Source organism: Phyllobates terribilis, unplaced genomic scaffold (assembly GCF_046119375.1).
Source record: "Phyllobates terribilis strain yellow unplaced genomic scaffold, ASM4611937v1 Scaffold_2__4_contigs__length_985480577, whole genome shotgun sequence".
In the NCBI taxonomy this organism is placed as follows: Eukaryota; Metazoa; Chordata; class Amphibia; order Anura; family Dendrobatidae; genus Phyllobates; species Phyllobates terribilis.
This window is the reverse complement of record NW_027362762.1, coordinates 642,420,894-642,565,072: the sequence shown is the minus strand read 5'-3', so window position 1 is coordinate 642,565,072 and position 144,179 is coordinate 642,420,894. Positions and strand designations below refer to the sequence as shown.

At 43.6% G+C, this 144,179-nt stretch overlaps 1 protein-coding gene across 1 annotated transcript; it reads left to right on the top strand.

The window, feature by feature from the left end:
- The first annotated feature begins 49,452 nt into the window (after positions 1-49,452).
- CNKSR1 (connector enhancer of kinase suppressor of Ras 1) lies at positions 49,453-123,373 on the top strand. The gene is made up of 21 exons (XM_073666628.1): positions 49,453-49,583; positions 49,718-49,875; positions 51,387-51,589; positions 67,996-68,080; positions 76,034-76,075; positions 76,654-76,770; positions 80,494-80,553; positions 86,246-86,314; positions 86,395-86,985; positions 89,993-90,045; positions 93,028-93,143; positions 95,564-95,655; positions 97,934-97,964; positions 98,199-98,371; positions 105,776-105,855; positions 105,942-106,013; positions 112,967-113,040; positions 115,453-115,511; positions 115,631-115,844; positions 116,787-116,962; positions 120,821-123,373. Exons 1-21 carry the CDS (start codon positions 49,532-49,534, stop codon positions 121,022-121,024), a joined length of 2,721 nt encoding a protein of 906 aa, XP_073522729.1. The 5' UTR covers positions 49,453-49,531; the 3' UTR covers positions 121,025-123,373.
- The last annotated feature ends 20,806 nt before the right edge of the window (positions 123,374-144,179 follow it).

Here is a 144,179-nt window from a genome sequence, read left to right as displayed (position 1 = left end):
GAGAGCAGAGCGGGAGGAGGACGCCGGGAAGGAGCGCGCGCTGACAGCAGAGCGGGGAGAGGACGCCGGGCACGGAGCAGAGCGGTGAGGGGAGCAGCGTCCCTGCCTAGCAGAGGGCAGGGACGCCAGCGCTACAATAGTGTACAGGTAATACAGGGATCATCAGTAACATTATACACAGGAGCTCTGTATACAGTGTACAGGTAATACAGTGATCACCAGTGACATTATACAGAGGAGCTATGTATATAGATTCAGTGTACAGGTAATACAGGGATCACCAGTAACATTACACACAGGAGCTCTGTATATAGTGTACAGGTAATAGAGGGATCATCAGTAACATTACACACAGGAGCTCTGTATACATTGTACAGGTAATACAGGGATCATCAGTAACATTGTACACAGGAGCTCTGTATAAAGTGTACAGGTAATACAGGGATCATCAGTAACATTATACACAGGAGCTCTGTATACAGTGTACAGGTAATACAGGGATCATCAGTGACATTATACACAGGAGCTCTGTATACAGTGTACAGGTAATACAGGGATAACCAGTGACATTACACACAGGAGCTCTGTATACAGTGTACAGGTAATACAGGGATCATCAGTAAAATTATACACAGGAGCTCTGTATACAGTGTACAGGTAATACAGGGATCATCAGCAACATTATACACAGGAGCTCTGTGTACAGTGTACAGGTAATACAGGGATCATCAGTAACATTATACACAGGAGCTCTGTATACAGTGTACTGGTAATACAGGGATCATCAGTAACATTATACACAGGAGCTCTGCATACAGTGTACAGGTAATACAGGGATCATCAGTGACATTATACACAGGAGCTCTGTATATAGTGTCAGTGTACAGGTAATACAGTGATCATCAGTGACATTATACACAGGAGCTCTGTATACAGTGTACAGGTAATACAGTGATCACCAGTGACATTATACACAGGAGCTCTGTGTACAGTGTACAGGTAATACAGTGATCACCAGTGACATTATACACAGGAGCTCTGTATACAGTGTACAGGTAATACAGTGATCACCATTGACATTATACACAGGAGCTCTGTATACAGTGTACAGGTAATTCAGGGATCACCAGTGACATTACACACAGGAGCTCTGTATACAGTGTACGGGTAATACAGGGATCATCAGTAACATTATACACAGGAGCTCTGTATACAGTGTACAGGGATCATCAGTGACATTATACACAGGAGCTCTGTATATAGTGTCAGTGTACAGGTAATATAATGCTCACCAGTGACATTACACACAGGAGCACAGTTTACAGGTAATACTGGGATCATTAGTAACATTATACACAGGAGCTCTGTATACAGTGTACAGGTAATACAGTGATCACCAGTGACATTATACACAGGAGCTCTGTGTACAATGTACAGGTAATACAGTGATCATCAGTGACATTATACACAGGAGCTCTGTATACAGTGTACAGGTAATACAGTGATCACCAGTGACATTATACACAGGAGCTCTGTATACAGTGTACAGGTAATACAGGGATCATCAGTAACATTATACACAGGAGCTCTGTATACAGTGTACAGGTAATACAGGGATCATCAGTGACATTACACACAGGAGGTCTGTATACAGTGTACAGGTAATACAGGGATCATCAGTAACATTATACACAGGAGCTCTGTGTACAGTGTACAGGTAATACAGGGATCATCAGTAACATTACACACAGGAGCTCTGTATATAGTGTACAGTTAATACAGGGATCATCAGTAACATTATACACAGGAGCTCTGTATACAGTGTACAGGTAATACAGTGATCACCAGTGACATTATACAGAGGAGCTATGTATGTAGATTCAGTGTACAGGTAATACAGGGATCACCAGTAACATTACACACAGGAGCTCTGTATATAGTGTACAGGTAATACAGGGATCATCAGTGACATTATACACAGGAGCTCTGTATACAGTGTACAGGTAATACAGGGACCATCAGTAACATTATACACAGGAGCTCTGTATACAGAGTACAGGTAATACAGGGATCATCAGTAACATTATACACAGGAGCTCTGTGTACGGTGTACAGGTAATACAGGGATCATCAGTAACATTATACACAGGAGCTCTGTATACAGTGTACAGGTAATACATGGATCATCAGTGACATTATACACAGGAGCTCTGTATACAGTGTACAGGTAATACAGGGATCACCAGTGCCATTACACACAGGAGCTCTGTATACAATGTACAGGTAATACAGGGATCATCAGTAACATTATACACAGGAGCTCTGTATACATTGTACAGGTAATACAGGGATCATCAGTAACATTATACACAGGAGCTCTGTATACAGTGTACAGCTAATACAGGGATCATCAGTGACATTATACACAGGAGCTCTGTATATAGTGTCAGTTTACAGGTAATACAGTGATCACCAGTGACATTATACACAGGAGCTCTGTATACAGTGTACAGGTAATACAGTGATCACCAGTGACATTATACACAGGAGCTCTGTGTACAGTGTACAGGTAATACAGTGATCACCAGTGACATTATACACAGGAGCTCTGTATACAGTGTACAGGTAATACAGTGATCACCAGTAACATTATACACAGCAGCTCTGTATACAGTGTACAGGTAATACAGGGATCACCAGTGACATTACACACAGGAGCTCTGTATACAGTGTACAGGTAATACAGGGATCATCAGTAACATTATACACAGGAGCTCTGTATACAGTGTACAGGTAGTACAAGGATCATCAGTGACATTATACACAGGAGCTCTGTATATAGTGTCAGTGTACAGGTAATATAATGCTCACCAGTGACATTACACACAGAAGCACAGTGTACAGGTAATACAGGGATCATTAGTAACATTATACACAGGAGCTCTGTATACAGTGTACAGGTAATACAGTGATCACCAGTGACATTATACACAGGAGCTCTGTGTACAGTGTACAGGTAATACAGTGATCACCAGTGACATTATACACAGGAGCTCTGTATACAGTGTACAGGTAATACAGTGATCACCAGTGACATTATACACAGGAGCTCTGTATACAGTGTACAGGTAATACAGGGATCATCAGTAACATTATACCCAGGAGCTCTGTATACAGTGTACAGGTAATACAGTGATCACCAGTTGCATTAGACAAAGGAGATCTGTTGTATTGTATAGCAATGGCATAACTAAAGTCTTATAAGTCCCCACCAGCATGGTCAGGTGTATGGGCCCCTATAGCATTTTGGAATCTATAAATTGTAGTAATGCTGTGGGGAAAAAGCACACACATTTAAGGAGGGAGAAAAATTATAAAAAATGGTGTTGCTCATATAGGGGATGATGTGATAGCTCCTGGTTTAAAAATTCCACCTGCTGCTGGTTGGGGCAAGCCCCAGGTAAAATCTCAGCAAAAAGAATAAAAGCACTTTTTAAATAGGCTGCGCAGAGGGAAGAATGTCTCTTGTTCCGAGATGATTAGATGAAGGTTATTTTAGTTGGACAATGCATTTCAATGCCGTACCGGTGTCTTTTTCAAGTCACTAAAAAAATGACAAATAGGATTTAATAGCACATAGAACCATTTAAAGTCTGAAATTGGCGCCAAGAGCCATTGGACCGCCGATTTTGGGGTCCATACAAAACTTAAAAAGAGATATAGGAAATACGAAATGAATAGGAGCAGTAGCGAGAAATATGATTGTGAATTTATAGAAAAAAAAAGAAAAAATGTATGAGAAAAACATATGATTGAGTGATTGATCAAAGCAGGGAGTAAAAATAAATGAAAAATTGGTGTATGGGGTGTGTAGGGATCAAAGTTGAATAGGGTGGTAAAGGAAAACAAGAGTGTGTCAATTAGTAGGAGGTGCCACAGAATGCTCAGATGGGGATAAGAGAGAGGGTAGGATAAAGATTGGGAAAAGGACATGAAAGAAAACGAAATTAAAGAGATAAATAGAGGGCTTATACAATACAAAGAAGGTTGGATAGGTGGGTAAATGAATATAGACTACAGTGATGCAGATAAAAGAGGTTCTAGTCCAACGAAGTATGAGTGTGAAATATATTTAGTGTGAGCAAAAATATAGGAAACATGAATGAAGAGTGTACTTGTATATTAAGTAAAGATAAGAGATGAATGAACAATAAGGGAGTTGATCGTGAAGAAAAAGTGAAGTGAAAAAATGACTGATTTTCTTAGCCAATAAGCTCTTTAGATTGCCATGTAGAATAAGTAACCAATACTGGAATTCAATACAGAAAGGAGATAACTGACTCATGGAAGGTTTTCCTGGTTTGTGATGTGAGAAATAAAATAAATAGAAGTTAAAAATGGGGCAGATGAGATATATAAATAGGAAAAAAGGCAAATGATTGTGTTGAAATAGGGTTTTGTGAGGGTTCTAGTTTTTCAACCAGTGGTAAAGAATAAAAAGCCACCACTTTGGGGTGAAAGAGTGGGGAAATATCTGTAGAATAAGAAGTGTTTCCTATAAAACAATATGAAATGGAAAAGATATAGAGGTAAGAAGTGTTGAGATGAAGCGAAGAAAAAGTGAAAAAGTGTGTTGAGCAGCTGCCTAGCACTCTGAAAATAAAAATGGTGGAGGCCCACAAAGTAGGAGAAGGCTATAAGAAGATAGCAAAGCGTTTTCAAGTTGCCCTTTCCTCAGTTCGAAATGTAATTAAGAAATGGCAATTAACAGGAACAGTGGAGGTCAAGATAAGGTCTGGAAGACCGCGCTAAATGTCAGTGAGAGCTGCTCATTGGATTGCTAGAGAGGCAAAACAGAACCCCCCCCCGCTTGACTACTAAAGACCTCCAGAAAGATTTAGCAGACTCTGGAGTTGTGATAAATTGTTCTACTGTTCAGAGACACCTGTACAAATACACTGCTGCTCATCATTATTGGCACCCCTTCATTTTTTTCATAAACTGTACCATATCTTCAGAAATAAATGGAAATGTACCAAAGTTATATGCTCAGGATTTTTTAATTAGTGGTCCAAAGGAATACAACAATAAAACATTGTTTTTCAACTTCCATGTTGCAATTTCAAAGAAAAAAACAGAATAAACAGCATGTGCAGTAATAAAGCCATCCCTAATTAATATTTGGTTGTACACCCTTTGGCATTGCTGACAGCCTCCAAACATTTCTTGTAGCCATTTATCAGCTACTTGCACTTCTCAGCTGGAATTTTCTCCCACTCTTACTTTGCAGTTTTTTCAAGCTCTTGAATGTTTGCAGGGATCTTTTTCCAAAAAGGCACATTTCAGCTCACCCCAAAGATTTTCAATGGGATTGAGGTCAGGACTCATTGCTGGCCATTTTAAAACAGTCCATTTTTTTTCAACCATTCCTGTGTACTTTTGGATGTGGGTCATTGTCTTGCTGAAGGACCCATGATCTTCGACTCAAACCAAATTTTCTTACACTGGGTAGGACATTTCGCTCTAAAATCTCTTCATAATTCTCAATTTCATGATTCTTGTGGCACAGTCAAGGCCTCCAGTACCAGATGCAGCAAAGCGACCCCACAGCATTATGGATCCTCTATCATGCTTAACTGTTCGTAAGGTGTTTTTTTCCTTATAAGCTTCATTGCGCTGTCTGTAAACAAATTGCTGCTTTGCATTTGAAAAAAGCTCTATTTTCGTTTCATCTGTCCACAGAACATTTTCCCAGAAGGATTGTGGTTTGTAAAGGTACTCTTTAGAAAAGATCAGTTTTTCCTTTTTATGTCTTTTCTTCAGAAATGGTTTCTGCCTTGGCCTCCGCCCATAAAGCTCTGCTTGGTTTAGTGTGTGGTGTATGGTACTTGTTGAAAACATGACCCAAGACTGTTACAGGTTGGCCTTCAGATCTTTGGATGTTTGATGTGGTGTTTTTTCCACCATTCACACCAAACTTCGAATACATCTTTTGTCAATTTTCCTCTTTCCCCCACGACCAGATAGGTCCTTGACGGTTCCATGCTTGGCAAACTTCTTAATAATATTGCGCACTGTTGAAACTGGGATACCAACGTCTTTGGAGATGGCCTTATATCCTTGGAAGTCTTGTGTTTGCTAATAACAGCAGTTCTGATGTGCTCAAACAGCTTCTTTGTATTCACCATTGTGACAAAGGAACATGGCCTTCCATGTGGCTTTTTAAAACACTGAAGTTATCATTCATTGGCTAATTCATGTCACATGGGCACGACAATTAATCACAGGTGAATATCTTTTGTGATTTAAAACAGGCAAGTCAAAATGTGTTTCTATACTAAATTAATGTAAAGGGTGCCAATACCAGTGTCACAGCAAGCGTTAGGTTTTTCTATTTTTCCCTCCCAATGTTTTCTGTTTTAAATTATTGTTTATCATTTGCTCTTTTGCATTTAACACGAGTGCTCTATACAAAAAAACTGTTTCACTTGATTAATTTTTTTCAGGAGATATTCCACAATATGTACTTACACTTCATGGGTGCCAAGAACGATGAACACGACTGTATAGCCTTTATTGAAGAGTCATCAGAAGAAAATCTCTCCTACGTCCTCACCATATATATATTTTTTTCTGGTTAGCCAATAAAGGTATCACTCCGAGAATACTTCAGTCATTTTTGGCATAAAAGTATTTACATCGATTTTTCTGCCTAACACGGTACCACAATATAACTTTGAAGACAAAAAACACTGAACTAAGAAGCACGGGACACAGACCATACTATCATCTGTAGGTTGGCCTGGTCTAACCTATATCGAGTGCTTTAATGTATGGACCAATAGGAAATGGCAGACCATTCGGTAACAAACATAAGAAAAACGAGAACCACCGAATGATAGGTCCAATAGGGCAAAGGATACATATAAGACTTTTATTATTGTAACGGCAACACGTGGCACTACATGCAAAAGGAAAAACCGCATAGCAGTGACCAAACACAAACAGAAATCATATAATGGAAGTTACATAGTGTACTGCATTAACACATATAAATAGTAGTACAACAGGTATGCATATCAGACAAATGTTAAAACTCCATTTGACATATGGTGAATACCACCTAGGAGACCAGGAACAGAGACAGACATCAAGCCATCTTATAAATATAAAGATACCATGTACATCATCATTGTGACCATATCCATATCCATATCAAGTGTATCTAGACGGTCAATATTAAATAAATAGGTGACAGCATATAGTCAGTAAAAGGGAAAATAGTATACCTGTGTCTACAGCAGCTTATGTGGATGGCACATGCGGCAAACCCCGACGCGCGTTTCGGACAGCAAGTCCTTCGTCAGGGGGTACCGTCCAACTGAACCACCACGTATATAAAGGTAAGTGTGACCAATGGAATCCGGGGCATACATAATTAATGTGACCTCAGGGCGCAATCGCGTGGAAACACGTGCACCCAGTTGTTATGCTGATGAATGTAGTAAGAGGCGTTCGTAGTGTGCGCATGCGCAGCCCGGAGGAACCGGAAGCCGCGAGCGCCACGTCATGCATCAGCTGACGTCGGGTCAAAAGACCCGAGTCACCTGACACATAGAGACGCACGCATCACAGCTCCCCGGAATTACATCACATTCACTCATCTATGTCGTCCGGTACATGTATTATTTCTTGCAAAATATGACATACCACCAGTGTGTATAGATGTATAACACTTTCCAATTTTTATGATCTGTACATTTGATATGTATTTATTTATTATATTATACATATTTATGTACTATATTTATATATTGATACTACTGTATATTTATTCCTATGATGTATCTTGTTTTTTCATGTTGTATGTATCACGTATTATTCGCCTGTGGTGTGTGGTTCCTTGTCTACTGACACATCTAATACTGATGTGTATATCATTGATTATCCATACCATCTGTATATGATGATAGATGGTATTGACGGCTCTGTAGATGTTTTTTATCCTGCAATAGCATGGCACTTCGCAGCAGGATTAGATCAGGCATTTTTCGTGTTTGTTCTTCTTCTCTTTTCTTTTGGTTTCTCTCCCCCCTCACTCTTTCCTTGTCCATCTTCACTCCTATTCCTTTTTCTTTTTGCTTCACATTCCCCCTCTTCCCCCTTTCCCCCCCCCTCCCCCCCCTCCCCCCCTCTCTATTTTCTTTTCTTTCACATCGTCACTATTTAGCTTCAGCATATATTCACCTGTTTTGGTTTCACTTTCACCTACTTTGCACTATCACTTTTGCCCCATGAGTGTTTCACTTTCTTTTCTTCCTCTTTTCTTTTTTATTCTCTTTTTCTTATTTATTCAATTTATTTTCATTTTCTTTTCACAGTCACATTCATATCTTTATCCATTGAATTATATTTTCTAATCTCACGTCCATCTGTATGTACATACAGGGACATTATTTTCACTGATATGTTCTCCATGTTCACCTATGTGCATTGGTTTGCACCGTAATATATTTAGGCACATGCCCCTCACATTCTTCATCCTCACATTTCCTTCTTTCGTGCTGTTTTACTTACCTTTTGTTTAATTTCTATCGTGTATTCTTATTATCCTTCCTTTTTCTTTATGGATTCTCTATACCCCATGACTGCGATGTAAATGGTCTCATGTTCCCCCTCCATTCTGAATTCGCTGAGTATACAATACGATAATCTCTATGTGAAGCGTGCCGGTTACTGTGTGTATCCGGTTACTATGGGGACCTGGTTGGCGTGGCGCGCATGCTCAGTCCGTGTTCCGGGGAGCTGTGATGCGTGCGTCTCTATGTGTCAGGTGACTCGGGTCTTTTGACCCGACGTCAGCTGATGCATGACGCGGCGCTCGCGGCTTCCGGTTCCTCCGGGCTGCGCATGCGCACACTACGGACGCCTCTTACTACATTCATCAGCATAACAACTGGGTGCACGTGTTTCCACGCGATTGCGCCCTGAGGTCACATTAATTATGTATGCCCCGGATTCCATTGGTCACACTTACCTTTATATACGTGGTGGTTCAGTTGGACGGTACCCCCTGACGAAGGACTTGCTGTCCGAAACGCGCGTCGGGGTTTGCCGCATGTGCCATCCACATAAGCTGCTGTAGACACAGGTATACTATTTTCCCTTTTACTGACTATATGCTGTCACCTATTTATTTAATATTGACCGTCTAGATACACTTGATATGGATATGGATATGGTCACAATGATGATGTACATGGTATCTTTATATTTATAAGATGGCTTGATGTCTGTCTCTGTTCCTGGTCTCCTAGGTGGTATTCACCATATGTCAAATGGAGTTTTAACATTTGTCTGATATGCATACCTGTTGTACTACTATTTATATGTGTTAATGCAGTACACTATGTAACTTCCATTATATGATTTCTGTTTGTGTTTGGTCACTGCTATGCGGTTTTTCCTTTTGCATGTAGTGCCACGTGTTGCCGTTACAATAATAAAAGTCTTATATGTATCCTTTGCCCTATTGGACCTATCATTCGGTGGTTCTCGTTTTTCTCACAATATAACTTTGTATTGTACATCACGTCCTCACTGTAACATACCTGGCGGCGTCCTTGCATAGTGGTCCATCTCCCACTGTGCAAGAGCGCGCACTTTATTTCCAGTCCAGACTATCACTCTGGCTTTCCTCCATGCTGTCTGCTTGCCTCTGTTTCTTCTGCTTAAGGGCGGCACCCGATCACTTCCTGCTTCTTGTAGCTGCTGCGGGCACACCCCTTGTGCGTCCTCAGTCTATTGTTGTCTGTCACCTGGTATTTAACCCAGCTCTTTCCTGGAATCCTTGCCTGAGCATCTTGTTCTGTCAGTTGGCCTTTGGTCGCTGACGTGCCAGGTCCTTCCCTTTTCCCTGCCTTACGGTATCAGTTCCCGTGTCTGAACTGTGTCCTGTCTGTTCACTCTAGCCAGCTACCTGTCTGAACACTCTTAGCCTGTTCATCCTGCCTTCTAGGGGCTGCATACCTAGATCTGTTTCTGTGTTTGTTTGCCTGTCTGTCCGCCTTCCTTAGGCTGTATTTCTAGGCCAGTCTGAACACGCTCCTTGCCTGTTCGTCCCACCTCTCTGGGGGCCGCATACCCAGACTCGCTCCTGTCTCTCGCTGCAGTGTCGGTTTCTGTCCGAACACTCAGTTCCGGTCTGAACACTCTCCTACCTTTTACCTGTTTTGTTTATATGTCCGTCCCTTCCCTTTTTCTGCAGAGTCTGAACCTACTCCTAACTCCTACTCGTAGTCGCTGTACTTTCGTTTGTGAGTTTAGTGTCCACTCGCTACTTCATTGCAAGTATCTAGTGTATATCTGGTTCTGCCTTTCCCTTCCTGTCTGTTCCGTGTGAACAGAGCCCTGTCCCCTCTGCTCCGCCTTGCTCACCGCTTCTGCGGTTTCCGCTCTGCTCTGCCTTACTCACCTCTCCTGCGGTTTCCGTTCTGCTCCGCCTTGCTCACCGCTCCTGCGGTTTCCGCTCTGCTCCGCCTTGCTCACCGCTCCTGCGGTTTCCGCTCTACTCCGCCTTGCTCACCGCTCCTGCGGTTTCCGCTCTACTCCGCCTCCTCCTTGCTCACCGCTCCTGCGGTTTCCGCTCTACTCCGCCTTGCTCACCGCTCCTGCGGTTTCCGCTCTGCTCCGCCTTGCTCACTGCTCCGGCAGTCTCGCTCTCTGCCCTGACTCTTTGCTCACTGCTCCGGCAGTCTCGCTCTGCTCTGACCCTTTGCTCACTGCTCCGGCAGTCTCGCTCTGCCCTGACCCTTTGTTCACTGCTCCGGCAGTCTCACTCCGCTCTGACCCTTTGCTCGCTGCTCCGGCAGTCTCGCTCTGCTCTGACCCATTGCTCGCTGCTCCGGCAGCCTCGCTCTGCTCTAACCCTTTGCTCGCTGCTCCAGCAGTCTCGCTCTGCTCTGACCCTTTGCTCGCTGCTCCGACTGTCTCGCTCTGCTCTGACCCTTTGCTCGCTGCTCCGGCAGTCTCGCTCTGCTCTGACCCTTTGCTCGCTGCTCCGGCAGCCTCGCTCTGCTCTGACCCTTTGCTCGCTGCTCCGGCAATCTTGCTCTGCTCTTGCCCACCGCTCCGGGAGGTCTCACCCTGCTGTGTTTGTCCACCGCATCTGCGGTTTTGTTCTGGAAGTCCCAGTCTGTACTGGGTCCTATCCACTCTGTGCTCCAGCCTGTTGTGCCTGCCAGTACCTCCCTGCCTGCATACCAGTCGTGCTTACCAGCATCCACCTGCCTGCATTCCGGCCGTACCTGCCAGCACCTCTCTGCCTGCATACCAGTCGTGCTTACCAGTGTCCACCCGTCTGCATACCAGCCGTGTCTGCCTATACCCCCAGTCTGTGTTCCAGCCTTACCTTCCAGTTCCTGTATTCCCCGGTGTGGGCCAACAGCCGTGTCCGGAGTTTGACCTGGAGTAGACCCTGGTCCCTCTGCTCGGTTCCTCCTTGGTGCACTGGTGTCGTATGCCGTCGTGCGACCTTGGTTGGATCGGGCAGATACTTAGTTACGCCCCTCCAGGCACTCTCCGATTCATGGCCCAGTGGAACTACTAAACACGCACACACCAGTCAGTCCGGACGTGTGCATTACACTCACCATAAAATTCAGCGTCAGAACTATGCAAAAGAACATCTAAACAAGCCTGATGCATTTTGGAAGCAAGTCCTGTGGAACGATGAGGTTAAAATAGAACTCTTTGGCCACAATGATAATGATCAAAGGTATATGTGTAGAAAAAAGGGCACAGAATTTCAGGAAAAGAACATTTCGCCAACCATTAAGCATGGGGTTGGATCAATCATGTATTGGGGTTGTGTTGTAGCCGTTACCAAAAGGAACATTTCACGGGTAGAGGGAAGAATGGATTCAATGAAATTTCAACAAATTCTTGATGCAAACATAACCCCATCTGTAAAAAAGCTGACGTTGAAAAGAGGATGGCTTCTACAAATGGATAATGATCAAAATCCACGATAGACTACCTCAAAAGGCACAAGCTGAAGGTTTTACAATGGCCATCACAGTCCCCCTGATCTTAACAACATTGAAAATCTGTGGCTAGACCTCAAAATATCAGTGCATGCAAGATGACCCAGGAGTCTCACAGAACTGGAAGAATTTACCAAGGAACAATGGATGAAAATCCCTCAAACAAGAATTGAAAGACTCTTGTCTGGCTACAAAAAGCTGCGATGCTTTCAAAAGGGGGTGCTACTTGGTACTAATCATGCAGGGAGCCCAAATTTTGCATTGGCCCATTTTTCCTTTTTATAATTTTTAAAATGTAAAAGATGAAAATATATATTTTTTCCTAAAATACAAAGGAAATGTGTCATCTTTAACTTTAGCCCTTTTAGACACCATTTCATCTTCAACTTGCTTAACTGCACGATAACAGTAATTTTGACCAAGGGTGCCCAAAGTTTTCCGTGCCACTGTATTGTTTCCATTTTTACCCCCAAATAGTACAACGTCCCCATTCCGGCCTGCTTGCAGCATAATGTCCTCATTCCAGCCCCCATATACTATATTGTCACCATTCTGGCCCACATATAGTATATTTCCTCAATCTGGCCTCCATATAGTATATGGTCTCCGATGATGTTTGTTAAGCGTTGTGGAATTAATGGCATTATATATGTGAGTAAAATAAATACCGGAAATAAATTTTGGCCCTCATATAGTATATTGTCTCCATTCTTGTCCCCATATATCTTCCCATTCTAGTCCCCAAATAGTATATTATCCCTATTCTGGCCCCCATATTACGCACGTGGTTGTAGAACCACTGTGCCACGGTCTAGGGAGAGCTTAGAGGTGAGTAACTAAGCGACCACCTGGATCTTCACCAGAGCCCCTGATGGTGTGGTTAGACTTGAACCCAGGTGGAAGTCAGGTGCCACTCCAGGACAGACTCCGGAGCCGCAACAGCTGACCCCCAAAGGGGCAGGGAAGCAGAACAGGCCCAGAACTGGTTAACAGGAAGATGCGAGGCTCGTTAGACAGAACAGGTTCCGGATCAGAACTGCACGGCTGGTAGATAGAACAGGTTCTGGATCAAGAACAGACAGGATAGGTTCAGGAACGCAGGGCGGACTTCGGTGCAGGACCACAGCTGCAGATTCAGACTGGACAGCTGAGGATAGCGATAAAGGTGTGATAAAGGTGGATCAGGCTCAGGTCTGGGTAGCGGCAGGATGGACTCAGAAGCAGGTTACAGCAGGACGGACAGGATCAAGTACAGACAGGATGGACAGGATCAGATGCCGATGGGACGGACAGGACCAGGGCAGGGATCACAGGTATAGGGACCTTATAACTAGGTAGCAGGATGCACACTGAAAGCTAAAGTTGCTAAGGCACCTCCCAATAGGGGAGGGTGCCTTCAATATTAGGTATCTCCCAGCTATTGCCTGGGGACGTTTTCAGACGTGTGCACACTGCCCCTTTAAGAGACAGGGAGTGCACAAACCCTAAGCACACTCCCAGGAGACCTGTGTACCATGCGCAGGTCCTGGGAGGAAACAGACGCCATGGGAGTGCGGGTAGTTAAGTGAACACGCTGGTGTCCCTGCTGGGAGAAGGAAGGGGACTCATGCAGGGGCGCCAGTGCTGTTCTAACACCCCACATAGTATACTGTATCCATTCCGGCCCTCATCAAGTATATTTTAAAAAAAAAGCTTCAGGCAACTTCTTCCTCCTCCTCTGAAGGTCGCAGGCGGAACAATGCAGGTATGTTACTATACCGTCTGTGATGTCACTCCCTTACTCTGGCCTATGATAGGCCGGCAGCGTGTAGAGGTATTGCAAAGCAGGAGCCAGCTGAATGCGCATCTAAGGATTTACATTTAGCTGACACTAGCGCTGATACTGGCAGGTCCCTTCAACCTCGGTCTCAGTTGCACTATCTGTATCCACAATATGGAGCTCACCAAGAATCAGGGACCTACTGGGAGTTTATCTGATCCCTAGGTGGGCCAGCCTGAGCCTGGTTATCACTGCTACAAATGTGAATGAATGAACAAAAAATAAATCCATTTGTCCCAACTGTCCCAGACACAGAGGCACAGTCCTGTATTTGGGTCTATGTCTCCTCCTGCCAGGATATAGCTAAATGGTAAATGGGTGTGGCTATGGTTTGCGGTTAATGGCTTATCTAAAAATTTGTGCATGTCACATAGTTCGTCCCTCTTCTGTAAAAGTTGGGAAACATGTATCTATACAATTTCCTATAGGTATTTGCATTTCTCTTCATCTCTCTATGGCTAAGCTATGAGTTGTGATGTCCTCTCACTATCCAGATTCACCACAAAATGGCTACTGCATTCGCTGCTTCTGCTTTCAAACAGGACTATATTAATTGCTTGGCTATGCTGTATGTATCATGTGATGTGGTATGGAGACGCCCACGCGGCAGCCTCCGTGTGATCCTGGCTGATGAATGTCTTCTGCAATGTGTAATATGGCGGCATTTGAAGTTCAGTGAATTTTTAAAAATTCAACATGAATTCGATTTGCGTTCAATTGATTCACTAATTTCTAATACATAGTATGACTAGCCCAGGGGGATGGGGACGACTCGGTACCAGGGTCTTTGCCTGGCCTTGGGGATGTCGCGGTGGAACGCTCCCGGGCCCGTACCCTGGGGTCAGCTTTTAAAAGGGGATTGTTTGTTAAGTTTATGAAAGTTCGTGATGCCACCTGTGGTTTCTGGTGAGAATCACCAGCACTGTGGCAGTCCACTGAGGCCGGTGATAAGGCAGCTCAATGGTATAGCTCCCAACAGGTGGAGCAAGGCCTCAGGGTAGCGTACGGAGAAGGGGATGCAGGACAGGCGAGACCCAGCCGGGTCAGAGCAAGAACAGGGACAGACACGATAGTCACTTCAGTACCTTTTACTGATGGAAATTCAGGCACGTCCCAGAGCACTGTAGGGTGAAGGGTGCATATCAGGATCCTCCCCAATGAGCGGGTGTAGGGCCTCCTGTTTCTTGCCTCCGCGTAGTAAGTTTCTGACCTGCCTGAAGCTAGGCCTAACTTTATCTCTGTCCTGCACCGGCTGACGTTGCGGTAGGGCCTTCTCTTGGAGTGCACGCTCCCAGCTTACGGGGCCTATGTGTCTCCTGGCTCTGTTACGTATCAGCTCTCTGGTGAACCTGGGACCTGTAGTTCTCCAGGGATTCCGGTTATGCCTTACTGGGTCGTAGAGATCCTTGTAAGCTCGGACCCGGTGTCCGGTATATGTTTCGGGGTGAGCTGGGTAAGCTCTTCTGCCCCCACTGCTACTCACTTTCCACTCGCCTTCGGCCATGCTCGGGCCCTCACTAGGCTACTCACACTAACTCTTCACCGATCTTATGGCGCTGGCACACCTTGGGCTCACTTACTTGAACTCCTGAGTCTAGACTGGGCTTCAGGACCACTGGAGGCCTAGCATGCCTACACAGCAACCCTCGTGCTTCTCACTCTCTGTGCACTCCAGACTAAACTAAACTGCCTAGCTCCACCTTCCCTATTTATATCCCTAACGGGCTCCCTCTGCTGGTCTGAGGTGGAAGGTGGAGATGTGTGAATGTTTATGGGGGCCTCTTGTGGAAGATTCCATCAATACACCTTTCTAGGATCTGTGGTACCAAGCGCAGCTGGGCGCCACATTCCCCCCTAGCAAAGCTCAGAACTCCCGGGCTGAAGTACATTTTAAAACAACAATAGTAAACATTAACAATGCAATAACTCTTCCCTTTATGGGAGGCACATTTTTTAAACGTTGCATAATAACATAAACAGGTACAAAGCGTCCTCAGAATTCAAGTCTCTCATGGTGAGGTTCCCAGACAGGATGTCCATCTCACAGGGTAGAGTACTTGGTGGTTTGAGGGACCTGTCCCAAACCCTCAACGTAGGCCCTGGGGTGGCTGCAGGGCATGAAGATCCTGAGTTGGACATCCAGTAGAGCCACTCCAGACAGGTTTTTCTTCTGAGGTCACCTAAAGGGGCACTCCAGGAAGCGCAATTATATACAATGAATAGTTTTTGGGCTGCACACAGTCCTCAGCCACGGAGTTCTTAGATAAATAAGGAAGTCATTAGGCAAAGTGTCCATATAACTTGAACTGTTCAGTAATAAAGCAAAGCACAAAATAATATACATATGCACGAAAACACACAGAAATACAGTTTAATTCAATGCTATATAATACCCCAGGGGTAACTATCTACACTCGTCAGCGTTTAGCTATCTTACACAGTATACAGTTAGGTCCATATATATTTGGACAGAGACAACATTTTTCTAATTTTGGTTCTAGACATCACCACAATGAATTTTAAACAAAACAATTCAGATGCAGTTGAAGTTCAGACTTTCAGCTTTCATTTGAGGGTATCCACATTAAAATTGGATGAAGGGTTTAGGAGTTTCAGCTCCTTAACATGCGCCACCCTGTTTTTAAAGGGACCAAAAGTAATTAGACAATTGACTCTAAGGCTATTTCATGGACAGGTGTGGGCAATCCCTTCGTTATGTCATTCTCAATTAACCAGATAAAAGGCCTGGAGTTGATTTGAGGTGTGGTGCTTGCATTTGGAAGGTTTTACTGTGAAGTAAACATGCGGTCAAAGTAGCTCTCCATGCAGGTGAAACAAGCCATCCTTAAGCTGCAAAAACAGAAAAAACCCATCCGAGAAATTGCTACAATATTAGGAGTGGCAAAATCTACAGTTTGGTACATCCTGAGAAAGAAAGAAATCACTGGTGAACTCATCAATGCAAAAAGACCTGGGCGCCCACGGAAGACAACAGTGGTGGATGATTGCAGAATAATCTCCATGGTGAAGAGAAATCCCTTCACAACAGCCAACCAAGTGAACAACACTCTCCAGGAGGTAGGCGTATCAATATCCAAATCTACCATAAAGAGAAGACTGTATGAAAGTAAATACAGAGGGTTCACTGCACGGTGCAAGCCACTCATAAGCATCAAGACTAAAAAGGCTAGACTGGACTTTGCTAAAAAACATCTAAAAAAGCCAGCACAGTTCTGGAAGAACATTCTTTGGACAGATGAAACCAAGATCAACCTCTACCAGAATGATGGAAAGAGAAAAGTATGGCGAAGGCGTGGTACAGCTCATGATCCAAAGCATACCACGTCATCTGTAAAACACGGCGGAGGCAGTGTGATGGCTTGGGAATGCATGGCTGCCAGTGGCATGGATCACTAGTGTTTATTGATAATATGACCCAGGACAGAAGCAGCCAAATGAATTCTGATGTATTCAGAGCCATACTGTGTGCTCAGATCCAGCCAAATGCAGCCAAACTGATTGGTCGTCGTTTCATACTACAGATGGACAATGACCCAAAACATAAAGCCAAAGCAACCCAGGAGTTTATTAAAGCAAAGAAGTGGAATATTCTTGAATGGCCAAGTCAGTCACCTGATCTCAACCCAATTGAGCATGCATTTCACTTGTTAAAGAGTAAACTTCAGACAGAAAGGCCCACAAACAAATAGCATCTGAAAACCACCGCAGTGAAGGCCTGGCAGAGCATCAAAAAGGAGGAAACACAGCATCTGGTGATGTCCATGAGTTCAAGACTTCAGGCAGTCATTGCCAACAAAGGGTTTTCAACCAAGTACTAGAAATGAACATTTTATTTACAATTATTTAATTTGTCCAATTACTTTTGGTCCCTTTAAAAACAGGGTGGCACATGTTAAGGAGCTGAAACTCCTAAACCCTTCATCCAATTTTAACGTGTATACCCTCAAATGAAAGCTAAAAGTCTGAACTTCAACTGCATCTGAATTGTTTTGTTTAAAATTCATTGTGGTAATGTCTAAAACCAAAATTAGAAAAATGTTGTCTCTGTCCAGGGGGTTGACCTCGCGTGGTATGCGTTGATCTGTGCAAAACTAGGATGCGTGAGGCACTAGTAGATGCTCTACCTCCCAATGTGTCAGTACTAGGTGTGGAGGGGCTACAAGGCTGCATTGACCTCTCTACAGGACTGACAAGTTCATCATTGGCTGGGCCTTCTTGCTCCTCTCCTACCGGGGATCCTTCATCCGGGGATTCTTCTTGAGCTGGCTCCTCTTCAGCACTTACAGGCTCTTCTTGCTGTGGGTAGACGGTAATTACAGGGATGATTACTGCTCCTCCTAGTTGGGGCCAATCTGCCGGGAAATCTCCTAAGTCAGTGTGTATTACTGCTTCTTTAGGCTCCTCCGGTACAGTGAGAGGCACCTCTTCTTGAGGCTTTAGCAGGTCTGGACACAACTTTAGGTGATCCCTGGATACTGTTGCAGTCGTCCTTCCTCCGTCTTTACTAATTATGCAGGTCTTCTTATTATCAAATCTTGAATTCAACACAGTGTAGGGTTCTCTCTCCCACTGGTCATCAAGTTTGTTGTTCCTTCTTTTCCTTTTTAGTACTACTTCACCAGGTGTGAAAGGCTCTGCTTGGGCACCTCTGTTGTATTGAGCTTCCTGCTTATCCCTCACCTGAGTGAGACTGTCTTCAACACAGGCTTGTACTCTTCTGTACTGCTCCTGTCTGGCCGTGTCCCAGTCCTCAGTGGTCACATCCGCTTCTGGTTCTACAACACCAAGCTCCAGGTCCATGGGCAGCTTTCCTGGCCTTGCCCGCATGAGATATGCTGGAGTACAGTTGGTGGAACTTACTGGTATGTGATTGTACAGATCTACTAGGTCAGGTAGTAGGTCTGGCCATTGGTTTCTCTCCTCAAGTGGTATGGTCTTTAGCAGGTCGATGATGATGTTATTCATCTTCTCACAGAGACCATTGGTTTGTGGGTGGTACGGTGTAGTTCTTATCTTCTTACACCCGTATAGATGGCAGAACTCCTTGAACAACTCAGCCTCAAAGGCCGGGCCTTGATCCGTCAGCTCCTGCTCAGGATAACCATGGGGTCTACAGAAATACGCTTGGAACGTCTTTGCTGCTGTTTCTGCCATCAGGTCTTTGACGGGGCGACCACAAGGAAACGTGAGTAGTGATCCACCATGGTCAGAGCATAAGAGTACCCTGACCTGCCGAGGGACAGCTTGACATGGTCCAGGGTCACGATCTCCAGGGGTCGAGTTATCTTGATGGGTTGCAGGGGTGCCTTCTGGCTGCTGTAGTCTTTTCTTCTAAGTCCACAGGGTCCACAGTCCCGGCACCATCGCTCAATGGAGCTGCGCATTCCTACCCAGTAGAATCGACACTTCAGCAGGGTCTCTAGCTTTTTCCAGCCGAAGTGCCCCGCCTGATCGTGGTAAGCCTCCAACACCATTTGGATGTCCGTCTTGGGGACCACTATCTGCCATACCATCTCATGGGTTTTTGGATTGACGTACCTCCGGCACAGCTTCTCACAGTAGATAAACAGCCGGCTTCTCTCGTTCCACAGCTGCTTTGCTTGCAGAGACGCTTCTTTTTCCAGGGAGGAACCTTCTTGGGTTATCAGCTCCTTGATGCGGATGACAACTGGGTCACTGTCCTGGGTCTCTTTCCAGCTGTGGTGAGGCAGGGGTTTTAACGTCTTTCCACGCTGCCTCCTGGAGGCTCGTTGCTCATGGATCATCACATTCCGGTGAAAGGCAGGTAGCTCAATCTCTTTCAGGTCATCCACTTCTTCTTCTGTGTCTGACTGGTGAGGCATCCTAGACAGGGCATCGGCGTTGGCGTTCTTGCGGCCCGCCCGGTATTTAATTGTGAATTGATAATTTGACAGCCGAGCCATCCATCGTTGTTCCAGTGCTCCTAGCTTAGCTTTTTCAAGATGGGTCAAGGGGTTGTTATCAGTGAAGGCAGTGAACTTACTGGAGGCTAGATAGTGCTTGAACCTTTCAGTGATGGCCCAGACCAGGGCCAGGAACTCCAACTTGAAGCTGCTATAGTTCTCTGGGTTCCTCTCGTTCGGGCGGAGCTTCCTGCTTGCATATGCGATCACTTTCTCTTGGCCATTTTGCTTCTGACTTAGGACAGCTCCCAGTCCTTCGTTGCTGGCATCAGTATACAGCAGGAACGGTTGGCTGTAGTCAGGGTAGGCTAGGATCTCATCACCTGTCAGGATCTCCTTCATCTCCTGAAACAACTCGGCTTGCTCCTTACCCCAGTGGAATGGGGGATTTCTGCCTTTGGGGGACTGCCCTAAAAGGAGGTCTTGCAGAGGAGCAGCTTTCTTGGTGTAGTCTTTTACAAACCTCCGGTAGTATCCTACTAGTCCCAAGAACTGACACACCTCCTTGAGGTTCTTCGGCTCCAGCCACTTCTGGATGGCGGTGACCCTCTCCGGGTCTCGTGCTACCCCTTCCGGACTGACAATGTGCCCCAGGTACTGTACCTTTCTCTTAAGCAGGTGGCACTTTGAGGGCTTCAACTTCATCCTGTACCGGGACAGTGACTCAAATACCTCTGCCAGGTGCTTCAAGTGGTCCTCATACGTTTTGAAGTACACTATCACGTCATCCAGGTATAGTAACACAGTCTCGAAGTTGCGGTGTCCCAGGCAGCACTCCATAAATCTCTGGAACGTTTCAGGGGCATTGCAGAGTCCAAACGGCATACTGTTGAACTCGCAGAGTCCCATCGGGATAGTGAAGGCCGTCTTCTCCCGATCCTCCTCAGCCACAGCTACTTGCCAGTACTCACTAGTGAGGTCAAGGGTGGAAAAGTAATTTGCAGACTTTAAGGCAGCTAGGGACTCCTCTATGTGTGGTAAAGGGTATGCATCTTTATGTGTAATGCGATTTACTTGTCGGTAATCTACACACATTCTCATGCTCCCGTCCTTTTTCCTAACTAGCACTAGGGGAGCTGCCCAGGGACTACAACTATCCCTTACTACCCCCGCCTTTCTCATGTCGTGCAACATTTCCTTAGCCTACTGGTAGTGTGCTGGTGGTATAGGCCTGTAACGTTCTTTGATGGGTGGATGGTCACCTGTGGGGATATGGTGTTGAACCCCCTTAATCCTCCCGAAGTCAAGTGGATGTTTACTGAACACCTGCGCGTATTCTTGAACCACCCGGTGTACACCCTGTTTCTGATGGGCAGGAGTGGTGTCTGTCCCAACATGGAGCTGTTGACACCAATCCTCCACCTGGGTTGCAGGGTCATCATCCTCCACTTCTTCTGGTGAGGTTAATGACTCCGCCTTGTGAATCCAGTTGTTATTTACAGCATGTAATTTGGCAACAGTGGCATAACGTGGCAATCTGACCTCATATTCCCCCCAGTTGAGAAGACGGACGGGCACCCTCCCATTGCATACATCTACCACTCCTCTGGCGGTTAAGAGCGTGGATCTGTGCTCGGAGCAAAGGGGTTCTACTACCGCTTGGTAGCTCTGTCCTCTAAGACCTATGGCGGCTCTACACCAGATAAGCATTTCACTCATTGGGGGGATCACAATGGGTATGGGGTCCGTCACCCGCACATTACCGATTTCACCATCTGTTAACCTTACTTGCTGTTGGTACATCAGGACTCGGATCTCCTTCTGCAGCACCCTCCTCTGTCCTAGTCTGGCAGTGTCAGCTATCTGTTGGAGCAAGAACACAACTTCTCCCAAACAGTTACCAACAATGTTAGTGCCTAACACCATATACGGATTGGTATCATCAGGATTAGTCTCTACTACAATTAGTCCCTGGTCCTTTAGCTCCACTCTCCCCACCTTTACTGTCACATTCTTAACCCCAATTAAGTTAAGGGGGAGTCCATTTGAGGCATAAACAGAAAGATTTAGAGCTGGTGGACTTAGGTCGTCCATGGACCAGAACCTCTTGTAGAGGACATCAGGCATTATGGTTATGTAGCACCCCGAGGGCTCGGCTGCTACAGGGGTATTGCACCTCAGACCAGAGGTGTGATATTCCACTCCCGGGTAAGGATGGAGTGTGGACCAGGACTCGTTTAGCTGCATGCACCACACACACCCCATTTCCGAGGGACAGCTCAACGGTGCTCCCACAGAAGTGCAGGCACGACAGCTTCTGTCCCTGGCTGAAGTGGGGCGGGGAAAGGAAAACCCAGTGGTGTAGGAGCAGATAGGGGTGGGTCTCTGGGCATAGGCAGGAGCCCATTGGTTGCTAGTCACCTGGGCTCGGGTGTTAGAAGGAGGTATATAAGGTGGGCACCATCTTAAGACAGTAGTCAGTGCAGTGCAGAGAAGAAGCTAAGAGTGAGAGGAGAAGACAGGAAGCAGAGCCCCTGCATGGGCTCTGCTCCGCAGGCAGGCCTTGTCAGGAGGCTGGAGCCTGAGAGAGAGAGAAAGGAGAAGGAACAGAAAGGAAAGTAGGAAAGGAACTGGAACAGAGGAGAAAGGAAGCAAGGAACACAGAGAAAGGCCCAGAGACACGAGGACAGAAGGAACCCCATATGCCCAGAGGAGATACAGGGTGAAGGGTTGGCAGAACAGGGTACTGGAACCCAAATTGGTGGAGGCAACAGATTCCTCAGCCAAAGACCGGAGGTTGTTACCACATCTTGGTGCGACCCCTCACTACATCCACCAGAAAGGCATACCGTATAGGGTCAGGGAAACCGGAGAGAGGTTTCGCCAACAGAAGGCCCGAGGAAGCTGGACAAAGGTGGGTCACTGGTGGGGACGGCCAGAGAAAGGAAAGAGAAGGGAGCTCTGAACCACACTCCGGAATTGCCTGGGAGTTGACCGAGTCCCTCACCTGGTGGACGCAGCATGACTCGGGCGGTCCTAACTGCGCACAAGTGACCTGATAAAGAACTGTGAGTAAAGCATTGAAAACTGCAACTGCACGTCTCTGTGGTTCCTCGCCGCACCAGAACCATCAGTACTGGGACACTCACACCATCACCACCATCATCCACATTAGCTGCCCTGAGGCAATACTTCTCCCGTGGGGAGTCATCCCATACTCAGCTGCGCAAACAACATCAGCCTCAGCGGTCTGCAGCGCAGCGGCGGTCCCCACTGACCGCAATCCACGGGTGGCGTAGTCGGACACTTGTTACAATACAAATAGACTGCCACTGGTTTGACCACCCTGGGCACGGACCGGGTCACCGCCACACGGAGACTACAACCCCCAGCATCCTACAACAGGCCCGGTTCCGGGTTCCCCTGCACAGCACAGGCCCAGGGGGCGCGTCAGTTACCTGAGATCCTGTGTCCAGCAGAGCGTGCGTCAGGATGCTGTCCAGCACAATGGACAGGAAAGGTCTTCCTCCGATGAACCTGTTGTACCAGTCTGATGGGCCTGGGGAATTTACTCCTGGGTGTCGGCCCTTGGCCCCAGAGTTTTCTCGTTTAAAGGACAATTCTGGGCGGTGTGTCCGGTCTTGCGGCAGTGGTAGCAGGTAGGGTCCTTCTGTGGACGGCGCTGGTCACTGATCCTCGTAGAGGGTAGTGTTGTCCTCCTCCTCCTTCGCACCCAGAGGACATCCTCAGGGTTATCGGCTAACAGGATTTTCCCTCCTTCCTCGGGCTCCGTCTGCAGCTGCAGAGCACTCATCACAGTGGTCAGGGTTTTGCTCAACTGGCGCACTTCAGAGCGCAGACTGTCCAGCTCTCTAGGGGATGTTGCTGGAACCTTGGCTTCAGCAGCCACTGGGGAAAAGGTGAGTGTAACAGGCACTGGGGTAGCCCCACCCTGGTAACATTGGATGGCATTTGTTTCCAGGGGCTGCAGTCCTTTTATAGCCATGTCCTTAAGATTGTCAAAGGTAGCATCTGGATGATCTAATGACCACCAACGCACAGTCCTGCTCTCCTCTGGAGACCTCAGTCCCCGGACAAACTGTTCCTTCAGCATTTTGTTTTCATTTTCGATGCTGGTCGGACTAACCTGTTTCAGAGCCCGCAGGGCCCCTTGTAGACACCAGGCATAGTCCCAAACATTGTCCTCCGGCTGTTGGGAACAGTTGTAGAACTTCATCCGGAGGTCTGCCTCAGTATGATCCTCAAAAACAGTCTGTAGCTTTTTAAAGATTGCGGACACTGACTCCTGGTCTGCGGCCGACCATGTTTCCACTTCCCATTCCCCAGCACCAGTCAGTTGTCCTAATACAACAGCAGCCCTCGACTTGCCTGTCATAGAGTACATGTCCAAGATACCGCATATCTTCCGTTTGAATCCAGACAGGGTATCTGGTTTGCCGTTGTACTGGGGGAGCCACTTTGCTCCAGGAATGTACGGTAGAGTTATGGGGATGACAGGAGTTACAGGCGCTGCCGGTGGAGCGGCCGCCTTGGCCTGCCCGGCGTCGGGCGCGGGTTGTACATCAGGGCCGTTAACCGGTATTCCGGCGTCGTGCTGTTCCTCGAACATTCTGGCGCCCCCCTAGCGAACCATGGCCTACCTTCTTTTTCTTTCGGTAGACCGCCGCTCCGCAGGTGACGGTCTTCTTCAGGACCTTGCGTCGCTTGCGTCCTACGTCAGAGCGTTCAGCGACGCTCCTTCCAGGACCTGGCGTTTCCTGGTTTTGACGTCGAGGCGTGGGGCGTGTCCGGGGCTTCGCGCGCTTTTGCAGATACGCCTCTCAGTTTCCCGCAGTTACTCCCTTCTTCTCGCTCGGCGGCCCAACAATGGCGGCAATCTTCACCACAGTTTAACATACACAGTTTTTAATTAAAGGCGCACAGTACCCGGTGGCAACGGGCATAACACTCCGTCGTTGCAGCGGGCACGCGATCCTGTTCGTGACGCCAGGAAAGATGACTAGCCCAGGGGGATGGGGACGACTCGGTACCCGGGCCTTTGCCTGGCCTTGGGGATGTTGCAGTGGTCGGCTCCCGGGCCCGTACCCTGGGGTCAGCTTTTAAAAGGGGATTGTTTGTTAAGTTTATGAAAGTACACTGTATATTGACAAAAAGCTGCTAATCAGTGGTGTGGGAGAGGTTATACAGGACTCAGCATTCTGAGCACTGCTAGATCTGCAGCAGAGAAAACAGTGATTGTAAGTCGGTCACAGTCAGCGCCAGGATGTGGTTACCGTTGCCGCTCACTGTATACTGTATACATATAGCGGTGACTGAAGCTACTCCGGCCGCGCCTCTATGACTGAAAGCCAGAGTCTGGTGGGAGGCCGGGCAGCCTTTTGAAAGGTATTAACTTGCGGATTAAACACTTATAAACCGGCAGAGGTTAATATCATTTTTTGACATGTTCCCTTTAAAATGTTTAGTAAATCTCTACTGACAATTGGAAGAAATTCTAAATGTAATAACTCCTTCTAGCCAATTCATAATATGTCCATTGTGCCAGCATCATAGTAATGCCCAAAATATAACCTTTGTTCCCATAATACCAGATTTATGGAAGTACAAACAGACTGATTGTCTTTAGTGCCAGGCAGATTGTTAAATGAAACTTTTTATTTAGTTGAGGCTCTCTCACTGTCATTTAGGGATCATTCAGATGTCAGTGATTTTTCTCGTACTCCAAAAATACAGATGAAACGTGGACTTTTTCATCAGTTTCATCAGTGTTTGGTCAGTGTATCAGTTCTATCAAACAGTCTGTGAAAAATGGACCGAACAAGGATGGCATCCGAGTGATATCTGATTTTTTTCACAGACCTATAGATTAGCATTAATGAGATTGATCCAAGACTCAGATAAAAATTGCCCAAACCTACATGAGAAGGAAATGCCAAAATTTCAAAGAAGTTGTAAGGGCCTATGGATATACCAATATAAGAACCAAAAACACTATATCCATAATTTAGGCAAAGAATATGTATGTTTGTAAAATATAAATGCTTTATTAATTACATTTAAAAAAACACAAAACACACATTACACTGTCATGATAAAAATAGGGAATGGGAAAGGAGCAAAATGAATATAGGTGAGGAGGGGGATGAGTGTGCACTATAATAAATACAAGAAATGACAAATCAGAAGGTCAGTACATGATGATATTATACATATGTATACACATTGATGGTTATAAAAAATATAAGTAAATAATGTGTTTGTGCAAGTTATAGTATACCAAATTCCATTAGTCACTCAAGTAAACAATGTTAATTTAATGTATTTGATTTCTAACTACCACACAAAAGTATATTGCACATGTATGGCGTGCTCTCACACCTATTGCCGGATTGTGTGTCACTGAACTGCGACTACGCTCTCCGGTGACGTACATCCAGTATGGGTGGAGCGGCTTTCCGGACGTATGGACTGGTAGTGGCGCCCGATAATATGGCGTTCTCAATGTGTAAGTAACCACAGCTGTAATCACCCTGGTCAGTATATGAGTACAATATACCTTCTTTTTAATTTGCACAATTTGCACATGCTATCTATACATGGTCTCATAGACTTTTGATTTCTCCTGCACCTTTTATATCATGTGGCGATTTGATTACTATTTGATCATTTCCTGTTGGCTATGCCTATCTCTATATACGAACCTATGCACATGCATCTTACTTTATAATTGGCTATGCCTATCCTTATATAACATACTAGCTATTGAACCCGTTCTACACCTGGGTGGCGAGCATTTTTATTGGTATAAGGTCTCCCATGCTGGTATGTGCTGCCCCCCTCCTGGTATTTGTGCTGCCCCCATCCTGTCCCCACCATCCTATCCTGGTATGCATGGCACCCCTCATCCCTATCCTAGTATGCATGGCACCCCTCACCCCCAATCCTGGCATGCATGGCACTCCTCACCCCCAATCCTGGTATGCATGGCACCCCTCAACCCCGATCCTGGTATGCATGGCACCCCTCATCTCCAATCCTGGTATGCATGGCACCCCTCATCCCCAATCCTGGCATGCATGGCTCCCTCATCCTCAATCCTGGTATGCATGGCACCCCTCATCCCCAATCCTGGCATGCATGGCACCCTCATCCCCAATCCTGGTATGCATGGCACCCCTCATCCCCAATCCTGGTATGCATGGCACCCCTCATCCCCAATCCTGGTATGCATGGCACCCCTCATCCCCAATCCTGGTAAGCATGGCTCCCTCATCCCCAATCCTGGTATGCATGGCATCCCTCATCCCCAATCCTGGTATGCATGGCACCCATCATCCCCAATCCTGGAATGCATGGCACCCCTCATCCCCAATCCTGGTATGCATGGCTCCCTCATCCCCAATCCTGGTATGCATGGCACCCTTCATCCCCAATCCTGGTATGCATGGCACCCCTCATCCCCAACCCTGATATGCATGGCACCCCTCATTCCTATCCTGGTATGCATGGGCTCCTCATCCCCAATCCTGGTATACATGGTACCCCTCATCCCTATCCTGGTATGTATGGTACCCCTCATCCTGGTATGCATGGAACCCCTCATCCCTATTCTGGTATGTATGGTACCCCTCATCCTGGTATGCATGGAACCCCTGATCCCAATTCTGGTATGTATGGACTCCTCATCCCAGAAACCTGGTATGCATGGCACCCAATCCCTCATCCTAGTATGCATGGCACCCCTAATCCTTATCCTGGTATGCATGGTACCCCTCATCCCTATTCTGGTATGCATGGCACCCCTCACCCCCCAATCCTGGTATGCATGGTCCCTTCAGCCCCCAATCCTGGTATGCATGGTCCCCTCACCCCCCAATCCTGGTATGAATGGTCCCCTCACCCCCAATCCTGGTATGCATGGTCCCCTCACCCCAATCCTGGTATGTATGGTCCCCTCATCCACCAATCCTGGTATGTAGGGTACCCCTCACCCAGCAATCCTGGTATGCATGGTCCCCTCACCCCTCAATCCTGGTATGCATGGTCCCCTCATCCCCCAATAATGGTATGTGTGGTACCCCTCATCCTGGTATGCATGGTCCCCTCACCCCCCAATCCTGGTATGTGTGGTACCCCTCACCCCCCAATCCTGATATGCATGGTCCCCTCACCCCACAATCCTGGTATGTGTGGCCCCCTCACCCCCCAATCCTGGTATGCGTGGCCCCCTCATCCCCCAATCCTGGTATGCGTGGCCCCCTCATCCCCCAATCCTGGTATGCGTGGCCCCCTCATCCCCCAATCCTGGTATGTGTGGCCCCCTCACCCCCCAATCCTGGTATGCGTGGCCCCCTCATCCCCCAATCCTGGTATGTTACATAGTTACATAGTTTATAAGGCCGAAAAAAGACAAGCGTCCATCCAGTTCAGTCTATTTCTTGTGCACTGCAGCTATTCCGCAGCGTTGATCCAGGGGAAGGCAAAAAAAAACCATGCGGTATAGGCCAATTTACATCATTGAGGAAAAATTCACTTCCCGACACCAATCTGGCAGTCAGATTAAATCCCTGGATTAATTAACTAAGCATAAGATGTAATTTTATTGTTCTCAAGAAAGGCGTCCAGGCTTCTCTTGAACTCATTAAGTGAGTTGGACATCACCACTTCCTCTCCCAGAGTTCCAGAGTCTCACGGCTCTGACCGTAAAGAATCCCCTTCTATGCTGGTGCAGGAACCTCCTTGCCTCCAGACGCATAGTGTGCCCCCTCGTCTTTGTCACCATCCTTGGTATAAACAGGTCATGGGAGAGATCTCTGTACTGCCCCCTGATGTATTTATACATGTTTATGAGGTCTCCCCTAAGCCTTCTCTTTTCCAACGTAAATAGGCCTAATTTTGACAGCTTCTCTGGGTATTCTAGTCCCTCCAGTCCCTTTATTACCTTAGTCGCCCTCCTTTGTACCCTCTCTAGCTCCAATATGTCTTTACTGAGCACCGGAGCCCAGAACTGTGCACAATATTCTAAGTGCGGCCTTACCAGCGCTTTATACAGAGGAAGAACAATGTTCTTATCATATGCCCCTATTCCTCTTCTGATGCATGCCATGACTCTATTTGCCTTCGCAGCTGCTGCCTGACACTGGGCACTCCAATTTAATTTGCTATTAACCAAGACGCCCAGGTCCTTCTCCATGTCAGATTTCCCCAACGGTTTCTCATTTAATATGTATGGGTGACTGCTGTTTTTCTTTCCCATGTGCATGACCTTACATTTATCGGCATTGAACCCCATTTGCCATTTTTTGGCCCAACTCCCCAAATGTGGCCCCCTCATCCCTATGTGTGGCCCCCTCATCCCTTTCACGCTGTACACACATACAAAAAAATAAACAGTTATACTCAACTTTCTTCTCTGTGCTCCAGCGCTGCTGCGTCCTGTTCTGCCGGAGGCCGGGGGAAGAGTGCGGCGCCGGAGCACCGCGCTGTCCGGCGCCATTTTTCTGAAGACACACTGCAAATGTGTCTTCAGTAAAATGGCGCCGGATAGCGCTATGCGCATGCGCCGACCCGACGCCTCACTCCTGCCCCGGTCTCCGGCGAAGAGAAGCGCCGCGGAAACGCTCAAGTAAATATGTAAGTATGGCGCCGGAGATCGCGGTATGCGTTCAGTGGTTACGCATACTGCGATCTCCGGCGCTATACACTCCTCTTACCTGTAACGGCTGGATGCGTGATTCTGTCTGGAGCCAGACTGCGCGTCGCGCATGCGCAGTCTATCGAGGCTTCAGACAGAGACACGCATCCCCGGTTATATTATAGATTTGAACAATGCACTTTTTTGGATAATAGCTAATGGCGATATTATTGCAGTATTTGGCATTAATGCGCAATATATTTTTGCATGGTAGTTAGATTTTGTGTGGACCACTCAGTCCACAAGAATACAGACATATGAACAGCTCCATAGACTACAATGGGTACGAATTCTATCCTTAAGGCTATGTGTCCACGATGTGATTTTTTCCTGAGCGTTTCTGCATCTCCCTGGCAGAAAAAAAACGCATGCGGATTGTACATGTGTTTTCCTGCCAGGGACATGCGGATGTGAAGCGTTCTTCACTTGCATTTCCGCATGCGGGTTGACAAGCGCTTTCCAAGCAATTTTAGCATCACTTGGAAAGTGCTTGTCAACTTGGTCACACTATATAAATCCATGCAACCGGCATGGATTTATATACTGTGACCTTAAAGAATAGTAAAAAGTAAAAAAATAAATATATACTTACCCTCTGATGGCCCCCGGTGTCTTGTTTCCCTCCGTCCAGGCTGCCGGCAGCGGTACACTGAAGGACCTGCCGACATCAGCATTGCGTGACCCGTCACATGACTATGACGCCAGCGCAGGTCCTTCAGTCCACAGCGCGCTGCCGGCAAGCACAGACAAGGAGACCAGAAGGTAAGTATAATCTTTATTTTTTATTTTATTCTTTTTTTTACAGTTTCTATGGTACCCGGGTCCGGAGGAGAGTCTCCTCTCCTCTAGACCCAGGTACCATCCGCACATTGGAACGCATGGATTCCGCATGTGCTTATCTAGTGAAGCGGAATGCATGATTTCTAATGCAAGTCAATGGCGGCGAAAATGCAGCACTTCCGCAAAATAATTGGTAGTGCTGCTTTTTTTTCCGCAATGATAATCCGCAGCGGAAATTTCCGCAGCATGTGCACAGCACATGCGGATTATCATTGGGGAACATGGCAGGCCTTGTACCATGCGTTTTTTAAGCGTTTCTGCAGCTTTTCTGCCGCTGTGGAAACGCTTAAAAAACGCATCGTGGGCACACAGCCTAAGGAGCACGGAGAGAACTCATACACGAAATACTGACATCTGTATAAGCCCTTATACAGTAGCCTGTAAAAGGTTGGTGCATAAAATGAGAATGCTGTGAATGGCGAAAGATTATGACAATATGTAATGAACTTATGCAAAATTCACTGAAGCGTATTAAAAATCTTCCAACTTTCATCCAGAAAAATTGGACCATTTTTATCTGTATGGCAGTCTGCCATTAATTTAGTTAATTCAAGGGGTTCTTTGAATTATATATAAACACCCCCAATGTGTTAACTTAACTTCATTTTTTGGCTACATAGCAAACATACTTCTTGGTGTTTCTGTTTGAAATTGCTGACTTGCTTAATCTTGACCCCTACTGAACGTGTCCATTTGTCCAGAGTGGTCTCCAGACGACTCCAGCCCAGGAGACAAATGGCATTCTGTGAGGCACACAACCATCTGGACACAGATATGCTTGCCTGTATTTTCCATAACAAACCAATAGGGGTGGCACACTGTCATCTCAGTTTTCCCCCAAAATTCAGGGCTAATGGTAACCCTTGACCCCTGATTTTGCTCCTAAAAGATATCTGATTTATACAGATGTCCATCTCTACTTGTGGCTCTATAAATTATATTGTTTTTCTTTTATGTGCACAATGTTTGGAGACACATTTACTCATGGCCTTCCCTCTCTAAGTGATAAGTGGAGCTCAAGCTGGACAACGATTCTTCTCATAGGTGCACGTTCCACATGGTTGATCCCCTAGATAAAATGCTAATTCATTATAATTTTACATGCCTGAAATGTCTAAAATGGTAAGACCAATATATATAGTCATGTGTGCTCTTGTGAGTGATACAACATGACAATGTTGCCTTAACACCAGATAAGGTTGTGCCCCACTACTGTAAACTATGATTATTCATAAATGCTGAAATGTATGTTTTTTTTATTGACACACAGATTTTTAGCAACAGGAAAGTCATTTTCTTCAATGCACTTGGTTGTTAAGTCCACCTTTGAAGTCATTTGGGAGAGGCTGCAGCACTGACCCTGGAGCACTCAGGGTCCCGATACTACCATTGTAAGCAGTACTTTTCTGCAGTGCTTTTTGTCTTGGTTGACACAAACTACAAGTATATAATTGTAGACATTGGGGCCTATGGAAGGACTGGAGATTTCCAAATCTTCACTTCTTCTAGAATGGGTCAGTTGCTTCTCCTAAGTCAGCTACCTCTTCCAGAACATTGGGTCCTGCCTGGCTCGTCCAGTGACCTGGCACTGTGATTGTAGCAGATGAGGCCTTTGGATTCACCACAAATGTTCTGTGCCCATACCTGGATGAGAGCAGACGAAATTTAAATTAACAGCCATCCAGGTCCGCTAGGTTGATTGAATGTACATTTGGCATACTGTGTGCCAATTGATGAATACTCAAGAGTGATATCCAAATGAGTGAGCAAAATGTGAACTCACCAATAAAAGCATTTGTAATTTTCTACAACTTCACTCGGATATATGATACTCCTGTGGATCTGGATGCTGGAGTGCGTCAAGCTCTCCAGACTGCTCGCCAAAACAGAGCTGGCTCTTCAGGAATTTGTGCCTATGACTTATTTACTAATTACATATTGTTACTGGTAGCACTGTGATGTGTAATTTTTTGGGGTTGTGAACCCATTAAAGCAATATTTTATTTAAGCATTTATATTTACCTTTTGAATAAATTCATTTCTCAAAAATGTTTCTGTTATGAGATAGAAATCCACTTTTTACTATATGTTGTACTATATGTACTCTATGTACGCAATGCATATTACTTAAACCAAGGAACACATTTGTATGAAATGTTCTTTCCATATCCCCACCCCCCAAATAAAACAGCAAAAAAACCTCTCAAAAATATAGTACAATCATTTTACTCCAAATAAAAACATGATAATTTATAAAAAGAATCAGGAGATTCTGGAGCTGGAGGTACTTGATGAGGGGATCTAGACATTTTTGAGGTCTGATGTGGTGATTGCAAGGTGGAAGAAGAGTGTAAAGTGGGGTATAAAATGTTATATGATGAATCAGGTTAATGAGTAGTATAGAAAGGGCAAGGGTGGGAAAGAAGGGAGGGATATTTTCTCTGGAGGCCCAAAGTCTGAGCTCTAAGGGCTATGTGGCCTTGCATAGGGCATATGAGAAAGGCCAGGAGCAGGTGGTGGTTGAGAAGGGAGACGGGAGACATGAAAGTATTGACCCCAAAGTTGCCTGTTAGATGCTATCGCTCCAAAAAAGAGAATATTTTCATGGGGTCGTTGGGTAGGGTTGCTGCCTGTGCAACTATTTGTACAGTGGCCCAGGTTCGAAGACAAATATTATATGGCACACGAAGAAAATAAAGTGGCCAGGGAAATTCATAAGGTTGGGGGGTTGCCTCTGGACTAGACTTATTAGCTGTTTATATTAATTTAATATTGACATTGTTTATAATATTCTGAGGCACCATTGTTGTGGGCGCTCCATGTTTGTGTGTAACATTCAGGCTGTGTGCACACGGTGCATTTTTGGTGTGTCTTCGCAGCGTTTTGTCGCACTGAATTGTGCCAAAAACGCTATGGAAACCTTAAGCTAGCTAATTCAATGACAATCCTGAAGTGCTGTGCTCATGATCAAGAATTTTCCTTTGAGTATTTCCAGTGCGTTTAAATCTGCAGCATGTCAATTCTTTGTGCCGATTTCCTGCGTTTTTCACCCATTCACTTCAATTGAGTCAGTCAAATCCGCAGCAAATATGCAGGTATAAAAATGTTTGCACCTTTGCTGGGGATTTTGGCTGCGTATTTGACTGACTCAATTGAAGTCAATGGGTCAGAAACGAAGCAAAAACACGCAAAGAATTGACCGCGGGTCACAGGCGTTGCCTGATGACAGACTACTCCTCCCATCAGCCTACAGCTGCTATCGCTGATAATAGTGAGGGCAAGCGCCGCTGATGGGAGGAGTAGTTTCTCCTCTGCTGGTGCCTGTGACCTGCGGTCAAGAAAAAAAAAAGTTTAAATAAATAAAAACTGAAATAAAAAACACATTATACTAACCTAACACCAAATCCCCGATGCCCATGTCACCTGTAAAAGATCAAAAATAAAAAAAACACCATATACTTACCTTAACACCTAATGCCCGATGCCCATGTCACCTGTAAAAAAATAAATAAACCACCATATCCTTCACTTGTCCGCCATAATCCAGGTAATCCAGAGTGCCCCATGGCGACCGGATCATTTATAGAACAGTCACATCTTGAGATGTGACTGCACTATCCAGCAGCCAGCGATACACTGACAGGAGCGTGATCGCTCCCGCAGTGTATAGCGCTGAGCTTCCATGAGGGAGGTCACATGAGTTCATCAGCTCCGGTGACCTCACTAACTGTACCGCCGCTGCGTGAGAAAATTCCATGCAGTGGTGGTGCCATGAGGTCACAGGAGCTCATCAGCTGATGAACTCGTGTGATCTCTCTCACTGCAACTCAGCGCTATACACTGACACAGAAGTGATTACACTCCTGTGTCAGTGTCAGCTTGCTGTCTTGTAGAGCAGTCATATCAGTGACTGCTGATGTGACTGCTCTAGAAGTGAGATCATCATGGGACACTGTGGATTATGTCGCCACGTCGGACATAAACGACGATAAATAAACGATTAAATCCATATGAAATTTTATTTCAAATAAAGGATTTTTTTTAGGCCATGTGTTTATTTCAAAACCTTTTGTGACGCTGAGTCACTTTTCATGGCCAGGCCATGAGACGGGATAATCAAGGAGTCCGAAGTCAAAGCCAGGAGGGTACGTTCAAAACAGAGGGAAGAGGCAAAGGGGTAGTCAGGTAATGTACCATTGGTCAGAATGCCAGGAGGATAGCAGATCAGAGCAGAAGGAGTTAAACAGACGGATGGTCAGAACAAGGTCCAAGGTCAGGCAACAGAAGATCAATAAACAGAACACAAGGCACAGAGAAAGAACCACGCACACTAGCTGAATGTACGTCTGGCAGAGATCTGGGACAAACAGCTCAGTTAAGTAGCCAGGCATTCACATGGGATAATGAACACCTGAAGATAGCCAGTGCCTCCCAGTCTCAGATTGGACAGCCGAGCTGTCAATCACCACACTGACAGCTATTGCACACCCCTGTATCAGATTGGATGGTCGAGCTGTCAATCACAGTACTGACAGCTCCAGCATGCCCCTGTACAAGATTTGACAGCTGAGCTGTCAGTAACTGCGTCACAGACACAGTGAGGGGTGGAACCGTGACACCTTTACTATGGGGTTAGTAATGGGTTTGTCTCAGATGCCTCTCCATTACTAACCTGAGCTTCATGTCAGCTGCCAATACAAGGCTGAAATGAACCCCAACCCTATTACCCCACTTGCCACCGCATCAGGGCAAGTGGGAAGATCGAGGCTAAGCACCAGATTTGGTGCATCTTATCGATGTGCCATTTCTGGGGCCGCTGAGGGCTGATATTATTAGCCTCGGAAGGGGCCAGTATTCATGGCCTCTTCCCTGGCTATTAATGTCAGCTCACAGCTGTCCGTTTAGCCTTTGAAAGTTAGATTTTATAGGGGGACCCTATGTCAATTTTTTTCTGGGGTCCAGCAGTAATCTAGCCAGTAAGCGCTAAGCAAACAGCTGTGGGCTGTTATTAATAGCCGGGGAATATTTTTGGCTAATGGCCCTTTTCCTGGCTAGTATTATCAGTCCCCAGTGGTTGGCTTTCCCTCTGCTAGTTATGAAAATGACGCAGGAGCCCACGCCATTTTTTTTTATTAAATTCTTCATTTTATTTCATTTATAAGAAATCCTATGTCTACTGTGCTTGTTTTTGATGCTGTGTAAACTCACCCGCAACATGTCAATCTCTGTAGTGGAGACACAAGTCTGTGCTGCAGATTTTGACAAATTGAAATGTCATTACATGCGGTGGATCCGCATGTACTGACAAAACAAAATGCGGCATTAGAACACAGCGTTTGAAAATACGCTGCGTCCAAAGTGCTGCTGGTTTCTGATCGTGGGGACATACCCAAAGGCTAACCAAACAGCTGTGAGCTGTTATTAATAGCCAGTAAACATGTTGGCCTAATGGTCCCTTCATAGGATAAAAATACCAGCCCTCAGCTGCCTCAGAAATGGCACTTCATATTTGAATGGGATTAGGGGTAATGGGATTAGGGGTAATGGGATTAGGTGTCGCTTACAACAAGGCCTATGTTTAGTAATGAAGAGGTGTCAGCCAGACACCCTCATTACTAAACCTGTAAGTAAAGAGTTAAATAAACACACACTGTGAGAATGAAACACTTCATTTGAAATAAAACAGACACATTCTTTAATCATTTAAATTAACCCAATATACTCACCCCAGGTCTGACAGTAATCAAAGGGTTAAAGCGACGCCCCATATTTCTCTATTTGAATATCTTTATTTAGCTCCAAAAAGCATTCATTGCTTTACAAAAATACTTAAAAAAATGCATGCAAAAACACACCAAAACCGCGTGTTTTTTCCGCAGCGTTTTTTCTGCCAAGAGATGCTGAAACGTTGCAGAAATTTCTGCAATCAAATACGTGCACACATACCCTTAATAAAGGCTACTGTGGCCATGTTACCCAAGTTGCAAGCAGTTATGTGTTTATTTTACATATACTGGGTGGGGTAGGGAGGACGATGGGTTAATAGTTATAAAACTACCAAGTCTCCTATTTTATTGGCATGTACTATTATTGTACAGAGCACTAAGGGGCATTATTTCTTTCTAGGGCACTGGTTATAGCTAGTGATGAGCGAGTGTATTCGTCACTATTCGCTATTCGTAAGGATAGTACGGTATTCGGGCTACTCGTTATTTTGCAAGTATTTGTGTACTCGGCTCAATATATACGGATGTCCCGTCCTGCACTTTTGACGCCTCCTTTGCAGCCACTAAACATGCTGGGCTTCTTAACCAATCACAGTAATGCCGCAGACATCTTGGTTGTGGCATTACTGATTGGCTAGCCGCCGAGCCTCATAGGGTCTATTTAAGCCCTGCCGCCACCATTTTGTGCATCCGGAGCCTGCGCTCTACAAGCATAGGGAGAGATCGTTGAGCTGCTAGGGAGAGTGTTTAGGCCTCTTGATCAAACAAAAGCCCTTTTAAGGGCTACCTGCAGTGTATACTAGTTCTGTGTTTAAAGGAGCTGCTCACTAGCTCCATAATACCACCAAAAAATAGCTCTTTTCAGAGCTGAAGACACACAACAAAGTCAGAGTACAGGGATGGAGATACTGTGTATTAGATAGGGAGTGTATTAGGTTGTGTTCTTTAAAAAATCGTTGAATGCCCTACACAAAGCAGTAGTCCAAACATTTCCTACTGCCTGCTACAAAGCACGTACCAGGCCATTTTCCCCACTGTTTTTGGTGTGACAGCCTGCCTTCTGTCCATATTAGTCCACTTAAAAAATCATTGAATGCCCTACACAAAGCAGTAGTCGAAACATTTCCTACTGCCTGCTACAAAGTACGCACCAGGACATTTTAACCACTATTTTGGCTGTGACAGCTAGCTTGGCTTGTGCCATAAACATCTGAAAATCTGTCAGCAAAACCCAAAATGCCAAAAAAGCCTGTTGTTAAGGGACGTGGACGTGGTGTTTTCAGTGGTGCGCGAGAATGCACTTAGTCTGTGTCAGGTCAGAAGAAGCTTGATGCATCCACTATGTTCCTGTAAAAATTTCCCGGTCTGGAACATAAACGTGTGTGGGAGCCACAAGTGCGAGAGCAGATACATTCGTTCATAGCAGACAAGGCCTCTACGCATTTGTCAAGCAGCAACAAATCTTCCACGACCAAACAATCTATTGTGGATACACAGAAGGCTGGCCCATCCAGTCCTGCAGCTGGTTCTCCTTCCTCCTGCCATTATCAGTCACAGGAGACATATGACCCCAAGCTTGGCCACTCCAAGGATCTGTTTGCTACGTATCCTTTGGTTGGCTCTGGCCTATCACCGTGCAGCATTGAAGAGGGACAAGAGGAGGTGGCGTGCGTTGATGCTCAAGTATTTGAGGAACTACTGCCAGAAGAAAGCCACTTGAAGGAACGTCATTTACTGTCTCCAAAGGTTGAAGCTGATGATGATTCCCTGCAGATAGAAACCCCTATCGGTTGTGGGGGTATTTTTAATATTTCTAGCTATGTGCTATCTGAAGCTGAACGATCCTTGTTAGGTCGAGGATTATCTTTCTGTCCAGCTGTCCCATTTAATAATTTCACTTTGTTCTGTGATTTAAATGAATTTATAAGGAAATTGACACTAAAAAGACATTTTCTATTGGAAGATAAGAGAAAATCACATCCTATTAGTTCATGCTCAACAGTATCCCCCTCCATTCAAGAATCTAATATACCAGGCCCCCCATTACTGGACCCTTTCACTCATGTAAATGTGAAGGGGAAAAGTAATTTTTATCCATTACATCATAAAGGTTCACACCTTGAAACTTTCCAACAATTAATTTTAAGGGACCTTAGGACATTTCCCCCAATTTCTAAAAAAGTGAATAACTTGAGCTACCAGGAGAAATGTGCATTAAAAACCCTTCAGGATAATAAAGAAATAATTATAAAGAGAGCAGATAAGGGAGGGGGGACTGTGATAATGAACAGGGGCTGGTACATCAAGGAGGGCCTCAGAATCTTAGACGACTCAAACTACTACATGAAATTAGAAGCAGACCCATCTGTAACCATTTTTTTGGAGTACAAAGGACTTGTAGCAGGGGCCTCTACAGCTGGCTTCCTCAATAAAAAAGAAAAATCCTTTTTAGACATTAAAAAATTCAAAGTCCCTTATTTTTATTTTTTACCCAAAATTCATAAAGATAAATTTAATCCCCCTGGACGTCCTATTATTTCTGGTATTAATTCTATCACATCCAACTTATCCCACTATATTGATCTTTTTTTACAGAAGTACGTTTTATCCCTAGATTCTCATTTAAAGGATTCCACACATTTAATTAGACTGTTGAGAGAATTACCCCCTCTTCCAGGCTGTCTTCTTATTACACTCGATATAAGCTCTCTTTATTCCAATATCACACATGTATTGGGTTTACAGGCAATTAAAAAATTCCTAGATGAGGACCCTAACTTACAAGATCCTCAAAAAAACTTTTTATTGAGGGGTATAACTTTCATTCTTGAGAACAATGTATTTTCTTTTGAGGGGGCTGCGCGATGGGGACGAGGTTTGCCCCCAGTTATGCAAATCTATATATGGGGGCATTCGAGTCTGTCCACATCGCGCAATCCCTCGGCGCCGATAAACCCATCGTTATGTACCGCAGCTTTATAGATGATCTGTTTATCATATGGAGGGGAAATACTGTGGAGGCTGCCAAATTTATTGATGAATTAAACTCTAACGATTGGGGTCTTTCCTTTACCTCTACCATATCTGAGAGTAATATTCAATATCTTGACCTTCAGATAAATATAGACAATTCGGGTAAAATATCCACATCTACCCACTTTAAGGAAGTGGATGTAAATAGCTATCTTGAATTTGACAGTGGCCATCTACCCAGCTGGATTAGAAATATTCCATACGGTCAATATTGGCGTGTCAGAAAAAATTGTACACATGATTCGGATTTTTTTCTGGAATCTAAGGTTTTGCAAAAACGTTTTAGAGCTAAGGGATACCCCCAGAAATTATTAAAGGATGCTTTCTCCAAAACTAGATCCCTATCACAGAACTTGTGTATCAACAAATCCAAGAATACCAGCCAAGAGCCATACAGCGATTTCAGTTTAAATCTGATTACTACTTATGGTAAACCTACGCAAGTGTTATCCAGTTTATTAAAAAAATACTGGTTCATTTTAAGTAATGATCCAATATTAACTGGTCATTTACCGGAATTTCCTCATGTCATATATCGGAGGAGTAAAAATCTAGGAAACTATATAGCCCCTAGCAATACAACTATTGGTAGAAGACCGAACCATTTAAATTCAGCTCCTATTAGCAATAATGGATGTTATAAATGTAACGTCCCTAAATGCTTATGCTGTCAATCCATTGATAACGGAGCCAAAACATTCGTCTCTGCGGTCACTGGAGAGATCTATCCCATTCGCTTTAGACTTACATGTCAGTCCTCATATGTGATCTATCTGCTCCAGTGCACCTGCGGCCTGCAATACATTGGCCGCACTATCCAGGAAATGCACTCAAGATTAAATAAACATCGCCAACACATTAGAAACGGCTTTCCCCTACATAGTGTTTCTAATCATTTCTTAAAAGAACATCAAAAAAATCCTAATAACCTAAAACTAACTATCATTGATCATATAGTTGATACACACCCTGATAGACTAAATCGTCTCATTACACGTGAAAATTATTGGATTTTCAAAATGGGAACCTTGTCTCCTGAAGGTTTGAACCTTAATATAGAGAAGACAACTTTTTAAATAATTGTTTTTATATTTTAGCAAATTTATTATATATATCTTTTATATGGGGGAGGAGAGAGAGAAGGAGGGAAGATGGGAAAAGAGAGAGGGAGGGAGGAGGGAGGAGAGGGAGAAAAGAGAAAAAATTAAAAAAAAAATATTTAAAAAAATTTTTTTTTTTTTATTTTGGAACTTTTTTGGGAATTTTTTTGGGGAATTTTTTTTTTTTTTTTCTCTTTCCTTTCTTCGTCTACTTTTCCCTAATTATAATGATAGAAACTGATTGTAATTTTATAACTTTATATTTATACATTGTTTTATGTTGTATGTAAAAATTATTATTATTTTTTTTTTATAATATAAAATATAGGGTGGTAGATAACAATATATCCTATTAAGTATTATGATTATAGGATTCACAAGTTTTTATACAGCGAATCCTTTTTATAAGAACCCTATATGCTTCATTAGGTATTAATTTATAACAATCCTTTTTACTCTATTGAGCATATATGAACTCAAGGGGTTAATATAGAGGTATTACTCTGCATCTGGCCCCGCCCCTTTTAAGTAATTGTATACCTAGTCAAATGTATATAAGGATCAATTGTTTGCTGCTTGTCACACCTGATGAAGGTGGCTGTGTCCACCGAAACGCGTTGTGTGTATTAATAAATCAGTCCTTTTTATATTTTTGCCCTGTTATTGGCGCTCTGGTACCGCTATTCATATTCACTGATTGAAGCTGATGATGATGATGACACACAGTTGTCATCAGGTCAGCCTACAATGTCAACTGGGAAGGAGGATGAGATATAAGACGAGGTGGTCAATGATGAGTCCAATGATCCGACCTGGACTGTTGGCACACATAGCCATGACAGCAACACAGAGGAAGATGGATATGTAGCACCAACACAGGCATCAAGGGGTCGTAGTTTGCCCAGAGTGAGAACTGGGTCAACTGTTCCCAAGAGCACCCCCCACTGTGCACCAAGTCAGGGCAAGGGGTGAGTTCAGCTGCTGTGTGGAATTTTTTTCTGAAAGTCCTTCAGAGAAAAACATTGTAGTCTGTAGCATCTGCCATACCAAGTTGAGCAGAGGCCAGGGCAGAGGCAACCTAAGCACCACCAGTATGCGAAATGGCAGCCAAGCACCCCAGTAGGTGGGCGGAACACCAGGGTACCAAATCTGCATCTGCGGGTCAAACCAATGCCATGTTGCCTGGGCTATGTCCTTCAGAATCTGCTGTTCAGGAAGCAGGCGCTCATACCTTCTGCCCACAAACTGTGGTTGCTCACACACAACAAACATCAACCACATCCACTTCATTTGTCCCAGCAAAGCGTCCAATTGTCTGTGCCCGAGAGCTTGGAAAGAAAGAGTAAATACCCAGCCACGCACCCACAGGCACAAATAATAAACTTGCAGATTGCCAAATTGCTAGCTGTGGAGATGTTGTCGTTTAAGCTTGTGGTAACACAGTTTTTCCGTGATCTCTTGGCTGTGGCTGCCCCACGATACAGTGTTCCCAGCCGCCACTATTTTGCCTGGTGTGCCGTCCCTGTGTTACACAAGCACGTGTTAAACAATCTGAACCGTGCTCTCACCAACGCTATCTATGCCTGTAACAATGCCAAGGAGGGATAAGTTGCAGAACATGGTCAAGGGGTACTTAAGTGACCATACGTGCGTCCTTTCTGACTCTTCAGTTCCCTTTAATAATTGGGTGTCTAAGCTGAACACTTGGCCCGATCTCTCCTTATATGAATTGGAGGTGCTGGCCTGCCCGGCTGCTAGTGTGGTGTCTGAGCGTGTTTTCAGTTCCGCTGGGGCAATCATCACTGATAGGCGCACACACCTCTCCACGGAAAATGCAGACAGACTTACTCTGATTAAATTCAACAAAGACTGGATATCTCCACAGTTTGTAATCCCTCCAGATAACAGCAAGCCAACCTAAATTCACCAAAAATACAGATTCATGCTACTGCTGTTAATGTAACCCCCTTCCCATAAAAACCCGTTTCCTTCCTTTGTCAACCATGACTCAGCCCTTAGGGCTAATTTTTACAAACCCTATGCACATTGTGCAGTGGACAAACCAGGACAGTATTCCTACTCCAACCTAACTACTATTTGTGATTGGAGACCAATGAGATGGTGGCTTCCTGCATCAACCATGACTCAGCCCATAGGGCTAATTTTTACAAACCCTATGCACATTGTGCAGTGGACAAATCTGGAATGTACAGTGGTCCTACCAAACTAATATTTGTCATTGGAGGCCCTTGTCACAGATTGTGCCACATTGTGTACTGTCAGTCACCCTATTTGGCAAAAAAACATGCCTGGCTTATGCCACATTGTGACTAAGATAGGGGATACATATTCAAAAGAAATGTACTGTCAGTCACCCTATTTGGCAAAAAAACATGCCTGGCTTGTGCCACATTGTGACTGATCGGACACATATTCAATAGAAATTTACACTGACTGTTGATGACCGACTGATGGCCCTCTGAAAACTTGAATTGAGGGCCACAACTACTACAGTACTCCATCGTAGGTAATGTTTGTCAAGGGAGGCCCTTGTCATGGAATCTTCCTGCACCTATGACACAGCCCCCAGGAGTAATTTTTGGAAATACAATGCACATTCTGCACTGGACCAAGTAGTACAGTATCAAGAAGTCTTCTCTTGCTATATAATCTGGGGAATATTGACAATCAAAATCTCTGAGCCATTTGGAGAAGCTTCTCCAACCCATCCTGGGGGGGGGGCAGCATATATCCTTAGTCCATTGACTTGCACAAGTGATATATTTGAGCTCGTCATCTAGTTGACTAGTGCAGCTTTATTTTTCTCGGTCAAAGGTCAACATACCTACTGGTACGTTCTAGCTGTGTTTGTAAAGTGCTGGGGAATAGCGATCTAAAAATGATGTATGATAGAGGGACTTACAAAATGTATAAGTCAGGGCCCTCCCAATTGTAAAAGGTGAAAAAAAGCCATAATAGTATGTGTGAACAAACGCTAAAAGGGATATTTTTTTGGTTTCTCTGGTTTATTTAGCCTTATATACCAGTGATTATGCAGGAAAAAAACTGTTTCTTAACCTTTTTGGCCTGTTAAATGCAATTTTGGTTAGGTTTGGTAGTTGTTCTTGTGTGTTTGTAAAAGTGGCGTAATACTGCAACAAACTTATTCCCAGAAACCATATATGAGTCAGAAATGCATGCAGGCACATTCTCCAGGCTCTTCCCATTCTGTTTCATCACTTTCCCATCCATTTCAGCCTTTTCCTCAGGCCCCCAGACCCCTTTGTAGGGCTCAGCAGAAAATTACTTGCATTTCCCATTGACTTACATTGTACTCGCTATTCGGAACGAATACGCGATTATTACAAAGTACTCATTACGAGTATAGCGATTACCAATATGACGGTTCTCGCTCATCACTAGTTATAGCACTATATGGTGAGGAAATGTGAGGAGGATGATAGAAAAGCAGGAAGCAAAAATGTGTCTGTGTGTTACACTTTGCTGGAATGAGTAATAGACAGAAAAAATGGTCATGGTGGTCAGGCCAAAAGGAAAACAAAAGGGAAAATGAATGACAACAACCAGCGAGCTCACCACTGATTACAGCCTGTACAGTACACACATATATGGTCTGCAGAGCACTGGTGTAGAACTGATACAGAAGAGGGCCCCTGTGCCAGAACAATATATGGGCCCCTTGCCTTCAAATAGCTCATCAAAATACATGATTCCACCTGCTTTGGGCCCATGGGCAGCTGCACAGGTTGTTCCAATGATATGTATGCCCCGATCTGATATTACCATTATGGTCACTGTATGGTGGTCATATCAGCCCTAGTGGCATTATCACTACGATATATGCTGGTAATATTTGATAATAGCCTGTTGATATTTGTCTGTTATATTGCAAAATTATTATTGTGGTATTATTACTATTATTAATAATAATAATAATAAATCTTATGTGGTAATTAATGCAAATATAGGGCTAATAGTAAATCTTGATTTCCTACAGGCAGGGTAATATTACTAATAGAGACCCCATTCTGGGGAAGGGGACGCAGCCGGCATAGGCCTGTGTGCTTTCAAATGCCAGGGCTGAATTTCAGTCCCAGTCCATTCTTGTTTGCAGATCAGATACTGTTTTCAACTAACATGACAGATTCCCTTTAACAAATTAGTAAACAGCCTCAGACTATTGAATTTTCTAAATATCATCTATTAAAAAAGAGGTCCTAAGTGTCCCTAATGTCTTCCTGAAAAAAACAGACCTTTTACCAAAAGTCTGGCCCAACTTCTGTATTATGGGTGTCACGATTCCTCCGCTCAGTGTGTCTTGGACATAGTGACAGCTCAGTCGTCCAATCTAGTGCAGGGATGTGCTGAGCTTCCTTCAGAGGTGCCCTGTTCTTAGTGATTATCCAGCTACTTAGCTAAGCTGTCAGTCAGATCTCTGCCAATTGTAGAATTTGCTTGGCGGTGCATGTTTGTCTTGGATTTCAGTGCTCTGTTTGTTGATCTATTGCTGCCTGACCTTGGACCTCGCTCTGACCATCCGTTTGCCTAGCCCCTTTGCTCTGATCTACCATTTTCCTTGTATTCTGACCTCAAACTGTGACCTGACTTCACCTTTGTCTTTCCCCTTTAGCTTACAACGTGCTCTCTTGGTATCCGACCACAAAATGTTTGATTAGCCATCCTCACGTCTTGTCCGTGATTAGTGACTAGCGTCACAATGGGATCCCGCAACCCTCCATGGCCTCTCTTACTGTGCACTTTACTAAGCTGTTACTGAATGGCAACATCATTAGAGCGGTTACCACCAAGTGACATCATAGTAAAGTATGTGGCAGTGCTGGGTTAGAATGAAGAGCGAGTTCTCACCCTTCCACAACGAGAGGGACCGCTGAGGGGTGTGGGATCCCACACTGCGTGTAACAGCCCTTTCGGGGGACATTAGGGGCAGCCCCAGATGGGTGACGTTACTCTTTAAGTCGCATATAATAGGAATCCTAGTATCAGGATCGATGGCCTGTGCCCAGTGATGTAACAATAATAGGTGCAGAGGTTGCAACCACACCCTTTGGCCCATATCTGAAGATCTGTACTATAACACGACCCATGATAGGAAGGGGCCATGATGGAGATTTTGCATTGGGGCCCACAAGCTTCAAGTTACACCACTGCTTGTGCCCGGAAAACGAAGGTACAGCCATTACCGTGCTGTCAGTGCTGCCAACCGTCCAGAAATTCCTCAATAGTCTGTAAAATTGGGGCACAGATTTTCCTGTCTGTTCAAAAAATGTGATTTGTTTTGAAGCAGGAACAAGTTGTAGAGATTTTTCTGATTGTGATTATCGTCCTTTCACCATAGGCAGTGAATGCAGCCGATGTCTCAGCAGAATTATGGGCGGCAGCCGGCAGACACCGAGCACCAGAAGTCCTCACCCTTCAGGATAGTTTTCTAATGTTTCTAGAAAAAAATGTTCTCTCTGTGGATTCTTGGAAAAGCTTTAGAAAAATAAATAAATTGGGAAACCTGAGCTCAAGCCATGCCCACAGCCGTGCCAGCCACGCAGTGCCCCCATAACCATGCCAGCCACACAGTGCCCCCATAACCATGCCAGCCACGCAGTGCCCCCATAACCATGCCAGCCACACAGTGCCCCCATAACCATGCCAGCCACGCAGTGCCCCCATAACCATGCCAGCCACACAGTGCCCCCACAACCGTGCCAGCCACACAGTGCCCCCATAACCGTGCCAGCCACACAGTGCCCCCATAACTGTGCCAGCCACGCAGTGCCCCTATAACCATGCCAGCCACACAGTGAACCCACAACCATGCCAGCCAAGCAGTGTCCCTATAACCATGCCAGCCACACAGTGCCTCCATAACTGGGCCAGCCACGCAGTGCCCCCATAACCGTGCCAGCCACGCAGGGCCCCCATAACCGTGCCAGCCACACAGTGCCCCTATAACCATGCCAGCCACACAGTGCCCCCATAACTGGGCCAGCCACGCAGTGCCCCATAACCGTGCCAGCCACGTAGTGCCCCTATAGCCATGCCAGCCACGCAGTGCCCCTATAATCATGCCAGCCACGTAGTGCCCCCATAACTGTGCCAGCCACACAGTGCCCCTATAACCATGCCAGCCACGCAGTGACCTTATAACCATGCCAGCCACACAGTGGCCCCATAACTGTGCCAGCCACGCAGTGCCCCCATAACCGTGACAGCCACACAGTGACCCTATAACCATGCCAGCCACACAGTGCCCCCATAACCGTGCCAGCCACACAGTGCCCCCATAACCGTGCCAGCCACATAGTGCCCCCATAACCGTGCCAGCCACACAGTGCCCCCATAACCGGGCCAGCCACGCAGTGCCCCCCATAACCGTGCCAGCCACACAGTGCCCCCATAACCGTGCCAGCCACGTAGTGCCCCCATAACCGTGCCAGCCACACAGTGCCCCCATAACGGTGCCAGCCACGTAGTGCCCCCATAACCGTGCCAGCCACACAGTGCTCCTATAACCATGCCAGCCACGCAGTGCTCTTATAACCATGCCAGCCACACAGTGCCCCCATAACCAGGCCAGCCACACAGTGCCCCCATAACCGGGCCAGCCACTCAGTGCCCCCATAACTGGGCCAGCCACACAGTGCCCCCATAACTGGGCCAGCCACGAAATGCCCCCATAACCGTGCCAGCCACACAGTGCCCCCATAACTGTCCCAGCCATGCAGTGCCCCCATAACCGTGCCAGCCACACAGTGCCCCTATAACCATACCAGCCACGCAGTGTCCCCATAACTAGGCCAGCCACGCAGTGCCCTTATAACCATGCCAGCCACACAGTGGCCCCATAACTGGGCCAGCCACACAGTGCCCCCATAACCGTGCCAGCCACGCAGTGCCCCTATTACCATGCCAGCCACACAGTGCCCCCATAACTGGGCCAGCCACACAGTGCCCTCATAACCGTGCCAGCCACATAGTGCCCCCACAACCATGCCAGCCACACAGTGCCCCCATAACTGGGCCAGCCACACAGTGCCCCCATAACCGTGCTAGCCACACAGTGCCCCCATAACTGTGCCAGCCACACGGTGCCCCCATAACTGGGCCAGCCACACAGTGCCCCCATAACCATGCCGGCCATGCAGTGCCCTGTAACTGTGCCAGTCATGAAGTGCCCCCATAACTGTGCCAGCCACGCAGTGCCCCATAACCGTGCTAGCCACACAGTGCCCCCATAACTGTGCCTGCCACACAGTGCCCCCATAACTGTGCCAGCCACACAGTGCCCCCATAACCGTGCCAGCCACACAGTGCCCCTATAACCATGCCAGCCACGCAGTGTCCCCATAACCAGGCCAGCCACGCAGTGCCCTTATAACCATGCCAGCCACACAGTGGCCCCATAACTGGGCCAGCCACACAGTGCCCCCATAACCGTGCCAGCCACACAGTGCCCCCATAACTGTGCCAGCCACACAGTGCCCTCATAACCGTGCCAGCCACATAGTGCCCCCATAACCGTGCCAGCCACACAGTGCCCCCATAACTGGGCCAGCCACACAGTGCCCCCATAACCGTGCTAGCCACACAGTGCCCCCATAACTGTGCCAGCCACACGGTGCCCCCATAACTGGGCCAGCCACACAGTGCCCCCATAACCGTGCTAGCCACACAGTGCCCCCATAACTGTGCCAGCCACACAGTGCCCCCATAACCGTGCTAGTCACACAGTGCCCCCATAACTGTGCCTGCCACACAGTGCCCCCATAACTGTGCCAGCCACACAGTGCACCCATAACCATGCCGGCCATGCAGTGCCCTGTAACTGTGCCAGCCATGAAGTGCCCCCATAACTGTGCCAGCCACGCAGTGCCCCATAACCGTGCTAGCCACACAGTGCCCCCATAACTGTGCCAGCCACACAGTGCCCCCATAACCATGCCGGCCATGCAGTGCCCTGTAACTGTGCCAGTCATGAAGTGCCCCCATAACTGTGCCAGCCACGCAGTGCCCCATAACCGTGCTAGCCACACAGTGCCCCCATAACTGTGCCTGCCACACAGTGCCCCCATAACTGTGCCAGCCACACAGTGCCCCCATAACCGTGCCAGCCACACAGTGCCCCTATAACCATGCCAGCCACGCAGTGTCCCCATAACCAGGCCAGCCACGCAGTGCCCTTATAACCATGCCAGCCACACAGTGGCCCCATAACTGGGCCAGCCACACAGTGCCCCCATAACCGTGCCAGCCACACAGTGCCCCCATAACTGGGCCAGCCACACAGTGCCCTCATAACCGTGCCAGCCACATAGTGCCCCCATAACCGTGCCAGCCACACAGTGCCCCCATAACTGGGCCAGCCACACAGTGCCCCCATAACCGTGCTAGCCACACAGTGCCCCCATAACTGTGCCAGCCACACGGTGCCCCCATAACTGGGCCAGCCACACAGTGCCCCCATAACCGTGCTAGCCACACAGTGCCCCCATAACTGTGCCAGCCACACAGTGCCCCCATAACCGTGCTAGTCACACAGTGCCCCCATAACTGTGCCTGCCACACAGTGCCCCCATAACTGTGCCAGCCACACAGTGCACCCATAACCATGCCGGCCATGCAGTGCCCTGTAACTGTGCCAGCCATGAAGTGCCCCCATAACTGTGCCAGCCACGCAGTGCCCCATAACCGTGCTAGCCACACAGTGCCCCCATAACTGTGCCAGCCACACAGTGCACCCATAACCATGCCGGCCATGCAGTGCCCTGTAACTGTGCCAGCCATGAAGTGCCCCCATAACTGTGCCAGCCACGCAGTGCCCCATAACCGTGCTAGCCACACAGTGCCCCCATAACTGTGCCAGCCACACAGTGCACCCATAACCATGCCGGCCATGCAGTGCCCTGTAACTGTGCCAGCCATGAAGTGCCCCCATAACTGTGCCAGCCACGCAGTGCCCCATAACCGTGCTGGCCATACAGTGACCCCATATCTGTGCCTTTACTAATGTTCTATGTGATTTTATTCTGCATTACTTTAATGGTGAGGTTGGGGGATGGAAACCAAAAGTAAAATGAGACATTGTACATAAAAAAGAAGTTTATTATTCCAATCTTCCCAGCACATAGAGGGAATGAATGGAACCCCAGAGCCAGGACATTGCCAGTCTCCGTGCGTGCTGCCGCGGCGCAGGAATGCAGCAGGACCGTACTAGCCCCACGTACAGAGAATAGTCCCGGCTCCAGTCAGTGCGGAGGGGCGTGGTCACAGGCGCCGCCTCTCACCTCACCTGCGTGACGTCAGCAGGGTGGTCCGCCAGGAAGTGCGGGAGTTAGTATGGAACTCATTTCTTCATGGTCTCCGGACACCGTCAGTGGCTACTTAGAGGGTGAGTACAGGAGGCGGCACTCTGCACACCGGGCTGTATGAGCTGTGCACCTCGTCCTAGCTTGTATTGGAGCGCTGGTAAAGCCCTGGTGGGCGGGAGGTGACTGATCACTGCACTATGTGTATTCTCCGCAGGTCTGGACCCCGCAGTCCAGCATTACCCCTTCCAGGGCTGGAGTATCTCTGGGCAGAAGCTGCTGGACCTGTCCCCTCAGCACCTGGATGCCCTCGGAGTCCGGAGCATTGGACACCAGGAGGTCTTTCTGGAAGCTGTGGAGCAGCTGTGCGCCTTGGTAAGGATGTAATAATGCTGAAGGGTCCAAGGGCATGTCCGCTCAGCAGATCGGGGGTCCGCTCAGCAGATCGGGGGTCCGCTCAGCAGATCAGGGGTCCGCTCAGCAGATCAGGGGTCCGCTCAGCAGATCAGGGGTCCGCTCAGCAGATCAGGGGTCCGCTCACCTGGGCCCTGGTGTCCAGATGGTGGAGCACCCCGTGTTGTGGGGGGAGGGCGCTGTTCTTTATGGAGGGGGTATAGTGCCTAGTATGTACAGCCGTTAGATATTTCATTAGTCTCCAGCTAAAACACCGTTCCTGAAGTTGTCGAGGACCCCTTATACAGGATCACAGCACAGGAGCTTCAGAAATTCACAGGCAATTCTTTTTTCCTTGCCCTATGGAAATATTTAGAGGGGATTTCCACTTTGAGCAGGTGCTCACCCTTCCCAGGGTCCAGCGGATGCAGCCGGTAGATGCTGAGCTCGGCCCACATCACCGCTGTAGCCAATCACTATCCACCGCTGCGGCAGCACGTGGGCAGGGTGACAGCACGCTCCGTTACATATATGAGAGCATTTGGGGGTCCACATTCCCGAAAGTGTAAAGTCCCTTTGATGAAACCATGTTGGTTGTTCTTTATTCCACGTCATCTTGAAGACCTCTGATTGCTGTCAGTAAAAACCAAGCCGTTCTTGATATCTACATCTGAGATTAACCCTTCAGCAGCGCAAATCTCACTCCGGTCAATAAATACTGATATCAGCCTGGAGAACACTGTGATAAACGCACTGCTCTGGGACATATCCCCAGGTGTGCCGGCCGTAGATTCACCCTAATAATGGGATAATATAGTGATCATTGTTCTGATGTTAGTTGTTTATTTCCTATTAAGATTTCCATAAAATGGACCCCACTAGTGCAGGATTTTCTTTTGTGTGCTTTCATATTGCGCTCGCATAGACTTGCATTGGTCAGTTTACATTGGTTGTACACACGGACTGAAACACCGTTCAGGATATTTAAAGGGGGTTTTCACTTTCATAAATCCCATTTCCAAAGCCACAGTTTTTCTTTTAAACAAATCTTTACTCCTTGTCCCCAGGTCCGACGCTGAATCTCTGCTACTCCTAGTGTCTGTTATTGTTTGCAGCACTGACAACACGTCGACAGCTCTGCAGCCAATCAGTATGTTCAGCAGCTTTGGGTGTCATACTGTCAACTCTGGCAGCGCCGCTGAGCTCTGATTGTCTGCAGTGCTGTTGACAGTAACAGACCCCAAGAGCAGTGGAGGATACTCTGCACTGGACCTGGGGAGGGTGTTTAATTCTAAGTTTTATTTTGTTGTTTTTAAACCGTGGCTGTGGAAAGCCCTTTTAATTCTTTGGTGCATATATATATATATATACACACACCAGCATGTTTTATTTATTGCTGTTGCCTATGTAAACTGATTTTTGATTCTTTTTGTAACCTCCCTTTTTAATGTTGTGTTCTGCTATTGCTGACGTGACCTCTTCTTCTTTTTTAGCACTATGAATTACACAGTGAAACTCTGAGGACCCTCACTGATAAGCTGCATCGCGTCTCCCAATCGTTTTGCTCGCACATCCTCAGCCTCAGGAAGGCCTCTTCAGCTTCCCAGTCCCTGGCGCTGTCTCCCACCCAGAAGCAGCTGGCCTGCATCATAGACATTGTATCTGCGGCACGAGGCCTCTTCTCCTGGCTTAACAGGTATTTGGGGATCTAAGGAATCCTAGGAATGAACGGCTGCAGCACTGCTTTGCTGGGAATCTGCTCTACACCTATTAGAAAGTGATGGAAAGGAAAATCTGCTTAGCGTATGGTGGCATAGAAATATTTACTTGCCATGTATCATAACGTTACACAGTGATTGGTTCGTGCACATTCAGTAATATTTTGTAAAATAATTGTAAAGCGCTGCGGAATATGTTAGCACTATAGAAATAAAATTCTTAATAACATGCCTGACATATTCTGCAGCAGAAATACCCATTAAATCCTAACCTGCTGAGCACGCTCACTTTCTCATACTGGGATGCTGGTTTCTTCTGAAATTGACCTTTTAGTACTGGGGAAGGGAGCAAGATTTATTAGGCTGCCTTTACATACATTAGTCTTAAAGGTGTTATCCACAACTCAGACAACCCCTGCTGTATTCTGCAGTTTAACATAAAACACCATGTACTCCACACCTCTATCAGCACCCGGTGATGTCTCTGCATGGTCTCCCAGTGCTCACTTGACATTGTCACATGACCGCTGCAGCCTGTCAGCGGCCGCTAAGGGACTGTAGCACTCGCTTTCCTCATGTCTGCGTGCTGCTGCCCATTGGTGTCCGTTGATGGGCTGCAGCTTTCATGTGACATAACAAATGTCATTCAAGCACTGGGAGACATGGCATTGGTGGGGGAGGTGAGTATAAAGTGTTTTTTATTATCTGAGGTGCTATCGCATTTAAGAAGGGGTAATGGAATAAGACACACAATATTATTGACAATTGAACACTATTTTTAATAGATCTGTCACCTCGAACTGTCTACTCTACAAACTAAAATCTATACTATTTCCGATATAGTTTTACCAATTTCTGGCATAACTTTTATTATATCTGGTAGGCTATGGTTGACCTCGCCCCACCTTTTAGGATTCATTTACTTCTGATTGAATGGGGGAGTGCCATAAAACGGGAAAACAAATCCAAAAAAAATCAAAAGTGCTGAACTGGCATATATCAAAATCTGCATATTTTTTGCTCGATTGACACCCCGTTTGATATCACACTGAAAGGTGTTGCCGTATGTTACTGTTTTAGAAGTGTAACGGGAAATGCAGTACTCACAAAAAGTTAGGGTTGTTTGGCTTTTGGGTGAAACTTCAGGACGATCCTAAAATGCAGTCTAACCTTTTCAGGTGAACTTATTGTGACCGTCTGTAAACTTGTGAATTTACATTTCCAGCTGTTCAATGTTTCAGTACTTTTTACACAACTTGCTGTTCTCTAACAAGGAGCTTAATGGCAAAATTCACAACATCTGTTTGATCAATGAATTGCCTGATAAACTTTGGGTATAATTAGAATTGGCATTTAAACAGTCCTCCACCATGCTGTTCACATTTTGACATCATAAGATGACACCTAACAATTGATGAACACCTCGCCATTGTAAGGCTTGTAGCAGGATGTTCTCAGATGGAAGTGACCACTGAGTTTACAGTGTCAGAGTCATCAGCAGGTTGCAACAGCGATATAGAGAGACTGGAAGAGTCACAGAGAGAGAAGTGGACGCCCTTTGGTCACATCCCACACTGATGACCGCTTCATTGTGAACAATGCTCTTAGGAACCGGATGATGAATGCCACGCATCTCCAGGCGCATGAGGTACCCAAGTGTCATGTCAGGCCATTCAAACCATTTACATCAGCGTGGTCTGTGTGCTAGATGGACCTGCAAGGGTACCTGACCACACCACCAGATACAGGCACCATCTATGCTAGATAAGGGATCAGTGGGTCGCAGTGCCGTTCACTGACAAAAGTTGCTTCACGCTGAGCAGAATTGATGGGCGCCAGCAATGTTGGAGACCTCAAGAAGAGCGCTATGCATCAGCCACTGTTGTCACCAGACGAGCCTTTGGTGGTGGTAGAGTTAGTGTGGGCAGATGTGTCTAGTCCATATAGAACTGCCCTACATTTTGTGAATGGTACATTGACAAGCCTGAACTCCTTATAACATTAATCCAGTAATTGAACTGAACGTGAACACAGGCCTAATTTCATCGTCATGGTTGACAATGCTCCAGGGTGCCTCAAATGGAGTGGTCTGCACTTTCTCCAGACCTGAATACCAAAGAAATCCTATGGGATCAGCTGCGTCGCCGTGCAGAAGGTCATAACGCTGTATCCCAAAACCTCAATGACCTGAGGACCACCCTTCAAGAAGAGCAGGATGTCATGCCTTAGCCGACAATAACCACTTGTTAACAGCACGAGATATTGTTGTCAAGCTGTAATTGATGCTTAAGGCTACGTCACAAGTTATTGAGACATTAACATTTTTTTGGGGGGGTATAACCCACCACTGTATTTAGCTTTTGTTTCAATAAATAGTTTGAGATGAGGAAATGAAATCACCATTGCATGCCTCTACTTAAATGATCTAATTACATGATAAAATATCACTGTAGCGTAACCTTTTTACCGTTTTCATAAATTGCACCCAAAAGCCAAATATTCCTAACTTTGTCAGAAGTCTGTTACTTTTTGTTGAATTTTTTTTTTTTTCTTTTATGTCTACAAATTGAAAATATTTTATTCTATTTTTCTTTATAACAACCAGCTAATTTACCAGACTGTTTGATCGAGCTCGGCAAGTTTTGCATCCAAGAGGTCACTGAAATGACCTGCCAGATTGTAATATTCAGCTGCATTCTTTCCGAGATTTACTTGGCCTCTCCTCTAGAAATTTATAGCACTGCTAGATTTTGACAACCAGAGCAAATGCAATGTAGTAAGACTGTCCTGCATTATCAAGTGCTTACAGGATTCTGAGAGTTTATTAACTCATTACTGCCTTGTGCTTTAATAGTACATTGGTTTCAGTTTCCATTGGTTGCACATACAGACCAAAACTCCATTTATCTGAACATAGCTCTATATTATTTAACATAGTAACATAGGTTGAATAAAGACCTAGGTCCATCAAGTTCAACCTTACTCCCCCAATTGTACTCCCTACACTAACTTACTCGAACTGGGCCTTACAAATGTATTTTCATTACTGCACTATTATAATTACAAATGAACCAGTTTATAATTTTTAATTACCGTATTTTTCGGACTATAAGACGCACCTAGATTTTAGAGGAGGAAAATAGAAAAAAAAACTTAACAGGGCATCGTAACTACATTTTTTGCTTAAAGGGTATGGGGACTCCTGCTGACACTGTTATAGGGGTAATGTCCCCCAATTCTGTTAATATCCCCCATCCTGTTATACATGGCCCGCTCCTTCCTGTTATACATGGCCCTCATCCCCATCCTGGTATGCATAGCACCCCAATCCACCATCCTGGCATGCATGGCCCCCCTCATCCCTCTTCCTGGTATGTATGGCATCCTTCATCCTGTTATGTATGCCCCACCCCCCCTCACACCCATCCTGGTAAGTTTGGCACCTTCATTCCTCTTCCTGATATGTATGGCACCTCTCATCCCTGTATGTATGGCCCCCCTCATCCTGGTATGCTTGGCATCCCCTGTTCCCCCGTCACTCTGCACAGAAAAAAAATAAACAAATATGCTCACCTCCTCTCCTCCATCGCTGTGTTCCGCTCTGTCTCCTCAGGGTTCTCACTGTGTGAGCAGCGCATGGCAGTTATCTCACACAACGAGATGCTGTGCCGGAATAGTCACTGCTCCCCACGCCGTACTGCGTGGGGAGCAGTGACCATTCATTCTCCCTAATAGCGCGCGCACGCTGTAGCTGCAGCGCGGTTCCTGCTGCCACTCTGCGGTCAGCGTGCCCGCTATTAAATTCCATCAATATTCACCACACCCATGGGAGTGGTGAATATTCATGGCTTTTAATAGCGGGCACACTGATAGCCGAGTGCAGCAGGAGCCGCGCTACAGCGTGCGCGCTATTAGGGAGAATGAATGGTCACTGCTCCCCATGCACGCAGTCCCGGCGTGGGTAGCAGTGACTATTCCGGCACAGAGCTGGACACAGCGCTGGAGGAGAGAGGAGGTGAGTATAATTTTTTTTTTTTCTGTGCAGACCGACGGGGATCAAGAGGTGCCAAGCATACCAGGATGAGGGGGGCCATATATACAGGGATGAAGGGTGCAATACATACTAGGAAGAGGGATGAGGGTGGCCATACATACCTGGATGAGGGAAGAAGGTTGCCATACTTACCAGGAGCCGAGCTACAGGCACAGTGTGCCGACAATTAAGGAAAATGAATATTCACTGCTCCCCACGCCCATGAGCGTGGGGAGCAGTGAATATTCATTTTCTTTAATAGCGGGCACAGTGTAGGCTGCAGCAGGTGGCTGCTGCCTCCTGTGCCCCGCTCATCCCCCGCTGCCGTTTCCCCTCAGCCCTCCACCACCCACAGCCGAATATATGTTTGGACTATAAGACGCACCCCCCACTTTCCTCTAACATTTTGGAGAAAAAAAGTGCGTCTTACAGTCCGAAAAATACGGTTTTATTTTTTTGTATTACTAAAATTCCTGTACCTAAATCTGTTGATCCAGAAGAAGGCAAAAAACCCCAGGATACATTCAGCCAATTTGCATCACGGGGAAAAATTCCTTCTTGCCCCCGAGAAAAGGCGATCTGTCCTAGAACCCTGGATCTAATGTACTACTATAGGTGTAACAACATTTTGTCTAATTTAACTGTAACCCACAATGTTGTGTATTGAGGAAATCGTCCAGCCCTTTTTGAACGCTGTTATAGTATCTGCCATTACTACCTCTTGTGGTAGGGCATTCCACAATCTGACTGAGAAGAACCCTTTCCTGTTTGAGTGCCGGAATCGCCCTTCTTCCACCTGTAATGAGTGCCCCCTGGTCCTTAGTATGGTCTTTGGAAGGAATAAGTCATGTGCTAGACCTTTGTACTGACCACACACATTTTATACATGTAAATGAGATCCCCTCTGAAGCGTCGTTTTTCTAAGCTAAACAAGCCCAACTTTTCCAACCTCTGATCATATGAGAGGCCTTCCATCCCTTGTAATAATCTAGTTGTCGCCTTTGAACTGACTCTAATTTCTGAATATCCTTTTTAAAATGTGGAGCCCAAAACTGGATCCCATATTCCAGATGTGGCCTCACAAGTGATTTATAAAGGGGTAACAATACATTGGAATCACGGGATTTTATTTCTCTTTTTATACACCTTAAAATCTTGTTTGCTTTTGTGCCTGCTGCTTGACATTAAGTACTGCTCCTCAGCTTACTTGTAGCCAGAATACCCAAGTCCTTCTGCTGTTCTGTAGTCCCAAGTATATTCCCATTTAATGTGTATGCAGCAATAGGATTACACAGTCCTAGGTGCATTACTCTACATTTATCTACATTAAACCTCATTTGCCAAGTGTTTGCCCATTCAATCATCTTATCCAGATCATTTTGTAATATCGTAATGTCAAGATCAGATTTTAATATCCTTCATAGTTTGGTATCGTCAGCAAAAAATGACACTTTACTCACAATCCCATCCACAAGGTCATTAATAAAAAGATTAAAAACAATCGGTCCTAGTACAGATCAAGTGGTCCCCACTGCTGACTATATCCCATTTAGAGAACGTCCCATTTATGACGATTCTTTCTTTCCTGTTATTTAGCCATTTCCTTACCCATCTACATATAGTTTCCCCCAGTCCTTGCTTCTGTAGCTTCAATATAAGGCTGTTATGTGGTACAGTATGAAATGTCTTTGAAAAGTTCAGATAAATCACATCAGCCGCATTACCAATATCCAGATTTGCACTTACCTCCTCATTAACAAACTGTTTTTTTTGTTTTTTTTTGTCATCTAAAACACAGTACCTCGGTCATACTCTTTTCTTTCCGTGCATATATAGGATAAGTATATAGACTATTGCTTTTTTTTCTTTGTTGCTTATGAAGATTTTTTTTTTTTATTTTCTTAATTTTTCCTTTTGCGGTGGTAGTGTTATAGTAAACCCCTCCATTCCTACAACACACTAATGTTGTGGGCACAGTAGCTATGCCCTTACCATTAATTGTGGTTCTGGCTGTATTACACAGCCAACAGCTAGGTCAGGGCCTAGTCAACTGTCTGCCGGAGTTGGCTTGGACAGGAGTGGGTTAAAAATATTCCCTTTCAACAGATGTAAGGGAACACTTTTAACCCATTCCTGCCCAGGCCAATTCTTATTTCGACAGTTTTTTTTATTTCCTTTCTTCCAAGATCCATAACTTTTTATTTTTATTCCTGTTCTCACGGGAGGGTTGTATGTGGTGTTTTTTTTTCTTTTTTGCGGGATTTATAGTTTTTGAATGACACCATTTATTTTACCATATAATATATTGAAAAACAGGAAAAAATTAAAAGTAATGTGACATGGTGAAAAAAAACAATGCAGTTCTGACATTGTTTATTGTGTTTTGCTTTTACTGTGTTCGTGTGGGAAAAAAAATCAGCTGGAAATATGAAACCTGAAAATGGTTTAAATATTGTTAGCGCGATCATTTTCAGAGATTTGCAAGTTAGTTTTTATTTTTACCTTGATGGAGCTGTGTGAGGTCTTGTTTATTTGCATGGTAAGCTGAAGTATAGTCACCATTCGGGTCAATTAGTTTTATATTTTGATTGGACTTTTACGGCAACTGCAATACCACATATGCTTATTTGGCTGGGCTTCACATAAAGACAAAAATGGCAGCCATCGAGGCCTCGGGCTGCCATGACAAATCATTGTCACGTTGTCAGTGATTGACAGAAGCTTATAAATTGTTAAGCTGCAGCGATCTGAGCAAGCTCTCCTCGCTGTAGATGCTGTAGTTATGTCGTATGTTGCGAAGGGGGTTCATACACAGATGATTGTTTTTGAATTTTGTTTTTTACGGCCTTCATGTTGTGGTAACAATGTAAACCTGATTGTGCAAGTCAGTGTGATTGCAACGATACCAAACATATAAGGATGGATATATACAGTGATGTGAAAATGTGTTTGCCCCCTTGCTGATTTCTTATTCATTTCCATGTTTGTCACACTTAAATGTTTCAGATCACAAAACAAATTTAAATATTAGACAAAGATAACACAGTAAACACAAAATGCAGTTTTACAGTACGTCCCCATGACGGCACCATAGGAGGAGTAATCCCATATCCTGTGTAGGGACAGGAAGCACAAGAGGTTAAAAGCCCTCCCAACCCCAACCTCCTCAGTGTTTTTCCTGTCCCTACACAGGACAGGGAGTGCAGGAGGAGCGCTGGTGCAGGAGCACTGGTGCGAAGATGGATATACCTCAGGGGACCCCGGGGAGATCGGGGGGGGGGGCATGGCTCTCACTTTCCCGCCGTCAAGCGGTCCTGGGCCGACACTCCCTGCTGCGAGTCCCTCAGCCCTCTGGTGTGCTGGAGCCTCCGGGTGCCGCTTCCCCATCGCCGGGGCTCTCGGCGTCCTGCTCTGGGCGGGTCTCTCCCGGCTCCAGGACCGCCCGGCGTCGAAACCGGAAGTCCGGAGATGACGACTTCTGGTGGCGGTCGCGCGGGAAATTCAAACCGCGGTTAGACCAGATGCCAGGGAGCAGGAGAAAATGACAGGACGACCAGGTAAGGTGTAAGAAGGGGGGCTGGGGAGCAGCATAGGCAGGCTTACAGCTTTGGCACCACTGGCAGTACAATGGCTGACGTGTCACACCCTGATACCCACCCTGGATCGCTCCAGAGTCATGTAAGTGTACCATTACCCCTTTTTATATGGCTAATGGGGCTTACGCTTACTAGGCCCTCCATATTTTTTATAGGATGTCTCTGGGCAGTTACCAACTCCTTCTGAAAAAAAGAAGGATACGGTAAAAAAGGCCACAGTAAAATCCAAGAGGTGCCTGGATTGTAACATCAGACTTCCCGACTCATATACAAAGCGTCTATGTGCTGAATGTAGTGACTCCATGCTAAAGGAGGAGCACTGTGCTTTATTAAATGAGATGCGTAGTATAATTAAAGAAGACGTTCAGGCTTCTATTACGTCTCTACAGCCCCCAAGTTCAGGAGTCCAGGATGTCCCGGGACCCAAAAGACCCAGAGAAGATATAGCCCCATCTTCTGAGGGTGAAATCGACCCATCTGGCGACTGACTGTGAGACCATTAGTCTACCTCAAGGCGGAGAACGGAAAAGATATATGTTCCACTCAGATGGTATGGATATTCTTCTACGAGCCGTCCGAAACACGATGCAAGTAGAGGAAACGGAGAAGAGCAGTAACATTCAGGATGAGATGTTTGGTGGTCTTAAAACCCAGAGATCCATGGTTTTTCCTGTTAATGCTCATGTGAAGGACATGATACTGGAGGAATGGGAAGATGCGAAGAAGAGTCTCTCTATACCACGAGACTTCCGTGCCCGACTATCTTTTGACCCAGAGGACACCAACGTGTGAGACACTGTTCCTAAAATTGACGTCCCAGTGGCTAAGGTGGTCGAGAAAACCTCTATCCCCTTTGAGGACTCGTCAGGACTTAAAGATCCTATGGATAGGAAGGCGGACGGACTTTTGAAAAAAGCCTGGGAATCTTCGGTGGCAATCATTAAATCTAATATCGCTGCTACATCCATTGCCAGATCCATGAGAATCTGGTTAGAAGAGTTCGAGAGTCACCTACGGGATGGCACCCCGAGGGAAACTCTCCTTCAATCATTACCCCTGTTAAAGATGGCAACAAATTTTTTGGCTGACGCTTCGGCGGGATCGGTCAGATTTGCGGCCAGAAATAATGTGCTTTCCAACTCAGCCCGTAGAGCTGTTTGGTTAAAAACATGGTCTGGAGATACAGCTTCTAAGAACAAGCTGTGCTCTATTCCATTTTCAGGGCTCAGAGTATTCGGACCTGTGCTAGATGACATTCTAGAAAAAGCTTCCGATAGAAAGAAGGGCTTCCCCGAGGAGAAAAAGAAGGAGCAACCCTTTCGCAAACCGTTCCCCTCGCGTAAATATAACACTCAGAAAAAAGGGGGGTCCACAAGCTGGACTTTTAATAAGGGGAACAAAGATAGGAAATACCAGCCCAGTACTAGCTCCCGTCCAAAACGACAATGACTCTGTCAGAGTGGGGGGGCGATTAAAGTTTTTCAAAAACAGTTGGCATCGGGTCACTCAAAATCACTGGATACTAACAACTATAGCACAGGGTTACAGGATAGAATTTTCTCAATATCCCCCTCAAAAATTCTGCCTGACAAAGGGTTACCCTACCTGTCTTTCCCGTCTACCTGCAGACATAGAGAAGCTGCTACATCAGAGGGTTATTGTGCCAGTTCCGGAACACGAACAACATCAGGGCCATTACTCCTCTCTGTTCTCAATAAAGTAACCGTCAGGGGAGTTCCGTACAATAATCAACTTGAAACCCCTAAACCGATGGGTCCGTTACAAAAAATTCCGCATGGAATCAGTAAGATCAGCCATTCCTCTAATAGACGCAGATGCGGTAATGTGCACCCTGGACCTCGGAGATGCATACTACCACCTGCCAATACATTCCTCAAGTCAGCAATATCTGAGATTTGCATTACCATCAGGCAGTCAGATTCTACACTACCAGTTCCGATGTCTTTCCTTTGGCCTGTCATCCGCTCCCAGAATCTTTACGAAGATCATGGCAGAGGTGGTGGCCTATATCCGACTAAGGGATATTACCATCATTCCGTACTTGGACGACTTCCTGGTGGTGGCAGGATTTCCTCTAGGTATGACGCAACATCTGGAAGTTGTCCTACAGACATTTACCAAGCTGGGTTTGATTGTGAACAAAGGAAAATACAATCTTATCCCCAGTACTTCACACATCTTCCTGGGAGTCCAGCTCGACTCCCAAAAGCGAATGTCTTATCTCCCGGAAGACAAAATGCTCTCAATTCCACAAAGGATTCGTTCTTTTTCAAGAGAGAAGAAGCCTTCAATCCGAAAGGCAATGAGTATTTTGGGAATTATGACGTCATGCATCACCTGCATCAGATGGAGCCAGTTCCATTCCAGGCCTCTACAGAAATGCATCCTGGAATTGACAGACGGACATCAGAATTACCTAGACTGGAGGATGTCTTTGTCCAGAGACGCCCAGGATTCTCTACACTGGTGGCTCGGCCAGAAGAATCTACAGATGGGAGTGCAGTGGATTCTGGAACCTTGTCTCTTAGTGACCACGGACGCAAGTCTCTCAGGATGGGGAGCTCGAGTGGGAGATTCTTATCTCCAAGGAACATAGTCCACAGAGATTCAGACCCAATCATAAAATTTTCTGGAACTACAGGCGATCTGGGAAGCCCTACAAAGAAACCTTAAGAGACAGACATGTAAAAATCCTATTGTACAACATCACGGCAGTCTCCTTCATCAGACATCAGGGCGGACCAAGACATCCACTTCTTCCGTCCCTGACCAAAAGGATATTCTTAGGGATAGAGAAAACAGTGCGCTCCATTTCAGCTTCGGGGATTCGACAATCGGGAGGCAGATTATCTCAGCAGGCGTCAGATGAAGGTTTTAGAATGGGAACTGAACGAAGAGGTGTTCCAGCAACTAACTCGCAGCCGCGAGCCGCGGCTAGACATTTTTGCATCCCGAACGAATGCAAAGACAACATCTTTCTTCTCTCGACCCAGGAGATCATCCTCTGGCAGTGGATGCTCTCTCACAATATTGGGGAGAAGGCCTAACATATGCCTTCCCACCTGCCCCTCTAATTCCGAGAATGCTGCGGAAAATTCAGGAAGATCGGGCGACAGTCATTGCAATTGTTCTGTTCTGGCCAAGGAGGAGTTGGTTCTCCCTTCTGCGTCATCTAGCGTTGAAGACCCAGTCGTTTTACCATTTCAGGAGGATCTTCTGACGCAAGGTCCATGGTTACATCGGAATCTTCAACAACTCCAGCTCTCAGCCTGGCTTCTGAAGGGGAGATCCTGAAGAATAATGGCTTATCCACTAGAGTGATCCAGACTATGCAGGCTAGTAGAAAACCTGTAACTCAGGCCATATATAAAAAAGTCTGGAAGACCTTTTTGTCAGTTCTACTAGACTGTAGACACCGCTCACCCAGACATCCCTGCGATCCTTGATTTCTTGCAGGTAGGATTTGACGCAGGTCTTAGACCAAGTACCTTGAAGGTGCAGATTGCGGCACTAGGTGCTTTCTTGGACACATCATTGTCCTCGCATCCCTGGATAATCAGGTTTGTCAAGGCAATCCAGAGACTTAGGCCTACTCAGAGAATTTCTTCCCCTCCGTGGGATCTGAATCTTGTCCTGAGAGTCCTTTGTAAACTTGCCTTCGGCCCAGTTAATGAACTGGGAATAAAGAACTTGACTCTGAAAACTGTCTTCTTGGTGGCAGTCACCACGGCTAAACGGTTGGGTGAAATCCAGGCTCTATCTATTGTCGAGCCTTGTATGCAGATTCGGGATGATTGCATCATTCTGAAACTGGATCCAAGTTTCTCCCCAAAGGTGGTGTCATCAATGACCTTAAACCAAGAAGTGGTTCTTCCATAATTCTGCGAAAACCCTAGGAATCAGAGGGAGGAAGAGTTCCACCATCTCGATGTCCGCAGAGCAGTGTTGGCCTATTTGGAAGCCACTCGGAACTGGAGATTAGACTCTAATCTTTTTATACAGTTTGGGGGAAAAAATAGAGGCAGGAAGGCTTCAAAACCATCCTTAGCTAGATGGGTTACATCCATGATTAATCTAGCGTATCTTTCAGAAGGACAGACTCCCCCTGAAATTATCACATCCCATTCCACCAGAGCAATTTCCACCTCATGGGCAACTAGAGCAGGGGCTACCATTGAACAGATATGTACCGCAGCCACATGGTCGGGACATACTACTTTCTGCAAACACTACAAGCTAGATGTTCTCTCACAGCAGAGATCTGCGTTTGGTAGGAAGGTACTTCATGCAGTTATCCCACCCTAAGCTATGAGTGCTTGGGTATACTCCTATAGTGCTGTCATGGGGACGTACTGGAAAACCGGAATTAGTCTTACCGGTAATGTTTCCAGGAGTCCACATGACAGCACCCTTATTTCCCTCCCTATATTGCTACTGTATGTGATTCTAACATATGTCTAAGCAAGTCTAAAAAATAAAATTTTGTTGTACCCAGCCAATGTGGTTCTTGGAAAATCACTGAGGAGGTTGGGGGTGGGAGGGCTTTTAACCTCTTGTGCTTCCTGTCCCTACACAGGATATGGGATTACTCCTCCTATGGTGCTGTCATGTGGACTCCTGGAAACATCATTACCGGTAAGACTAATTCCGGTTTTTAATTGAAGGTCTCTGTTATTAAGGGAAATGAAATCCAAACCTACAGGGCCCTGAGTGAAAAAGTTATTGCCCCTCCCCCTTACAACATAAATTAACTGTGGTTTGACATCTTTGGGAAGCTGAGTTCAATTTCCCTCGCCACTCACAGACCTGATTACTGCCACACTTGCTCTCAATCAAGAAATCACTAAAATAGGACCTACCTGACAAAGTGAAGTAGACCAAGAGATCCTCAAAAGCTAGACATTATGCTGCAATCCAAAGAAATTCAGAAACAAACTAATTGAGAAGTAGGAGTCTGGAAAAAGGCTATAAAGCCATTTCTAAAGGTTTGTGACTTCAGCGAACCACAGTGAGAGACATTATCCACAAATGTTGAACACATGGAACAGTAGTAAACCTTCCCAGGAGTGGCCGGCCGACTAAAATTACCCCAAGAGTGCAGTGACGACTCATCAAAGAGGTCACAAAAGACTCCACAATTACATCCAAAGAACTGCAGGCCTCACTTGCCTCAGTTAAGGTCGTTGTTCATGACTCCATCATAAGAAAGAGACTAAGCAAAAATGGAATACATGGTTGAGTTCCAAGACAAAAAAACACTGCTGAGCAAAAAGAACAGAACATAAAGTCTAGTTTCAGTTTTGCCAGAAAATATCTTGATGATCATCAAGACTTTTGGAAGAATACTCTGGACTGACGAGACACAAGTTGAACTTTCTGGAAGGTATATGTCCCATTACATAAAGCGTAGAAGCAACACAGCATTTCAGAAAAGTAACATCATACTAACAGTAAAATATGGTGGTGGTAGTGTGACGGTCTGGGGCTTTTTTGCTGCTTCAGGACCTGGAAGACTTGCTGTGGTAAATGGAACCATGAATTCTGCGGTCTACCAAAAAATCCTGAAGAATGTCTGGCCATCTGTTTGTGACCTCAAGCTGAAGGGCACTTGCTTGGGTTATGCAGCAGGACAGTGATCCAAAACACCAGCAGGTCCACCTCTGGTTTAAGAATAGCAAAATTAAGACTTTGGAGTGGCCTAGTCAAAGTCCTGACCTTAATCCGATTTGCGATTCTGTGGCATGACCTTTAAAAGACAGTTCATGCTCGGAAACACTCCAATGTGGCTGAATTACAACAATTTTGCAAAGATGAGTGGGCCAAAATTCCTCCAAAGTGTTGTAAAGGACTCCTTGCCAGTTATGGCAAACGCTTGATTGCAGTTGTTGCTGCTAAGGGTGGCCCAACTAGTTATTAGGTTTAGGGGGCAATCACTTTTTCACACAGGGCCCTGTAGGTTTGGATTTCTTTTCCCCTTAATAATAAAGACCTTCATTTAAAAACTGCATTTTTTTGTTTTTACTTGTGTTATCTTTGTAATATTTGTGTGTGTATGTATACATACAGTGGGGGAAAGAAGTATTTGATCCCTTGCTGTTTTTGTAAGTTTGCCCACTGACAAAGTGATCCAAAAACAAATGGGATTTTCTTGATTTGTTTTTGGATATTCTATCTCTCAATGTTAATTTTAACATACCCTTAAAATTATAGACTGTTCATGTCTTTGTCAGTAGGCAAACTTACAAAAACAGCAAGGGATCAAATAATTATTTCACTGTAGGTGTGAATGTATGTATACAGTGGGTACGGAAAGTATTCAGACCCCCTTTAAAATTTTTCACTCTGTTTCATTGCAACCATTTGGTAAATTCTGAAAACTTAATTTTTTTTTCTCATTAAAGTACACTCTGCGTCCCATCTTGACTGAAAAAAAAGAGAAATGTAGAAATTTTTGCAAATTTATTAAAGAAACTGAAATATGGTCATAAGTATTCAGACCCTTTGCTCAGTATTGAGTAGAAGCACCCTTTTGAGCTAGTACAGCCATGAGTCGTCTTGGGAATGATGCAACAAGTTTTTCACACCTGGATTTGGGGATCCTCTGCCATTCTTCCTTGCAGATCCTCTCCGGTTCCATCAGGTTGGATGGTGAACGTTGGTGGACAGCCATTTTCAGGTCTCTCCAAAGATGCTCAATTGGGTTTAGGTCAGGACTCTGGCTGGGCCAGTCAAGAATGGTCACAGAGTTGTTCTGAAACCACTCTTGTTATTTTAGCTGTGTGCTTAGGGTCATTGTGTTGTTGGAAGGTGAACCTTCGGCCAAGTCTGAGGTCCAGAGCACTCTGAAGAGGTTTTTATCCAGGATATCTCTGTACTTGGCCGCATTCATGTTTCCTTCAATTGCAACCAGTCGTCCTGTCCCTGCAGCTGAAAACCCCCCCCCCATAGCATTATGCTGCCACCACCAATGTTGGGATTATATTGGGCAGGTGATGAGCAGTGCATGGCTTTCTCCACACATACCACTTAGAATTATCACCAAAAAGCTCTATCTTGGTCTCATCAGACCAGAGAATCTTATTTCTCATAGTCCGGGAGTCCTTCATGTGTATTTGCGCAAACTCTATGTGGGCTTTCATATGTCTTGCACTGAGGAGAGGCTTCAGTGGGGCCACTCTGCCATAAAGGCCCGAGTGGTGAAAGGCTGCAGTGATAGTTGACTTTGTGGAACTTTCTCCCATCTCCCTACTGCATCTCTGGAGCTCAGCCACAGTGATCTTCGGGTTCTTCTTTACCTCTCTCACCAAGGCTCTTCTCCCACTATTGCTCAGTTTGGCTGGACAGTCAGGTCTAGGAAGTCTTCTGGTGGTCACAAACTTCTTCCATTTAAGGATTATGGAGGCCACTGTGCTCTTAGGAACCTTGAGTAATGCAGAAATTCTTTCGGAACCTTGGCTAGATCTGGGCTTTGCCACAATTCTGTCTCCTGAGCTCCTTGGGCAGTTACATTGAGCTCATGATTCTCATTTGGTCTGACATGCACTGTGAGCTGTGAGGTCTTATATAGACAGGTGTGTGCCTTTCCAAATCAAGTCATATCAGTTTAATTAACCACAGCTGGACTCCAATGAAGGAGTAGAACCATCTCAAGGAGGATCACAAGGAAATGGACAGTATGTGACTTAAATATGAGTGTCTGAGCAAAGGGTCTGAATACTTATGACCATGTCATGTTTCAGTTTTTCTTTTTTAATAAATTTGCAAAAATTTCTACATTTGTGTTTTTTTTTTTTTTTTAGCCAAGATTGGGTGCAGAGTGTACTTTAATGAGAAAAAAAAATGAACTTTTTAGAATTTACCAAAGGGCTGCAATGAAACAAAGAGTGAAAAATTTAAAGGGGTCTGAATACTTTCCGTATCTATCTATCTATCTATCTATCTATCTATCTATCTATCTATCTATCTATCTATCTATCTATCTATCTATCTATCTATCTATCTATCTATCTATCTATCTATCTATCTATCTCACACATACTATATACTTGCTGCCATGTGCTGACTTGTCTCATCCAGCTTTTCTCAGAAGAAAATTTGTCTTCACGTATTTCTTGGCCCAGTCTTGACGTTTGTGCGCCGTCTTCAGTGATGGTCGGGTTTCAGCCTTCCTTGCCGCGGTCATGTCTCTGAGCACCGAGCACCTTGTGGCCTCTGGTTTCTTCATGGAGTTTGCACTTCTGGAATATGTCAGCACTGGATGATAATGGGTCCTGGTCACTTCACGTTTGACTGCCTAAGATTTGAGAATAATGTGCGTCGTTTTTTTTGCAACTCTGACTATTTTTGGCAAAACTTTTGATTTTTTTTCTGTGGTCACACTCCAACATCTTAGTACTTTCAGTAGTGCTGCATCCCTCTGTAAGACATGTAACCATTTTTCACTTTCCATAGTCAGTTAAATCTCTGTTTTAGTCCATTTTGCCTGAAGACAATAAGCTACCTAATAATGCTGCACACCTTGATAAAGGGGGTTTTATCCTTAGGTTGCACCCTCCCTCATTACACAAATGCACATCACCTGATATACTTCATGCAATAAGCATTTAGGTTTATACAGCTTGGAGTTGGAAAATCTGCAGAAAGAAGATGATCTGTTCAATTGCCCAATAATTGTGTACACAGTGTATCAATATCTATTTTGTGTATAATTGCTTTGCATAAATTACATCTCCAGGTATCTGTTCACACGTCTGAATGATTACTCCGCTAGTCGGGATGTTATTGCTCTATGTGTAGAGCTGGCAGAGCTGCTACATAAGGTATGTAGAGCGAAGAGTTTCTATATATTTGATCTTTCAGTCAATGTTTGAGCGCCTGCTAAGGAGACACTAATGGATCACTTTTATAGTGCCAGCCTGTAGAAACGTTAGAAGAAGCCTCTATATGTGACCCTTACAGGAGCCAGTTCTTTCACCAGGGTATTTCCTGAGTAAGAACAGGTGTATCTGTAAATATAATATAACTAGATGGTGGCCCGATTCTAACGCATCTGGTATTCTAGAATATGTATGCGGCCGACCGGCCGCGATCAATCAGCAGAGCGGTGTTTAAATTTGGCGACAATATCGCTGATTGGTCGCAGCCGGCGGCTGCGACCAATCAGCGAACCGTGTTAGTGAGGATCGGGGAGCGGCGCTTCCTGTGCGGGTACTTCCGCTGCGAGCAGCCGGGAGATGACCGGCTAGCACCGGTCATCTCCCGGCTGCATCGCCGCTGACCTCCATGCGGCTAGGGCCGCTGATCTCCCGACGGCAAGTGTGAAGGGAGAATCGGGGAGCGAGGCCGCCGGTCGGGGTATTTCTGCTGCGAGCAGCCGGGAGATGACCGGCTAGCACCGGTCATCTCCCAGCTGCGTCGCCGCTGATCACCCGACGGTGGCCTGCATGTTTCAAATCCAACGCCAATTCGCGGCCGGGCTGCGCCAGTCGCGACCAATCAGAGAAGTGGTGTTTTAAATTTTGCGCCAATATCGCTGATTGGTCGCACCCGCCCGGCCGCGACCAATCAGCGAAGCGTGTTTCAAATCCGGCGCCAATTCGCGGCCGGACTGCACTCGTTGCTGATTGGTCGCGGCCGGCTGGCAGACACCAATCAGGATGACAGCGGTGTTTTAAATTTCGCGCCAATATCGCTGATTGTTTAGATGTATAATTTTGCTGCCTTAATATAACAAGCATATGCCTTCTGACACCAGATTTCCATACGAGACTACCAAGTTATGAAGGTGGATTTACACTGAAAGATTGTGAAGTAATCTTCCTATGAACGCGCGTTTCACGATAATCTTGCAGTGTCAACAGGCTGCCGATCACTTGATGAATGCTCATTAATCGGGTGAAATGATTTTTATTCAGGCTTAAAAATCCTCCTTCTTGGCAGCACTTGGTCTTGTGTAAACAGGACTCGTGCTACCGAGAACAATGACATCCTACCTGCACTGAACAATTGTTTAGCGCCCTCTGCCTGTGTAAAACGACAAAAGACTGCTGATCTTTAAATATTTACCCATGGGTGGGCCCTACTGCCACCCATCAGTCTGTTTAACCGGTTCCCGACCGCCCACTGTAGATAAACGTCGGCGCTTGCCGGGCTCTGTGCAGCGCCGACGTTTAAAAACGGTGGGTGGTCTCGCAGCACTCAGGACCCCCAGGGTCCTGCAAGCGCTGCGATTCCGGTGCAGAGCGTTAGCTCTGACAGGGGACATCATCGGGACCTGATTAGATCAGGTCCCAGTGATGTTAACCCTTAGCTGTCTTCTATATGCTGTGATCTATTGTGATCGCGGCATATAGGAGACAGCAGGAGGAGAGGGGGTCGTCAACTTACCTCTCCGAAGACCTCCGAGTCCTTCCAGGACCTGGGGTTGCTATGGCAGCTGGAGGTCACATGACCGCCTCCAGCTCTGCCATATATGGTGTCCTGTCTGGCTCAGCTGCAGCTGTAGCCAGACAGGAGACTCTGACTGAAACAGTCAGGGAAGATCTCATGTAATGTAATATATGTCTATTACATTACATGAGATCAGAGATCAGAAAAATAAAAATTAATGTCCCATACAGGGACTAAGAAAAAATGTGAAAAAAAGTAAAAAAAAAAGTTTTTAAACTATTAATAAAAAAATCACAAAATAAATAAAAATAAATAAATAAAATATTAAACCAATAAATCCGTATATTTTTACAAAACCAAAAAAAGTACACATATTTGGTATCGCCGCGTCCGAAACAACCCGAGCTATAAAACTGTCACACTAATTAACTCCTTCTGTGCACACCGTAATAAAAATAAATAAAAAACGGAGCAAAAAAATATGCTTTTTCATCATATTGCCAAACAAAAAGTGGAAAAAAATGCGATCAAAAAACAAAATAGAAATAAAAATGGTACCACTGAAAACGTCATCTTGTTACGCAAAAAAAAAGCCGCCATACAGCTCCATCAGCCGAAAAATAAAAAAGTTATAGCGCTCAGAATAAAGCAATGCAAAAAAAATATTTTTTTCTATAAAATAGTTTTATTGTGTAAAAGCGCCAAAACATAAAAAAAATACAGTAAGTGTAGTATCGCTGTAAACGTACTGACCCGAAGAATAATGCTGCCTGATCACTTTTACCACACGCAGAACGGCATAAAAAAAAACCTCAAAAAACAATTCCTGAATTGTTTGTTTTTGTTAATTTTACCTCCCAAAAAACGGAATAGAAAGCGATCAAAAAATGTCACGTCCCCAAAAATGGTACCAATAAAAATGTCAACTCGTCCCGCAAAAAACAAGCCGTCACATGACTCTGTCGGCCGAAATATGGAAAAATTATAGCTCTCAAAATATGGTGATGCAAAAACTAGATTTTGCAAAAAAAGCGTCTTTTAGTGTGTGACAGCTGTCAGTCATAAAAACCCGATATCAATCTGGTATCTCTGTAATCGCACCGACCCGAAGAATAAAGTAATCTAATCAGTTATATCACACTAGGAACGGCGTAAAAAATAAATAAAACCAATTCTTCACCTGCTACTGATTTGTTTATTATGTCCCCAAAGATCCCAGTAAGGCTCTGCCCACATTTATCCTGTGCTCTGCGCTGAGCACTTACACCAGAGTTTCCGTGTAAATCTCTGAAATACATGATTCAGCCGGATCCCATGACGGAAGATTCCCTGTAATGAGGCAGATATAGGCCACTGTGGATGCCGTCTAGCCTGGGATCCCACGGTGTCATTTGTTTTAGGCGTGCATAAAAGTGCGGTTGGCCACAGTTTTGTGCACTTCTGAAAAAAAGGACACCGCTACACAGAGGCCAGACGGTGTCCAGAGTAACTCTGCTGCCTCATTACAGTGAATGGATCCTGCAGGGGTTTCATCTGAATTACATCACTTGGAAATTTAGATGGAAACCCCGATGTAAGTGCTCAGCCTAGAGCGCCGGATAAATGTTACGTAAAATGTTCCCAATAAAAGCTTCAACTCAGTCCTCAAAAAAAGCTAGTCCCCACTCAGGTCCGTCATCTGTTAAAAATATAAGGGACTTCCAAGTTACTGGTAGCAGAAAGGCTCTGGAAAAGCAAAATGACCCTTGCCCCCCAAAAGAAATTCAGAAAATTTTGTGCTCCCAAATCCAAATGCCTATTCTACAATAATTTGTTCTCCAATTGTCAAATAGCACTCCGTCCCCCCCAGATCTCACCGTATGGCTAAGCGGTACGATACAGCCACATATGGGGTATTGACACTTTTAGAAGAAATTGTGTGACACATTTTGGCACCATTTTTACCCATTGCCCTGTTTGAAAATGTAAAACATTTTTGTGTGGTAAAAATATAATTATGATTTTTTTCACTGCCCAATGGTATAAATTTAAAAATTAAAAAATACTCACTACTTCCCTAGATGAATTCCTTGAGAGGTGTAGTTTACAAAATGGGGTCATTTGTGGAGGTTTCTGCTGTTTTGGCATGTCAGCGACTCTTCAAATGTGACATGGTGTCTGCTGCCTATCCCAGCCAACATAGCGCTCCTTTCTCTTCCGAACCCTGCCGTACACCAAAGCAGTAGTTTTCCCCCACATATGGGGTATCGGCGTACTCAGGAGAAATTGTACAACAAATTTCATGGTGCAATTTCTCCGGTTATCCTTATGATAATGCAAAATTAGGGGATGAAAAACATTTTTTATGGGAAAAATGTGAAAATTTTATTTTCACGGCTCAATATTATAAACTTCTGTGAAGCAGCTGGGGGTGCAAGGTGCTCACCACACATCTAGATAAGTTCCCTAAGGGGTCTAGTTTCCAAAATGGTGGCACTTGTGGGGGGTTTCCGCTGTTTAGACACATTAGGGGCTCCACAAATGTGACATAGCGTCCGCTAATTATTCAAACAAATTTTACATTCAAAAAGTCAAATGGCGCTCCTTCCCTTTCAAACCCTGCCGTGCGCCCAAACAGTGGTTTTCCCTCACATATGGGGTATCAGCGTGTTCAGGAGAAATTGCACAACAAACTTCATGGTGCAATTTATCCTGTTACCCTTATGATAATACAAAATTAGAGAATGAAAAAGATTTTTTGTGGGAAAAATGTGAAAATTTTATTTTCACGGCTCAATATTATAAACTTCTGTGAAGCAGCTGGGGGTGCGAGGTGCTCACCACACATCTAGATAAGTTCCCTAAGGGGTCTAGTTTCCAAAATGGTGGCACTTGTGGGGGGTTTCCACTGTTTAGTCACATTAGGGGCTCCCCAAATGCGACATGGCGTCTGCTAATTATTCAAACAAATTTTACATTCAAAAAGTCAAATGGCGCTCCTTCCCTTTCAAACCCTGCCATGCGCCCAAACAGTAATTTGCCTCCACATATGGGGTATCAGCGTGTTCAGGAGAAATTGCACAACAAATTTCATGGTGCAATTTATCCTATTACCCTTATGATAATGCAAAATTAAGGGATGAAAAACGGTTTTGTGGGAAAAATGTGAAAATTTTATTTTTACAGCTCAATATTATAAACTTCTGTGAAGCACCTTGGGGTTCAAGGTGCTCACCACACATCTAGATAAGTTCCCTAAGGGGTCTAGTTTCCAAAATGGTGTCACTTGTGGGGGGTTTCCACTGTTTAGGCACATCAGGAGCTCTCCAAACACAACATGGCGTCTGCTAATTATTCAGACAAATTTTACATTCAAAAAGTCTAATGGCGCTCCTTCCCTTCCGAACCCTGCAGTGCACCCAAACAGTGGTTTTCCCTCACATATGGGGTATCAGCACGCTCAAGAGAAATTGCACAAAAAAATTTGGGGTCCATTTTTTCTTGTTACCCCTGTGAAAATAAAAAAAATTGGGTCTAAAGTAACATTTTTGTGAAAAAAGTTAAATGTTAATTTTTTTTTTCCACATTCCAAAAATTCCTGTGAAGCACCTGAAGGGTTAATAAAGTTCTTGAATGTGGTTTTGAGCACCTTGAGGGGTGCAGTTTTTAGAATGGTGTCAATTTTGGGTATTTTCTGTCATAAAGACCCCTCAAAGTGACTTCAAATATGATGTGGTCCTTAAAAAAATGTTTTTGTAAATTTTGTTGGAAAAATGAGAAATCGCTGGTCAACTTTTAACCCTTATAGCTCCCTAACAAAAAAAAAATTTTGGTTCCAAAATTGTGCTGATGTAAAGTAGACATGTGGGAAATGTTATTTATTAACTATTTTGTGTGACATATCTCTCTGATTTAAGGGCATGGAAATTCAAAGTTTGAAAATTGCAAAATTTTCGCCAAATTTCCGATTTTTTTCACAAATAAACGCAAGTGATATCGAAGAAATTTTACCACTATCATGAAGTACAATATGTCACGAAAAAACAATCTCAGTATCAGGGGGATCCGTTGAAGCGTTCCAGAGTAATTGCTTCATAAAGTGACAGTGGTCAGAATTGAAAAAATTGGCCCGGTCACGAAGGCAAAAACAGGCTCTGGCGCGAAGTGGTTAAACGGACCCTTATTGTAGGGACGTATTATTTGAATGGGCAACGGCAATACTGAGCTGTAGCATTCCTCGAAATCTGATAACCTCTGCAATAGAGGTTTATCAGAGCAAGTACAAAGATGAGGTCACTCAGTGACCAATCTGATCCCAGCTCTCATCTTTTTGCAAGCAGCCCAATTGGTTCTGGTTCCTGCACTGGTCCCGTATGACAAAACAAAAGGTCAATGTAATGGTTAACCAGTTATCACGTACTATACCTAAAACCCTTTCGTTTTCACTATTGAATGTAGCCATATTTGCACAATGAAAATACAAACCTATTTTACGGTCACCGTAATTTATGACCAATAATTATGATTAAATACACCAAATATCAAGTAAAAAATTACACTATGCACTATATAACATATAATTAAAAAACAAAGCGGATCATATAAATACGAGTAAAGATGGGGTGGGATCAGTCTGGACTTGACATCCAAAATCAGATGTGTATATGTAAAATTTTCAAAAAATGCTTAAGTGTACTTAGGTCTACAAAATAGCCATAACATCAAAAACAAATGCGGGAGCTAAATCAAAACCTAAAATGTGAGTGTAAGGGCATGGGTTACATCTCACAATGGATTAGATGTAAATATAAATACTAGAGATATTAATCACTGTATAAAAATAAAATGCAAGGAAAATGCTACAAGGTGGGCATCTCTCAATGTACAGGATAGAAGTAAAAGTAATAAATATATAAAAAGTATAGATCATAAGCTTATATAATCAAGGCATAAAAGTGCTTAGTGCATGAATAAATAGTTGAAAACCTTATAATGCATACCTACAAGCAGAAAAAGATAAACGGTAAATGAGACCCCTCCACACTAGTCCTATGGTTAATACTTACTCAAGTTTATCTAATAGGAGTATAAGTAAGTAGATGTACATAGGTGAGAAGCGGTTGTTTGACACGCGTTTCACCATCGCTTTATCAAGCACTTTGTACATTTTATACATTTTGGATGTCACTTTTAAACTAGATTTCCATTCCCTCTTTAATGGTATTTATATGATTTTTCTCTGCTTTTTAATACAGCTATACCTCCTGTACTTGATGTATGTAGTAATTATTGTAGGGTTAGTAGTTTTGATTTATGACTACCTCCCCTCCCCTATACTCATTCTACGCAGGTCTCTTGGGCTTTGACCAGTATTGTAGGTACTTAGTCACCATAATTTACCAAGTACAACAACAATATCCTTAGGCGAGGTGTAAACAGTGACAATATGGTGGGTAAAGTACTTAATCTCACTCTTAATATATAAATGATGGATGAGATTACATCTAGTTCTAAAAGCCTTATTGAACATTGTAACGTGTCATTTGGGATCTCTATGAGAATTACCTCCCACTCCTTCCTGCGTGATCCAGCTATGCGTGTATCCCCTCTCCTGAGTGCCATGAGAGGGCAGTTTATTTTTATAACTGTGTCCAATTTCACAAAACAACATCAGCAAAACTAATCTTCGAGCTGAAGCAGCCTGCTGGAACTAGAAGTCGAGGACATACTCCCCGTGCTTTACATTCAGGTGAGACAAGACACCTCTAGGTATAGTGTGTGATCTCCACTGGGTATTGAGTTTTAGCTCTTCATGTGACCACAAAGTCATTCAAACTGCGATGCTAATATTTTGCTCATCATTGATGTCATGTAACATACAAATACCCATACTCAGAGTTGATTTATACAATTTAAACTAAGTTTGGTTAGGGTTGGCCACCTTTTATGGCTAGTGTTACTATTACCAAATAGGTTTTTACGATGTAGTACAGTTTGACGTTGTGTCCCTTTTTTACTTGAAGGCTGCTGCTCTTTGTTCTTCCAACCTTTGGACCTGCCCTGAAGGCGCTCCGTCCATAGGAAGGGTACCGATGGGGGTGCAAGTCTGGTAGGATTCTGGTATTGCCAGAGTCGAAGGGCTGAATGATGAGTCTGGTCACATACCCTTCTATTTGTGACCACGTTATGGATTGCAGTGCTGGAAGGAAAGGACCCATTTCTTTACATCAGCCATAAAGTGGGAGGAAGCACCTTTTAAATGTAGTGAAACTCCAAATAATGTATCATATGTAATATTTCAGTAATTGCAGCGAGTATTAACTCGAGGTGTCACGTTTCTGTGAGAATAGAACTGTGACGTGGGAAAATCTGCTTTATAACCCAATCTACTACTTTTATTTCAGGACTGGTCAGATCTGCTTGTGGAGAACAGAATTCTAGCAATTGTAAGTGACTACCATGATCTCCTCACTGTTGAATATTAGAGCGGATACAACCTGATGTCTGTTGATATCGGACATTGGGTATAGCTTACTTCCCTGTAGTTCTAAATGAAAGCTGTGATGCTTTATTTTAGGATGTGCTATCTCTTACCATTGCATAATGTACTGTCATCACAAGCTGTGCCTGTCTGTTTCAGAGTAATGTTTACCAGTGATCTCACTCTCCATTAATATTCTGTTTTCTAAACTGTTAAGTATGTAAACTTTCCTCTATGGTACTTATACCTTACCCTTTACCTACTTACCTGCTGCCTGTAAACCTTTCACACTGTTTCTGCAAGACTCCTCATCCCATCTGCACAAGGGGAGGACAACCTAATGGTGCCGCCAGACCGGGGCCCAAGAGGTAAGGGGCACATTTCTACCTCCAAAGCAGCACTTACAGGGGGGCAATAAGATCAATTATTGGCCCACGTACTGTTCCTGCATAGGGGCCCTCTTCTGTCTTCCCGTGCATCTCCTGTCCTGATCCTTGCTCCACCACCTGTTTTGTTATTTCTAATAGAGCTATTATCTTTCAGTGTGACAATATCTGTGGCATATGTAGGAGTATTCTGAACTGCAGCCCGGAGAGTCTCCTTGGTCAGACCGCAACACTACAGCTGGTGCAGATTTATCCCAAGTCTTCGAGCAGTCTGGTGAGAGGAGTGATTTATAACCTCATGTGCCGAATCCAGAGTAGTATTACACTCTCGTTTTTTTTCCATTCTATAACTAATTGTTACATAGGTACAGATATATCTTAGCCTAATAACTCCAGGGACCAAGGCCTGAGTGTAGAGTGAGCTAAGTTCACATGTCCAGGAATCATTCGTTAGAAACAGATCCGGCACCAATCCGTTATCTTGCCGGGACGAAAAAGTTGTGCGAACATGACTTTCATGTCCTGCTAAAAAACTGATTGCAACTAGAAGACCATGAAAAACTGATCCGTTTTTTGTTTACTGGATCAGCTTCAAATGGATTATTAGTATTACTTGACAGATCACATGTCCAGTAGTCATCTGTTTTTCAACTGATCCAGCCTTTTAGATAAAGTTATTTTCCTAATTTAAGGTTCATTGTAGCTATATGGAGATTATGGTTTTACTCTGCAAATGTCCTGTTCATAGCTTTAACGGACAGCGATGAAGGCCAAAAGACCCAAATAGTTTCCTCTTCGCCACCTGATTGGTATTCACTTCATAAAGAAATGCTGTTTGTGCTTTACAGTCACTTGGTTAGCCGGTCACAATTCTCTGGCATGGAGAAATGACAGAGGAGCTGTAACGGTCAGATGCGACTTCTTTATAATTTGTAAAAAAAAAAAAAAAAAAAAAAAATTGGTATCCCAACATTTGCACAGGATAGAAGAAGCTTTTGTCATTTATTTATCCATACATAAAAATCACTGACATACTTATGGTAAAAACGGACCCTGACCATGCTGATGAAAATTGTATCCAGGGACTGATGACCTTTGTACTACTTTCTTGCCTACGTGAAGTAGCACAGATGCCTGAATGAGGCCATATTAGTGTTTTAAACTGGCTAATATTTTAGGCACAGCTAAAGGAACCTTGTTAAAGGGATTCTCTGGTAATAGGTAAAAAAATAATCTAAAATATTATTATAAACTAGCTGTACCCGGCCCTGCGTTGCTGTGGCTCAGTGTGGTTAAATGGAAAAGAAAGAAAAGAGAGCGCGCACGTTTCTAAAATATTTAATTTCACAATGCTTGAATGGAGCCAGTTGTCAGGGATTGCTAGTTATGCAATTCTCTAGTACAGAGGGAATGTGACAGGAGGGGGTGCAGAGATAAAGGCAGGTGGCGGCAGCGCAGGAGGGAGTTGATGTGCTTGACATGTCCCGGGCCAGATCACAGCGCCGCTCCCGCCGGTGGCGCGCTATCCTCCCACTGCTTCGAGGCTCGGGCCCAGCTCAGCGCACAGAGCGGAGGCCGCGGCCTGCGCCTCTCCATGCAGCCTCCCTCTCTCCTTCCCTCCCACCCCACGCTTGTTGTTGCAGAGTCAGAAATAAGACTCACCTGCCGGAGAAGAAGCAGCAGCGGTGCCGGAGAGCAGAGGCAGCCGCCTCTCAGGCGGTGGTGGTGATGAGTAGCAGCGTCTTTCGGCTTTGAACAGACGGTCTCGTCATTCCCCTTTCACCCCCCAACCCCCACGGGGGACACAAAAGGAGCAGTGCACAGGCAGCGGCTGGGGCGAATGAAGGAGAGGGAGAAGGGTTTATGAATGAGATGTCACTAAGGGGGGGGAGAATGCCGGGCGGCTGGGGAGAGTCAGCCTGGGACTGAGCTTGTAACACCCCTTTCTCGCTTTTGCTTTTACTTCCAACAGCTGGTATATAAAAACATAGTAGGTATATAAAAACATGCGTGTATTCAAATGCAACGTTGTGTCAAAATTCCAAAGCAATCGGTGAAGAACTTCCGGAGATTTAAGATTTTGAACAAAAGAACATTTACATTTTTATTTAAAAATCAAAAAATAGGAAGCAGCACAAAAATTATGTTTTTGGTGCAAAAAAAGCCCCCCAGGTACATACCAGTCCTTTTAGATATCCATGCAAAAATGGAGGCAGCACACAGAGTAGAATAAAGTGATAAGGTTTAATAGCCCATATGGCAATGTTTCGGTCCAAAATTGTGGACCTTTCTCAAGCATAGGTAAGGTGCAAGTGCAGAGTATTTAAGACTATCTAATTACAATAGTAATCAGCAGCAATTACATGAAAAGTGCATAATATTCATCTTTCAGATAAATAATATTACAAGACATGATGGTGCATAATCAGTGTAAAGTGACATAGTGCAAAAAAAACAATGTCACTTTACACTGATTATGCACCATCATGTCTTGTAATATTATTTATCTGAAAGATGTATATTATGCACTTTTCATGTAATTGCTGCTGATTACTATTGTAATTAGATCGTCTTAAATACTCTGCACTTGCACCTTACCTATGCTTGAGAAAGGTCCACAATTTTGAACTGAAACATTGCCATATGGGCTATCAAACCTTATCACTTTATTCTACTCTGTGTGCTGCCTCCATTTTTGTATGGATACATTTTTATTTATATAGATTCCGAAAATACTTTTAACTTGAGATTGACAATCTTTTTGCGGTGGGGGGGGGCGGGAGGGGGTGGGGGGTTTAAGTCGACAGTAACTATAGAATTAAAATGGTTGTCATCTTGTTAGACCTAAATAAACCTGTCCTAGAATATTGGTACAGGTACCTGTGAGCATATGCTGTAGTAGGAATGTCCACTGCTTTAACCTGGATATTACCATACCTTTTATTGTAATTTAGGAAGACAGGATGTACAATTGTATAAGTGTCAACTGTTATCTAAGCATCTCTCCTTTCTTTAGTATTGCATCAGATAGAAAGGGTGGACAGCAGTGTGAGCAGCCTCTTCTTATCGAAGCATCACTCCTATCTCTAGTATTACATCAGATAGACAGGGTGGACAGCAGTGTGAGCAGCCTCTTCTTATCGAAGCATCACTCCTATCTCTAGTATTACATCAGATAGACAGGGTGGACAGCAGTGTGAGCAGCCTCTTCTTATCTAAGCTTCACTCCTATCTCTAGTATTACATCAGATAGACAGGGTGGACAGCAGTGTGAGCAGCCTCTTCTTATCTAAGCTTCACTCCTATTTCTAGTATTACATCAGATAGACAGGGTGGACAGCAGTGTGAGCAGCCTCTTCTTATCTAAGCTTCACTCCTATCTCTAGTATTACATCAGATAGACAGGGTGGACAGCAGTGTGAGCAGCCTCTTCTTATCGAAGCATCACTCCTATCTCTAGTATTACATCAGATAGACAGGGTGGACAGCAGTGTGAGCAGCCTCTTCTTATCTAAGCTTCACTCCTATCTCTAGTATTACATCAGATAGACAGGGTGGACAGCAGTGTGAGCAGCCTCTTCTTATCTAAGCTTCACTCCTATCTCTAGTATTACATCAGATAGACAGGGTGGACAGCAGTGTGAGCAGCCTCTTCTTATCTAAGCTTCACTCCTATCTCTAGTATTACATCAGATAGACAGGGTGGACAGCAGTGTGAGCAGCCTCTTCTTATCTAAGCATCACTCCTATCTCTAGTATTACATCAGATAGACAGGGTGGACAGCAGTGTGAGCAGCCTCTTCTTATCTAAGCATCACTCCTATCTCTAGTATTACATCAGATAGACAGGGTGGACAGCAGTGTGAGCAGCCTCTTGTTAGTTTTTTTTTTTTTTTTTTCTCCTCCTTAGGGAATGTTGCATGTTTTACCCCTTTTTACTGCTGCAAGTTCTCCTGTTTCATTTCAATTCTTAAATTCTGTAATGTTTGTTTTTTAGGGTATTGAATTTAAGTCTACTTCTTCTGGACAGCATTTTGTCTGCCGGATAGCACCTGAGGTCAGTATGTTCGACTGTGTTGTGCCCCCTGCCTCAAGTATGCATGCTTATTTTTTTTTTAATACTGTATTTTAAGAGGTTCCTAAGTTTTATAAATCTTTATGCAGAATGAGATTAGAAGTGCAGTGTGTCTGCTGCCAACCTGTTTTTAGTCTTTGCTTTTTTCCCTGTCTTTTGCTGCCATATCATTTTGTCAGTAATTAGCACACAGTAATATGTATTGGTTTATGACAAAATTAAGTCTTTAAAAAACCTCCAAACAAGGTATATTTTAATTAATAAAAGAAAAAAGGTTTTAAGCCTCACCATGATATTAGATATTTGCCGTTTCATGATTGGTCAGTGCTTGTTTTAAATTTCATGTTATGTGGTTTCATGCAATTCTTAATGATCAAGGGCAGTTCATTCCAGAAATGCATCTGAGTGGTATTTAATCTACCATCATGAATTTTTAACTTTTATGTTTTCAGTTGCCGATACTTGGAATTTTCTCTTCATTTATTTTAAGTAATAGATCTTGGAATAAAAATAAGGTCCACAATTGGATGTGATAAAAAAAATCTTCATGTGCTGAGATAATCTTATAAATGTTCCCTGTGTATTGTCTGTCTGACCATGTACTGAACATGGTCTGATCATACCACAGCTCCTGGGCAGGGGTAGACACAGAAGAGTATACAGACATTACAGCAGGGGATCACAGCTGATTCTTTCTGTGAGATAAAACATTTCCCTGCCTGTTTTTAAACAATGTTTTACCTGAAAGAATCAGCTGTGATCCCTTGCTGTAATATCTTTATTCTCTTTTGCGTCCTCCACTGCCCAGGAGATGTGGTATGATCAGACCATGTTCCTGTACGGTCAGACACAGCCATTACACAGTACACAGCAGAGGAACATTATTATTATTTTTTTTTTAAACACATCCAATTGTGGAAATTGTTATTCAAAGATCTATTGATTAAAATTAACTTTTTCATTGGAAAACCCCTTTAACTACAAAAACCTCCCTTACTTGAATACAAGCTTTTATTCTTTTACTTCTAAAAAGTTACATTAAATACCCCATACAAGCTAACTCACAAAAGGAAAAAAAATAAAATGGAGGGATCAAAAGCATTTCTGCAGCAGTTAGTAATGCCATTGCACTCTGACCGCAATACTTTGTGTTTGTGTGTGATTATTGATTATATATATATATCTAGATCTATATCTTTATATCTATATTATTATTCTCCAGATGTACAGTGAAGGAAATAATTATTTGATCCCTTGCCTCTTTGTAACATAGCTTGTACTCACGGTTACCCCGTTTTGCCAACTACATCCCTGTAGGTATTTATCAAGGGGTGAAATTAGCATTTTGGTCCCACTGGTGTATTGCAGAAATTCTGTATTACATTTTGCAGAGTGAAAAATGCATTCTTTATTCATACACATGCCGTTCAGTTTGTAGACTGTAGAAGGATAAAAGGACACCCCTATAATGTTTCTTGGTTTTATAAATGCCATATATGAGACCCTAATCTTTTGGCTGGACATTTGTTTTTAGTCTGTAATAGTAGCAAAGCATAGAAAAACTACATAAATCTGGTTCGCTGTAACCATACTGACACGACGAAAAAATCTCTTATCACTTTTACGTAAAAAATAAAAGATAAAAACTATAACTGAATATCTTTTTTTTTTTTGTCAGAAAAGTCTGACTATTGATCACTTTTTAAACATTATTTACCCCAACATGGTATAAAAAGAAAAATCTCCAACTCCTCACGCAAAAAATAAGCCCTCATACTGCTCTGGTCGCCAAAAAGTAAAAAAGTTACAGCGCTCAGAATATGGCGATGAAAAAACAATATTTTTTTAATAAAAAAAAAAACAAAAAAACATTTTTACTGTGTGCTAGCAGCAAAAGATAAAAAAACAGATATAAATATGGTATCTCAAGTGCACAGACCCGAAAAATAAAGCAGTCTTCTCACCTATACCGCACGGTGAACCACACAAAAATAAAATATGGTTAAGTGCTCACGATGCAGAAATGCTGCAAATTTTTTCCACATCTCCCTGGCAGGAAAAACGCATGCAGATTTTACATGCGTTTCTCCTGCCAGGGAGATGCGGAAAAATCTGCATCTTGGGCACTTGGCCTTATTTTTTTTTTGTGCGGTTCACTGTGCGGTATAGGTGAGAAGATTGCTTTATTTTTCTTTCTTTTTTTAACAGGTTCTATGGTACCCGAGTCTGGAGGAGAGTCTCCTCTTCTCCTGACCCGGGTACCATACGCACATTGAATCGTTTAATATCCACATGTGCTCATGCGGATATTATGCGATTCAATGCAAGTCAATGGCGGCAATCACGCTGCGTGTCTGCAAAATTAATGGACATGCTGCGCATTTTTCCACAATGATAATCCGCAGCGGAAATTTGCACAGCACATGCAGATTATCATTGGAGACCATGGGGCACGTATTATCAAACGTTTTTTTTAAGCGTTTTCTCTGCAGAAATTCCGCGGCAAAAATGCTTGAAAAACGCATAGTGGGCACGCAGCCTTACTATTCTTGTACTGCTGTCAATTTGTTCATTCTGCCTCCCAAAAATCGGAACAAGGCTAGGATCACATTTATCCTCCACTCTCCGCTGAACGCTTACATCGATGTTTCTGTGTAAATCCCCCAAAAAATGTGATTCAGACACAACCACTGATGGGGGTAGACTCACTTATGAGGCAATTGGAGTAATTTTGGACTCTGTTTTCTGCTCAAGTTGTCACGTTATTTTAGGCTTTTTTTTTTGTGCACAAGTGTGGTTGACCACAGATTTGTGCCTAAAAAAAATGGATACCGCTGGAACAGACGCCAAAAAGAGTCCAAAGTGTCTCCAACTGCCTCATTATGGTGGGTAGTTCCGTTGGGGGTTTTGTTTGAATCACATTTTTGTGGGAATTACATGGAAACCCTGACTTAAATGCTCAGTGTAGAACACAAGAATGTGATTCTTATACTGAAACCGATCGAAAATATTATGTACCCCAAAATGTTACCAATAAAAGCACTAACTTATCCCACATAAAACCAGCCCCCACTCAGGTCCATTATCTGTTGCTGGAACTATAGGGGGTTCCACATTACTGGTAGAATTATACTACTTTGGGAATTTATCTACAAGTTTGGCTCCAGGGGTGTTTTCCAGAAACAAGCAGCAGTGGATGTTGCTGAGTAAAAATTGCAAACTGCTATTGTAGTGCCCATCTCATGCTTCTTGAGGCGCACACCTGTAAATTAGGCAGGCTCACATCTACAGAAATACCAAACATGTGGATGCTAAATATGGTTTAGGCACACTGGGGCTCAGAAGGGATGGGGGGCATTTGGATTTGGGAGCGCAGAATTTGCTGAATTTCTTTTGGGGGGTGACGAGCCATTTTGCTTTTCCAGAGCCTTTGTACTACCAGCAACGTGGTAGCCCCCTATATTTCCCTTAACAGATTACAGACCTGAGTGGGCACTTGCTTTTTTTTTTGTTGTTGTTGATTTATTTGAAGCTTTTGTTGGGAACATTTTACTTGACATTTTGAATCACAATTATCTGGCTCTCTACGCTGAGCACTTACATCACAGTTTCCATTTAAATCTCTGCGTGATGTGATTCAGATGAAACCCCTGCGGGATCCATTCACTATAATGAGACAGCAGAGTTACTCTGGACTCCGTCTGGCCTCTGTTGAGCATTGTCCTTCTTTTCACAAGAGCACAAAACAGAGGATGACAGCACTTTTATGTATGCCTAAAAATACGGACACTGCTGAATCACAGGCCGAACCCTGTCCAGTTTCTCTTTCTGCCTCGTTACAGGGAATCTTCCGTCGGGGGTTCCGTCTGAATCCCGTGAGCGGTAAGTGCAGAATGCAGGATAATTGTGAGCCGAGCCATCTTTGGGAGGCAGAATGAACAAATCAAAAGCAGGTGAAGAATTGGTTTTATTTATTTTTTCTCGCTGTTCCTCATGCGGTATAAGTGAGTAGACAACTTTATCCTCCGGGTTGGTGCGATTACAGCAATAGCAGATTTGTATCGGGTTTCGACTGCTGTCACTAAAAGATGCTTTTTTAAAAAAAAACAACTAGGTTTTGCATCTCCTTATTTCAGAACTATTTTTCCATATTTCAGCCGACAGTCATGTGAGGGCTTGTTTTTTGCAGGACGAGTTGACATTTTTATTGCTGCCATTTTCGGGCACATGACTTTTTTTTTATTTATTTATTTTTATTGCTTTCTATTTCAAATTTTGGGCGGCAGAATTTTTTTTATGCCGTTCTGCATGTGGTCAAATTGATAAGGCCGCGTTATTCTTCGGGTCAGTTCGATTACAGCGATACCAAATTTATATATTTTTTTTTATGTTTTGCCACTTTTACACAATAAAAACTATTTTATAGAAAAATTTTTTTGCATCGCTTTATTCTGAGAGCTATAACCTTTTTTATTTTTCGGCTGATGGAGCTTTTTGGCGACTTGTTTTTTGCAGGACTAGACTTTTTCAGCGGTACCATTTTTATTTACATTCGTCTTTTTGATCGCGTTTTATTCCACTTTTTGTTCGGCTTTATGAGGAGAAAACAGTTTTTTGCCTCTCTCCCCCCCTTTTTTAATTTTATATATAGAGTGTTCACTGAAGGATTGAACTAGTGGGACAGTTTGATGGAGCAGGTCGTTCCGGACGCAGCGATACCAACGTGTACTTTTTTTTGATAGTTGTGTGTGTAAAAATATAAGTTTATCAATACTAATTATATAATAATAATATTATATTTTTTTGTTTTTCTTTAAAAAAAATATTTTTACATTTTTTTTTTTTATTTTTTTTTCATTTTATTCTATAACTTTATTTTACTGAGTCCCACTATGGGACTTTCACTTTCAGCAGCCTGATGGCAGTTATATAGCATAGCAATGCACGAGCATTGCCCAAATTCTGATATTTTTGCAAATAAACACAAAATATCAACCTAAATTTACCACTCACATAAAGTACAATGTGTCACAAAAAAAAACGTTTTAGAGTCACTGGTTGAAACGTTATTACCACATAAAATGACACTAGTCATTAAGGTCAAAATTAGCTTGGTCGCTAAGGAGTTAAAAACTTTCTGGTCAGTAGAAAATTGGTTAATACATTGTATTACCTATCTGGGGTGATCCTTTCCATTGTTTTTGGAGGTTGACCAGTTGGAAATAAAATCTTTAAATGTATTTTTAATATAAAATTATAAGCAACTTACTGTTATACCGTTTTAGTAAGGTTCCCCTTATTCTCCACTTCTTTCCCAACACCTTCACTTCTAATTTGAGATTGGTATAGAGAGCTTTGTTGTTACGTGTTTAAGGTGACTCCCCAGTCAGTCAGTGTATAAATTGGGCTGGCTTACATATTGAAATGAGACATTCGGCATGCCCCCTTCATATACTCACTGGTAACTTGCTAACACAGGAAGTTCTTTCAAATGTCGAACCTAAACTAAAATTGGAGCTGTCCAGGAGCTGGAGATCGGGAGAACCTTTCCGAATTCACGGATCTTGTATACATGTATTCTCATTTTAAACACTTCTGAAGGTTTTTACAGTTAGACAACTCTCTTTAATTCTCATTTGATCTTTTGAAATAATGACGTCTGTTTGGTATTCAGACTCCCGCACAGCATTGTGGCCAGATCTTTCCAGGAGATGAAATTATTAAAGTGAATGACCAGGTCGTGGTGAGTAGGAATTTTTCCGAACTGTGTTAGACAGTGCAGACTGGACTACTGATCAAATCTAACGTGTAGTTTTTGCCTAGGTTGGATGGACGCAGAAGAACCTCGTGCTGAAACTACAGGAAAGGCCAAACTATGTGACGATTGTTTTAAAGAAAGTCACCATCTTCCAGTCTGAATCTCCCATATCTCCAAGCAAAAAGAAACTACACAAAACACTCACTTCATCAACACGCAGTCCTTCACTTTTGACTGATACACCTACCTCTCCAACTAAACGACATGCAGCCTCATTGATAGCACACAGAAGCCCTCCGCCACCATACAGTGTGCCAACTATACATTCGAGGAATCCATTACCTCCTTTACAATCTGAGGCTAAACTGTCTTCATCTCTGGAACACTTGGAAACCACCTCTCCCTCCACTATACACTTTTCTGAAGCAAACCAACAACTGTCTAGTGAGTCTTTGTCCCCTATCCATAATACCTGGCCAAGTTCTGGGGCTTCATCACATGGCAAACTGCCAGTCAACATTATTTTTCACTCGGCGCCTACTGCACCTCCTTCTGAAGAACTAAGCCTCCAGAATACAATGTCTTCAACTATATATGCCAAAACTCTGACTCCTATTTCACAAATTTCTCCAGAGCTGAATTCTCAAGATTTAAGGGTTGGTACATTTAGGACTTTGTTTATAGGCTATATTTTGTCCTAACCTGATGATCTCAAAACCCCTCACTATTGTGTATGACTTAATTGCTCCCAGTAGCCAGCATTTCTAAGTTTCTATGGTTTTCATCATGTTACAAGTAATTTTATCTGAGAAAATGGTTGTGATTGGAACTAACCATTTTCACTTTTCAAGTTCTCCGTATGATGCGGTTTTAAGAGCCTGTGCCCCTTACTGCCACTATAGAGATGGTCATCGATATGATGACTTGTTTTAGCAGCCATGTTCTCCGGTTCTCTCCTTATTAGGCCTGTTTGTGTTAGCTAAACAAAAAAATAGCCACATATGTTTTTCCATTTATTGCCAAGTTCTAGGCACACAAATGCCATTTATGTTGAGACATTTTTAAAGGGGTGGTCTGGGATGAAAGAAGTGTCAGTTTACTTGTGCCCTGTTACAAGAAGACTGATGTTTTGTATTCCAGTCTTAATAAAGGTACTGCTGGGGTAAGATGCACCAAATTTATTAAAGTGCTGGCATAAATGTCTGCTATAATTTATGCCACTTTTGTTGAGTAAATTACTCTCCTCAACACTTAAAAGGCCTCTAGGTCATTTATCAAGGCTCACTAAGGGGTCCATATTGACTTTAGGGATTGCTACTTCCAATTGGTGGCCCAAGAGTTCTAGTCCTCTTTCTGAAGAGACCATTTACATACTGCTCAACATTGCAACATTGAGAAGGAAAAGTCATGGAATTATGGAAATCACAGTACTGTTAGATATGTTAATGATATGTAAATGGGAATTTTTTTAAAATCATCTAGATTTGAGTATGAGCACCACATGTAGAAATACACACAAGCCCTGGCATGAAATCAATGAGGTTATTAATGGTTGGGTAATGTTCTGCCATGCTGAATGCACTTCGGCACCAAAATCATCAAGATCCACTGTGGCAGCTCCCTTTACAATTGCCGACCAATGACATCCTAAATGTGCTAGGCAAGTCTAGATACACTGCAGGCCGTTGTAACACATTTAGGCCATGAAGCTGCTCACACTAGCATGAGCAATATGCAGCCTGACATAGTGCTGAAAAACATTAAGTGGCCTTACCACAGATTCCACCACCAAGTCAATGTAATGCCGAGCTGTTAGTGTATTTGGAATGAAGACTAGAAGGGTCCGGCTATTGTATATGATGCCACCCGCACCATAAACACAGGAGGCTGCCCAATGTGACATTCTTGTGAATGCCTCTTAATGGCATTGCCCACATGATCTCCGGACAAATCTATGGTTATCATTGTATTTAAGTCAAAAACTGGACTCCTCACTGAAGAGGATAGACCTCCATTCAAGCCTCCAATGCTGTCTTGCACTTCACCATGATGGTCTTATGGTCTTTTCAGATCAGTGCTGAGAGGTCAATGGGACACCTGTAGATGAACGTCTGACTCATAGCCCATTGTCATGGCATTGCCTTCTCATAGTTTATGTAGACACTGACTCCTTAGGCTTCATATCTGACGTTCAGTTTCGCTTTCAGTACAAAATGAATCAATCGTGGAACCAGTGGTACGACCATTTCTCCAAAGTGTCCGAGGAGCCGTTTTGCAATACAACACCAAGCTGTGTGTTACTGTGAGCAGTCTGTGCAGACAAAACCTACTACAATAACCTGTAGCATCTGCGGACTTGTCTCCCGCGTAAGTGCATGTATTTCTGCGCTTTTGATTCTGAATAAATAGAGATGATTGAAAATTTAGTTTCCACATTTGCATATCATTAACATGTCTAATAATCCTGTGATAATTCCATGACTTTTCCTGGATAGTGTTGATGAGTGTAGAATGAATTTGTTAGATGGACGATGCCCTCTTTGCGCTGTCAAAGCTCCATCCTTTTTTTGGTGGGGCAGGCTGGGACCGGCATAAAGAAGTCAAAAGTCGCAAAATTTCAACTTTAAAAGTGTGCAAAAATGATGCAACATTTCAATGTGTTTTATGCCAGAATTCTAGCGAAAAACCCGTGAGGAATCTGTGCCGAAAGTGGACAACGCATTTAACACAGAGTTTTGGTGGGGTGAGAACATACAGCAGAATTCCAAAATAAATCCTCAGAACATGGCGTTCCCTGAGGTCGCCAATGCCAGTTGCATGTTTTTGAAATGGGGGGTGATTATTAGATATTGCTGTGGCTATTTGGACACATGCAGGTTTTGTTTAGGTTTTTTGGAGCCAAAACAAGTCTGTGAAGAAGCTAAAAAAGTGCAGAAGAGCGAGAACACAAAACAGATTTTCAGATTTTGCTTTGCCTTCATTTTGAATCCATGCAGCCATATTTTTTGATTATCACTTGCTGTAATCTATATTTAATCACTTTGTGTACTAAGAGTCATAGAAATGCCTTTCCAATGAGGGCTGTTTACTGTGGAAAGAAAATGCGTGATTGGGATCGGTCAGACAGAATGTCTCTCATGGGGACCTCATTGGAAAGTGGCCATCAGGTCTGGGGGCACAAAGTCAAGCCAGGTTATGGGTCTGATCCATAACTGGTCAATTTAGCATGCTGATCACAGGACAGGCATCATGTGCAGTAGGCACAGGTGCAGGGCTCCCATATCGGATGTTTCTTCAGCTTTACAACCTGTGCCCTCTGTGAGGAGCAGCACATGATCAGGACCGGATCTCCACCTCCGAATGTAATCAGGAAAGTTTACAGACCCCTTTGATTCAAGCCGCATGTAGACTTACCTTGTAAGGTTTTAACCCCTTCATTTGCAATGCTTTGGCAAAGGATGAAATGGAGGCTTACCTCCTATCCTGTTACTGGACAAAATAAAATAATGTGGAAACATAATAAGTGTACGTTGTTGGCGGAAATGGTACTTACCTGGAAAATGTGTCAGCTGGATCTCCTGGGAGATCCCACTTTGATTTTTTTTACAAATAAGTTCATGCTGTTAAATGTTTTCACAGCTTTTTTTTTTTTTTTTTTTCCAGGATATCTCCCGTCCAAGGAGTGGGTCAGACTCTGGCTCAAAATCCACAGTCAGGTAACAGATTTATTTCTTTAACGGCCGAGAACACCTAAAAATGAATGGACATAAAAGAAAACATGCCAGATGTTAATTTCCTTCTGATTCCTTTTACGGTTTGCAACACCTAAAGAAGCACTCTCGCTAAATCTCTTATTCTCTAAACCTGTGCAAATGTATATTTAATGTAGCTTAAGTGGGCTAATATGCTCACCGATCTCGATCTTCCCTGGTTTTCAATGCCGCGCCGGTCATCTCACTCGGTGAGTATATTGCTGCAAATAACTATATTAACTATATTACATATACATTTACACAGGTTTAGGGAATAAAAAAAAATTGTGGTGGTTCTTCTTCAAAGGGAATCTTTCAGCATAAAATGACTGTTCAAACCAGATACAGGTGCTTGGTGCACCCTTGGCATGGCCAAACCTTTAAGTGCACCTTCCACCTGCGCAGAAATTCTACCAGTCTACATTCCCAGTTGACCATCAAACCACATGGCCAGTTTCAATCACAGCTACAAATCTGGCATAAGCTCTCCTTAGTGAAGCTTTCAGACAGCTAGAATTTTTTTACTGCGTTAATCAAAAGTAGAGGATTTGGATCTGTAGGAGAAATTACAACCCTGGATGAATTCTTAAAATATTTGGCCCACCATATGCAAATATCCACTTCCGAGAGAAAGAGGACTTGAGCACTGAAGCGCCACCTTTTGGAAGCGGCAATCCTACAAGTCACAATTGACCCTTTAAACGAGTCTTGCAATATGACTTAGGATAATAGCCAAATCAGAATCTCAATTTGCAGATCTTTCTATGTCCCACGATAGAAAGATGCACTTTCCTTCCTGTTTTTTGCATTGGTGTTTGCCTCAGCAGTTGAACCCTATGAATCAGACACTGATCACCCCATTTCCCGTAGTTGTGATGGTGTGCCATCCACGTTAATATTTAATAAATATTTTATTTTATCATGTATCCATCTTATTGGGTAAGCAGGAGATTTCACGTTGAGCATAAAGTGATGAAATGGAAGGCAACAAGTAAATTTCCGTGTCCCTCAATTGTTTTTAGTTAAGACAAGTGAGGGATTAAGAGGCATCTCTATTTTTGGTTATTTTGGGGGTAAAGACCCCCCATTCATGTTCAATTAACGTCAGCTAAACCTGCCAACAGTCTAATTTGTACTGGTGTGACGCCTCTTCTCGAAAAGCCCTTTTCTTTACCCTGGGAGATGGGGGACTCGGAGTCGGGTCCTGTGATGGAGAGATGGGGTGCAGCCGTGGCCCGGACCCGACCCGTGCTCAGGGCCGTCACATTAAAAGAGATGGTGTGGGCTTATCCGGGTTGAGTGGCTGATTTAAGACTACGCCACCTGTGGCACCTGGTGAAGGCTACCAGCGCCACTGCAGTCCGCTGAGGCATGGTGTTACGGCGGCCAAAGTTATTACTACTCCCCACAGGTGGAGCAAAGCCTCAGGGCAGAGGGACTGGATGGAGGGGGTAGTAGTAGAGGAGTACAGGCTCCACGTCGCGCGGAGTGGCGCAGAATAAACAGTCAGGAGGCCATAGGGGTGAACTTCCAAGGCTTTACTCACATAGATGGCAGAAGGAAGGCGACTCCCTGCTCCCCGCTGAGTCCTGCGGTCACCAGAGACGGGGGTCCGATAACCTCCGCGTAAGTCCAGCATTCAGTCGGGACCCTACACCAGAGTGTTCCTGAACTACAGACCGAATCCTTTCCTGTCCGTGTGTGCGCAAATAGGCCGGGTCTCCCTCTGAGCTTCTCTCAGAACAAGGGCACGGGTAGCCGCTCCGCTCCGTCCAATACCCGGTGGGATCCTCAGGGCCTACGGGGCTTTCCCGACCAGGACATGGAGTAACAAGGTCGGGTGTCGGGGGCCGGTACCCCTCTTGCAGCCGGGCTCCTTCTGAATATATCAGCATGGCTAGGACAAGTGGCGTACACCGCTCTGTCTGCATCCTGCCTGGGATCCATTTGCTATGGAGCCACACTCTTATGCTCCAGGCCTTCTTGGTCCTGGTCCTTGACCGGGTTGAGACATTCCTTGTCTACAACCTACCCCTCGTCCCAAGGCCGGGGCACGAGGGCTGTGTCTCCATCCGGTGTGGGCCCACACAGGATCCGCGTTAGGGTGGGAGATCACAGTCCACTCAGCAATTGACAGCATAGAGACAGTCAAAGAGTGATTGAAGGCAGTGAAAGAACCAAGATCCAAGATGGCTTTTTATTAAATATGAAATTTAAAGTGTAACTATCTTGAAAGTCCTCCACCCACACCCACTAACTGGTTCCCCTAACTCTTGGTTCCCGGTCTCCCTGTAACCAGGGGAGCAGCACCTAGTGCATACTAGCCCCCTCTGGTGGAGAAATGTGGTGTTGGATGCAAAGGTTGGGTCACGACTATCACACTGTTCTTACCTCAGAGGAGGATCACTACACTCCATTAGAGAAGTGCAGCATCCCTGTGGCGGTCAAACACTCAGGGGCGCCACACTGGAGCCTCTCAACTTCCCGGGCAGGTGATATTGGTGGAGATGAGGCTCCTGCTTGTCAGGTTTCAGATCTCTGATCCTTTTGTTCTCATTGAGATAAGCCGCCACCAGAGGAGTCAGCTAGTGACTCTCTGAAGTAGAGAATACCAGTGCGTGTTGCAGAGCGAGCGCTTCTGTGTATAGGACAGTCAGGTGAGACAGCTGCCAGCCCATTGATCGGCCAAACAATCATTTGGCTACCAGCTATGGAAGTATATGGGAGGCTTAAATCAGCTTAAAGTGTGCCCAAATTGTGTTATACTAGAGCCGGATAAAATAATCCACCCATACCACTATGCTTTTTATATTGACAGTTTCCTGTATTCAAGTAAATGTCTGTTATTTGTCTCTTTCAGACCTGTTTCTATATAACATATTTGTTGTGGGTGTTCATTCTATCCTTTGTGTAGAAATGATCTACCATATATTTATTTTCTTATAGCCTTTTGTCCATTCCGTTATCTCCTGGAGTCCTGAGGTCTTCCGTGTCTGAAAGTAATCTCTCCAATACAACAAATCTAGCTGTTTCTAATAAAGACGAAATCCAAGAACAAGAAGGTGAGATGTGACATTTGTAATGGGTTGCCTCCTAGTTTAATGCATTCTTTTTTAGAAGGGCTGTGACTGAGTGGTAACAGAAGTAAATTAGAATAGCAATTTTCGACCTTAAAGTGGTTGGTTGTCCCACGAACAAAGTACATTTTAACTAATGAATCTTGGAATAAGAAGTTATTATCCCAAGATCTAATAAATAAAATGTACGTTGTTTGTGGGACAACCCCTTTAAGCTGTGAGAGTTAATGTTGTGGTATTGTATATGCTAGATCTATATTAAAGGGAATCTGTCAGCGAATTTCTGCTGTGTAATCTGAGAGCAGCCTGATGTAGGGGCTGAGACCCTGATTTTAGTGAAATGTCACTTACTAGGCTGTGTGTTGCTGTTTTGATAAAATCAGTGTTTTATCAGTAGGAGATTATCACTACAGGACTAATGTCTCAGGCCTCCTAGTCAACTGCTCAGCGTCAATGTACACGGTACACAGAAAGCTGCCAATCAGTGGTGTGGACAAGCAGACCAGTAAGGGACACATCTCTGTAATTGGGGTCTCTGTCCCTACATCATGCTGCTCTCATATTACATAGTAATAACCTAGTGACAGATTTCCTTTAACTGGTAAACTCTGGAAATATGTAATGAAATGCAGAATTAGAAGAGAGGACAATCGCTACTGTTAGTTGGTTTTGTTCCTGAAATGCAGCTATGTAACAGGTTGTCCAGCCAGATAAAAACATTTTATAAATGTCTCTTTAAAATGTTTAGTAATAAAACTACAGCTAATTTGCTTTTATTATCTTCGCCCTGTTGTCCCAATTTCACCACTGGTACTGCTGCACATCTGCGTTCATTCTTTCACAAAACATTAGCTTCCCCTCCACCTTTCTGTGTTGGCATAGGACCAGTGACATCCATGACGTAATGCAATATTTGTGCCAGCAAATTCTACCTTTTCCGTCACATCTGATGCAGAGAGAGATAAAGGAGGTAGACTTAGGCTCTGTGCCCACGAAGCAGAAATGCTGCATATTTTTTCTGCATCTCCCTGGCAGGAAAAACGCATGCGGATTGTACATGCGGATTGTACATGCGGATTGTACATGCGGATTGTACATGCGGATTGTACATGCGGATTGTACATGCGGATTGTACATGCGGATTGTACATGCGGATTGTACATGCGGATTGTACATGCGTTTTTCCTGCCAGGGACATGCGGATGTGAAGCGTTCTTCATATGCATTTCCGCATGCGGGTTGACAAGCGTTTCAAGCGATTTTAGCATTACTTGGAAAGTGCTTGACAACTTGGTCACACTATATAAATCCATGCAAGCGGCATGGGTTTATATAGTGTGACCAAGAAAAAAAAAAAAAGAATGAAAAATGGTAAAAAAAGCAAAGCAAAAAACATTATGCTCACCTTCTGATGGCCCCCGGTCTCCTTCTCCGGTGCGTACGGTGTCCTTGGCGGCTCGTGGTGGTGTAAAAGGACCTTCCATGACGTCATTTAGTCATGTGACAGGTTACTCGACCGCCGACGTCAGCGACTAAATGATGTCATGGAAGGTCCTTTTACACCATTGCGAACCGCCGAGGAGCCAGGACGCATCGCTGAGGGAGACCGGGCCATCGGAAGGTGAGTATAATGTGTTTTTTTTTTTTTTTAAATTTTATTTCTTTTTTAACTACCGGTACTATGGTACCCGGGTCTGGAGGAGAGTCTCCTCTTCTCCAGACCCGGGTACCATCCGCACATTGAATCGCTTCATATCTGCATGTGCACATGTAGTCATGCGGATTTTAAGCGATTTAATGCAAGTCAATGGCGGCAATTACGCTGCGTGTCCACAAAATTAATGGACACAGCACATGCGGATTATCATTGGGGACCATGGGGCACGTATTACCAAGAGTTTAAGCGTTTTCGCTGTGAAATTCCGCTGCAAAAACACATAGTGGGCACGCAGCCTTAGAAAGTATATTTGGACAGTCCCCTTCAGCACATCACCCATCACTAGTGCTGATACTGGAGAAGAAGGGGGCAAGCTCAATCAGCACTGTCTCTGTCTTCGGACCTATACGTAATCAAGGGGAAGTGAGTGCCGGCGCGCATTGGGCGCAGGGCCTACGTGACGCCAGCGCGGATTGGGCACAGGGCCGCCATGTTATAACCACCGGAACGACGCCGACAATGAGTAGAAGAGGTTTTTATTTTCACGGAGGCAAACATTCAAATCGAGTAGGGGTTGTCCTAGTAGTGGACAACCCCTTTTAAACAACAAAAAAAAAAATTGTAGCTCCAGATTTAAACAATAGGTCATTTTCTGAAGACTCATTCCCTTTAAACAACTGACAATCATTAGTCTTTTAACGGCCATAGTAATGAAAATTAATCCTTTTTTTTTTCTACTTCTTTTAAGATTCAATCAAGAATTTGCAGACCACATCAATAAGTCCTAAAAGTCACCAAGCAGATAAAAAGCAGCAGAAATCGCCAAACATTGATAAAAGGGTAACAAGCCATGTAAAACTTTTGATGATGTATTGGGGTTGGCACACACTGACTTATATTCTCTCATGTGAGAGAATTGGGCCTATTATGCTAATGACACTGCTCAAATTCTGACAGCGTCTGATCCAAGTGTCCTCTTGGTGGGATCCGATTCTCACATGAGAGAATCTCAGCACAGGTGCGGAGAAGCCGGATAACTTAATTTCTCCATTCTCTGTGCATGTGCATCAGACTGCATTTGGATGACATCCGAGTGCCATCCTTTCTTTCACACGTACCCATAGACTTGTATGGGTGCACGTGAGCCTATTATCGGATGCCGAATCTGCCCCATAGAATAACACTGGGCCGAGTGCTATCCGATAAAACATCACATAGCGCTCGGCTGTGTTATGCACCAGTGTGAGCGAGCCGTTAACTTGCGTGCTATTTGCATTTTTTCTTTCTTTTTGTTTCACTTTCATTTTTTCCTCCTCTTCTTCCATGAGCCATATCTTTTAATTTTTCCTTATACAGAGATGGATTGTAAAAAATGTTTGCTTTGTGTTGCCATTTTCCGAAAGCCATAACCTTTATTTTTCTGTTGATGGGGCTGATGCCCATTTTGCGTCCACATGATGGTTTGATTCCTTATTACATTACAATTAGATTTTTTTTTTCCCCTCTTTACGTAGTTTACCAATCATGTTAATTATATATTTTAATAGATTGAACTTTTACAAATGCGGCAATACCAAATAGGATAATTTTTTTTTTTTTTTTAAAAACCGGGGGAAAAGAGGGGTGATTAGTATTTTACATATGTTTAAGAAAAACTTTTTTTCTTTATTTCTTACATTTATAAATCCCCTTAAGGAACTTCAACCTGTGATCATTTGATCGCTTATACTATATACTGCAAAACTTGAGTATTGCAGTTTTATAGTGAAAACTTCAGTCTCCTATAGAGCTTTACAGGAGGTCCGTCATGACTGTGAAGGGTATCTTCAGCAGACCCCCACCTGCTATAATAATTCATCGGCCCCCACAATCGAGTCGCAGGTGGCCGATGTACTATTTATCTATCTATTTGCAGTAAATTCACTTTTTCACCTATGCCTGGCTATTACACCATCTATGACCACAAGGAACAAGTCAGTCCTAATCAGTGATCATGTTACAGTAGAGTAGCGCTGCATGTAGACATGCCTGCCTACACTCACATACCCAGGTCAGTTTTGGAGGGCAACAACTTTTTGTCTAGGCCAAAATTAGTTGTTAAATGCATTTCTACTTCACGGAGAACAAGTATTTGCCCTCCCCGGGTCCAGTGCCGCTTCTCTGATGCTTCTTCAGTCATTGTGTTTTGGCTGCTGCAGTGACATCCCGTTAACAGTGCACATCACTGCTGCAGCCAATTGCTGAGCCCAGCGGCTCTGCCAATGAGGATGGTACGAGTCGCAGAGCTCCGCGATTGACTGCAGCAAGACATGCACTGTTAACGTGATGCCACCGCTGCAGCCAATACGAGAGTGTAGCATGAGATCCACCACTGGACCCATAGAGATGGAGAACAGTCCCATTTTGTTATTTTAAAAGTATAAAAGCCACCTTTTCTTAAAGTGGAAAGCTGCTTTCACTTTCAGGATTATACGGCCATTCTTGCATGGATTTTCAATGTAAATAAACCAGCCTCATCAGGTCCAAGAGATCTATTTTAAGAATGTATGCATTTTGTATTGTGAAATCTGGTGACCGATCCGCTTTCAGTGTAACGTTTTTATCATGTTGTAATAAAGATAAAGCTGGCATCTGTGGCACAAGATGAGGAGACTGCAGTCCAGATGACAGTTCTCATTTCTTAGGCCTTATTCACACATTAGTGTTTGTATGCCAAAGCCCGGAGTGGAGATTACAGAGAAAAAACTATAATTGAAAGACTGACCTGTTCTGTGTTTTGGAGAAGCTCCTGGTTTTGGCATACAAATACTGATGTGTGAATGAGGCCTTATAAATAAATAAGGGGTGATATTCTAGGATATTGATTAGAAACAGACCTGGCATAGTGTTGGGCAAGTGTGTGATCTTAGTAGCTAGTCCACAACTTCTGGGGCTGAGAGCCTGAAAAACTGATGACCAGAGACTGGGTGAAAGGTGTTGATGATAAGAGAATCCAGGCAATACCTTGGTCGGTACATGGCTGTTTTTTTTAATAAATTCATCTGGAATGATAGGTTTGCCTTCAGTTTCCTTTGCAATTAATTTTCTGAATTATGTTTTTACTTGTATTCATTCATAGGCTCCAGGAGGACTACCACAAAGCCATAAAGGTGATTATATTAACATCACTGGCACTCGCTACATGAACAAAATGTGGGATTTATGAACATTAATTTATTGCTAAATATTTAAATAAAATTGGTGGATAAATTTAAAAAACAAATGTTTAGCAGGAGAATATTAAAATTTTACAAGACAAAGTGCTAGAATTACTACTTCTACTTCCAGTCGCGGTTGCTGGATGGCTATAAATACTATTCCAATTTTTGCCTCTTAAAACCTAGGAACTATAACCAAGCTAAGTCGTAGACGGGTGTCCTGCAAGGACTTGGGCAGCCCCGATTGTGATGGATGGCTGTGGAAGAGAAAAGAAAATGTCAGCTTCATGTCCCAAAAGTGGAAACGTTGCTGGTGTGTTCTGAAGAAAGATCGATTATATTGGTACAGCTCACCGCAGGTATACACGGCTCTGAGTAGATGAATACAATGTAAATGTGTAGCGTCAGTCACTACTGAAACTCATTGATGCATTGAAAGCCCTTTAGGTGCGTTCTAATCTTACCTGTTTTCAGTCGGTCTATGTCCCTTTGTGCTGATCACATACAATAGCAACTGGCCATATATTATAATTCTGCTATGAACAGTAAAGTGTTAACATAATAAAATAACCATTACTTAATTTCCAATTAACGTCATAACCTGAAATGATGCACTATTAACCCCTTTACCCCCGAGGGCTGTTTGCACATTAATGACCAGGCCAATTTTTACAATTTTGACCACTGGAACGCTTTAACGGATCCCACTGATTCTCAGATTATTTTTACATGACATATTGTACTTCATGATAGTGGTAACATTTCTTCGATATCACTTGTGTTTTTTTGTGAAAAAATCCAGGATCATTGGCAAAAGTTTCAAAATTTTCCAACTTTGAATTTTTATGCCCTTAAATCAGAGAGAAAATAGTTAATAAATAACATTTCCCACATGTCTACTTTACATCAGCACAATTTTACAACCAAATTTTTTTGTTTTCTGTTAGGAAGTTATAAGGGTTAAAAGTTGACCAGCGATTTCTCATTTTTCCAACAAAATTTACAAAACCATTTTTTGTAGGGACCACATCACATTTTAAGTGATTTTTGAGGGGTCTATATGACCGAAAATACCCCAAAGTGACACCATTCTAAAAGCTGCTCCCCTCAAGGTGCTCAAAACTATATTCAAGAAGTTTATTAACCCTTCAGGTGCTTCGCAGGAATTTTTGGAATGTGGAATAAAACAATGAATATTTAACTTTTCTTCACAAAAATGTTACTTTAGAACCAATTTTTTTTATTTTCTCAAGGGTATCAAGAAAAAATGGACCCCAAAATGTGTTGTGCAATTTCTCCTGAGTAAGCCGATACCCCATATGTGGGGGAAAACCATTGTTTGAGCGCACGGCAGGGCTCTGAAGGGAAGGAGCGACATTTGACTTTTTGAATGCAAAATTTACTGTAATAATTAGCGGACGCCATGTTACGTTTGGGGAGCCCCTGATGTGCCTAAACAGTGTAAACCCGCCACAAGTGACCCCCATTTTGGAAACTAGACCCCTCAAGGAACTTATCTACACGTGTGGTGAGCACCTTGAACACCCAAGTGTTTCATAAAAGTTTCTAACGTTGAGCCGTGAAAATAAAAAATACACCTTTTTTCTACAAAAATGATCTTTTAGCCCCAATTTTTTTTATTTTCAGAAAGGTAACAGGAGAAATTGGACCCTAAAAGTTGTTGTACAATTTCTCCTGAGTACACAGATACCCCATATGTGGGAGAAAACTACTGTTTTACTGCGCACGTCAGGGCTTGGAAGGGAAGGAGTGAGGTTTTGGAATGCAGACTTTGATGGAATGGTCTGCGGGCGTTTTCAGAGCCCCTGATGTGCCTAAAATACCCAACAAGTGCCCCCTTTTTGGAAACTAGACCCTCCCCCTCCCCCCCAATGAATTAATCTAGATATGTGGTGAGCCCCTTGAACTCCCAGGTGCTTCACAGGAAATTCTAACGTTGACTTGTGAAAATCACTTTTTTTTTCCACAAAAATGTTATTTTAGCCAAAAAACATTTTTTTTCACAAGGGTAACAGTAGAAAGTGGACCCCAAAATTTGTGGTGCAATTTCTCCTGAGCACGCAGATACCCCATATGTGGTTGAAAACTACTTTTAAGGCACAGTGCAAAGCTCAGAAGGGAAGTAGCGCCATATTTGAGTTCTTGTATTGCTGGGCTGGTTTGACCATGTCACATTGGCAGGGCAGTCCTGCAGACACAAGCTAGTTTGATCATGCACTGCGCATGATCAAACTAGCTTGCTAGTGCCTGGTGACCAAGATGTCGTCATGATGACATCAGGGCACCATGGCAACGATCGGGACACCGCGATGACTGGGAGATATGATATGTGGTAGGCGATGTGGTATGATCAGACCATGTTCCTGTATGGTCAGACACAGTCATTACACAGTACACAGCAGGACACATTTATAAGATTATCTCAGCACAGGAACATTTTATTTAAACACATCCAGTTGTGGAACTTATTATTACTTGAAGATCTTTTAATTAAAATGTGCTTTTGTTCGTGGGAAAACTCCTTTAACTGACAACCAATATCCTGCAGCAACATCCAGAGTCGATGCTAACACAGATCCTGGCTGTTTATCGCTCTAGATTCCACAGTGAATAGCATGTAGATTGTTTTTGGAGGTTTAAAGAGGGAAGGGGGCTCCCTCTTGAACCCAATGACCCACTCACGTGGCAATTATGGGATACCAATGATTGTCATGGCAACTGGAGGTCAAACAATTACTTGGAGTCGTCCAGCAACGGTGGCTTATTAAGCCCAGTCATCAGCAGTATATAACAGGCCTACTCTAAAGACATACTGATAGGGAATCTAGATTGTGAGCCCCAATGGGGACAGCGATGAAAATGTATGTAAAGCGCTGTGGAATTAATGGCGCTATATAAGGGAGTAAAATAAATACTAAGTGCATGAGCATTGCATTGTATTAGGCCGGCAACCAGACTACTCAGAGGTCAAGTCACTAAGTGGAACTAAGAAAAAAAGAGGAAAAAAATCAAGGAAACTCCATAAAAAAACCTAATTTTAATGTAAAAACAAAAGTACACGTAATTGGTATTGCGTCTAGAGTGACCTCGTCCTCTAAAACTGTCACACGAATGAACCTGTACAGTGAGCACTAGAAAATAAAATAAAAATGGTAAACCTTCCAAAACATGCTGTTTTTTCATCATACTGCCACACAAAAAGTGAAATAAAAAATGATTAAGAAGTCATATGTAAAGAAAAATGGTATCACTAAAGATGGCATCTCGTACTGCAAAAAAACAAGTCCCTCTTTAGCTTTGTTGGTGGAAAAATAAGTTCTAGCTCTGGAAGTTGGGACAGGAGCCTTCGCTACCTTCAGTGCCCCACCAGACCTCCATTAAATCCAGCGACCTCAATCCCATCAACCTCATCGGGGGCTATTAGGCGAGCCACACAAAGCAATTTGAGGAGACTCTTAACTTTAAAAGGAGTAATTCTTGTTCTGTGGCCTAGTGCCATGACTAGAGCCAGTGGCTAGATTTCTAATAAACCAAGAATGGCAGGATGCGTATCTGCTCTACACTCTTCATCGAAAGCCCTCTCCTCCACCTAAGGCACTAAAGTAACCCCCGAATATTAAACTGTATGGCTTCCACCACAAGCAGGGTTGCTTGCAGAATGTGGCCTAGTACTGTATCTGAAGTGGACCTTTGACGGAGCTGTGTGCCTCAGCTTGCAGCACCTACACCTGCAGATCCCAGCCTCGGCACCTTGGACCTTCCATGGGAACAGGTCCTCCCATGCTCTGACCAGCGCCTAGCACAAGCATCAAGCTGTCTGTGGAGGCAAAGGTCAGGCCTTGGGAACTAAAATAGTGCCGAAATAAGGAGGCACTGAAGAGGTGACCCCCACCCTCTCCCTCTACACCCGAGGAGGTATCCATCACACAGCAGAACTGTTTTAGTATCTCAGGGATGGCACCCATACCTTAGACAAGTTCAGCACACTGCATAGAAACTTGGAATGGCACCTAGTACTCTACTGCCACCTACTGTTACCTAATTATAGCACAAGTCTCTCTCTACATACAGCTACATTTTAAATGCACCGTAACAGCTTTCACCACCCTGGAAGAATGCAACGTCAATCTTTATTTTACTAATAATTTAGGATTACCTCAATGTATTATAAAGGACCTGTTAGAAATAGGTCATAGCTCTATGACTATCTTCTGGAATTGAACTCTTGCCACCGCAGACCTTAAATTAGCCTGACTCCAATTCCTGGATTGCCCCCACTAAGACCTTTTTGTACAGGTAAAGAGAGGTCCTGGTACACTCTAAGTGCTGGGCAGACTAAAAATGTCATTTACAGTGACTCATCCCAGACTTGCTCCTCACAGAATAAGAGGAGGAATGCAGTCTTCCATATGGCTAAAGTCCCCCTGAAAAGTCACCCAAGGCGTCCTCACTGCAACAGAGGCCATCTCAATCTATTTCTGATTTCTTTGTGCCATTGCCTAAAAACACACTGGCTGCTGAGAGTGAAGCACAACCTGCACAGATGAGCCATCAGACTTGAGAGGAGGTAGAGGATCATGTCATCTGCAAGATCATACCGAAGCTATGACAGATGAAAACTCCACACAAACGAACTGAGCCTGAAATTTAGAAGACACCGCTGAAGACTGTGCAACCTGATTTGTCTTCGAAATCCATGACTGACTGACATGAACTTTGTAAGAACTCCAAAAGTCACAATTTTTGTGCATCTTAGTTTCGCAAAAATTTTGCGACATTTTGTTTTATGTCAGAATTCTGCCAAAAACAACTGAATGAATCTAGTAATTTTATTCCCACATTAGGTGATCTTCTAGAAAATCTATCTTCTGACTCCCAGTCATGAAAGACCTACCAGCAAATAACAAGACCAGCCCAATAACAGAACAGGGTCTAGGGCACTAACTCGTCTCTAAGAAATCTTGCATGCTGATATTATTAAGCTGGAAAGGTCCCTGGTTATTGGTCTCTTCCCAGCCTAAAAACATCAGCCCGCAGCCGCCCCATAAGTGTTGCGTCACGTAAGATGCCCCAGTTCTGGTGCTTTGCCCGCCTCTTGCCGACTGCCCTGGTGCAATGGCAATTGAGGGTATTGGTAGTTGGGGTTGATGACTGCTATGATTTGTCAAAAATGGGTTTGTCTATCAGAGCAGTGCTGGCGATGACGGGGGGGGAATGAAGCCCACAGCGTACCTTGGCTACAACATGTCCGATTTCCTCCTGGTGCTGTGAACTGGACAGCCCAGGTCGCAGCTAAGAGCCAGGAGAAGCGGTCTCAATAGAAGAGATGCAGTCGTCTTCTGACTGCAGTCTCTTATGCTGCCGTAAATGAGGTGTGTAACTGTCCTGCTCAGACAATTGCACACCCCCAAATGAAAATGGCAGCCCCCAGTGGCTGAAATAAAAAAAAATATATATATATATATATATATATATATATATATATATATATATATATATATATATATATATATATATATATATATATATATATATATATATATATATATATATATATATATATATAAAAATATTAATGCAGTTCCTTTAATTTTGTATTAAAAATAATTGATTTTATAATCAATAATTAGTACAAAAATTAAAATCACGGCACCTTCCCTTTTAAAGGGATTGTCTGGTCACACCATCCATGTGATAGATCAGTGGGGTTCTGACGCCTGGTTGCTGGGAAAGCTGACAGGTTGGAGGAGTTTTGCTGGGCTTTGGGTTGTGCTCAACTCTATTGATTTATAATTCTGGATCTGCAGATGGTCCACTTCAGACCAATAATTATGCCCTAACCTGGCAAACCAGAACCTTCAAATATCTCTGGGTGCTGATTCCATCAGTTCCCGCTGACATGTTTGGCTTAAGGTATGCACCCCTCATTGCTCCTATTTAAATATTTTCTTTTTCTTTATAAATGGGAAAAGAACGGCTTCTTTTGGCTCAGAAGCCTTAATATACTGAAAATGAACAACTTCGCATGCCTTCCCTACTAGTTTCAAACCAATTCCACACTCCCTCCCCAGAAAATGTTTAAGGAACCAAGAAGAGCAAATCAAGTGAAAACCTTGTTTTTCCAGCTCCTCTATTTCATTGAATCAGCGGTGTCTGCCAGAATACTGGATTGGCTTAATCACCAAAACTCAAACATATGGATAAAGCCGGGCCATTTCAAACCTCTCATCCACTGGTTAGGTAATATTGAGTGGTCTCCACATGTCCACACTTCCATATGTGACTGAAGTTACGCCGCACATATGCAAAATATTTCTTCCCAGGATTAAGCTCTGATGAGGAGCTCTCAGCAGAAAAAATAAATATTATAGCTGTAAGAATATGGCAAAGCAAACAAAAGACAATTTTACTTGTGGCATGCATACATACATACATACATGCATGCATGCATGCATGCATACATACAAGGGTTTTAATGTACAGAAGTGTACCACTAAATGTAAAGGGAACCTGTCAACATAAAAAAACACTACTAACCTGCAGATATGGGGTTAATCCGCATGGTAATAGTGTTATTAACCTGCCTGGCGCCCGCACTTAGCCGAACACTGCTGGGAGAAAATAGTATAGAGAGCGGCAGCTGTAACCGCACTCCCAGCCCCTATACAGAGCCAGTATCAGCTGCCGCTCTCTATACTATTTTCTCCCAGCAGTGTACGGCTAAGTGCGGGCGCCAGGCAGGTTAATAACACTATTACCGTGCGGATTAACCCCATATCTGTAGGTTAATGGCGTTTTTTTTTTTTTTTTTTTTTTGGTGATGGGTTCCTTTTAACGGTGTAAAAAATAAAACAATTCCTGTACTGTGGTTTATTGGTTCTTTCTGCCTCCAAAAATTCAGAGTAGTGCTAGGTTCACATTTATTCTGTACTTTACACTGAGCACTTGTCGGGATTTCCATCAAAATCACCGACCTCATATAAAATTGTGTATCCATTTAAGGGGTCTGTTTTCTTTCCTTACACCATGGGAAAATGAAACCTTTAAATCTAAAGCAACATTTTTGTGGGAAAAAAAGTTTTGTTTTTTTTATTTTTTTTTTATTTTAATCATTCCACTTTGTGTTACTTTCTGTGAATTACCTTTAAAGGCTAATAAACTTCCTGAATGCGGTGTAGTTTTTATATCGGGGCCTTGTTTGAGGATTTTCTCACATCTAGGCCCCTTCAAAGTTACTTCAAAAGTGAAGTGCTCTCTAAAAATAGACTTTGTAAATTTTGTTAAAAAAAAAAAAAAAATGAAAAATTGGTGCTAAAGCCTGTTAACATTTTAACAAAATAAAAGGATGTTTCAAAAAAGTTGGTGACAAGGCAGACATATGGTAACTACCTTGCATGGTATTATCTGTTTTAAGTGCATCTAAATGAAAAAAAATGAAACTTGCTCATTTTTAAGTCTATAAAAAAATTTTTTTTTAATATATAAATAAAATATATATGCTAATCAAATTGATAGAATTTTACCACAGGCATAAAGTACAATGGGTCATGAAAGAAAAAAAAAAACAGTCTCAAACTCAGATATTTAGGGGCATTCCAGACTTATTACGATCTAAAATGACACATGAGAATTGAAAAATCTAACCTGGCCAAGGAAGGTGAAAAGTGATTGACTGCTACGGGAAAGAAATCGCTTTGATGTAAAAACATAACCAGTTTTTATTTGGGTTCTTTATCTTCTAGGAGGAAAAGGCTTTGGGACTGCTAAATATTTCTGTATATAGTTTGGAAAAACCTCCAGAGACCAAATCAAAAAAAAAGTAGTAAGTATTAAAGTAATTTTTGAAAGCCATTGTTAAAATATAACTAAAAGCCAATTTAGGGGCTTTTATATTTTTGTTTCTTCCAGTGAATTTCAGCTCTCCCACCCAACTTACAAGACATTTGTATTTGCTGCAGACAAGCTGACTGACATGGAAATGTGAGTGCATCAACCAGTATCTTGTAAATTCCTACTTTTTAAAGCTCTTTTCTGTGAGCTTGATATTAACTATGACAAGGATACCTTAAAGGGGTTCTCTGACAATAGAAAATAAATTCATAAACTCCTAAATACTTTATTTAGCAAATAATAATTGTTTGGTCTTTTGAGGCAATCACTATAGAATTAAAATGGTCACTGCCTTGTTACACTGACAGAAGCTCTAGAGTTGTGAGCTTGGAAATACCTTTACCTATGTCATTTAGATACTCGGGGTGTACAGCAGTGTGAACAGCATCTTACCTCAGCATCCTTGGTATCTCCAGTATTGGATCAGAAAAACAGGGTGGACCGCAGTGTGAGCAGCCTCTTCTTACCTCAACACCTTTTGGTATTACCAGTATTAGATCATAGACACGGTGGACAGCAGTTTGAGCAGCTTCTTACCTCAGTACTCCTGGTATCTCCAGTATTCAATCTGATAGACAGGATGGACAGTAACATGAGTGGCCTCTTACTTCAATACCCTTAGAAACTCAAGTATTAGATCAGAAAGACAGGATGGACCGCAGTGTTAGGGGCCTCTTCTTACCACAACACCCCTGGTATCACCAGTATTACATCAGATAGACATGGACACTAGTGTGAGCAGCCTCTTCTTACCTTAGTGCTCCTGGTATCACCAGTATTAGATAAGAAAGACAGGGTGGACAACACTGTGAGCAGCCTCTTCTTATCTTAGTACTCCTGCTATCATCAGTATTAGATAAGAAAGACAGGGTGGACAGCAATGTGAGCAGCCTCTTCTTACCTTAGTACTCCTGGTATCACCAGTTTTAGATAAGAAAGACAGGGTGGACAGCAATGTGAGCAGCCTCTTCTTACCTCAGCACTCTTGGTATTAGATGAGAAAGACAGGGTGGACAGCAGTGTGAGCAGCCTCTTCTTACCTCAGCACTCTTGGTATTAAATGAGAAAGACAGGGTGGACAACAGTGGGAGCAGCATCTTGCCTCAATACTCCTGGTTTCTCCAGTATTTGATCAAATAGACAAAGTAGATTGCAGTGTGAGTAACCTCTTCTTACTATAGCACCCTTAATATCTATGGAACCATATGGTGGATTTGAGAAAAAAAAAAATTAAATCTGCATACACAAAAGAACTGTGGGAGTAAAAGGTAAAAAACTGGCCACTTTTCCTCTTAAAGTTTCATCACTTAGAAATAAAACATTAGGAAAGAATAAACGCTTACATTTTTTCTACAAAATGAACCTAAAGGCATAAAAATCTTTGCAGTATAATTATTTTGCTAGTATTCTGCAGTATGGACCGGAGAAGGTCTGTAGTTAACCGTTTTTATCCTAAAGTGTATAAGCCATCCATCAAATACACGGTGTACATCTTCCCCAGTACATTTCAGGCTTTCAGACACCGAGAAGGTGATTCAGGAAAGCTTGGGTCCATCCTTGAGGTACAGCTTGTCGTTGGAGGATGGCTTATACACTTTTTGATCAAATACGATTAACTAAGTGCCTTACATTTTTATGTGTGAATCAATTGTGGAATTTATTTATTAATTGTAGTGTACTGTTGCATTTTGTTGGTATATATTTTAATATTGTCCATAGAGGAACGTTTCTTCTTGTGAGGGTGCCAAGCCGATATAAGGAAACTGATAGGCCATGCAATGCTCCTCCGGGAATTTAAATGTGCAAATATTCTCTTGGGCTACTTTCCTACCATCTGGAACCTGCTACAGCCCCGACGCTGCGGAGATGCTGCCAGCGGCTTCCGCTCAATATGCTAATGAGCACCATTTATTTTTTTTTTCACCTGCGGACTTTCCTCATGGAGGTTAGGTCTATTGGGAAAGTCCGCATGCGGACCAGCAGGAGAAATTTACATGCTGCGGTCTGGAAAGACGCGCTGCATGTCACTTTCCGCAGGTGTGCTGCAGACTCATAGTGGACATGGGATTTCTACAAATCCAATCCACTATGCTGTAACATCTGGCCGCTGCAGGTTTGACACTGCATAAGTCCGCAGCGTCAAACCCGCAGCGGCTCTGGATCGTGGGCACACAGCCTTAGTAGAGAAAGGTGACACTAGAGTTTATTTTCTATTAGAAGTAGCAATCTTAGAAATCAATATTGACCCGTTAATGAACCTACCCGCATGGCTTAGAATAAGAATCCAAACCAGAAATGCATACCTGTGAAAGTGTCTGGTTTGGCTCTTCTCTCACATAAGGATCCATATTGACTTTGAGGATTGCTACATCCAATATATGGCACTAGAGTTCTAGTCCTCTCTCTCTATGAAGAGGCTATTTGAATATTGGCCATGCCATATGAGGACATTTTTTTTCTTAAGTGAATGCAATTGGGACTATAAATCATATTTGCAATTGGGTCTCATTAATAATTTAGCAATATTTTCCTTCTATAGCCTGTGTTTCACTGTCTACTGCTGGCTGCCGAACAAGTTAACTGAGAATCCATCAGTCAGCTCGCAGTGACTGTTTGACATGGAGTTTGTAACTTTAATTTGTCTTTTTCAGAGCTTCGCTCAGCTTACTTATGATTGTAGACCACATTAGAATTTAACATGCAGGAAAACAGAGCCTATACAAGCCAAACTGTACATAAATTGTATTGAAGCCCTGTTTCAAAAATGATTTTTAGTTCAAAATACATGCTTTTAAGTGAAAAAAAAATTGGCCTAAATGGTGGATAACCCTTAAATACCATAGGACTGCTGGCCTTGTCCATATAATTTTCCCAACATTGGACTAACTGCTACATTCTATTTGCTGGTGGTCCCGCTAATGGATGTACCATTCCTCATTCCGGCTCTCATAGACTTGTATTGAGAGCTTGTGACCGTTAATTTTGATTTCGGGTTAGAAATTGCTGCCGCAAGATCATGGCGGGTGGTAGATAATATTGCAGAGATTTTGATTTAGAAGCACTGTATTGTGACGGGTTTATAATTTTGTAAGATTGTTATGGATAAAAGAAATGATTTGCGCTAAATGAGTAATCAATTATTATTTTATTTAAGAATTTAAAAGAAAATTACAATAAGAGATTACAAATAACAACTAAGTGGTAAACAATAATTAAATCAATAAATGAGAGTAATTACGATACTTGGCTTTGTATAATAACAATCCTGGATGGTATGCACCACTGACCCAGAATGAAAGTAATGTTGGTTCTGGACGTCTCCAGATTCTGAAAAAATATTCCTTCTCCTCGCTCTGTCTCCGTATGTAACTCGTATATATCCCTCAATGTCCAAAACACCTCTTGAACAACTCACTAGTGCTGATCCCATGTATCTCCTGCCTTGGTATCCCACTAGCTATCAAAGCAAAGAATAACTGTCTCCTGGACATTTTTATGCGAGTATCATCCTTTCTGTTTCCTTTCTGTTCCACTTTCTCTGCAGTTCTATTCTTTGGCACTGTTATTTTCTCTAAAGCACCAAGTTGAGAGCTTAAACTGCTTGCTGTGTAGACAGTAGTGGAATTTCCCATAAGTGCACTGAACATAGTAAATAATGGCGCTTTGTAAGAAAGTGGGGCACCTTCTATAAATTTATTTTTCATCATTACTGTGAACGGTGCAGCATCCGGTCCCTTCCAGTCCTCCACAACAGCAAAATCATTATTTGAACCTGGCAAAGGATCTCGAGTTACACCACCTATGCATGCAATTTCTCTCAATCTCTGAACTCCGTCTGCAAGAGACTCCCATCGAGTTTGTGGTGCTAATTCAATAGGAGTGTCATACACTTGTGCCACTGAATCCCTCACCAGGTGCAATAGGGAAAAATTCTCTATAGTGTCCCGGGCACGTCTCATTTTTAGACGTACCATAGGATCAATACAAATACTGCCTATTCCTACTGCCTCCCGACTGTTTAGCATTATGGTGTCTGAACCATGATCCCATAACCTGAGAATCCATGTTAACAAACATTCACCCAGTTCTGTTAGCTCTCCTGCTGTGTACCCCCTAGTCTCCTCTGTCATTGCAGCTTCTGCTCCTGTAGCTGCATTTCCTACATCCATCCTATCTCCACTATGCTGTGTGACTTCTCTCCTAGTTTTTGTTGTTACTATGGGTCTGGCATGCCTTTCTTCCTCATCTGTCTTACTGTCAGAGCCTTTCCATTCTAGCAAATCTGACCATGTGCGATCATGGTTCTAATCTGTGCAGTACGAATATCTGACACTGGCTGCTGCCTCCTCCTAAACCTATTCTTATTCACATTTTTAACCACCTAAGCTTCAAAACTATCTGTTACACTGTCTTGGTGTTTTATTTGATCTCTCAAAATGGATTGCAACCCAACTCTCTGCTGTATAGCTGCCTGCAGCTCAAGGCGGAGGTTATCAGTTTCTTCTTGCTGACTTTGAAATGCTTGCATGCATACCCATCCAACGACAGCGGCAGCTTCTTTGTGCGGCATCATATCATATAGAGATCAAATTTGACAATCGCTTCCAGGGGATTTGGTAAGCGCTGTCCTTCCATATATTTGTTACATTCTTGTGCCATTGGGGCCCAGGCTCCAGAACTAGTCATCCACTCTGGCAGAGATTTGGCATCAACATTATTACTTTGTTTCTCCTTCTTTACTATTTGCTAAACTTAATTTGTTTGCTAACATTTTTTATCCAAAGCAATCCCACTTCTGATACCAACTTTGTATTGTAACAGGTTTATAATTTGTAAGATTGTTATGGATAAAAGAAATGATTTGCACTAAATGAGTGAACAATTATTATTTTACTTACTGTAATTTTCTTTTAAATTCTTAAGAGATTACAAATAACTAAGTTTCAAATAAAAGGAAAATTAAACAATAATTAAATCAATAAATGAGAGTAATTAAGATACTTAGCTTCGTATAATAACAATCCTGGATGGTATGCGCAACTGACCCAGAATGAAAGTAATGTTGGTTCTTGATGTCTCCAGATTTTGAAAAAATATTCCTTCTCTTCTCTTCTCTTCTCTCTGTCTCCGTATGTAACTCGTATATCTCTCAATGTCCAAAACACCTCTCCCTCCCCAGGGTTCAATCATCTTTTAGATCTTAAAGCATCCAATGTATCTCAGTTAAAAGCTTTGATCTTCCATGGTATGCCAGGGAGAAACCCTCTTAAACCAACAGATAATATTTCACAAGATGATATCTCTGAGAAAATTACACCCAATCTAATTAGTTGCTGTCATCCTTGAACACCAAAGGTACTTTGTTAGAAGATATCAACAAATGACCGGTCATTTACATTCCTATGTTAAATAAATATTACAATCAATAGAACTTTTATTGGAATAGTTGTTCTCTGTAAGTTTCAGTTTACAAGTAACTGAATAACACATCCCCCTTACTTACACCAGTTCTGACTGGTTCCTTCTATCACTTCAGAATTCCTCTCCCTCCTTAGCCTCCCCGTTAATCGATTGGGAAAAAGAGAAAAGAAGCCGGCTCATCGCTACAACGAGGAGATCCTGTGTGCACGGAACCACGTCCAGGCCATACGTGTGGACATAGAAGAAGCAAAAATAGGCTTTACTCCTGGGTGTAAGTTTAATTTTTTTTTTTTTTTGAGAAAATCTTCAAAACATAGCAACAAGGTGTGGATGGAAGCAGGAAGGCAAAAAAATTACATATTTTGAATGCTATTCAGCATTTTGTCAAAGAACGCGTTCGAAAAGGCATCACTTTTTTGCCTTCTTGCTTTCATCAATGTCTTGCTGCTATGTTTTAAGGATTTTTTTCAATAACATTTTTTTTAAACGTGCACCAAGGAGCTGGAACAAGCCTATTCTTTCTTCTTCCCTGGCAACCGAGCCTATTCCCACTTCTTCATAATACTTCTCCAGCGCTGCCAAATCTTCTCGTGCCTCTGAGAACTCTTCCTCCATTCTCTCTCCCAAGTACCAGTGCACGAAAGCACGCTTGGCATACATCAGAGCAAACTTGTGGTCCAGCCAGGTCCAGGCCTCTGCTATGGCTGTTGCTGCTTCATGCACGCTGCACTTGGGCCAGGTCTCCCCCGGGCAGACCTCTGGGGGCTGGTAGTTGCTTTGGACACTGAATCCTGTTGGGCACCAGTCTTCCTCACAACCACTCTAAAAATTAAATCTAATACGGTCATTCGTTTTTTTTTCTTGCTTTCTATTTCTTATTCAGTTCTGAAGTCTGGTGCCAGTCGCCAAACTGTCCTCATTATTTCTGAAAAAGAAAAGAATTGTCGCAATGCATATTCACCTCCCCATGTGTAAAGGAATGTACTCTTGTTGCCCCTTCTATGTCAAGCTGTAGTTTTACCAGTCAAAGTCTTCTGAATAATAAGTAAAAAAACAAAAACAAAAGCTTTTCACTGTGCAAAATGCAATGTTCTTATTAAGAGACCAAAGAGCTCCAGTGATGTTACGGTCCATGTGCAGGCTGTCACCACTGGAGCTTTCCGATGCCTACTTTCAACAGATGTTTGCCATATATTATGCTATGGCTCTTGGGCTACTTTGCTATTCCTTATGTTTTAGGGGGAATATACTAATGTAGGTATGAACCAGATTAAGGTCAAAAGGATACTTTTTTTTTCTTTTCACCTGACAATAGAATGCAATTGACACATTTAGCATGTATATTACTTTTCCGACATACATGTTAAACATGGGGGACAAACCTGAGCAGGTCTGATTATTGCTCTACGGATCATAATCTCGCCACTATGTACACTAACATGCAGCATAAATGCTTCCCACAGAACCACTATGGAAAAGGGATGGCTTTCAATTTGTTGGAAATACCCTTTTAATTCAGTTTGTAAACTGTGCAAGGGCTTTTACAAGTAAGTGTGTTAATCACAAGATATTCTCCCTTGTCTGTATCTTTCTCAGTGGTTTCCCTTTTATCACATTTGCAGGTGGTTAACTTCTCTCTTAAAAACGCTGCAGAAATATAAAGCTCCACAAAGTTCCAGCCATTCGCGAGAAGAAGGTATTTATTTCTGATATTAAAATATGTAGTTGTGTATAATGATGGGGGAAATTACAAAAACTTGGTTTATGGTTTCACAGGCCTACAATCAATTTTGTTTGAAGTCAAACCCAATCTTGCATTCTGTTTTTTTGTTTCTTTTGTGGCATGCTTCCAATCCTATGATCCCTCAGAACAACCTCACATGAGCAGGCTGAGCTGATATCATGTCTGCCGGCTCTCCCAGGGAGGACAGCGTGACTACTATTCTCTTAATATTCTCCTGAATAAGTATCGAAACTTTCTTATCAGCAATCTCTCTAATCAGCCGATGTCCTCCTCTGTGGAAAGTCTCGAACGGCCTGTATGAAAGAAAAAAAACAAAAAAAAAACAATCTTATTAAATTTCCCTTACAATGTACCAGAAATGACAAAATGGAGCAGCTCATCCTCTATATATATTTTTTCACGTTTGACCCACAAACTTAACGGGGTTGTCCACTACTATTGAAAATAACCCAATGATTTTTTATGATGAATAGGAACTTCTTTGTAATTACCTTCCTCTTCTTTAGGTAATTACCTTTTAATCTTCTTTAACCACTTTGATACTGCTGTTGCGATTGACAGCGTCGTATGCAGCTGTCACCCGTGGGAATTGGGCTTGTTGGGCGGCGCTATTCACTTACTCAACAGCTCCGCTTTTTAACGGTGCTGAGGAGTAAGGTCCCTTAATGACCGCCGTTAAAAGGGCATACATTGACCAGTAGATTGCAGCAAAGTACAAATTACAATGCACATTTATGAATTCTCAGTGTACGCATATGCACGGTATTACATCTCCTAACTCACAGTGCCCAAAGTAGTTCTTGCACACTGGAACAAATCTACTGCCACATGACAGTCATTTCACTTAGCAGCAGTAGACCAGGTACTGGGTACCACAAGTAGATGGCCTTTAAAAAGTAAGATGTTGATCAATATCTCACTGAACACGAGAGCAATTTTCAAAATTTTTATAACGTATAAATTGATAGTATGGTTACACTTTAGCCTTTTGAGAATACGTATACTCTTAGCTGATAGAGCATACATGTGTAAAGCCCCCGTCTCACATAGCGAGATCGCTGCTGTGTCACGGTTTTGGTGATGCAACAGCGACCTCACCAGCGATGTCGCTATGTGTGACACTTTGCAATGATCAGGCCCTTGCTGTGAGATCGCTGCAAAGTGTCCTGGACCTTTTTTTGGTCGTTGCTCTCCCGCTGGTCAGCACACATCGCTGTGTGTGATCACGGGAGCAGCGATCAGGCTGGTAACTATGGTAAACATCGGGTTACTAGGGGCACACGCGCACTTAGTAACCCGCTGTTTATCATGGTTACGAGCCTGCTAAAGTGAGCGGTAACCTCTCGCTCACTGTAGCAGAGTGGTAACCATGATAAACAGCGGGTTACTAGGTGCGCGTGTGCCCCTAGTAACCCGATGTTTACCATAGTTACCAGCCTGCTCCTGCTTCAGCAGGCTCGTAACCAGGAGCAGGACATCGTGGAAAGATTCTTTCCACGATGTCGCTGCTTCCCTGATCGTTGGTGAGCCTGCCTGTTTGACAGCTCACCAGCGACCCCATAGCGACGCAGCAACGATCCCTGACAGGTCGTATCGTTGTCGGGATCGTTGCAGCGTCGCTAAGTGTGACGGGGCCTTAAGGGAGGGTTGGGAGGTATAGCTGTTTGCAAAAAGATCATTAAGCTAAAGTACTCAGCATAAATGAGTACACTCCTTTAAAAAGTAAGATTTAATTCAATATCTCACTTATTACACAAACAATTTCCAAAATTTTGATAAGCTTGCGTTTCGTAGAACTTTTTTTTTTTAAACCCATAACCTGAAAGTAAGTTTAATAATATATTATACTGTGTGGAGGACTGTGTGGGGCCCATTGTACTGTGTGGAGGACTGTGTGGGGCCCATTGTACTGTGTGGAGGACTGTGTGGGGCCCATTGTACTGTGTGGAGGACTGTGTGGGGCCCATTGTACTGTGTGGAGGACTGTGTGGGGCCCATTGTACTGTGTGGAGGACTGTGTGGGGCTCATTGTACTGTGTGGGGCTCATTGTACTGTGTGGGGCTCATTGTACTGTGTGGGGCCCATTGTACTGTGTGGGGCCCATTGTACTGTGTGGGGCCCATTGTACTGTGTGGGGCCCATTGTACTGTGTGGGGCCCATTGTACTGTGTGGGGCCCATTGTACTGTGTGGGGCCCATTGTACTGTGTGGAGGACTGTGTGGGGCCCATTGTACTGTGTGGGGCCCATTGTACTGTATACTGGTTGGCCTGCGATTTTGTCCAAGTTTTTCATTTTGGCCTTCTGTGAGTTTGAGTTTGACATCCATGGTATATAGTGACCTGACTATTATCCTTCCCTTAGACTGTTACAGTGAGACAGAAGCTGAAGATGATGAGCATCATGTCCGATCACATGATATGGTGAGACTTTTACTCAGTCTTCAATTCTATACAACTAGGTTTGTGAATTTTGCAGATAGAATTCATAGTCAACATAGAAAGATTAGAGAAATTTAAGTAAATTCTTTTTTTCCTTTCAGGTACAGATAAAGAAGCCTTTGATACAGTCACCATCTAAGAATATTCCTGGATCAAAGCTAGCATCTGCTCGTGATGAGGGAGCTGAAGGGGGACAATCCCCAAAATCTAGCAATACCCAGCCATTGAAGCAGTCACCTGTCAAAAATATACCTGAAGCAATGGCAGTAATTCCTTGTGAAGGAGGGGCAGAAGGCGGACAAGCAGCGAAATCCAGTAAAGTCCCTTATTATTTTGTACTTTTATTTAAATATCATCTGTCTTTATGGCTCTTGCGGAATAATTTCAGTTGATGGGCTTCTCATGGGCCAGTTCTAAGGCTAACTTCTATTGAAGTCATTCTATAGTGCCGATAGGTTTGATGGCTCGAATCCTATAAAGCCTTAGATACACCATACATGGGTGAACATTTCCCTAAGGCCACGGCCCCACTCTCAGTATTTGGTCAGTATTTTTCTCAGGAGTGGGAATCAAAACCAGGTGAGGAACAATCAGAGAAAAGGTATAATAGAAACAAGTCACCAATTCTGCATTTATCACCCACTCCTGGATTTGGCTCCCACTCCTGAGAAAAAATACTGACCAAATACTGATAGTGTGGCCATGGCCTAATACAGCTTGTGTTGGAAAATTTGCCTGCATGCAGACATCGCACACAACACTTGAGACTATAGACTGGCTTCTCCTAAAGATGAACAAGTTACATAGACTTTAAAACACATATGTAAAAGGCTTTGTGCAGAATCGTAGATCCTATCGTGTATACTCAATATATAACTTCCCTTAGATGGGGAAAAAAATGAAATTATATTGATTATGCAATGGGAGTATGGTACTGGATCGGTCCAGATAGGCATGTGACCACTGCAGCCAGTCACCATTAAAGGGGTTTTCCACTACTGATATTGATGACCTATCTTTAGGACACCATAGTAGGGGACAACACCTTAAACTAAACACTTTTTTTTTTTTTTTAATGTGGTATGTCAGATTTATATTTTAGAACCTATATAGAACATTAGACCATAAGGACCTCAGTTTATCCATATATCATTTTTTTAAATCCATATTTTGCAAAAAAAACAATGTAAAATTGTTTAAAAAAAAAAAAAAAAAAAAAAAAAAAAGTGACCAGACCTTTCACTATTTTTACTATAGCTGATGATGATCTTCATATGATGATGACTTGCCTAAAACAAGGAGGCGTATCTCTTATTGGTAAGAAGACTGCAATGACACGGGATGAGTACAGGAGATCCTTCATACGTCGCAACAAAAATCCAGATATAAACCAGAAGGCACACGCTTTACGTGTTCTTCAAAGCACACTGAAGGTGAGTGCAGAATACTCATAATCTATGATCAGTTACAGGTGCATCTCACTAAATTAGAATATCATCAAAAAGTTAGTTTATTTCAGTTCTTCAATACAAAAAGTGAAACTCGTATATTATATAGTCATTACACACAGAGTGATCTATTTCAAGTGTTTATTTCTGTTAATGTTGATGATTATGGCTTACAGCCAATGAAAACACAAAAGTCATTATCTCAGTAAATTAGAATACTTTATAACAACCTCTTGTAAAATGTTTTTAAAATCCAAAATGTATGTTCAGTAAATGCACTCAATACTTGGTCGGGGCTCCTTTTGCATCAATTACGGCATCAATGCGGCGTGCCATGGAGGCGATCAGCCTGTGGCACTGCTGAGGTGTTATGGAAGCCCAGGTTGCTTTGATAGCAGCCTTCAGCTCGTCTGCATTGTTGGATTTGGTGTCTCTCATCTTCCTCTAGACAATACCCCATAGATTCTATTGACGGCTGCGCTGACTTTGGTCTTGATTAAAACACAGTGGACCTACACCAGCAGATGACATGGCTCCCCACACCATCACTGATTGTGGAAACTTCACACTAGACCTCAAGCAGCTTGGATTGTATGCCTCTCCACTCTTCCTCCAGACTCTGGGACCTTCATTTCCAAATGAAAATTGGAACTCTGGGACCTTGCGGCGTATGTCAATGACAGCCTTCTGGACATCTGTCAAGTCAGCAGTCTTCCCCATGATTGTGGAACCTACTGAAATAGACTAAGGGACCTTTTTAAATGCTTAGGAAGCCTTTGCAGGTGTTTTTGTTAATTGTTCTAATTTACTGAGATAATGACTTTTGTGAGCAGGCGGGGGGGGGGGGGGGGGCGCCCACTCGTCGTCGGGCACCCTGCTGCCCTATGGCACCAGTGAGTGGAGGAGAGCAGTGTCAGCGCCCGTTCCCCCCCCCCCCCCCCGCTTGCTCAGGGCCCCGGCAGCCGGCACAATACTTACCCCTCCCCGTGCCTCCACAGCAGCTCCGGTCTCTTCCGCGTACTCTGACTGTGACGTCTCAGGTCAGAGGGTGCGGTGACGTTCTTCCACCGCGCTCTCTCCTGAGCCGTCACAGTGCAGAGTGGGAAGAGGCCGGCGATGCTGGAGCCCAGAGCTGAGCAGCGGCAGCAGATGAGAAGTGAGGTGAGTATTTGAGATATATATATTTTTTTAAATGTATGGGGGCATGGGGCATTATAAGGAAGGGGGGCTGTGACATCCTGCATGGGGGATTATAAGGGAGGGGGGGTGTGACATCCTGCATGGGGCATTATAAGGGGGTGTGACATCCTGCGTTGGGCATTATAAAGGGGGTGTGACATCCTGCATGGGGCATTATAAGGGGGTGTGACATCCTGCATGGGGCATTATAAAGGGGGTGTGACATCCTGCGTTCGGCATTATAAGGGGGGGGTGACATCCTGCGTTGGGCATTATAAGGGGGGGTGACATCCTGCATGGGGCATTATGTGGGGGGAACAGCCTGTATGGAGCGTTGTATGGGGGCCAGTATCCTGTATGGAGCATTTTATGGGGGCCAGTATCCTGTATGGAGCATTTTATGGGGCCCAGTATCCTGTATGGAGAATTTTATGGGGCCCAGTATCCTGTATGGAGCATTTTATGGGGCCCAGTATGCTTTATGGAGCCCAGTATCCTGTATGGAGCATCTTATGGGGCCCAGTATTCTGTATGGGGCATTTTATGGGGCCAGTATTCTGTATGGAGCATTTTATGGGGCCCAGTATTCTGTATGGAGCATTTTATGGGGGGCCAGTATTCTGTATGGAGCATTTTATGGGGGGCCAGTATCCTGTATGGAGCATTTTATGGGGGGCCAGTATCCTGTATGGAGCATTTTATGGGGGGCCAGTATCCTGTATGGAGCATTTTATGGGGCCAGTATCCTGTATGGAGCATTTTATGGGGCCAGTATCCTGTATGGAGCATTTTATGGGGCCAGTATCCTGTATGGAGCATTTTATGGAGCGATTTGCTGGTTTCTGAGCTATTGTGGAATTTACAATAGATATCTGTCATGTAATGTAAGAAGTGAAATCTTTGGTATTGTACTATATACAGGGTGGTCCAAAAGTAGGTGGACAGAAAATAATAACATTTATTTTAATTTATATATAAAATTATATTTACTAACACAAGCATAACATTGACAATTAAATTTTATTCTGAACAATAATACAAAAGCCCTTAAATTTTATCAGCGCAGGGGCTCAAACTGTTTTCCATTACAATTTGCACAGCTTTGAAGTTGCCTCTTACGCTTCAACAAACTTTTTTTTGCAGAAGTCTCTTTGGGTATTAATTTCTTGAAATGCATCTTATGTAATTTTTCAAATCACTGACACTTTTTGGTTTTCGACTATAAACTTTGTCCTTGAGTACTCCCCAAAAGAAAAAATCCATTGGGGTCAAGTCTGGTGAACGTGCCGGCCAATCAAGTGGGCCTCTTCGGCCAATCCATTTATTAGGAAATGTTTCACCAAGATACTCGTGGACTACTCTTGAATAATGTGGAGGGGCCCCATCTTGTTGGAAATAAAGGTCATTTGAATTAGGCTGTTGCTGTAACTGGGGAACAACTTGATTCATTAGAATTTTTAGATACTTATCTCCTGTGACTGTTCCATCAAAAAATATTGGTCCTAAAACACCAAAACTTGAAATACCACCCCAAACATTGACACCAGGCTCATTTAGTTGTTGTTCTAATGTTAAATGCATGTTCTCATTATACCAGTAAATACAATTATGTCTGTTAATATGGCCGGATAATTTTAAAGAAGCTTCATCACTCCACATATTCACTTTGCACCATGTTTGATAAATCTCCCCCTTCATAACCTTATTACACTTTCTGGCCACCTACTTTTGGACCACCCTGTATACCTATATTTCTCTGTGGTATCTGTGCATCATGAATCGTGGTATGTGTTAAAGGGGCCCACTGAGACTCTTTCGCCCAGGGCCCACAAAAACCTGGAGCCGACCCTGATTGCACTACCAACATATTGTGCCTGAAAGTTTCAATTAGTCTAGGATAAAAATGATTGCAGCAACTGATCAGCATGAGTGGAGTGATGACTTAATGACAATGATTTGTCATTTACTAGGCTTCTTGTTGTCCATTTGATAAACTCACAGTTTTATATGTTGCAGTTCTACCAGTTCTCTAAATGCTGAGCTCTGTATAACCCTGCCTACACCACTGATTGGCAGCTTCCTGGGTACACTGTGCATAGGCAGAAAGTTGCAAATCAGTAGTGGGGTGGTGTTATAAAGGAGGACTACATGGCAGCAGGATTGCTAGACCTCTAGTGATAAAACCCTACTGATTAAGACTATGATATTATTAAAACTACAGTATGCAGCCCAGTAAGTGACACATCACTGGAATTAGGATCTTTAACAATACATAACGATGCTCTCAGATTAGGTGACAAAAACCTCATGACCGATTCCCTTTTTAAGGCTGTTCTTATGGATAAAATCTAATGCTTGTGTGACCTAACAGTAGAAGGGGCTGTAATAAAAATTTTGACATGATAACAGAAATAACTAAACCCCGCTGTGAGTCCACTTTTCTTCATGTGCAAAATTATAGTAAATGGCCACCATGTACTTTTCCTCTGTGGTCTGCCTCTAGCTTCTTCTGGTAAGCTCAGCCATTTGCGGAGGCAGGAGCTGCTTCATGAATGATTATCTTGTGGATCCACTTTTAAAGAGCTGTCTCTGGGTAGCCAGCCTCCTAAAACCATAAATTCCTTAATGAACTCTGCGTTTTAATGATTATTCTCTGTCTTCCAGGCAAAGCTTTTGGAGTTGCAATCACTTAACCAAGTCCTGGAGAATCCAGACCTAGACTCTGCTGCATTTCAGAAATGGAAGTCTGATCATGAACATCTCTATGGCAGACTTGGAGAGAGTCCGCAGGCACAGCGAGCGGTTACTGGTAATAATAAGAGGGATAAAAGTAATCAGGACAGCAGAGAAAGTGAAGACAGTGACTGAGTATTATATACCGCCTGACCAATACTAAACAGTATCTGTGACTGTTCGTTTTTGTGATTTTACAGTTCATTCTCTGTTGATCAGGATTAGCCATAATAATTTTTAGTTGGATTATTGCATTTATCCTGCTCTAGCCCCCAGGGTCTTGCTTTGCAGATACCACACACCCGTCTGGACTTTCCTCTCCATGAATCAGTGCATCAGACCATACGGTCATTGAGTCTCATCTTTCTGATCTCAAGATCTTATGATTGACTTGGACTAGAGGGACACTTTACCAAAGAAGATGGTTGGGTGTAACTGGAATACACTGGACTACTGGAGTTTTATCTCTGAAGACCTGCCATATGCATAACTCATTGATCACAAACTAATTTATTTATAACATTATGAATTGATATCAAGCTGCGGTATCTGCTGTGTTATAAAGTGAATGTAAAGCCAGTGTTTTCATTCTTAACGGTTTAACATTTTTATCTTTAGCCAAAAGTATAGCCAATCTGTCATCAGACTGGGCTGCTCCTATGTAAAGGCAGTATAATATGGGGGACATTTTTGGTCTACCATTTTCTAAAACTGCACAAAAATTATTGTATCATTTGGCTAATAGGAGTAATCAAGGAATGTACTTGCAGTGGGGAAAAACAGTATTTAGTCAGCCACCAATTGTGTAAGTTCTCCCACTTAAGATGAGAGAGGCCTGTAATTGACATCATAGGTCGACCTCAACTATGAGAGACAAAATGAGAAAACAAATCCTGAAAATCACATTCTCTGATTTGGAAAGAATTTTTTTTTCAAATTTTGGTGGAAAATAAGTATTTTGGCCAATTGCAAACGAGCAAGGTAGTGAGAATAAATTCTTTATAAAATGGCAACAAGCTTCAATGAGATATGACATACTGTCAACTAATTCATTTTGTTGGCTTTTTTGTATGTACTTAATTATTAGTTACATTTTGAAGAAGTCTAGCTTTGATTTTGATCTATGAATAGATACATATCTGTTATACCAATTAAATATGTGATTAGAGTTGTTATAGTCCTAGTCTGTGTACGGCACCCTTACCTCTCTCTATGTAAAAGATTTGATGTATGTTATGTACAGTGGGGGAAAGAAAGTATTTAGTCAGCCACCAATTGTGTGAGTTCTCCCACAAGATGAGAGAGGCCTGTAATTGACATCATAGGTAGACCTCAACTATGAGAGACAAAATGAGAAAACAAATCCTGAAAATCACCTTGTCTGATTTGGAAAGAATTTTTTTTTCAAATTTTGGTGGAAAATAAGTATTTGGTCAATTACAAAAGTTCATCTCAATACTTTGTTACATATCCTTAATTGTCAATTACAGAGGTCAAACGTTTTCTGTAAGTCTTCACAAGGTTAGCACACACTTTTGCTGGTATGTTGGCCCATACCTCCATGCAGATCTCCTCTAGAGCAGTGATGTTTCTTATTTTGTCTCTCATAGTTGAGGTCTACCTATGACGTCAATTACAGGCCTCTCTCATCTTTTTAAGTGGGAGAACTTGCACAGTTGGTGGCTGACTAAATACTTTTTTTCCCCACTGTACATGTAGGTATGAGTCCCGTGTATTGATGACGGTAGCACAGCCTCCGTCTCTCCTTGCCAGTCCCGGTGATGACTGTGTGACTGCATACATGGCACACACAAGGAACGCTCCCTCCTTAATGACGCTGGACTCATAACTGTGTGTCCGCTGTATTCTTTGATCACTTTTATTAGCCAAATAGCACAGTTATTTTTGTGTCTTTTTAGCTTTTAGGAGTCTAGACCTGTCCTTTATGTTGTGCTTCCCCTACATAAAGAGTCTGAGTCTGAGTCTGAGTCTGAGTCTGAGTCTGAGTCTGAGTCTGAGTCTGAGTCTGAGTCTGAGTCTGAGTCTGAGTCTGAGTCTGAGTCTGAGTCTGAGTCAAATGGACCGACTCCTAAAATATATAATAAATTGGGTACAGTAGTTCAATGCAGCTTGTGGGGAATATTTTTTCATAAGAATTTGGGAAAGTTATGAACTGTCCTATAAATGTCTATCCTATCCCTGATCTAAGGGTCTAGACTTAGCTGAGATGAATCTGTGCTACAGTGAATTTATCACTTAAACATGAGCCATGTATGAGGGAGTCGGAGTCATGGAAATTGAGGAGTCGGAGTCGAAGGTTTGGGTTACCGACTCCACAGCCCCGGTTGTTTTGGTGATGTACAGGAAAATGGAAAGTTTCAACGTGTAATTATAGATATATTCATGGTTTCTATGCATTTTGTTCTTTCAATAGACATTGGTATATGTGTAATATCCATAAATACTTTGGCATGTTATATCACATTATATCTCTCCGTTGGCTTTGTTCGTTTCAAGATATTTAGAGTTGGCACTTATAAGGAGGCTGGCTAATGGCTTTTTTACAACAAGTAGTGTTCTACAAATATTATAGAACATACGATCATTAAGTGTGCTTATAACATATATCTATAATCTACAGGTGTATTCAAAGTGATAGTTTTTGACTCGCAGATAAACTAAAGGAAAATTTATTTTTTATAGATATATTTTTTTTTGTTCAAACATATCAGTTGCTTTTACATAATACAACCTTTTTATGTTTATATCTGGAAGGGGTTAATAAAAAAAAAAATATCCAAACTTTATTAGAATTACAATTGCTACTTTAATTGACATTAATTCCACAACAAAAACTGGGGATAATAAAACCTTAATAGTTATACACTACAGATATGTAAAGCAGACCCCCAGTTTCAGCTGTCAACCACTCCTATATCAAAGGAATAAATATAATCGCTGCCCTTTGTGACACATCTTAGAGTTTACTTAGTCTCTTATAGCTGCCTTTATTAACACAATGCGTAGCCTAGATTTATCCATAAAAGAATCCAGTAGCATAGTGATAATGGTCACATTGTTATCATGTGGCCATACATTTCTTATTGTTGCTTAGTACTGGCCAATATAACTCTGCCAAACAGTGTTGTCTGTGTCAATACCACAGGCCACTCTACTCAATAGATCATTTCCATGTTTCACTTGGTTGCATCTGACAGATCACACTAAAAATTGCTAGTATCTATCAATCTACCCTCAATTAGGCCTCAAATGATGTTAAATATTACAATTGTCCATGGTTGTCTGTTGCATTGTAGTCAAAATATACGTTAGTGCCTTTAAAGAGGTTGTCTGACCTTGGGGTAGAAATCTGCAGTCACTCAGACTACAGACTTGTGAAATTTCATAGCGTGCACGTTATGAGGATTCTCTGGTGTCGGGAGCAATGGGCCCGTGCTCACAAGTATGTGATTTCCATACATGCGATCACATGCCAACTACACTTGCATTGAGCAAAGCCGGACACGTCTAGTTGGAATGTGGCTAGAAGTAAGTAAATCGCATACTTGCGGTCATATGACCGTCTGGCGTCAGATAATCTTCATGGACTCTGTGTGAGCATTCACAAGTCTGCAGTCACATAGTGACTTCAGACTTGTACCCTAAAGCTGGACAACTTCTTTAATGAGGTACATTACACCAATCCTAATGATCAGGTAGTTTAATTTTCATTCAGATATATCTGTTCAGGTCTGCGGTCAGTGGCCTTTATTGTAGTGAGAACATTTAAGGAGAAGAACTGCTCAGCTGAGGAAGCGAATACTCTACATAAGCATGCAATTTAGGATTACCACATGCTTAAAATAGTAGACCAGTGCTTTTATTTTTTTTTTCATTCATTGTGTAACTAGCCAGCCTGTGTGTATAATTCTGTTAGAAAGGAACAACTAACTTAATGCCATCTGAAAGTTCTTCTTAAAACTGCATGGTATATTTCTCATCAGGTAAGTAATGTGTTATGGCAATTATGGGCATGATATGCTTTCATGTTCTCTGAAGAGTGACCGCAGAACTTCCTGTATGATGAAACTGCAAGGACTGTTCTACTGAAGTTCTCCACACATCATAGACAGAGGCTCCTTCCTATCACCGATAATGATGTCGACTTCACAGCTCCTGTTTTATTGCAGTGTAGGATATTACAGTTCTGCCCCCATACTGTCCACTTACAATATATTAGTTTATATGGGAGCATATAGAGGGAAGGCTAATCGCAGTGTCATTACAGCGGGCGAAGATGGTAATAGCTCTAGCAAACCGTGTGATGATGTATTGAAGCATCATGCGATTTATAGCAGAGCATAGAGGAAAACTGGAATGAAACTTATACAAAAAGTCATGCGTAAAAAATAATCAGTGTCCCTGAAAATGGTCCACCCACAAAACAAGCCCCCCCTTAGCTCTGTTAGCAGAAAAATAAAAAAAACTAACTTAGTGGTGATGCAAGCACAATTTTTTTTTTTTCTATAAAACTGTTTTTTTGTGTAAAAGCCGCAAAATCTAAAAAAATCTACTTAAATGTGGTATCACTGTAAGGGTATGTGCACACGATGCAGAAATGCTCAGGATTTTTTCCTGAGCATTTCTGCATCTCCCTGGCAGGAAAAAAGCATGCGGATTGTACATGCGGTTTCCTGCCAGGGACATGTGGAAATGAAGCGGTCTTCACTTGCATTTCCGCATGCGGGTTGACAAGCGCTTCCCAAGCGATTTTAGCATCACTTGGAAAGTGCTTGTCAACTTCACACTATATAAATCCATGCAGCCGGCATGGATTTATATAGTGTGTGAATGTCAAAAAATAAAAAATCAATATATACTTTACCCTCTGATGGCCCCCGGTGTCCTGCTTCGCTCGGTCCCGGCTACCGACAGTGAAGACTGAAGGACCTGCCGACGTCAGCGTCACGTGACCCGTCACATGACTCTGACGTCAGCGAAGGTCCTTCTTCATTCAACCGCGAAGTGCGGGGAACCAAGCAGGAGCACTGCGCCTGCCGTCAGAAGGTGAGTATATATATATATATTTTTTTTATTTTATTCTTTTTTTTTTTTAATGGTACCTGGGTCTGGATGAGAGTCCTCTCATCCACACCCGGGTACCATCCGCACATTAGACCGCATGAAAAGCACATCAACATATACAGTGATGCGTATTCCATGCGGTCTAATGCAAGTCAATGGCGCCAAAAAAGCAGCGTTTCCGCAAAATTAATTGACATGCTGCGGATTTTTGAGCGCAGCGTTTACGCTGCGGAAAAATCCGCATCATGGGCACAGCACATGCGGATTTCAATTGGGGAACATTGCTGCCTTTCTACCATGCGTTTTTCATGCGTTTCCGCGGCGTTCACGCAACTGCAAAAACGCCGCGGAAACGCATGAAAAACGCATCGTGTGAACTCAGTCTAATTCTACTGACCCGATGAATAAAACGGTCTATTCCCATTTACCACAGGGTGGACAGCATAAAAGATGACCCCTAAAAACAATTCCTGAATTGCTGTATTTTGCTTATTCTGCCTTCCAAAAAATCGAAACAGGAAGCGATAACATTTTTTTTTCTATACTCCAAAAGGGTACCAATAAAAACTTAAACTAATTCTGCAAAAAACAAGCCCTCACGTGACTGTCGGCAGAAAACTAGAAAAATTATAGCTTTCAAAATGTGGTGAAAAAACAAAATTTTTTGTGTGATATTATCAAAGCCTAAATAATTTATATAAATCTGACATTGCTATAATCATAGTGACGCAGAAGAATAAAGCCATCTTATCATTTATACCACACGGCGACCGGCATAAAATAAAACCAATTCTAGAAACGCTGCTGATTTGTTCATTGTCTCCCAAAGATCTCAATACGACTTTCTTCACATTTATTCTGCGCTCTACGCTGAGCACTTGCATCAGCGTTTGTGTGTGAATGACTTATTTCAGAGATTTAGACAGAGCCCATGATGTGACATTCACTACAATGAAGCAGATGGAGACACTTTGGACTCCATCTGCCCTATTATCCGTCGGTATCCATCTTTTTAGGAGCTATCGATGTCAGTCTTTTCAGAGGTGTATAAAACGGTTAACACGGAACAGAAGCCTGTTACAGAGTCCATAGTAACTCTGCCTCATTATAGTGAATTATGGGGGTCTAATCTGAATCATGTACTTCAGAGATTTCAATGGAAACCATAATGCAATTGCTCAGCGCAAAGCGCAATGTAAAGGAGAACTGACCTTTTACCCCCGCACCTTTTTCCGTTTTTGCATTTTCGTATTTTGCTCCCCTTCTTCCCAGAGCCATAACTTTTTTTTATTTTTCGGACAATATGGCCGTGTGAGGGCTTATTTTTGCCGGGCAAGTTGGAATTTTTTTTACCTTTTTCCAGTACACAATCTGGTAAAACCAATGGTGTCATTCAAAAGTACAAGTGTGGTGAAATTGCAAAACTGCAATTCCAGGTTTGTTTGTTTTTTTACCATGTTCACTAAATGCGAAAACTGGCCTGCCATTATGATTCTCCATGTCATTACGAGTTTGTAGATACCAAACATGTATAGCTTCATTTTTATTTAAGTGATGAAAAAAAATTCCAAAATTCATAAGAAAAAAAAAAAAAAAAGTTGCCATTTTTCCAAGACCTGTAGCGTCTCCACTTTTTGGGATCTTGGGCCGAGTGAGGCCTTATGTTTTGCGCACCGAGCTGACTTCTTTATTGATACCATTTTGGGGTAGTTACGATGTTTTGATTGCCCATTACTGCATTTTATTGCAGAAAAACGTAATTCTGGTGTTTTTCAATTTTTTTTTCTAGTTACGCCGTTTACTGATTGGATTAATTCTTTTCATACAGTTGTGCTCAAAGGTTTACACACCCCTGCAGAATTTTTCCGTTCTTGGCCTTGTTTCAGAGAATATGAATGATAACAAAAAAACTTTTTCTCCACTCATGGTTATTGGTTGGGTGAAGCCATTTATTGTCAAACTTCTGTGTTTTTCTCTTTTTAAATCTTCATGACAACCAAAAACATCCAAATGACCCTGATCAAAAGTTCACATACCCCAGTTCTTAATACATTAATTCCATGTATTGCCCCCTCTAACATCAATGACAACTTGAAGTCTTTTGTGGTAGTTGTGGACGAGGTTCTTTATTTTCTCAGATGGTAAAGCTGTCCATTCTTCTTGGCAAAAAGCCTCCAGTTCCTGTAAATTCCTGGGCTGTCTAGCATGAACTGCGCGCTTGAGATCTCCCCAGAGTGGCTCAATGATATTGAGGCCAGGAGACTGAGATGGCCACTCCAGAACCTTCACTTTGTTCTGCTATAGCCAATGACAGGTCGACTTGACCTTGTGTTTTGGATCGTTGTCATGTTGGAACGTCCAAGTACGTCCCATGTGCATCTTCAGATTGCTGATGAGTGCAAATTTGCCTCCAGTATTTGCTGATAGTGTGCTGCATTAATCTTTCCTTCAACTTTTACCAAGTTTCCTGTGCCTTTGCAGCTCACACATCCCCAAAACATCAGCGATCCACCTCCATGCTTTACTGTAGGAATGGTATTCCTTTCATCATAGTCCTTATTGACCTCTCTCCAAATGTAACATTTATGGTTGTGGCCAAAAAGTTCAATTTTGGTCTCTTCATTCCAAATTACCTTGTTCCAGAAGTTTTGAGTTTTGTTTCTGTGCTGTTTGGCTTATTGTAGGAGAGATACTCCATGGCATTTGCGCAGGAATGGCTTTCTTCTGGCGACTCAACCATGCAGCCCAGTTTTCTTCAAGTGTCTCCTTATTGTGCATCTTGAAACAGCCACACTGCTAGTTTTCAGAGAGTCCTGAATTTCAGCTGATGTTATTTGTGGGTTTTTCTTTGCATCCCGAACAATTTTCCTGGTAGTTTCGGCTGAAATTTTTGTTGGTCTACCTGACTATGGTTTGGTTTGGTTTTTTACAAAGCCACTGATTTTCCATTTGTTAATCAGTTTGAATGCTGCTGACTGGCATTATCAATTCCTTGGATATTTTTTTTGTATCCCTTTCCTGTGTTATCCAGTTCAACTACCTTTTCCCGTAGATCCGTTGACAATTCTTTTGCTTTCCCCATGACTCACAATACAGAAACGTCAGTGGCTGGATCCCAGAAACTCACTCAGCTATTAAACTAACACACTGATTACAAGCAAACAGATCACAGGTGAGGATGTTACCTTTAGTAGCCATTCAAACCCATTTGTGTCAAATTCTGTGCATGTTATCAGGCAAAAATCACCAGGGTATGTGAACTTTTTATCATGGTCATTTGGATGTTTTTGGCTGTCATTAAGATTTGAAAAGACAAAACACGGTAGTTTGACAATAAATTGCTTCACCCACCAATAACCATGAGTGAAGAAAAAGTTTTTTTGTTATCATTCATATTCTCTGAAACAAGGTCAAGAAAGTAAAAATTCTGCCTGGGTATGTAAACTTTTTGAGCACAACTGTATATTGATAGATCAGGCAATTCTGAACGAGACGATACCAAATGTGTATATTTGATTTTTTTTTTTTGGTTTTCTTTTGAATGGGGCGAAAGGGGGGTGATTTTTAAACTTTTTTTTTTTTTTTTAGATTTTTTTTTTATTTTTTAAAACATTTTTTTTTACTTCACACATGCTTCAATAGTCTCCATGGGAGACTAGAAGCTGTGATTGTCTGATCGCCTGTACTACACAGGTCCCCCTGCTCAAGAAGGCACATGTGCAGGAAGTTTGCCAATGAACACCTGGATGATTCTGTGAGTTATTGGGGGAAGGTGCTGTGGTCAGATGAGACAAAAATTGAGCTCTTTGGCAGTAACTCAACTTGCTGTGTTTGGAGGAAGAGAAATGCTGAATATGACCCAAAGAACACCGTCCCCACTGTCAAGCATGGAGGTGGAGACATTATGTTTTGAGGGTGTTTCTCTGCTAAGGGCACAGGACTACTTCACTGCATCAATGAGAGAATGGATGGAGCCAAGTACCATAAAATCCTGAGTGACAACCTACTTCCCTCCACCAGGACATTAAAAATGGGTTGTGGCTGGGTCTTCCAGCAAGACAATGACCCAAAACCTACAGCCAAGGAAACAAAGGAGTGGCTCAAAATGAAGCACATTAAGGTCATGGAGTGGCCTAGCCAGTCTCCAGACCTTAATCCCATAGAAAACTTATGGAGGGAGTTGAAGCTCTGAGTTGCCAAGCGACAGCCTCAAAATCTGAATGATTTAGAGATGATCTGCAAAGAGGAGTGGACCAAAATTCCTCCTGACATGTGCGCAAACCTCATCATCAACTACAAAAAACGTCTGACTGCTGTGCTTGCCAACAAGGGTTTTGCCACCAAGTATTAAGTGTTGTTTGACAGAGGGATCAAATACTTATTTCTCACTGCAAAATGCAAACAAATTTATCCAATTTATACAATGTGATTTTCTTTTTTGGATATTCTATCTCTCAATGTTAAAATTAACCTACCCTTAAAATTAGACGGTTCATGTCTTTGTCAGTGGGCAAACTTACAAAAACAGCAAGGGATCAAATACTTATTTCCTTCACTGTATGTGGGGTATTGGTGTACTTAGCAGAAATTGTATCCCACAATCTGTTGTACAATATCTCATGTTACAAAATGTGAAATTTGGGGCTACGACCCAATACTATAAAATCCTGTGAAGCACCTGTAGGTTCAAGATGATAATCACACCTATCTAACAATACCTTGAGGGGTTTCCAAAATGTAGTGTGGGGTTTCTGCTGTTTTGGCACCTTCAGGAGCTCTGCAAATGCAATATGGCATCTGCAATCTCTTCCAATAAAAATAGCGCTTCCTCCTCTCCAAGCCCTGCTGTGTGCCAAATACAGTAGTTTTTGATTATTTATGAGGTACCAGCAGCCTCGGGAGTAATTGAGTAACAAATTTTGGTTTCCATTTTCTTTTTTAACTTTGTGAAAAATATAAATTTGGTGCTAAAGCCAAATTTTGGAAAAAAACAAAACAAAACAAAAAAAAAAACCTTCCAGTTTGCATTAATTCCCTTGAAGCACATAACATGTTAACAAGCTTTTGTGAATGCGGTTTTGAATACTTTGAAGCGTAAAGTTTTTAAAATATGTTAGTGATTTTACTTAAATATATAGGCCCCTCAATGTCACTTCAAAAGTGAAGTGATCCTTAAATATATAGGTTTTGTAAATTTCCTTTAAAAATGCTGCCAATCTTTTAACCTTTCTGACATCCTAAAGAGAATGCTGATGTAAAGTAGACATATGGTAAATGTTATTTATTAACTATTTTGTAATATGACCATATGTTTTAAGAGCTTAAAAATGCTCAGGGCTCCATAGAAAATCCAGAGGAAAATGTAAGGTTTGTAAAAATTTTTACAATTTTTTCACATTTTTGTCAGGATTTGCATTAATGAAAATATCTAATATATATTGACCTAAATTTACTAAAAAAGTACAGTGTATTCTGAAAAAAAAAAAGTCTCAATCGCTGGGATATATAAAACTACTCCATAGTTATCACAAAGTGATACTGGTCAGAATTGAAAAATTTGAATCAAGTTGTAGCGTTTACAAGGTTTTATATTTTGCCATTTTGTTAATACTTTAAACCTTAATAAAAACAATTTGAACTACACCACGTTCAAAATTATTATGCAAATTGCATTTCTGTCAAAGATGTAATTTTTTGTTTTACAAATAAACTCATGGATGGCATTGTGTCTCAGGACTCTTTGGATCATTGCAATTAGAGATGAGCGTTGTTCTACTCGAACTGTTCGCCAATCTCAAATTCGAGCTGTTTTGGGCGGTGTTCGAGCCGGTCGGCGAACACGAACAATTTGAGAAAAATTCGGCTGTTCGAGGTTATGTTCGATAACTGTTCGTGCACCAAAATCATAACTGGATTTTTTCTCAGTAATGATGAAAATTAATGTTAATACGCAGTTTGAGTGTACAGCGGGGCGGGGGGAGGGGCAGGGGATGGATCTCTGCAGGAACAATGAAGATCTCCATTTTTTTTTCTCTTTCCCGCATTTGCAGTGGGGAGGTGCAATCTGTCAGCGCACACACGGAGCGAAGTGCTTTTTTTCACACAAGCAAGGGCATGTGTGATTGGCAGTGTATGTCACATGTCCTTGCCCTATAAGACCAAGCCATTTTCCCCGTCGCCACCATTTTCTCACTGCTGCAGCTGCGTGTTAGACGGCACCGCTGTTGCTGTGTGCGCTATACCTTGTTAATTTCAAGCCAATTTTCGCACAAATATACAGATAGCTTGGGAGTAGGGAATAGTTGTGATTGCAGTCCTTTTAAGGACTAGGTTACAGCATTTCCTACGACTTTTATCAGGCAGGTCTGTGCTCTTAAATAGATAGATTGTGGGAGTAAAGACTAATTGTAATTGGAGTCCTTTTCAGGACTAGGTTACATCAGTTCCTATCAGTTTTTGCCAGGCAGGTCTGTGCCAGTGCTGTGCAAGTTTTTTTCACAGCATTTGGCTGAATCTAGCAAAGCTAATCCTTTTTGGCCTATTGCAGAGTGTGTTAGTCAGTGGAGTAGCCTATCTGTGTTGCAAGATATACCACCTGTGTATAGAATACCAATTTTTTTTACTGCACCTAGTGAAGTAAAATCTTTTGGGCATAGCATCATTCTATTAGTCCATCTATACTGACCTCCATCAGGTTGCAAACTGAATATAATTTTTTTCTGCATCTAGCTCTGAAAAAATATTTGGGCTTCTAGCAGTGTGTGGGACTTGGTCTATTAGTCCATCTATACTGACCTCCATCAGGTTGCAAATTAAAAATAATTTTTTTCTGCATCTAGCTCTGAAAAAATATTTGGGCTTCTAGCAGTGTGTGGGACTTGGTCTATTAGTCCATCTATACTGACCTCCATCAGGTTGCAAATTAAAAATAATTTTTTTCTGCATCTAGCTCTGAAAAAATATTTGGGCTTCTAGCAGTGTGTGGGACTTGGTCTATTAGTCCATCTATACTGACCTCCATCAGGTTGCAAATTGAATAAAAAAATTTTCTGCATCTAGCTCTGAAAAAATATTTGGGCTTCTAGCGGTGTGTGGGACTTGGTCTATTAGTCCATCTATACTGACCTCCATCAGGTTGCAAATTAAAAATAATTTTTTTCTGCATCTAGCTCTGAAAAAATATTTGGGCTTCTAGCAGTGTGTGGGACTTGTTCTATTAGTCCTTCTATACTGACGTCCAGCAGGTTGCAAATTGAATATAATTTTTTTCTGCATCTAGCTCTGAAAAAATATTTGGGCTTCTAGCGGTGTGTGGGACTTGGTCTATTAGTCCATCTATACTGACCTCCATCAGGTTGCAAATTAAAAATAATTTTTTTCTGCATCTAGCTCTGAAAAAATATTTGGGCTTCTAGCAGTGTGTGGAACTTGGTCTATTAGTCCATCTATACTGACCTCCATCAGGTTGCAAATTAAAAATAATTTTTTTCTGCATCTAGCTCTGAAAAAATATTTGGGCTTCTAGCAGTGTGTGGGACTTGGTCTATTAGTCCATCTATACTGACCTCCATCAGGTTGCAAATTAAAAATAATTTTTTTCTGCATCTAACCCAGCCAATAGTTTTGGCCTAATACCACAGTTTGGCCACTCAGCTCTGCTCGGTTACCATCCATTGTTTTTTTGTGCAAACAACTCCAGAGTTGTGAATTAGTTAACCACCAAAATGAGTGGAAAAAGGCCTGCTGCTGGTGGAAAGGGGAATAGGCGTGTTGGGAAGGGGAAAAAAGGTTGTGTCCGTGGGGTAGGTGCAGAAGAAAGACCATCTTCCAGCCAAACTAAAATGTCTACTTCTTTTAGCGGACAATGTGATAAAATCCCTTTCTTACGGCCACGCCAATCGCTACAAATTCCAGATGAGGCACAAAAACAGCAGGTGCTTCAACGGATATCAAGTGCTCCTTTAAGTGGGCTCTCCTCCACATCAACTTCAACATCACAAATACTCCAGTCCTCAAAGGTGTCACCCAAATCGCACTTGCTTCCTCACAGCTCCCAAATCTCCAGCTGCCCGTCTGAGTATGAGGTAGAACAGATGGTTGAGTCTGCAGAGCTGTTTACTCATACTATAGCCTGGGAATCAGAGGTCGACTCCAGCGCTTCTGTGAATCCAGACGAGGAAATGATCTGCACTGATGCCCAGAATCTTTATGAGTCGGATCCAGGACCAGACGCAGAAGGTTCTGACCATAATGTAGACCCTCATTCCCAAACTGTAACTCCTGTTGGTGGAGACAATGAGGAAGACGATGATAAGACTCAAATACCTGATTGGAGCGACAACTTTAGTTTTTTGTCAGGGCAGGAACAGGTTGGCTCTGAGGACGACGGGTGTGATAACGCACAGGGTGATGATGATGAGGTCGGAGATCCCACTTACTGTCAACCCACAGTCAGCCAAGAGATGAGGTCAGCAGAGGAGGTGGAGGAAGATGCTAGTGACGACGAGGTCAGGTTGCGCCTTCCTGGACAGAGACGTAGTACTGGAAGCACGTCAACAACTGCATCCTCAAACACAACTCTGCCTCTCACCACAAGTCGTGGTGGCTCTTCAGGTCGCATGGGTGCTAAGCCTTGCATAGCCTGGGCATTTTTTCAGATCGATAAAGATGACCCAACTCGTGTTATCTGTAACATTTGTCAGCAAAAGCTAAGTAGAGGCCAAAAAATACATAGTTTGAGTACTTCATGCATGAACCGGCACATGGACATGAAGCATAAGTTGCAGTGGGAAGCTCCGTGTGCTACAATGCGGTCTAGCCTGCCGGGCCAACCACCGTCTGCCATATCTTGTGCATCCGCGGCCTCTTCATCCTCTGTGACTGGGGGGACAGCAGTCACACCTGTTTTGGGGCGCAGACCTGCCACCTCTTTACCCGCAACAGCCAGCGTGATTGGCAGGTCATCATTTTCTTTGGAGGTGGTAACACCAGCTGGTCTTGAGCGCTGTCCGACATCGATAGCACCACCTAACATGTCCGCCTGCATCTTCCTCACAGACCGGCAGTTTGCCGGGGACACCCTTATCAACCCCGTCTAAGCACAATAGCCAGCCCTCGGTCCCTCAGATGTGGACAAGTAAAAGACCATTTCCTCCTAGCCATGAGAAAGCTAAGAGGTTGAATTTCACCATCTGCAAGCTCTTGGCTACAGAAATGCTGCCTTTCCGCCTGGTGGACACAGAGGATTTTCGAGACCTTATGTCCGTCGCAGTGCCCCAGTACCAGATGCCCAGTCGGCACTACTTCTCAAAGAAAGGTGTGCCTGCGCTCCACCAGCATGTCGCACACAACATCACCGCTTCTTTGAGAAACTCTGTGTGTGACAGGATGCATTTCACCACAGACACTTGGACGAGTAGGCATGGACAGGGGCGTTACATGTCGCTGACTGGGCACTGGGTAACTATGGTGACAGCAGGACAAGGGGCTGCTGTCCAAGTCTTGCCGTCCCCACGAGTTGTGCGTCAATCCTCTTTATGTCATTTTTCCTCCACTGCTTCTGCCTCCTCAACCTCCTCTCGGTCTTCCACCTGCACCCAAAGCCTGTCTGGTCATGCCACAAGCTTTCTAACTGCGCAGAAGGGATCCTGCACACCTCCTTACTATGCTGGCAGTAGGGCTCAACGTCATCAGGCGGTTTTTACATTGAAATGTCTGGGAAATGTGAGTCACACAGCTGAGGAGTTGTGGTCAGCTCTGGAGAACCAATTTCATGAATGGTTGTCTCCACTGGACCTGAAACCAGGGAAGGCCGTGTGCCACAATGCTGCAAACCTGGGTGCGGCCCTTCGCCGGGGCAATGTCACACACGTGCCTTGTATGGCTCACGTGTTGAACCTGGTTGTCCAGCAATTTTTAGCCCACTATCCCAGACTAGATGGCCTTCTGCAGAGGGCACGGTCGCTGTGTGCTCACTTCCGCCGTTCGCATCCCGCAGCTCAGCGACTTACATCTCTACAGAAGTCGTTGGGCCTGCCACTTCACCGGCTAAAATGCGATGTGCCTACCCGGTGGAATTCAACTCTGCACATGTTGCAGCGACTGTGGCAGCACCGACAAGCCCTGGTGCAATACGTTCTGACGTATAGCCTGGGCCAACGAGATTCAGAGGTGGGGCAAATCACGCTGGAGGAGTGGTCTCAGATCAGGGACCTATGCACCCTTCTGCACAGTTTTGAAATGGCGACGAAGATGTTTAGTGCTGACGATGCCATTATCAGCATGACTATTCCGGTGATTTACATGCTGGAGCACATGTTAAACAGAATTCGGAGTCAGGTGGTGGCACAAGAGGAGGTGGAGGAAGTAGAGGAGGAGGAGTTGTATGCGGAAGGGCTAACATCTGCAAGGTCCAGACGGTCGGCAGCACCAAGGCGGCAGGCATGTGAGGGTGGGGGAGATGATTTTACCAGGGCGCATGGTAGCAGCCAAACTAGTGAGGAAGGTGCAGGAGCCCAGGAAGAAGTGGAGGACGAACTGATGGAAGACTCATCAGATGAGGGAGACCTTGATCACATTTCTGTTGTGCGAGGTTGGGGGGAGAGGACAGAGGAAGGAAGCATGATTGCTACCTCGCCACCAACACAACAGGGACTTGGTGCTCCTGGATGCGCAACACACATGAGTGCCTTCTTGCTGCACTACCTGCAACATGACCCTCGAATTGTGAGAATTAGAAATAATCCTGACTACTGGGTTGCCACACTGTTAGATCCCCGGTACAAAAGTAAATTTGCAGAAATTATTCCTGCCATAGAAAGGGATGCACGCATGCAGGAGTATCAGCAGAGACTGTTGCAGAATCTTACATGTGCTTTTCCACAAAATACCAGTGGTGCACGTAGTGAATCTCACAGTTCCAACTTGCCAACCGTGGGACCGTCAAGTGTTCAGCACTCAAACCGTAACAGAACCACAGTATCTGCTGGTAACATCAATTTTGCGGAATCATTTCACCACTTTTTTAGCCCATCCTTTGCAAGGCCACAGGAGACAAGAAGTCTGACACATAGTCAACGCCTAGAGACGATGGTACAGGAGTATCTCCAAGTAAACATTGAAGCCACGACTGTGTCACTGGACCCTTGCTCTTTTTGGGCTTCCAATCTGGATAAATGGCCGGAGCTAGCCACTTACGCCTTGGAGATCTTGTCATGCCCCGCAGCCAGCGTTCTGTCTGAACGTGTGTTCAGCGCTGCTGGTGGTGTGCTGACAGATAAGCGCATGCGGCTCTCCACTGATAATGTAGACAGACTCACGTTCATAAAGATGAACAAATCATGGATCCGAAACGACTTTTCTACCCCTGTGTCATCCTGGGGAGAGTAAAAGCTTGATGATTGGTTAAAATCACCCTACCAACCGTTTTAAGCTTTCAAATTACTAATCATGTTTATCTGTATCTTGACTGGAAAATAATTTGGGCTTTGTAGCAGTGTGCAGCACTGATCCTATTAGGCCATCTATAATAAGCTTCACCAGATTTAAAATTAAAAATAATTTTTAGCTGCATCTAGCCCGGAAAATAATTTTGGGGCTCCGAGATGCGCAAGACACATAAGTGCCTTCTTGCTGCACTACCTGCAGCATGACCCTCATATTGTCAGAATTCGAAGTAATCATGACTACTGGGTTGCCACACTCTTAGATCCCCCAAACTTTTCGATCAACCTTTTCATTTTAATAAAGACCAAAAAAATGGTCATTTTTGAAATTATAAGCATTAGCAGGTTGTTAGAAACTGAAATCAAACAGTTTTCAACTCAAAACTTTATTCTAGGTGATGTTACATTTTCACATAGGACCCCTTGTTCGAAAGGAGCTTCTGAACTCTCTCGTCCATTGAATTTGTCAGGTTTTGGATGGTTTCTGCTTCAATTGTTTTGCATGAGGACAGAATACCCTCCCAGAGCTGTTGCTTAGATGTGAACTGCCTCCCGCCATCATAGACACTCCTTTTAATGATGCTCCAAAGGTTCTGAATGGGGTAGAGGTCAGGGGAGCATGGGGGTCACACCATAAGTTTGTCCCCTTTTATGCCCATATCAGCCAGAGATGCAGATGTTTTATGTGCAGCATGAGATGGTGCATTATCATGCAGAAAAATGATCTTGCTGTGAAATACACGGTTCTTCTTCTTGAACCATGGCAGGAAGTGCTGTTTGAGAAAATCCACATACATTATGGAGTTCATCTTTAGCGCCTTCAGGGATCCTAAAGGGGCCGACAATCTCTCTCCCCATGATTCCAGCCCAAAACATTACTCCACCTCCTCCTTGTTGGCGCTGTAGCCGTGTTTGCATGGGGTGTCCATCAACCAGCCATCCTCCACTCCATTCATCTGGACCATCGAGCGCTGCACGGCACTCATCCGTGAACAAAACAGTTTTGAAATCAGTCTTCATGTAATGTTTGGCCCACTGGAGCCGTTTCTGCTTGTGTGAAGTGGATAGAGGAGGTCGACAGGATGGCATATGCACAGCTGCAAACCTCTGAAGGACCCTGCATCTTGTTGTTCGGGGGACGTTGGAGGCACAAGCAGCTTCAAAAGCTTGTCTGCTGCTATGACAAGGCTTTTTTGCCGCTGCTGTTTCAACCTGACGTAATTGCCTGTAGGAAAGAGTCCTCAATTTGCCCTTATCAGCACGCACACGTGTGTACTGTGAATCAGCTACATACTTCTTGATTGCCAAGACACTTCATCCTGATCATCGCACAATGTTGATTGTAGTCATGCCTTGACCTAAACACTCCACAATTTGTTGCTTCTCAGCAGCCGACACATCCTTTTTCTTTCCCATTTTGGCAGAAAATGTAGGCTGCTTAATAATGTGAGAGAGCCTTCTTAAGTAGTCTTGCCTTTCATTGGACACACCTGCCAAACTAATTAGCACAGGTGTCTGCAATTGCTTACAGTGATATAAAGAGCCCTGACACACATCACCATCAATGAGTTTAACTGACAAACAAACAAATTCTTCCCTTATCACTCCTAAACACTTTTTGCATAATAATTTGGAACGCGGTGTACATGTGCTTTTCCACAAAACACCAGTGGTTCACGTAGTGAATCTTACAGTTCTAACTTGCCAACCGTGGTCTGTATGGAATTGTTCAATAAAGGGCCCAAAATTAAGATAACATAGATGGGAGAGGTCTCTATGAATAGGAATTCCTAAGTATTTGATACCCTGTGAGGGCCAGGCAAAGGGAAAGTTGGACTGGATGGAATCCTATATGGATTTAGGGAGGGAGACATCGAGGGCCTCAGACTTCGCTGCATTGATTTTAAAATTTTACCATGTAACAAAGTGATCTATTTCAGCCATAACAGCAGGGATGGATATATGTGATTGAGTGATATATACTAGGACATCATCAGCAAATAGAGAGCACTTGTACTCGGTGCCTCCCACCTCAATCCACCTAATATTGGGGTTATGGCGAATTGATGAGAGCAGGTGCTCCGTCACTAGGATGTATAAGAGAGGGGACAGAGGACATCCCTGCCTTGTCCCATTGGTGATTGTGAAAGGTGATGAAAATGTTCTGACGCACCCCCTGGGCCTTGGGACACCCGGAGCCGGACCCTTTTTGGTGGATGCTGGTGGTTGTAGTCTTCGTGGCGGCGATCCGGTTCCGTGGCTCAGGGCGGTCAAACCAGTGGCGGAACTATTTATGTGGTTTTGATGTTTAAATGTCCGACTACGCCACCCGTGGATTGCGGTCAGAGTGAACCGCCGCTACAGGGCAGACCGCTAAGGCTGGTGTTGTGGGTGCAGCAGAGCGTAGCATAACTCCCCACGGGAGGAGTATAGCCTCAGGGCAGTGTATGCGGAGGATGGGGGTGATGGTGCAGGGCAGCAGCAGTAACGACACGGAGTCAGTGATGCAGTTCAGGGCCTTTACTCACAGTTCTTATTATCCAGACCACGTCTGCAGGTAACGGCTGCCCACGTCGTACTGTGCTCACCAGGTGAGGGGCTCAGACAACTCCCAGATAACTTTGGAGCGCTTCACAGGACCCCCTTTGTGTGTCCTTTGTCTGGCCTTTCTTACCAACACTTCTGTCCGGCTGCCTCGGGCCTCCTCTTGGTAAACTTGGCGCCAGTTTCCCTGACCCTATGTGGTGCCTTACTAGCGGGTGGAGCAAGGGGCTGCGCCACATAAAATGTCAGAGCCTCCGGTTGCTAGCTGAGGGTCGTTTCCTGCCTCCACTAGTTCGGGGACCGGTCTCCCCCTTTGGCCTGACCCCTCCACGCAGGTGGATTCGGGCGTGCGGTGGCGACTCGCCCGTCCGCACCCCTGGGATCCCTTCATTCCTCGTTCCTGGAGCCTTCTCCGCTCCTCTTCCTTCCTTCTCCCTCTTGCAGGCCTGGGCCTCTGTTACTAGGCCCGCCTCCGGAGCAGAGCTCATGCAGAGCCCCTGCTCCCTGCCACTTCTGCTCAGACTTCTCTGCACTGAACTAAGATGGTGCCCACCTTTTATACTCCCTTCTCAATGCACCCAGGAACTGCTTCCTCCCTGCTCCTGCACTGCAGGGTTCCCCTTCCTCAGTGTTCCCTCCCCCCACTCCAGCCAGGGACAGGGACTGTCGTGCCCATCTCAGGGGCATATTGGTCGCCCTGCCCCACGGCAATGTGGTGTAATGCATGCAGGTGTCGGGTCCTGATCCACACTCCATCCTTATCTGAGAGTGAGATATCACACCTCTGGGTGAGGTGCAATACGTCTGTAGCAACCGAGCCCTCGGTGCTACAGTTCCATTTATCTTCAGCCTAGGTGACGTATTGTGATACAGGGCCGTGATTTTGGCTATAAAAGGGTCCCCTAGACCCCTACCCCAAGCTTTTTAAGAGAATCATATATGGCGTGCCAGGAGACTCTATGGAATGCTTTCTCAGCATCCAACGAGAGTATCTACTTACAAATTTTTAACTGCATCTAGCCCAGGAAATACTTTGTGCCTAGTAGCAGTGTCTGCTAGTCAGCGGATTATCCCGGCTGTTAAGCAAGCTACACCACCTGTAGTTTGGACACTTAATTTTTTCAAAGGAAATGCTTCGGGACCACGGGATACTTAGTGAAGAGCATCAGGAGGCACCCCAAGGCATAGGGGCTGGGACTGGCACTAGGATGCCTTGCGGTGGACAGCCGAGCTCGATCCTTATAAAAGCTTTTTAACTGCAGCAGCTTTAGTGGACGCTACTGGAGCTGGAATTACGCGGCTGCTGGCATGAGACTTGCCCTCCAATAGATCCTTGTAAATGGATTTAAAGTGTATTCATTCAAATTAGAGGGACAATTTAAATTAAAAAGCTTAGAGCTGCCTCCACCACAGGGGGGCTCTCTCGACCCACCAGCGGACAGGCACCAGTATTGGGAGAGGGGGGCTGGCCGTCAGGGTTCACCGCGGCTCTGGCACAAACCCGGCGACACGGAGGTGGCACGGGCAGGAGCGGACTGGCCGTCTCGGCTTCTCACTTTTTGGATTTTAGAAGGGCATGACATGCCTAAATCTGTGTCTCCCCCTCCTTTTACTCCTCCACCTCTTTTCTTTTCGCATGACTATATGTACTTGTCACTTTTCCATGTGTTAGTTGTGTCTTCTGAGCAGTTTGTCAGCTTTTGGACACCTTTGAAGGTGTTTTCTATGTGTTTCTATGTGTTTTTGTTTGCCTGCCATTGGTTTTAACGGTGTTCGAAGGTGTTCGACGAACAGTTCGGCGAACACACGGGTGTTCGACGAACCGAACCGAACTCGAACACTACGGGGGTGGCTCAACACTAATTGCAATCAATCTCAAACACCTGTGATAGGTAGTTTTCCTTTAATTGGGCTTACCTGGCAAACAAATTATTAAGCCGACTACAGATTTCAAGCTATATGGGAAAGAAAAAGGATCACTCTGCTGCCGAAAAGTGTAAAATAGTGCAATGCCTTGGACAGGTATGAAAGCATTAGATATTTCATGAAAACGTAAGCGTAATCCTCATACTGTGAAGTGATTTGTGACTGATACAGAGCACAGACTGGTTTGTGCAGATAAAGGCATGATGAAGAAGGTTTCTGCCAGAAAAAAATCATCAGATTGAGAGCAGCTGCTAAAATACCATTACAAAGCAGCAAACAGATATTTGAAGCTGTTGATACCTCTGGAGTCCGCAAATCTCAAGGTGTAGGATCCTCCAGAGGCTTGCAGTCATGCACAAAACCTACTATTTGGTCACCCCTAAAAAGTGCTCACAAGCAGAAATGGTTGGAGTGGTCTCAAACATATATGAACACTAATTTTAAAGCAGTCTTGTTTATTGATAAATAACATGCAACCATGGACGGTCAAGATGGATAGAGTAGAGAATGGTTGGTGGTTGGCCACCATCTCCCAACAAGGCTGCACGGTCACCAATGATGTGACGGAGTCCTGTTTTGGGCTGGAATCATGGGGAGAGCTGGAAGGCCCCTTAGGGTCCTGTTTGCTAAGCTAAGTTTTCTCACCTTCAAAGTATATAGAGTTTCTGACTGACCATTTTCTTCCATCGTACAAAAAAAACGTGCCACCCATAGCAAACTCTTCTTCATGCATGACATTTCACCAGAATACCTCTGTCACTGGCTGCTATGGGCATAAAAGGAGAGAAACTCATGGTGTGGTCACAATCCTCCCATGACCTAAACCCTATTGAGAACCTTTTGGAGTGTCCCCAAGCAAAAGATGTATGATGGTGGGAAGCAGGGCTGTCAAATCTGAGTTGTGCAGTCGGAGGCAATGTCCACTTTGGTGGCGTTGGCATAAAATGGACTGACTCCTACTCCTGAAATAATACATTGGGCACAGTAGTTCAGGGCAGTATGTGCTGTAAATTTTTTCATAAGAATTTGGGAAAGTTATTAAATGTCCTATAAATGTCTGTTCTGTTCCTGTTCCAAGGATCTCGGCTTTTAGTTGAGATGAATCTGTGCTGCACTTTATGTACACGCTCAGTAGTGAGGCAGTGAGATGAATCTGTGCTGCACTTTATGTACACGCTCAGTAGTGAGGCCGGGCTGTGGAGTCGAGTCAGGGAAATTGAGGAGTCGAAGGTTTGGCTTCCCGACTCCACAGCATTTTGTTTTTTATACCTTGAGAAAGGCGCTGGTCCGGTGCAGAAACGCGTTGGTTTTAATAAAAAACATCTTGGAATCCCAAGACGCTTCATTCCCGCAGTACAGTCTGCCTAAGCGTGCCAGCTTCCACTTTTTGCCATTACCTCTGGAAGAACCATTTCCTCCAGCTACGGGCAGCAGCAGCATTTATAGGTGTTGTGCCTGCACATAACATCTTTAGGTGAGTGCTACCGTTGATTACACCTACCCCTTGCCAGATGGTATTGCCCTGTTTTTTTGTGCGCTTTTGTCCCTCTCCAGAGCTTCCCTAAAATAATTCATTGGGTACAGTAGTTCAGGGCCGAATGTGCTGTAAATTTTTTCATAAGAACTTGGGAAAGTTATGAAAGGTCCTATAAATGTCTGTTTTGTTCCTGATTAGTGTTGAGCCACCCCCGTAGTGTTCGAGTTCGGTTCGTCGAACACCCATGTGTTCGCCGAACTGTTCGTCGAACTGTTCGTCGAACACCTTCGAACACCGTTAAAACCAATGGCAGGCAAACAAAAACACATAGAAACACATAGAAAACACCTTCAAAGGTGTCCAAAAGCTGACAAACTGCTCAGAAGACACAACTAACACATGGAAAAGTGACAAGTACATATAGTCATGCGAAAAGAAAAGAGGTGGAGGAGTAAAAGGAGGGGGAGACACAGATTTAGGCATGTCATGCCCTTCTAAAATCCAAAAAGTGAGAAGCCGAGACGGCCAGTCCGCTCCTGCCCGTGCCACCTCCGTGTCGCCGGGTTTGTGCCAGAGCCGCGGTGAACCCTGACGGCCAGCCCCCCTCTCCCAATACTGGTGCCTGTCCGCTGGTGGGTCGAGAGAGCCCCCCTGTGGTGGAGGCAGCTCTAAGCTTTTTAATTTAAATTGTCCCTCTAATTTGAATGAATACACTTTAAATCCATTTACAAGGATCTATTGGAGGGCAAGTCTCATGCCAGCAGCCGCGTAATTCCAGCTCCAGTAGCGTCCACTAAAGCTGCTGCAGTTAAAA

Bases quoted from the DNA above. Each gene is read 5' to 3' on its own strand.
- CNKSR1 (XM_073666628.1), top strand. From the start codon at position 49,532: ATGGAACTCATTTCTTCATGGTCTCCGGACACCGTCAGTGGCTACTTA. The intron at 86,315-86,394 runs GTGAGTAGGAAT...GTTTTTGCCTAG, and splicing joins AAGTGAATGACCAGGTCGTG to GTTGGATGGACGCAGAAGAA. The intron at 97,965-98,198 runs GTGATTATATTA...CTTAAAACCTAG, and splicing joins ACTACCACAAAGCCATAAAG to GAACTATAACCAAGCTAAGT.